The sequence below is a fragment of the Solea senegalensis genome, linkage group LG6 (genome assembly GCF_019176455.1).
Source record: "Solea senegalensis isolate Sse05_10M linkage group LG6, IFAPA_SoseM_1, whole genome shotgun sequence".
Classification (NCBI taxonomy): Eukaryota; Metazoa; Chordata; class Actinopteri; order Pleuronectiformes; family Soleidae; genus Solea; species Solea senegalensis.
Genome location: NC_058026.1, coordinates 15,931,760 through 16,053,907, shown reverse-complemented (window position 1 = coordinate 16,053,907; position 122,148 = coordinate 15,931,760). Strand labels below are relative to the sequence as shown.

The following is a 122,148-nucleotide window of genomic DNA, read 5'->3' as shown; positions in this document are numbered from 1 at the left end:
CTGTGGTTACAATCATGCATCAGTGGACTGAAGCGTCCATGTCGTCTTCTCTTCAGCAAAGCTTTGTCAGATTGTACAGCGGTGATTTCCCTGCCTTCAATGAGTGGTTTCTCTCAATATGTGTGTCACAACGTGTTAGGGAGGCGAATACACGGCGAAAGATTCAAGAGTTGTTATTGTCCTCTTGAAAAGACAAACAAAATCAAAATCACTTCTCCCTAGAAGTAGAAAAAACCCCAAAATACTTGGCACTAGAGCTACTAAGCAAAACAGACTTGGACACGTGCGTTATCTCTGGAAGCATAAACAACACACTGACACATGACAGAGGGACTGGGGACACTATATAGGGAAGAGGACATCAAGGGCAGGTGCGAGTGATTACTTAAGGATCACCAGGTGAAGTGCATGAGGGAATTAGGGGACATGTGTCAAGACAGGTGAAGAAACAACGCGACAAGAAGACAAGAACGTTTACCAAAATAAAAGGGGAAGTGAAACTCAACCCAACACCAAAAGTGACATGAACTTAACGTGACTTTAAGCATAAACTAACACAAGAACTGACTAAGCAAGACAAAAACACTAACAGATCTGACGCCTCGTGACACAACGTGCGGGTGCTCTTTACAATTAAAGCTATTTTCTTAGGGAAACATGGTTTTAATCATGCCAACTTTATTTATTGATTCATTTTGATTCCCATCCACAGCCACAGTCACAGCTCTCCATGCGGTCCACAAAGCGGTCATCACATCTTTATGTTAAACTCCAGGAAAACGAAAAAACAAAACAAATAAAGTGGGCCAGTAACTAATAGTAGTCACCCTCGTACCACTAAGCACACAAAATGTGCTTTTAAAGAGCACATTATGCCAAAATGATCAAAAGACAAAGAATGTAAAGCACGTAAAATGTGCACAACAGTCCCTAAATAACAAACATATAAGCCTAGTAGTGGATTTAATCAGACATGGAATAAATAAAGATGTGATTCTTGTAGAAGTTACCACTGCACTTACGGCTATAGAGGTTTATCTGATGTGAACAGTTAAATGTCTAGAGGGTACTTGACCCTGTTAGGTGTGAACGTACTGTATGTGTGACAGAGAAGGAGAGAGTCACAGCCACAGTAGGCTGATACGGCACTCAACATTTTAATTCTCTCTGGTGAAGTGCTCGAGGATGATCCAAGACCTTAATAAGATCAGCATTAACACTGTGGATGATCCACCTGAAGATCAGGAGTCATTCCAAATGTGACAGCTGTGCAACACTGATACTGAACTGCATCAAATGTGCTAAGACCGCAGGGGGAAAAGAGAGTCCCTGTACATGTGCATATGCTCCCTGCAATATTTCAATATCCTGTTTGTGAGATGCTACAAGATCATCAGAGGGGTCAGCAGAAGATAAAAGGTGATTACACCCCACTGAGAGAGAGAGCGAGCAGTTGTTATTCATGAAGTTTAAAACAGCAGTCACAACTATCAATCAATCTCCCTTACCATTTGTGCCACTTTTGCGTCACTGAGTGCGCACGGCGCCCTGCCTGTCGCTGCTGCTGCTTGTGCTGAGAGAACACAAGAACAGAGGCTGTGCGCTCACAGCCACATTCAACAGGCAGCGCTGGATATAGTCGTTACTCATAGGCTTTTCTTTCCCCGCGGTTTATTACTAATAGTTTGTGCTGAAACCGCGTGAGGCGGTTGGAAACAGGGACCTTGGTGGATGATGTGCGCTTCTTGGGATGTGCTGATGCGTTGCGCGCTTTGGTAATTGGACACAAACCTTGTCCCATAATTACGCAGTATAGGTCAATTATACTAGTGACACGCACCTATTCACCGAGGGGGGAAAAAAGAAAGAAAGAAGAGGAGGATGGCGACCGCGCATAACGGATCCAACCTCACGTCGAACTACACCAGCAAGTTTGTGCAGCCGCCGTGGCGCGTCGCTCTCTGGTCCATCGCGTACAGCTCGGTGCTGGCGGTGGCGGTGTTTGGGAACCTCATCGTGATGTGGATCATTCTTGCTCACAAGAGGATGCGGACGGTGACCAACTACTTCCTGCTGAACTTGGCGTTTTCTGACGCGTCCATGGCCGCGTTCAACACTTTGATAAACTTTATCTACGCCGCGCACGGGGAGTGGTACTTCGGCGAGGCTTACTGCAAATTCCACAACTTCTTCCCGGTCACGTCCGTGTTCGCGAGCATCTACTCCATGAGCGCGATAGCTGTGGACAGGTGAGCTCATGATGAACCCCATCTCTCTCTCCCTCTCTGGCTCTCAAACGTCATCCTGCTGATACCCAGGAACATGCACATTATCAGTATCTAGTCATTTTATTCATCAAGTAATATCTGAGTATACATTTTTTACGTCTTTACTATACTTTACTTACCCTTCGACCGCTAGTTTTGTTTATATAAGGGTATAATTGTGTGATCTAAAATAGTTTGTTTTTTTATATAGCCTTGGAATAAACCTTTTAGATGTGCTTCAGGCAGGGCCCTTGCTGAATAGTGGCCACCATCTTGTGCCGCCATGTTTCTACAGCAGCTTATGAAGAAGACTTCTTTATATGTAAAGAAGTCATCCCTAATTAGATAATGTAATAATTTACATTTAAATATAAACAGTGAAGAAAAGCTATGGTATGCACTGGATGTGTAAGTTGCTGAATCTCCCTTATATACAGTACTATGTAAAAGTCTTAGGCCATTGTTAGATGTGTTGATTAAGAGATGCTATCATAAATAAATAAATAAATAAATATTATTGGATTTGCATGGCCCTGGCTCTCTTCAAACTGGAGTGGAACCCTAGTTAATGTTACTGGTTAAATGATGTTGAGAAACATCTGCTGTGTAAAGTGTTTATTACGTCAGGTTTATTCAACATATGGTTGAGTATTACATACACCCCCATCCTTGAGAGCTTGCTAATATTCAAGGCCACATTTCAGTCACATCATTCCAAATCAAATGCCACCGATCACATCATTGTAAGAAAATAAATATTCAGTGTTTCCCTGAGACTTTTGCATGTGCGGAAGCCAGATTAACCTACACCTTAAACATGAAATGGCCGTGAAATTGCAGGGCACATTTGCAGAATATATTGTAGACTGCAGCCCCCAGCATAGAATATCCTCGTCAGTCTTGTTTCATGCATGTTTTTTTTTTCTTTTCTTCTTTGAACATCTCCTTTCCAATTATTCCACTTGACTGTGCTGTCCATCGAACGGCAGTGGTGGAAAATTGAATCTTGTGCAGAAGAAGAAGCTCATATCCATGTTTGGTCTTGTTTGAAGACAAACTCCACGTGTCAGGAGCTATAAATTCATTTATCACGCTAACTTACTCTCTCTTGGACTCGCAGGGGGTCTTAGATTGAAATTGAAATTCCACTGATGCCATCTTAGATGCAGTCGTCTCATTATTAAATCAGAGTTCCGGGTTCCTGCTGACTTAAGCAAACATGTACTTCAATTTCCATTGGTATAGCGGGTAATTACTCGTCCGTGACTTGCATCTTTCACACCATGGTTCTTATCTAATTCAAATATTTATTTTAATGTTTAATGTTTCACAGCCAATGTAACACGGAGTTAATTTTCTGTCTCACATGGCACCTGCACCGCAGAAGACCACCCTTTCATGCGTCTATGGTCTCTTGACTCTTTGCCTCTGTCACATGGCCTCCCCATTGTATATTTCTTTGCTTTTTTACACTTTTTCCACTCGCGCTTTTGTTCCTCCACCTCTTTATCTTTTGTTTTTTTTCCCCCCACCATCTAGTTTCCAGTAATGCGGTGATGCAGTCATCGTTATCAGCCAGGCTTTGATACCGATCAGTGGACCATCATACGTCACTGTGTTTGAATAAAAGGATTAGACCGAAGAAGGAAGTGGCCACAGGCCGGATGTAATGAAAACAAGAATTATGTAGGAAGTGCACGCACACATGCAGCGTGTCCACAGCTCATTTGTGTACACGTGTCACATTGTGTTGAAGCGTTGCGAGAGGTGTTTGCTTCCTCAGGTTCTTCTCCATGACACACAAAAGGGAACAGTGCATTTCCTTAGGTCGTGCTCACTTTGGCTCCTCAGGAGCAACTTCCATGCTTTCGTATTTTTGGTCTGCAGTGTCCATTCAATTCCATCAACTGTGCAACGAGAAAGAGAATATCACGTGACCTACATGATGTAGATGTAACCCCAGTATTTCACTGTCTCCACCTCTGATGTCTCAAAATGGCATGAGGCCACAGTTTGTGATCATCTGTCCTCCCTGCTGACTCTCTGCACTGTTGAGACTATTACTTTTTGGTATTGCCACAAAAAAATAAAATAAAGCTCAGGTTGCTGTGTGAAAGGTAATTGGCGAAGCCTTTAAGCTTTTATGTTATCACAGCTGGTGACTCTTTCATCTCTCGCGCCTTCTTTTTGTTCGCTCCAACATTGTGATACACAAGCTATTAATGTCATCTGCATGTCTTTGAACTGTGGGAGGAAATCGAAGCAGCCACGTTCAGTTTCTACTGATGGATGTAGTACATGCAGGAAAAACACTCTCACATGCTGAGAGAACATGCACAGACAAAACCCTTGTTTAATCTGGGTGACCTTGTTGCTGTGAGGCAACAGTGCTAACACAATGTAAAACTGTCATTGGGACTGGGTCAGGAACCACAGTCGAGTCATGGGAGATTTATTTCAACCCAGGACTTTTACATAATGTATACAATGAGGTTGTGATTCATTAATCAAACATATATGTCAGCAATCTATAGTTTATTTGTTTAAAATGATATGAGACATGAGAAATGTTGAATTGGGTTGTTAATAGTTTGTCATCTTCAAAAAGTGGCTCCCCGTATGAAAGGTTTTGAAAACACTGCTTTAAAAAGCAATATACTATATGTAAATTCAGCATCTGTACTTCCACTAATAAGGTTAACTAAGTTTTGTTTGTTGCCCAGATGGCCACCCAACTGAAGGTCTCTGTCTTTATAGATAATGTTTTTTTTTTCTCTCTCTACTAACATTAAGTTTTTGTTTGATGTGGGAAACATTGCATCTCTCTTAATACAGTAGGTACTTATTATTTATAAAATTGATGCAATATGAATATCATGCTGGTTTGTGGATTGTCCAGTCTAAGCGTCTGTTGTTGTGTTAACCCTGAGCACGGAACTGTGCTGCAGGCGCACCCATGGTAAATTGCTGTGGCAATAATACACAGCTTCTTATCTGGACATGGGGATGTGTGTTATATAGGTCATATAGTCAGGCTTTAAAAATGTCTCCTTATGTGTTATGATTAATTGTATAGCTCATAGCTGAAAAAAAGGGATAAAAAGTGTAAAATGCTCTATTTTACACTTTCCTATAGCCTCTGTACGGCTGACATGCTCTGTGTTCTAAGGGTTAATTTACAATTAAAATAAACGGTTATTTATAAAACAAAACATTTAAGTCAAAAGGTTTTTAGTTTCCACTGTAAGAGTACCACAACAAAAATAAATAATCTAATGGCACCATTAGCTTCAGCCTTCTCTTTACCTCACACTGTTTCTTAAAGACATCATGAAAAACATATGCTGATTTAATGTCTGCATACACAAATCAGTAAATTCTACGTGTGCCTGGCATCACAAATTGCCGTGAGATTGGGTTGAACTATATATTGCACTCACTCGATAACACTTGACATTTAGCTGTGTGAACAATCTTTGCCTACTTGCACTGGGAGTCTCATCCAAAGGAATCCGTGTTAGTTAGTGTTTACCTGTTAATGTCACACCATTGTGACGTGGATTCCAAACAGCACTGTGTGCAGAATCTTTCCTGTGCAGCCTCAGTCATGGCAGATCTGGACAGAGAAACATGAAATGATTTATTGTGCTGCAGCTGTTATGTATCCATGCGGTCATGCCACGCAGTTAAACGTGACGCCTCTGTGAATGTGCTTTGATGTAGTGCATGTGTGTGCTTGGTATGTGTAATCCTGTTTAGCTTATTCAAGTGTTAAGGTTGCGCCGTGGATATTGTTCAGTGAATACATCCGTCTGTTAGATCAACCACTCTTAGAGCCCATGTAACGCTGACTGCTCTGGCACAAACTTGATTGGCCGGCTATTATTACACTGTCTTCGATAAGACTCAGCGCGGCTCTCACAAATAATAGCCATGTAATTAATAATGTTGACTGGACATTGTTGATGTTGTCCCTCAGATAGCAAGTCTTCTGAGGATTGAATTAATGGCTCGATACACTTTTTTTTAAGCAGCTAAAACAATATCAAGTTTGTGTTGCTCAAAGAAAGTCGTATTTTGTTTGTTAAACTAATTCAATATCTTTTTTTTTTGTCCTTCCTGAAATTCAAACACCACCGTTTAATTGAACATTTATGGGACTTTCTTGGAGAAAACTAAATGATGATAGAAATTAAGCAGTTTGAATCAGTAAAGCTATTTAATTGATTTTTACATCACAAGGTTCTAGCTAACGCATGGTAGCATATCGGTATATCATATATAATAATGATCAGATCGTGTTCTGATGTTTTGGGATGGAATCAGGATGGTCAAAATACAATGGCACGTGTGGGCCAGAAAATCACGGACTTTAAATCATTCACGTCTCACAACATTAGCAGCACGTAACATCTCCCACCCTAAGTTTCCCGCACAAGTGATTAGAACAAAGGCGCTCTAATGTCAATCACTGCTTAGTAACTGCCAAGCCCATGGAAACCATCCCCAGCAGCGAGCAACAACCTCCTCATCATCGCTGTGGAGGGACCTCCTGCTGAGAAGTTTGATTTTAATGCCGCTTGTGACAACTGGGCTATAGCATGTCAAAAAGAAGACTTTATGTCAAAGTACCGACTGTGTATGTGCGTAATGAGACAAGATTTAAGCCGCGTACCAAATCCACGTAGTACTAGCTTGCTTGGTGACGTCTGGAATAAAACATGTGTTATGTTTATGGGTTGTCTCTGAGTTTAAATATCTTGGGTCAAGGTCCTTTGTGAAGGTTACACAGTGCCAAGATACAAAGAAATTACCCCCTCGAGAACATATGGTGTAAAAAGAACAACGTTCCCCTTTGGGTACCCTTAGAATGGTCAATTTTCACCTTACATTTTTAAAAAGCTCCATGACCTGATCTCCCTTGCTATTACAATTTACACTAAAATAAAATACTGGGTAAAATCCTCTCATCAGATGATTTTGATCAAACTGTATCATCACAGCTGTGGTTTCCAAGACAGTTCTGAAAAGACGATTCTGCCCTGCTGGACTGATGACTTGTCCAGAGTGTTCCTGAATCGATAATGAGTCTATAACTGCCTTGTTGTTGAGGCTGTAAACAAGTATTTCTCTGTCATGCTTTGACACACAGGTACATGGCCATCATCCACCCTCTGAAGCCTCGTCTCTCAGCCAAAGCTACCACAGGAGTGATCGTCTGCATCTGGAGTCTGGCCGTGGTTCTGGCCTTTCCTCTCTGCTACTTCTCCACAGTACGAACCCTGTCCGGGCCACGAAGCCGGACGCTGTGCTACGTGGCCTGGCCCAACATGGCTGATGACCCCTTCATGTGAGAAATTGATATGTGTTTTTTATAATGTGCTGAGTGACTCTCTGTTACTGTTGTCAAGAATATAATGTTATGGAACTGCCAGAAGAAATTCTTTTGTATACATTTACGCTGGGACCTCATGGCACTTGACAGACAATAACTTTTTTTTTGTTAACGTTGGCTGTGACGCGCACACTCAGTATTGTGCTTGTTAATGAAGATTTTCACAGGATTGTGTTTTCCAGCAACCTTGAGTTGTTGTTGTTTTTTTTTATGTTTTTATTTCACGAGGATAAAGCGTGGCTGTGTGAATTCCTACAGCCGTCGTCCGCCTCCTCACTCTCATCCAAAGTGCCCAAGAGCTAAAGAACTGTGCAAATCACTGTTGTGTACCCACATTCATTTGGAACTACATGCACCACAATTCTCAAACATTACAGTCCAGCATTCTTCATTATTTTTTTTACGGACAGACATTTATTTTGACATACAGTACTGTTTTACTGACTGGTACACTAATTCCACCAGTTCAGGACCAAACTTTACAGGAACTACATGGCGTTAAGGGGACATTCGGATGGGTTTTTAATTAAGAGTAAGCCATCAGTTAAACATCTGCGACACAAGACATGTGGCTGTATGATTATGCAGTTCACCAGACCACTGCAGATGGGAAAAATGAAAAAGAACTAATCACCATCATAAATAGTCATCATCACTCTCATTTTCCTCAAACCATCTTTGTAGATAGAAAATATGTTATATGTGATAATGCAGGTCAGCTGAGTGCATGCGACTCAGCCTTTGTTATAGTGCACACCTTATGGAAAGATCATCCTTGTCTATATCGTCTGCCTTTTCTTTCTTCCCAGGTATCACATCATCGTGACAGTTCTGATCTATGTCCTGCCATTAGTGGTGATGGGCATCACTTACACTATTGTGGGGGTGACTCTGTGGGGAGGGGAAATCCCAGGAGACTCGTGTGATAACTACCACGGGCAGCTTCAGGCTAAAAGGAAGGTAAGCACGCTTCGGGGGAGCTCAAGATCGATTCCATTCGAGTATGCAGATGTAACTTATGGCAGTTCAATTAGTAATTGTGAAGTCGATGGTCTTTAAATGCTAGAGGTCAGAGAACCGGGGATAATCTATAATGTCTTGTGAGAGCGCGGCCCTTTGCTCCTGGGAATTAGTATTTCAATGAATCGAAGAATTTGAGTCATTTACTACCCTATAAGCAAACACTGACCAGCATCTCTCTGCTGTTGTGCACATTCTGCCTGAGGGATTACGATTTAAACCTCTGTCTCTATTCATTCGTCTGTTAATGTTAATTTGTTTGTCTTGACTGTGTGTGTGTGTGTGTGTGTGTGTGTGTGTGTGCGTGCAGCAGGTAGACACACTGCACTGTGAACATTTCACTGACGGAAACCTTGATTCCCCACAACACAACCTTTGAGGTTGTCAGTTGTCTTCAGTTAACCGCTTGTCCATGCATTCAGACAGGCACAAGCTCTGAAAATCAACTGTGTCTCGAGGCACTTTAAGTTTCTCCGCACTTGGGTAGAAATGTCTGAACCCATGACCTTTGTCTCAGGAGTCTGCCAGCTTTTTTTTTTTTCTCCTAAGACGTTTTTACACTGTTTACTGCCGCAGTGATGAATGACCAACTGGGAGAAACACACTTTTCGCAGCAGATTATGAATCACATAAAAGTAAACAAATCATGACAGGTTCAATTCATTGTAAAAGATGTTATGTCTAGGATCCCTATATGACTCTTAGTGCTGTATAATTTATTGGATATTACAGGGGGAGTCAAATTCTCGAGCGGTCCAGATAGAAAACATTTCTTCAAGTCAAGGTTGGGAACATCATAATGTCTAAAAAGTGTATTCGGTAAAGTTCATTATTCTCTATATTAAAGTATGTGCATGAGCACCTGTGTGTCCACAACAACTGAATTTCAAATCAAATGCAGAAGATTGAAACAATATGACCAAACCAGCATAGTTCGCTGAGTGTGGCTGCTGTGATCATGTGTCCGGCCATGAAATGAGGCAAAACACTCAGTGATGCAGATGCTCCTGCTCACGCGTCCAGCATGGCCCCAATTGTCTAATATGACTGGGTGAGTTTCGTCACGTGGTCATTAACAGCACGTGTACTTGGTCTCTATTGGACCTCTAGTGCTGTAAAGGCTGGAAAAGCTGGGCCAGTTAAAATATGTGGCAGTTGTGATTTGTGATAATATGTCTGGGTCTGTATAGGACGGTGTCTGGGGGTTAGGGGTCCAAATCGGTTCTGTGGCCCATTATACTCTATTAGATAAATCAGCAACTCTCTTTATCTGTCATACCTTTACAACCCTATCAGGAGTGCTTCCTCCCTGAGGCCGCCCATCATGTTACTGATGTGGAAATTCCCACTGGTCAAAAACCCCAGTTGCAATGTGTTTAATCAGAATTCATCCCTGGGTGAAATGACTGGTGGGTTTTTAATTAGCTTTGGCTTGATCACCATTAGTGGGCACAAGACCCATGGTAAAAACACTCATTTCTTATTTGTCTCCTTCATTCTTGGGAGTGATGCAAATGTCTGAGTCATTTCCAGTGCAACACTGAGACGTGCATTCTTCAGGTGCTGGCATAGCTGTACCATACTTCACAATATTTTTGAACAAGGGATCGGATTAAAAGATACAACATAGTAACGGCTCCATTTTCCATTTAATTGTTTTTGCTATCGTAATGTTTCTCTTTCTTACTTGTCCAGCCTTTTGCTTCTAGTAATTTATGAGACTCTCCTCGTCTTAAAAACAACTTCAGTATATAAATTTAGACTGTCTAGCTTATTGCAACCCATATTAACATGTTATTGTCATATTTACAATTTATTGGGACATATATTAATTCTGATATGTACAATGGAGGAATTTTGCTTTTGTTTGTTTGTTTGTTTTGTTTATCAAATGTCATTTTCAATTTCTCTAAATTGCTATCAACTCCTCCTGTCAAGTCCTTTTGCCCCGAGCAACCCCAGCATGTACCCATGTTTAGTAAACATTCAGATAAATGAGTGTAGCCATAGACACTCAATTGATATAAACCACACACTGTTTATATACAGCCTGAAAATCAAACTTCACAGACATGACCATAATTAGAAAGAATCGCCAAACGCGACAGCGAACATACGTCTGACTTAGCTGTTGCAAGCTGACAGTTATTTACACTACTGTGAGTGAAGTAAGGACTTAATTGAGTTTATTTGCATCTTCTTTAAGAGAGTTAATGATATCAGCTCACTCATTTCTCTCTGAACTATCACTGAAAAACAGAAATGTAAGAACAGACACGAGTTAAACCCCCCCTGAATAGAAGTCTGCCTTTACATTTACACGTCTTCTATCACTCCATACTTTACACATGGCTGCTCTCTCAGGTGTCTGATCTGCCGGGCGGCCACAGAATAACGGCCTGAATGCAGCCATTTCTGTCTCCGTCTCCACCTGCACTCAGTCATCATTGGTATTGGCTTCATACGCTGGTCATTATTTCTGAGTCTTCTGGCCAGAAAATGAGTCTCAGGGGACTCCTTCCAGAGTAACTACACAAATCGATAAGAGAGATGTGTGTGTCAGGGTGTTTGTGTGCTGTTCTCCGAGCATTGGATTGGGCAGGTTTTCTCAAGCTATATTTGTTATGCCTATTTCTATCCGTTTGCATTTTGTGAGTTATGTTTTTGAAGTACGCTTTTATTTCAACCTTCGTTCTCGCTGGTCACAGTTTAGCTTTTACTCGGGGATGAATGTCATGCAGGTTGAGAGTTTATCGCTCACAGGCTCTGGTCAGAATAGGTTACAGGAAGGAGAACAGCCCAGGGCAACACTGTCAAGTATAACAGAACTAGCTGCCTTGAAAGCTAATGTTGTGTATATCAGGCTCCTGGGAAAATATTGTAAATAAATAAAGACATTCAAATCAGTGAGCTGAAAGAGAAGGAAAACAGAAAAGGAACTGGCATGCCAGAGAATTGAAATGAATGCATAGTAACAATGTATAATAACATTGTTTTGATCAACACTCAGTTTCACACGTTGAGTATAAACATTTAAATTCCTATTAAATTCACTGTACAATTGAGTCCGTTATCAAAAAGATCCAAAAATTCAAACTAACTGTGGCTGGAGGGAGAAACTTTTGTTTTGGGATTTGTGATTGTGTACTATTTTAATCAATGCATCTTTTCTTGTATTTTTAAAAAAGTATTTATGTATGTTTGTGCACCGACATTTGCATATGAGCTACTGCTTCATACTGTGCCAGAATACATATGTAGACATCGACACAGCACTGGACCTGGTGCCATTTGTGCCTCTACATGTTAACCTGCCAATAGATTATTATTTTTTTGTCCAATATGGGTAAACATAAACAGTTTCAATGTTAATCTTGCTCATGACTTGTGAAGCATTACATGGTATGGCACCAAGTTATCTGGCTGAGTCTCTAAAACTTTCCTTTGTCTCTCAGACACAATTAGTTGCGGTGGTTGCACCCACTCATTTTAATCTTGATGAACCAAATACGCCCCTAATTATTGAAGCTATAAAAAACAGGATGTGTGCATTTAGTACCAAAATAATCCCTGAAGAATGTGATGACTTCTAAACATGTTTTTTTTTTTGTTTTGTTAGGCCCTCATTTCATGTGCAGGAATGCGAGTCCTGTGAGGTGATAGCAAGCAAAGCTTTTTTCATTATTATTTCATCATAGCTCTTGAAAAAAATCAGTTCACTAGTTCATTGTGTGGCGTTAATCCATTTGACTGCATTCTCTGCACCACAGGTACAGTTTTTTAAACTCACACCAGGGGCTGTGCATTTGAAATGCTAGTGTGAAGTTTGGCACAAATTACCTGTCATAGCATGTTTCTTTAAGATGTCAAATCTTTGTTCCAGTTGTGCTGTAAGCATTAATCGGTCAGTTTCCCCTTTGCCCCAAGACAAGTTGTGTGTGTGTGTGTGTGTGTGTGTGTGTGTGTGTGAGAGGATTGGATTGAGATGGATTACCTCTGCACGATCCGATTTTTCCAGATATTAAGTACAACAGTGTTGAGCCGTAGTGTATTGGAGTGTCATACTCACTTTCAGCACTGCTCTAATCCAAACTGAACAGGTGTCCTGAGAGATGTCCTGTAATCGAAATCACAGTAGAAATAGTTTTATGGGTCAGTCACCACAATACAATATGAATTAAGTGACGACTTGAAGTAGTGTGGTCACGGTCACCTGAGCTCCTTTACTCATCTCGTCAGTCATTATTTAAAATCTTTTACACTCCGAAAAAGACTCCTGGTTGAATATCATATTCCCTTCTTTTATTTGTTCTGTGGTGACTCAAAAAAACAAATACAGAGGCAGCTGCAGTGCTTTTATTAACTGGACAACCAAGTCTCCAAAAATAACCTTTATTTTAAATGAAATTTGCAATACGTTTTTGCCACTGAGGCCAGGTTTTTCACAGGGGAAATGACAACTTGATTTACAACACAGTGGAACTGAATTTTTCCATTTCCAAAACAATGAGTAGACACTCCAGTAGTATCCAGTAGTGAGTGTGTTTTTCTTGCAGGGTTGCTTATTGTGATCAAAATCAAGCAGAACATAATGCACCACATACACAATTAAACCAGCGTTTCCCCTTATGCACTCCTTATTAACAAAACATATGTTTTGTAAAATATAGATGAAATGTGTAGCGGTTAGCACTCTTGCCTTTGCAGCAATAAGACCTGGGTTCACGACCCGGTCGGAACAAGCCTTTCTGCATCGTGAGTGCGTGAGTTTTCTTCAGGTTCTCCGGTTTCCTCCCACAGTCCAATAACATGCAGATTTGATAATCAGGTAAATTAGACACTCTAAAGAGAGAATGGTTGTTTGTCTCTAAATGTGGCCCTGTGATGGACTGTCAAGGGTGTGACCCCACCTATCGCCCTATGTCAGCTAAGATTGGCACAGCATCCCCTGAGACCCTCATGTTGAGGATAGAGCTGTAGAAGATGGATGGATGGATATTTAAAAAAAGAAAATCGTAAAAGGTATTAATAGTCCGATGATAGACACCCTCCTTTAAACTTGCCAAGAAGGTCACTGGTGCGAATCCCAGTTCCATTTTCACAGACCAAAATATCTCTGGATAGGTTTGGATAGCCTTGCATAGACTTGCAACCAATTAGAGCAAAAGTGATGCTGTGCAGAGTTACAGAAAAATGTCAACAGACTGCAGCTTGCTAAGAGGAGTTGTAATGGTGTAGCACTGACATGTCTGTTGATGAGTGATTGTGTTTTTGTCATAAGGATAAAACCTGTTGTTTGTTTTTTTTTGTCCAGACTGCACGGCATATACTGCAGTCATCTGACGTGACATGGCCAACATTTAACATTTTTGAGTGAGGTGACTTCATCCATGATAATTTCCTCTGGATTTTAAATTAACAGCAATTTTCTGCAGGCACATGATTAGCTGTATATGTCTTCCTTTTCATGGAATCCAATCTAAACAGCAGACCTAGAATGGAATCCTCACTAATCTGGTCAGACATGAGAGCAACTGAGGAAAAAAGCAGCCACTGAGTTTTCATTGCACCCCATCTTTTTGGCAACCAGTGGCTAGTTTGTGTGTTTTAAAGTATTCGGACAATAGAGTTTAATTATCTCTTTCAAACAATATAGGGATCATGAGCTTCACCAGTAAGGTGTGGATAAATTGGTTGAATGGTGTGATTATAATCCTCTTGATATGAACACACAGAAAACTGAGGGATTCGTTTTTGGGTCACCACTAAATTCTTATAATATTCCTATTACTATTCAAAATATAAAATATATATATATCTACACTTGCTGTTCTGGAACAATCACATAGAATTTGTCTTGCAAAAGTACGAACATTCTGTAATTTAGCGCGTTCTCTTGTTTCATCAAAGAAAAATCTGCTCAGAGGTCATAGGTCAAGCTTTACAGAGTCTCTATGAATCACCCGACAATAACCACATACTAAGACTGGCTAACAATAATGTGTGTTTGAAATGTTCAATATAAATCATAACCATCAAACTACTTTTCCCAGCTGACAGCATAAGTCACCTTGGACAGGTTAGGACTCAGTAGTTTGAGCTTCTTCAGTTTCAGGGTACATGCCTTTCTATGCAAAGGGCCCATTATGGCTTCAATAGAAAAAAAAAAAAATACTCCATAAGTGTTCTTCTGTCAATCATCTAATCAAATTCTCTGCATCTCAACATCTGGCAGGACCCGTCTCAAAATGCACTGAAACCTTTTCACATCTAATTGTATTTAAAAATGTTAGGAAGTAGTAGTAGTCAGGAATGTTAAAAGTAGGGAAGTCACAAATATTTTGAATCTGATCATGTCATTAAAATGATCACGTGATGATGATAATGCATTATGTTTCGTACCAAACTTACAGAATAATGACGTATGTCATGGATATGTTCAGGCACTGGCAGCACTTGCTGTGAGACGCTGGGCTTAGTCTTCATCGTATCACATTAGACGTTGTTATTGCAACTCATTTCACCGGCTTCAAGCTAATTATTGGGTAGTCATTTACTAAATTAATGAAGGAACATAAATCGAGAGCCGGGGCACCCCAAGTCTGTTTTGGTCTCAGAAGCTTACTCACTATACATTTTCTACAATAAAAAAGCTCATTAACATGTGAAATCCATTACTTTGCTTTCAAAAGCAAATCAGCATTAAACTAATATGTTTTTCTCATCCACTCCCATTTGTGTCCCACTGCTCACTTTGATTTATATTAGAACTACAATGTTGATGGAATTTTTCCTACAAGATAGAGTGAGTTAGTATATTATTTTCATTTTCGAGAGATATTCTTTTCAAGGCATTTCTCATCTTCTTGCCTGCAGCCTTCCAGTTATGTTATGAGAAAAATGCAATGTTCATAAAAATCATCTTGTTAAAATTGATGGGATTCACTCACTCTCTCACAAAGCTATTTAGTCATGTTTTTTGCATGTGGGAGATTCACATAACAAAGAGCTGCTGTGAGCTCTTTTTTTGCTAATCCCTGGTCTAATGATACTACAACGATCCACCGCTTTGAATGTTGATGTTCATTATGTCACAGATGCAAGTCTGTGTCCAAATGCTCACACCCAAGAGAGACTCGTCTTTCCACGAATGGCCCTACAGTAATTGGCTTTTTTATTTACTAGTTGCAAGCTCTCCCCTGTCCCAATGTTGTTTTCTCATTAATTTGACTTTTCCTCTCTTTCTCGATCCCTTGGAAACCAACATCCACCATCTTTAGAAGTCAGTGAATCCCATAATGTGCGTCATGCAACCACGATATTCCAATCATTAATAGTATACAGCATAAACATAAGACATTGCTTAAAAACTAGTGTCTGCTATTCTCCTTAAACCCTATGATGGAAAAAAGTGCAGCACAGGGACAGAATCTCTCATTAATCTTTTTTTTTCACAGCACCAAATAATGTAAATATACATCTCTGCATGAGTTTATGTAAACCCACTGTGTGTGTCACAGGATATCCTTTGAATTTTCCAGTAAAGAACCTGTGAATTGATGCGTGTGCGTGCACTTTCCACATGGTATGTTTAAAAATCCTGAGGCGTGCAGTACCTACTTGTTCTCTATTAGACACCTTTGATTGACTCATCACACACATAGAATCATTTTACTCGTTCTATTATGGGATGTGAAGTACATATACGTCAAAACAATGTCTCCAGTTGCGAGTGTTGTAAAGCAGGCGCATACGTTGGATGTTTTGAGAATAAAGCCTTGTATTAAAACAACCTATTTCCACATTTATAGTTTATGAAACGGCTGGCTGTCCAAATAAGGAAACTTTCAAACAAGAACCAAGAGCTCTCCTTAAGGACAGTTACACATTATTTAGGCCAACAAGTGAAACTGAATTCAAAATAAAGTGAAGTGTTACACAAGATTTCAGCTGTAGGCGCATGGATGATACTATATTCTCAAAGATCTTTTTTAATCTCACCGTTCCTTAGTCCTAAGTATGCTTTTGTTCCCTATAGTCTATCTTTTCTTGTACCATAGCATTACAGCATTATCCAGTTTATAGCACCAGAAATTAAATGCTATATCTGTAAATGTAGAAGTGCTTTAAAAATAAAAAAGTAATCCCTATTTTGTTTTGTAGACTTATAATAAACATTTTTATTGCTGACTGCTCACCAGTGTACAGATCCTGTTTCATTAACCCTCTTATGACCATCATGATATTCAGTCCGCCTGGATTTATTTTGATTTTATGGCTGTAGAATTGTCAAAAAATGTTAAATGAGTGAGTGCTTCTGCCCATTTTTCCAAGATAACTTTCACTTTCAATATCTGGCAGTTATTCAACTGTTTACAGTTCTGAGAAGCTTGTCTGTGATTTGACAGTCACTCCGCAGAAGTCCTGAGGGCTAATGACAAGTATATGGGTGCAAAGCTCTATATCTCTGCTTTCCAGTATCCTTCCATCTTCTACTGCTTTATCTTCCACACGGGGGGAGCTGTGCCAATCGCAGCTGGTACACCCTGGACAGTCAGCCAGTCAATAGTTTTTTAATTTTCTAGATATCGTTACCATATAGTTATGGTAACGAGAAATACGCATGCCAAATTCTGTCTGCGACGACAGGATGGTAACAGATCCTCCAACCTGTGAGAGCCTGAACACATACCTCTGAAATGTGCGCACTTGTGACAGAAACCAAACAGGAAGCTTTCACGCACTCCTCTCGTGTCTCGTTCGAGCCCTAATCATTTACTTGGTAGAAACATTCATTTAATGCCCACACACACACACACTGTCAGCACTGACTTGTGCTTGTTACCACTGTTGAGCAGCAGCTTAGTGTAGTTTACACCATGGAATGCGTTATGTTATAAACTTCTCTGAAAAGAAGTGGTGTCAGGAGGACCTCTGTTTATATTTCAGGAAGGACACAATGAGGTCTGCTTTGTCTCTGGCAGCATAACTTCTAGTCAGCCTCTAAAGAGGTGTCAAATTATTACAGACCATTACCTAGTGATAGGGAAAGAAGCAGAGATAGTTTTAGATGTATCGAAAGAAGCTATAAACTATAATTGTTTAAATTCTTAAATTTCTCCTTTAACTTTTAATAAAAAATGGAATGATATCCTTATTGGGTGTTTCTGCAACTGTATATTAAAAGGTCACTGCAGGTATATTGTGTCAGAAAGGTTTGGAGCTTGGCCACCTTGAATGCAAGAAATGAAATCATATTTTTCACTGATGAAACGATGGCATTGCTTTATCAATAAACAATATTCAGGCTTCAGCATTTTAAGAAAATGTGCTGTTTACAAACTGTGGTTGAAGTCGTGGTTTAATGTGATCCATAGTTTGATTCGGATACCATTTGTCAAGATCGAGATAAAGTTAACGTGGTTATCACTCTTTGTGACTGCCTTATGGTGCTACATAATTAAATTCAGTTTTATATGTCTTCCTCGGGTCTGTGACAGTATGAGATGCTAATGTCAGTGAGTGATGTGGATCATTATGATGTCATTAGAGTGGAGGTTTTTTTTTTTTTTCTATCAATCTTATAATTTGAAATTAAATATTAATTGACCTAAGTTATTGTTGCACCTACCAAGTGTTATAGAGCGGTGATTCTCAATCCTGGTCCTGGGGACCCCCTGCCCTGCATGTTTTAGGTGTTTCCCTGCTCCAACACACCTGATTCAAATGGTCAGCTGATTAACAAGCACTGCAGAAGCCTGATAACGAGCCAATTATTAGAATCAGGTGTGTTGGAATAGGGAAACATGCAGGGACCCACTGCCCCAGGACCAGGATTGAGAAACGCTGTTTTAGAGAATCTATTATTAAACATGAAAAGTTTGACCAATTAAACTACAATGTCTCCCCCCCCATCCCTCCTTTGCAGGTGGTGAAGATGATGATCATTGTGGTGGTGACCTTTGCCCTGTGCTGGTTACCCTATCATGTCTACTTCATTGTGACGGGTCTCAACAAGCACCTGAACAAGTGGAAGTACATCCAGCAGGTTTACCTGTCAGTGCTGTGGCTGGCAATGAGCTCCACCATGTACAACCCCATCATCTACTGCTGCCTCAACAGCAGGTGGGTACAAAACAGGGCAATGCCATAGATTGTAGACAGTATAAAAAAAAAATAATGGACATGATCTTCCTGCTGTGTGACAAAAAGCCATTCTGTCAGATTTTGAAACCAAACTTTTACAGATGTCACCTGTCAATCTCTTGTATTGTGCTTTATTGTTTATTTTACTGTAAATGGGAACATAGTTTACAAAATTATCATCATGTGCTATTGAAAACTCATAATTGAGACCATTAACTCCTCAGGAAAATTTTACAAATCAAGTGCGAAGTAGGCTCATTTTCCCATTAACCTCAATTTAAACTGCGCTCTTTTTGCAACCAGCGTCCAGGCTAACAGCTACTTGTGCCCTACTTACCTAAAGTTTACTTTTTAAACTGTAAGGCTACAACAAACTCAAACAAACTGCTTCACAGTGCAACTTCTCTATTCTAACTCTGTTCCTGACTGAGAGAACACAAGTGGAATTGATTGTGTTGTTACATCACTGTTGAACACAAACAGAAAGGGCCATTTTGGCCATCACTTCACAGTGTGTCCACAGCCAGTGCGGCCCAGGCATTAGGCCTAAAAACATTGTGGGATGCATGTGCAAATTTAAGGAAAAAAAAAAGGTTTTTATCTGTTATATAAAATCTGTTAAAAATTGTATTGTAGAGTGTGTCTATGATTGGGAAAATAAAAACCTCTTAAATGAAAATAGCCTCAGTACATTCAGGGAAATACTCTGTTGGTTGATTCTGTGGCTGTATATACTTCACTTTCATTGACACATCCCTCACTAACTGACTTTTTAAAAGCTTTAGGGACATATAAATACAATCTCTACTCATCTGAGTAAAAAGAAGTGTCAGTAAAAGTGCCACATTTATTAGAGCGCAAAATATTATCAGGTCTGGTAATTATAATGCACTTATAGAGATTAACTTTTTCAAAAATCCTCTCCACTTCTGTTTTTCATCTCTTTGCCGCTCTCTCATAATGTGGCACCAGGTTTCGAGCTGGCTTCAAGCGAGCATTCCGCTGGTGCCCGTTCATCAAAGTATCAAGCTACGATGAGTTGGAACTACGCTCAGCACGGTTTCACCCAACGCGCCAGAGCAGCATGTACACGCTGTCACGGATGGATACCACCATGGTGGTTGTTTATGACCCTTCAGAATCCGATAGCGGTCCCAGTGGTGGCTCTGGGAGGAAGCATTCCCTGTCTTCGAGGAAGAGGAGCTACATCACCTCTCGCCACAGTGAGATCACTGGGTGCAATGGTGGCGCTGCAAAATCACAAAATGGAGGCGCTCCAAATGCTCAGCCTGAGGAGTTTTCTTGAGGAGCTCATTACTCATGCGACTTTATAGTACACACAGGCATGTGCATGTAAATGTATACACACACACACACACACATACACTGTACATACAGACAGTGCACATGTGTTAGCTTTGCTTATATGTGGAACCACTGTATCAAGTTTGAAGTCATTACTTTAATGTGTAGTAAATGCAGCTGCATTTTAAAATATGCAGTTGGATGTGGAGATTATTGATTTTTGGATCATGAATAATATTGATTTTCTTTTTCTTTTTTTTAAAGACACTCCTGGACAGAGCCTGGATTATTAAATAGGCTCTGTTGGCACAGGGTAAATTTGACGACAGTCACACTACTCAGTCCCAGTCCTCTGAAACTCCCCATTCCAGAGCAAACACACTCATATTTTATTATTGCTCATTATACTTTAACACTATAAAGTACTGTGAGTGTAATCCATCGTCATCATTTTTCCACTACACTGTACAGTATACAGCATTTTGAATGAAGGAAATCTGCTGTGAGGAGCGTTAAACCGAGGACAGACTGCCCCAACGGTCAGCAGATGGCAAAGAGAAGTTGGTATTTGTCTGGGAAAAAAAAGTTGCACTCGGATAGACTGCATTGACAACAGCAGACTTGCAACCAGAACCTACGTTTGGCACCTGGAAGAGGTGTTCGTCATTGAAAAGTGAAAGCAGAAGAAATGTCCGGCAGCAGACGGCACATATTTTTGCAGTTGTTTATCTTGGTTGTTGGTTGGACGGATAGCACAGCGACTCCATACTGATATTTATGTCCAAATTAAATGAGGCACTCACGGGAGAAGGTTGACATGTCGCGTGCCCTCTTGGCATAGAGTTGTTTGCTTACTTTGCCACTTCCACGTCTGCTCTGGTCTTGGCTGGGTGATAATGGCAGAGATCTCTGTCATCGACACATGCCATCGCTGATTCAACATGCTGAATTGGACATAAAGCCATTGCCTGGACTCCTATTGATGCCAACATGAGGCAACGGTGTCACCAGCTGCAGGAGTAGTGTGCCGCAGGCTTTTGGTAAAAGTCCATGCAGCCTTTTCTTTTAAATCCCAACTAAAAACAGAACTTCAGATTTAAGAATAACAAGTCAACATCCCATGACAAAAACACAAAATACAGATGGAAAACTAGAGGGAACATTCAGAGGGCACAGCTCTTCAGTTTCCCACAGTGACAGTACCTTTTATATAATAAAAAAAGATGTATTCATGTCAAGATCACCGCTAAAATCTAATAATTAGTTTCTAGTGTCATAACCTACAGCCTCAGAAAATGTAATGAAAATCTGTTTTTGCTCACAGACAAACAAACAAATGTAAACACAACCACCATGATTCTTTCCATGTCTGTGGCCAGAGGTGTGTTGTCTCATTATCTCTCCACACTGAGGATGAGCCCAGCTAATAAACAAGGAGGACAGTAGAACACAACATTTCAGCTGCTTGCCCATGGAGTTACACGTTCAAGTTTTTTCTCTTATCCAATTAGGGTTTCTCTTTTCCTCAGCTAAGCATTGGCATTTTGTCTCGGTCTCATGATTCAGGTCAATAGATAATCCAATTGAATTACTGTGTTCTGCTGGGAGAACATATTGTGTGGATAATCGGAAAAATTGATGGAAAAAACATGTCCATCGTGGTGATTGTGATTATGTAAGCATATCATATTTTTCATTTCCAACTGTCCACACGGTTTGATTCTGAGGATACTCTCGCTCTGCATCGGTTTCTCCCTGAGGTCATGAATGAGTGGTTGTCAATGGAATAGCAGTGTACATTATGTTGGGCTTCAGAGTCTGAATCTATCGTCATGTTTGGCTTTCGGTTATGTAACTGTAGGACGGAACATGTTTCCTCGTATCTGGCAACGGACCAGCAGCAAAATCAATACACATTTACAGCAAATGAATGGACAGGATGCTGCAGAATTAAAAGCAAACTAACCAACTAGAGACCAGTGGGGTCAGTGTCTTGTTTTCTACTTTACAATTTCATCTAGCTGAAGTAGAAAAGAGATGAAAGGAACCTGTGTGAATAGCAATCACGTCTTGCAATGTTCAAAAATATTTTTTTTAAAGCCTGTGTGCACAGGCTATTTTAAAACAAGGTCAGTTCTGGCTGCTGTTGTCACTAGTTTTGGCCTTGCTTGACTGCACATCATGGTGCAAAGACACCAAACATGACTAGGAATGCACAATATTCTTGGCAGATATTTGCCATAAAATGTATATGTATATACACTAATGACAAAAATAATGGGCTGAAAAAGCTGCTATCGCTTTGACTTATATGCCAGCGCCCCCTACAGCTGTTATTTATTTTGCACATATAAAGATATTTTTTTATCTACATCTGCTGCAACATTTGTATGGAAAATATTATGTTAATTTCACTACAGAAGAGACTAAATGACGCCTGCAGAAAAGGATGTGTATCGGTTATCGGCCCAGGCACTCCTGACAAATCGGCATATCGGCAAAAAGTCCAATATCGTGCATCCCTAAGCATGTCCCAAGTGTTAAAGACTTATTAAAGTTGTCCATGTTTCAATCCAATATCAGTGGTGTTTAAATAGCAAATACACCGCTTAAATGAGATGCGGTCATGCATGCTAGGCAGCGATTCTAATACTGACAAACTTTGTAATTGAAAACAATCTGAAACAGTTTTATACTTTGTTTACTTTCGGGTTATTTATGGATGCTTTATCAAAATAGTAATGCAGGTATGTGCCTACGTAGACGTGTTCACAACATACATACATTCTCCTGTGTACATGGACAGATGACCTCATGTGCAAAATAAAATCATTTCTGATATATAGGTGTTTTTTGCTCGACATGTGGTAAATCCACTTTTATATTAACAATCCACCAAGGTGCAAGCACACCTGGCTTTTAAATGGAGATGGCACTCTGTCAGGTTTGTCGCACGTCATCCCTGTAAGACTAGGTAGAACTATAGTGCTAATTTCTACCATTATCACAAGTGGATTCCATTATAGACATGCTTGCACATTTTGCAGATTATTAAAGTCCCACGTGTTAATTGAGAGCTTAGCAATGATCTAGTTTGTTTCATGTTCACAGTATAGTCAATTCATCCTGTGAAATGTAGTATTGTATAAACTGAAAGAACTTCGCAATGAAGGTGAAGAACTTTTACAATGCGTTTGCAAGTGTTACTTTTGTCAGTGCTGTGAATCAGTCTTATTCATTTAATACTGCAAAATATGTATGTTTTGAGTATTGTCACTCAGCAGTAAAAGCTGAAGTTGTGTTATTATTATATACTGTACGTTAATTACCAAATGTCAAAACATTTGCCAAAAGCATTTATATTGTCATATCAAGAAGAAAAGCAAAGTTTAAATCCTCTACATGTAAATAGACTTGAAATTTCAACCAAACTCAGTGTAAATGTTCTTAGACTTTCAAATATTTGTTCGGAGACATCATGAAAGTATTTTACTAAAGAATGTGAAGAGAAGACAAAAAAGTTGTTTTGCATTAGAGTGTCACTGTTTAAATATTTTCTGTGTTTCTCTGTATAAGTGTCTGTTTGCTATGAATGTATAGTACAAAGTGTGCCTTGTTTTGTCACGTGATGACTAAATTATTTGTTGTATATCTTCAAATTAGTTAATTTCAACCTGAGCCACATTTCTTTGTTGTTGATATCTTGCAATCCACTGGGTTTCTTTTTAAATTATATGAAGTGTTATTTGTTGATCTCATTCTAAAACAGGGCTCAAGTTGAAAATAACTGGAAATGTCAGATAAATAATATAAAATAAATATGATTCAATATGAATATGATTGACAGTTATTTTGGATATTTGAGAATGTATCTCTCATTGACAATATGTAGTGACTATAATAGTGTGTTATCGCTCTGCATCGGTCAGTGCTGATGTACAGTATTTGCTTGATGTCGCTTCATTGCACGCAAGTTTACAAATGATACGAGCTAATGAGTAATGTAAACGTGACTTGTTGCAAATGCGGTGACATTTTAAATAGGGAAAATACCAAGGAAAAGTGATTTTGTTTAGCGATGTTCGTCTGAAACGATTTCAACATCTCACCTACATGGAGGCATATGAATCACTCGTTTTGCAGTTAACAATATGTCTGAGCACATCTTGACACAATGGAGATAAGTAAACTTTGACAAATGACTGTACTCACCCCAACTCAAACGTTCAGCAAACTCCTCCTCCTTTGTGCAGCTCCAGCTCCAGCGAGACACCGCATAGAAAGCCAGAGCGTGATTACAAAGCAGCATCAGCTGTGCCAATTAGCTCACCTGTGACTGCTTTCATGAGCCAACTTCCTCATGCAGCTGACTGCCAACCACGCCCATCTCCACATTATTGCTGTATCAATCTACAGAATGCAGAGTGAGCTAACAGAAGAAAAATCTAAATCAAATCAATATTCGGTGTCTTCAAAACAGCCTCAGTTATTCTAGGCACACTAGCACACAGTTGTGCTTGGCAAGTAGGATGCTCCAAACCTCTTGGAGAACTAAGCACAGATATTCTGTGGAGGTAGGCAATTCCAGATAAACATGATGATTTTGAGATCATGGCACTGTGTTGTTTTTACATTTACTTAATGCTGAAGACTGATCTTAATGGCAACGGCTGTATGTGCAGAATCAATTTGGGGCCAGTCAGACGCCTCCCTCATGGTTAAGCATGATGGATAAGTATCAGCTGGTCAACATTAAGGACACCATTTATTCTGACCAAATCCCCTATTTGCACAAATGCAGCCCCAGTCTCGTAAGGAACCGCAATTGAACTGCTCTCCATCACTTAAGCAAACAAACTGCCTTCTGCTACTGCCAAATATTTTACATTTTGACTCATCAGTCCAGAGCACCTGCTGCCATTTACCGCAGTTCAGCTACTCGGCCTTGTTTCTACACTGCTGATATGGCCACATCCAATTTCGAAAGACGGTAAGCATCACGGTCCTCAACGTTGCTCTTTTCTTTGTGCTTCTGCAAAAGAGCTTGTGACTTGTTGCTGTACTCCGTCTCGCCATGGTGACATAAAAGTGTCATTCAGCCTCTTACGCAGGTGTCTCTGCTTCAGTTAATGATTGTGTTTCAGCATTCATATGACAGTGATGATGAACACAGGGGGCAAAGTCCTACATCTATTGTGACTGTACAAAAGGATGTGCAAAAAGTAACTGTGCAGAGATGTCTGTCATAGAGCAGAGAGAAGTTATAAAACCAGCAGCAAGACATGTTATGTCAATAAAATCAAATCAAATAGCAGCAACTTCAGAGGCTATAGTTTTCAAGAATGTAGGAGTGCAAAAATAAGTGTGCAAAAGATGCGATGTAGTAGTGCAAGAAAGAAAAACTGTAGTATACACAGTAGCAGCAACTTCAGATACCAGAGTTTTTGGGGGAGCAGAGAGGGGTGGATGGGAGAGAGGTTCAGCTTCCTGGCCTGGAGAATGAAACTGTTTGCAAGTCTGGTGGAGTGGGCACAGGTGCTTCTGTATCTCCTCCCAGAGGGCAGGAGGCAGAAGAGATCGTGTGCAGGGTGGCTGACGTCACACACAATCAGCTCCGTTGGTTGCACTATTTTTTGTTATTAGAAAAACATGGTTTAATTACTGGAGGATCTGTATAATCCTGTGGGAAATTAAAGAAACGGCAGACTGACACTGAGAGGGAGAGAGTGAATGCAACAAAAGGTCAAAAGATAGGTATGTGTCACAGGCTAACGTGTATTCATTATCAATGTCAATACCAATTTATAGCACACAAATACACGATGACATGAAACACCAGCAGGGAGCCATGGGACGTTTAAAATTTGTGAATCCAACAAAGAGCGGATAATCAGACACCATCCTTTCAGCTTCTAATGGATTAAACTAAGACAATTTCAGCATATAGAGCAGGAACATTCATTTTACTAGCTCATGTATAACCCAAGGATGATGAATTATTTATCATGGTTTGATTCAACTACTATTTTACCCTACAGTGAGCACCACTGATTAGGGCAATATGTGCTGCAGATTGTTGCTGTATATGAAGCTTCTTGTTGCTCAGTGAAATTGTTTTAAATACACAATTATGAATGTCTGTCACCGTAGCAGATAATATTAGATGCAAATCTGAATCTGTGCTGCCACATCTTCACATCATATCCCTTCATGTTTAGCTCATTAGTGCAGCGCCATGTCAGTGACAGAATAAAAGCAGAGGATATGTTTTTTTTTGTTTTTTTTTAATCATATAATTTGAACGTCTATGTTGGGGGAGGGTAAATCTACAAGAAATCAAAGTTAAAAAAGTCACCCTTGTGCTTATGACAATAATGTTCTGCAAAAAACTAAATAGCAGTGACTCCAGAATGGTTCTATTTTATACTATGAGCAGGCATGGGTCTGCAGCACTAAATAAGGCAGTTGTTACACAGCAGTTCATACTTCATGCTTTAGAGTGCTGGTCTGCTGCTCTTCGTCAGACCACTCGACAGGTCTGTCATTTTTAGTGCAGCCGCTTACCAACCGTGACAGTAGACAAGAAAATAGCATAAATCTGTCAAATTGCTGAGCACTGGTCATGTCGAAATATACACTTGGTGGTTAAAACTGTTTACTGCTTCCCTGTTCCTCCACAGAAAATGTTTTATTGCTGTCACCGCTGACTTTTATGGTAACACTAAATGTAGGTATTTCAGTTAACACAAATAACATTAATTCATTTAATGGTCGTGATTAATATAGCGAAACATATTTTCATCAATGGGCAAAACAGTTTTTATCACAGCCGTTCAATGCAAGTAACATAATTTGGTGTTTTGTTTGGTTTACATTGCTTTATTTCATTTTTTTCCCTACTGCACCTTTCTGGTCTGATGCTTCAACTCCGAATCTGAAATATTGTTTTTAAGTAAATACATTTTATTGAATCCTACAAGCTTTTCTTGTTGAAGGTTACAATACATGTAGGTTAAAAATGGTCCACGCAAGTTCATTTCTGTATGCTTTATGTACTTTATGACGACAGCTCATCCGTTTTGACAGCGAAAGGTGATCAGTAACAAGGTAAAGCCTATAATAAGTGAAGCTGAAACTTCTCCTTGTGATGTGATGTAAACCTATCTGTTAATTGGCTGTAGCTCTAGAAAACATGTTAAAGCTCAGCCCAATCCTCTCAAGGAGCCTCAACAGTGCTCATTATAAATATAGGACTTAGGACTCGTTTGATGAATTCACTTAGTTTGTGTGAACTTTCATGAATGAACCTCATTCATGAAGTCAAGAGCTTTACTGCAGCAGAAATGTTTGGTGCCAGTTTCAGAGCAACTTTGTCTGCACTTGAGGTGCAAGTCGTTTTCGAGCTGAGGAAAACGTTTTTTTGGGGGTTACCTCATTGACCTTATCAGTCTCGCCTGCCTGAGCAAAGGAGAGCTCCTCTCACATTCTGTCACGTTCATTATTCACAGAGTCTGCAGTGTAGATTGTGCTCAACGCGCCCAATGAAGGTCAGAGAAGAGGTGAACGATGTGTCAGGACCAAGGGGTAAGCTGGAGGAAAACAACGAGTCAGGGAGCTGGCACAGGTCAGGAGTATCTTAAATTGTTAATAGAAGCTCATTAAATTTCTATGTCAAATAGTATTTGACATAGAAATTTAATGTATATGGACATATATATACACACATATATACAGTATATATATGTATGTATATATATATACATACATATATATATATGTTATGCTACATTAAATGTAGGTCAAAAATGGCCCATGGTTTTACATAAGCTGATTTCCATACGCTTTACAATATCAGTTTTGACAGTGAAAGGTGATCAGTAACAAGGTGACGTGACAAGACCTTTAAAATAAAGGGGGTGTATATACATATATATGTATATATGCACATACACATACATCCCCTAATATCCCGTTTATTTAACCAAGTGAAAGCCTCACTGCATCCATTATCTTATAGTATCTATCAGTGAATTAACTGTTTCTGGGGAAACTGTGAAATGGAAAAGTTATGAAATTATTATTATTTTTAATGTGCCCCCAAACCACCCCCCACCCCCTTCATTAACCATCTTTCATATGTGTCAAAAACTATAAATACTGTTTATAAGTCACAGTCTTCTTCCCTCACCCTGCCACGCCCCCTCATCAGCTGAACTAGCTCCACCTGTTGCTCCCAGCTGTGGCTGATTACCCCGGCAGCCTATAAGCAGCTCTGCAGCACTCGCTCCTTGCCACATTGTCTCAGTGCCATCCACTCGTCATCTCTGTCTGGCAAACGCAACAGCCTTATGTCTGCTACCCAATGGAGTCTCTACCTTCTGCTCGTTGCTATAAGTGTGTTACTGACCTTCATGAAGCACTTGCCAGTCTGTCTACTCTCCGTGCCCTGCATCCTGTTGAGCTTGGGACTGAAAAGACTCTTTTGCCTAAAGACAGTGAATTGTGTAATAACCTGCAACACATGGCTTTTTCATTAAAGGTCATTACAAACTGCTTTTCTGTCAGATTGTGCTGCACTTGGGTCCCATTAACGTTTACGAGTGTGGCCACATGTCTAGTCACCTGTAAAGCCTGTATATACTGTACCTACTCAAGCCATCACCTATTTAGCACTCTCTTTGCATTTACTTTCTCCTCCCAGCTCAAAGCCTCATCCCTTCTCACTTTTTTCCTGTACTTGTCCCTTCCTATTCAAGAAAACCTGTAACCACCTACAGTGCATCCACAAAGTATTCACAGTGCTTCACTTTTTCCACATTTTGTTATGTTACAGCCTTGTTCAAAAATGGATTCAATTATTACAGATACAATTTTTCTTTTCCTCAAAATTCACAACACAACACCCTATGAGAACCTGAAAAAAGTTTTTTTTGACATGTTTGCAAATTTATTAAAAATGAAAAAAACTGAGAAATCACATGTATGTAAGTATTCAGCCTTTGGTCAATACTTTGTTGATGCACCTTTGGCAGCAATTACAGCCTCAAGTCCTTTTGAATATGATGCCACAAGCTTGGCACACCTATCTTTGGGCAGTTTCGCCCATTTCTCTTTGCAGCACCTCTCAAGCTCCATCAGGTTGGATGGGAAGCGTCGGTGCACAGCCATTTTCAGATCTCTCCAGAGAATTGGATTCAAGTCTGGACTCTGGCTGAGCCACTCAATGACATTCACAGAGTTTTCCTGAAGCCACTCCTTTGATATCTTGGCTGTGTGCTTAGGGTTGTTGTCCTGCTGAGTGTGAATACTTTCCGGATGCACTGTATAATTCAAGTCGTATGAAGTTTAATGTGTCTTTTACACAGGTAAAACAATATGTGATATTCTGCAATGGAAATTGTGGAAGGATAATTCTTTGCAATGCTCTCCTTTCATATAGTTTTATTGACTGACAATATACGGCACTAAATTTAAAATGACACATGTTGTGCTCATGGAAAATTACATAATTTCTTGTTTGTAAGAAATAAAGACATGATTCATTATTTTATAGGCACACTGCATGTACCAAGGCTGAAGTTTTAGTCACATGTATTTTTGAATGTTTTTCTTTCCAGTTTTATCTGACTGTTTTTTCATTTGCACTTTTTGACACTCTTCCAACTTTACAGCCTCAGCAACATCACTGCTCTCAAATAATACAGCTAGCACTTAAAGACAAGAAGATACTGAGGAGTTCAATCTTGCAGAGAGATCGCCAGAGGATAAATAAAGTGGTAAAAGTCTTTCTTGTGGTTTGCACTATTTTTTTGTGTGGAGCATCAGCCTCATTCTCTCAGCATTCATGTTGCTTACTTTGACTTCAGAAACATAACTTATTTCTCGCAAATAATATTAATAATAAAAAGTGTCCGTCTTGTCTTGTTCTGTCTGCAGCTTCTTGTTACCATGCCAATATATACCATGCCAAAATATACCAGATTTAGCCATTACACCTAGCTTTCATCTGTAGTTCCATATAAAGTTTTAATTTGCATTGAACATTGTGGTTGATCTGTGTTTAACCTTTATCTTGTGGTAAGTTCATATAGTTGTGAAACCATACATTTTATTTCAACTTGAAAACAACTATATCCACATATGACCGTATGCAAATGTTGAGTTAACTATAGGACAACAAATCCTGTTGTTTTTAATGCATCGCAAAGCAAACCTCCTGAAATGTGACAAATTAAACATGTGATCTGGGTCTGATTTCCACATTTGGATCAGAGTATGTCAGAAGTGTGATCAACAGACAACTGTTTGACGCTGAACTTTTTTTTAATAGAGGTCCTCAGAGACAGAAGTATGTAAATCTTAGTCTGCCAGCAACTGTTTTCCATTTGTTTTTTCCCCGTCAAGAATGACGGTTCAAACACTTTCAAATACAATTTTTTTCAAAGACACGACTCAGCAGGAGTTACACTCTCTGCTGGAGTTGCTTCTGCCTTTATCCAAAGTGCCTCATATAGAGATCCACACAGTGTCTTACAGAGCAAATGTACCAACAACTTAAATCTTTAGAGCGTAACTTTTAAATATAAACGTCTGTTAGAGTCAAACCATTGTCAGATAAAAGCCTCAGTGGAATTTCCATTGCTTTCAAAGGTCTTATGTCTAATATCAAGAGAGAATGGCATACTAAAAACATCAGTACAGAAGCACACAATACAACAGTGACGTATCCTTAGATGACGTAGAACCAAAGCCTCAGTCCGGACAATGATTTTCTTTTTTAATCTAACAAATGACTGAAAATTTGTGGTGCAATTAGACTTCCCTCATGCCGCCCTGACCTGAGAAAGAAGCCAAACACATTGGGCCTATGTGACATTTGTAATCAGTGTCTGTTCAAATTATAGTTGTAATTGCATTTCATTAGGAAGGAAATTGCCTGTGTTATTTATAAAAAGAAAAGTGATTGTGCTGGAAGCTGTTTACATTATTTCCTGCTACTTCAGAAGCAATGCTCAACTTTTCATACACAGCTAAATCTTAATGGCCTTCCTCCTATTACTCTGTGAAATGAAACCTATTTTGTTGGATTCTCAGAGACAAAACAGGCTGCATCAAAGTCCCATTATCCATACTGTCCATTTCCTCAGGGAGATCCACCAGTTTAGTTTCCATTTTATCTAAGCTGTACATTTCCATGAAGCTGGAGCCCACAGAAAACCCTCAAATGTTGTATGTATGTTTTAAGAAACTTTTCTTTTACAGCCCCCTTGTTGACATGATCAAATCGGAGCAATTCACAGCATGAAAGTGAGTCAGTGGGAGATAAACATATAATCTCTGAAATAATTGTACAGTGTGAGGCAGAAAGAGAAAAACACTCCCTAAAAAGTGCATGACTCGCAGCTCACTTAGAATCAACTTAATCCAAGTTTAAATATCTCAATGAAATATGTCACACATTTTGATTTACATATTCTCTCAGGCTTCCATACCCAATGGAGATAAATAAATGTACTCCCTTCCATGCTGTTGCAGAAAAGTTTGAGGTAATTCAAAATGTAGGAAATGGGAAACATGACGACTGCAACTGTGAGATATATAACTCGGAGCTTCCTAACTGGGGGCAAACCGCCACTGGGGGGCACCAAAGCTCCTTGGGGCGGGGTCAACAAGAGAGGAAGGTGCCAAATTTCTCAAAGATATGGAAGTATATTAAGTTATATTATATCTTATATTAAGAGATAAGTATATTGTCATAGTTCACCATTAAAAAACAGTAACTCAACAAAAAGGTTGGGTAAAACATAACTAACCCACTTCTGTGTCAGTAGCTTTTAACACTGGCACCAGCAGTCAATAACCTCTGTAGCTACTTTTTACACACTATTAAACAATGCTATTAACCTAGACCCTCTGGTAATGCTTTGAGTGTTCATGCATATACATTTTTCATATACAACTGTGTATTCTCAGGGACACACCAAATTACCCTCAATCCCATTGTTTAGATACATTAACTCAAGTGTTCTATTGAGTCGAACACTGTCGTTTAAATATTCTTAATGTATTGTGTGGCTCTTCATTTATTGTCTCGTTTGGTTTAAATAAACAATTACAATCTTTCAGACTCCTGACAAAGTGTTTTGGATTAAATGGATACATAGCCTTGAGGAATAAAGTGTTTTCAATTTTCTCCCCCATGCTCAATCAATAAGTCATTATAGGCTTTGTACGAGTCACTACCAGTCGGCTTCTATAGATTTGTGAATCCTTCTCCACACAAAAAAGTCACAATTGCTACAAATTCAAAGCTATTATGTCTCTGTTGCATTAGCGTTTTTGAATGCATACAACACTGAGGATGAGGTGAAAGCTCTCTAACCCTTACCCAATATCAGTTCCTTCTCTACCTTTGGCTGTGGCAATGCAGAACATTTGGTACTGAACAATATATATTTTTTCCATTTTATTTGTACACGTACCAAACAGACAAGGGACACAATTAACAAAATACAGTACTTGTCCATGCTTATTTACATATTTACAGTTATTTATCTCTGAGTTGAAATCTCTGTTTTATCACAATTATTTTCGCTGGCTGACTCTCGAAATGTGGAAATTTACACTTGTTAAGGTCAGCTGCTTGGTAACATAAATATCTAATTTGCCAGTCACATGGCATTGACTGAATGCATCAAGGAATGCAGACCAGGGCAATATGACCTTCTGAAGTTAAAACCAAGAATCAGAATGGGGAAATAATGTGAAATTGTGGCATGGTTCTTGTTGCCAGATGGGCTGGTCCGAATATTTAATAAACTGGGATTTTCACACAAAACCCTTGGTTTTAAAGAGAATGTTCCTGAATTAGAGAAAATATCCAGGGAGCAGCCTCCTGACGCCACACAATTATGTAACTATAATGTCCATTGTTAGACAGCAGACCAGTTGTCAAATTATAATTTGAGGCTTGACAGCAAAATTTGTTTTGAAAAAAATGCATGAAGTTTTCAGTCAGCCTGAGAGACCTTGTTGGATATTTCCAGCAAAGAGCCAAAAAAATATACACAAAACAGGAAGACACACTATGTACCACATAAGGACATGGCTCAGAGTATTACAAGACACCAACAGCTGTTAGAAAATGTAATGTACCACCATGTGACCCGTCTCAGAGGTGACCATGCTGCAATGTGCACAGCACACACTCTGACACTCCATGTTATTGTCCATTGATTGAAGTGTATCTCTCTCTAGTCTGTGCCAGTGAGGCTTTCAGTCCACTTATCTGCTGTGATGAGGATAATAATGGTGACTTCACTCCCTCATGGCCTCATTCAAGAACAGCCGCTGGGGCTGGTCAAGCCTGTGACAAATGTAAAATTGTTTATGCATATTTTAAGATTCAACTGACACATGCTGTCTTTCAACGGGTCATTTCATTCAAGATTTGCTGAGTGTTTACCATTAGTGTATCAAAAGGAACTAGACATATGGAAATAGATGTAGCTACTTTATTATTCAAAAGCCACATTTACAAGCTTTGTCTGGTCTGTTATGAATTGGGTTTCAGTGCAACCACAGATTTTCATTATTATTTGATTATAATAAGCTTAGATATAATAGTTTGAGTTTAAAAACTAGGGTCCCAGCTATAACTACTGATGTTAAACAGAACATTCCTGCAAACTGTGATAGAATAACGGAAACTCCAAGTATAACACAATAAAACATCACAGACCTCAGCCTCCAAAATCTTCATAAAGTTACATTTACAAAGCAAGTAAAAGTTTGAACACAAGCTGAACTTTCTAACCATGGAGGTAGGATTTATTGGAGGCCCATTAAATTCAGCCCCAACCAGTAAAAAAAACCCCATTTATAAATCAAATGTGATTGTCATTGTGACATTCAGCTTAAAATATGTCACAGTACAATGACACATAGAGCCATGAATCAGACAGTGTCTTGCCCACATTTAGTTTTTACACCTTCATACATTTATAAATAATTAAAAAAAATTCTGCCCTCTGAGGTTTTACTATTATATTCTTTTCACAAAACATTAACCCTCGGTTATAATAAAACCAAGTTCATGCAGAACTTCGTGCCGATTCTAAAGGCCAATGTCCAAAGATAGAGGACTTCGTCATCATCATCATCATTATAAAGACAGTTCCCTCGCACCAAAGTAAAGAACCACGTGACGCCTGCTTTTAAAACACAGTAATCGCCGCTGTCACGAAAACAAAATAAACTTTTAATAGATACAGACATGTTATTAAAATATTTCATTCAAAACTAAATGTATAGTTTGCAAAATTACCAATCACTAATTTGACGCTCTCCACTTTATTTCGCTGCAGTTACTACACTTCCTGGTTTGGAACCAATGACGGTGTAAACACAAGGTCACGTGTTAAGCTCTTCTGCTCTACGACGTTCACAGTGTGGACCTGACCGGAGGGTGAGTGCTTTTCTGTCGCTTTTTCGAACGTGGGTTTTGAACAACAGCCTGTGGGTACATGTACAACTTCTAAAGTATATATTAGACTGTTTATAATGACACTCTGTGACGTGCATATTCACCGGTGTTACGTAAAAATGAGCTGCGTGGCTGCTGTACTTGCTCGTGGTAAACTTTTTTGAATCACGAGCATGAGATTCTGTTTTGTAATATGATCCCAAATTATACAGCCCCAAACAAAAACAAACAAGCAAAATGTTAGGTTGGAGAACAAATATGTGGATTCGTGTAGGACACAAAGACAAAACGCTCCCTCTATCGAGTCCAATTTCGTCCAAAAACCATAAAGAAACGTAAATGACATGCTCTTACCTCACGGTACAAAACTCACGGTACAAAACTGTTTACCTTTCCAAACAGCGATACCTAAAACCCGCTACCCTCTTTTTTATGAAGCACTTTGGGATCAAGAGTGACACTCCGCCTTGTGGCGGGAGGCTGCCAAGACACCCCCCCCCCAGAAAATAAAGAAATAGAACACCACCATTTCTGCAGACTGAAAGGATCTTAACTGAAGGAATCGTAATCTGAATATTCAAACATATATGCTGGATTGGTTTAGACTACTTGTACCAAATAAAATGGATATGAAGCACAGAAAACTTAACTTGTATAACTGTGATTGAAGGCTTGTGTTTTTCTTTACATCTCTATGACTGAAAGCATAAGGAAGACTTTTAACATCCCTTAAGGAAGAGTAAGAATACATTATAAATATCTTAACTTAAGCTTTTATAAGCTTTAATACCCTCAAAAAACATGTTCTAGCCTACCAGTAAACCTGTTATCCACATTTTTATTGGATGTCTCTTTTGAATTTTATTCTAGCTCCTTAAACTCTAAAATACTGCAACATGTGTCAAAGGTGTTTCTACTGTGACCTCATGGCATTAGTGACTGTTGTTTATAACCCTGCACATCTTGCAGCATGCATAATACTTAACTGTTGGTTTTATTTTCGAAATTACAGACACTAAGATCATCAATCACCAACTGAAATACATGCACATAAAGGTTTGTGTAACTATTCCTAAACAAAGTGTTATCCCATCCCTAACCACAACTAGGTAATGCTTAGCCCTAACCTTATCCAGTTTCCTAGAAATTAGGTGCTGCGTCTGTAGGACCAGGTTTTGGTCTCCATGGGGACTACTGGTCCTGACTTGGTCAGTGTTTATTCCAGAAAATGTTGTGCCCGCACGCACAGGTTCCCATAAATTGCTGCTCTCATTTCAGTAAATATTAGAAAATGGGAATGTCCTAAAGGTTCTGACTGAAAGCCAACACTCTTTTCTTTTTAAAATTATATTAATGTACCGTGGCAAATGTCAGTTTTGGTTTATTCAATATGGATACGGAACACTGCCTTATGAATATGGATTCATAAACTCTGGCACAATCTAATCTCCATTAGAGGAATAATAATCTACAGTAATGTATGGGTGGTCACTTGTGATTTTTCTCTGGAGCTGTAAGGCCTCGGCCTACTGTCAAATCATTATAGGTCTCTGCAGCATCTGTTGAGACATAGCCTGTCAATTATTACATCTTGGCTTGTAAGGTTGAAGGTGGCGCTGTTTTTTTTTGTTTTTCATTTCTAACAGTAGTGGCTTTGGTTGCTCGCATACATAATGTACATTGATATGCAGTATGTACTGTCCTTGTAAACCTTTCATGGCCCTGACATCTCATTTTGCCTTAGCTTTGCTGTCTTATTTAACATATTTATCACATGATTGCATGTCATTTATTCTTTTTTGTTTTGAATTAATGAATTGTTTTGGAGGGATTATTTCTTATTAAATAAACCTGCTTAAACAAAACATACCCTCTGAGTTTGCAGTAGGAAACATTTTTCTTTAAACAAAATGAAACTTGTTATTTTTCATGTTTTGATTGCAGAGAAAGGATCACTATGGGACGCCTGGACGGGAAAGTTATTGTGCTGTCAGCCGCAGCGCAGGGAATTGGACGTGCCACAGCAATAGTAATGAGCTTCAATAAGTACTTCTCACAGATAATATTCCACTGACATCATGTTTGTCCACTTGATTGTGGTATTCACACTTAAATGAATGTATATTTTTGAATTAATTGAGTATTTTAAACAATGTATCTGCATGCAGGGCCATACATGTTCTCCCTGTGTGTGTGTGTGTTTCTTCAGTTTCTTCTCACATATTTGGACCATAAACTGTCCAACTGTCCAGGTTGTACCCCACCTTATACTGTATGTCAGCTGGGATTGGCTCCAGCTTCCCACAAACCCTCATGTGGAAGATAAAGTGGTAGACAGTGGTTGAATATGTGCACGCAAACTGAGGGTTTGAATGGATTTTTCTTTCAAATTATTGTTTCAAAGACGCCCCATCTTTATATTATGGCAAGGCACAACACTAAAATCAACACAGAAATAGAGAAAACTTCATTGTTTTATACATTTGGTTTTCGTTTTGAATAAAGTATTTCTATTTTTTTAACGATATACTGTCACTCGCTATAGATATGCTGTAAATAACTGCAGTAATAGTGATTTCTTGAGTTGACTCAAAACCATTGTCAGGACACTCCTCATACACAATCCTCTTTTCAGCGAGATGGCAAACAAAACACTTGAAAATCTCACAACCACGCTTGTAACGATGGGGTCATCATCACTTCCATTCCCTTCAAGTGATGTCTTTAACTGTAATGCTGTGGCTCAAATAACACGGCTTTATGTCATGTGGTGGAATTCAACTATAGGGATGTGATGTCTGTTTACTCTGTCTCAGCCCATTACTTTCAAATGACATAGCATTACCGGTTGCATATGGCGACAAGTCTTTTGAGCATTTTCCATTTCAACCTTAAAATTGATGTTTCGTCGATGTGCCCTGCTCTGTGGTTAATGAGCCACTCCATCTGCTGTCAACTGACCGGGAGAAATGGATTGACAGTGAGAGTTGTATCTATGGATACATGGCGATAAGTAGAAACCTGAATTATCACCTCAAATCACAAGAAGGGACGGTGTGTGTTCAGGCTAGTGATTCTCATTTGATGGGTCGGAAAAATAACACTCCTAATCATTTTCTATCATCAAACATTTCTTTGACTCATACTTTTCAACTGTAGGCGTTTGCAAAGGAGGGAGCTCACGTCACAGCCACAGACATCAATGGAGAGAAGCTGAAGGAACTGGATGGTATTCCAGGTAATTTCTCTTGGTCTGCAGCTGCCATCTGCTGGTTAACCAGTGTTATGCTATCTGCAAATATTTTTACAAAAACCCTATAACCTTTTGCTATAAGAGAAATGGAAAAGAAATCTAAGCCAAGTTCTATACATATGTAATTATTAGGACATATAAGTGTTTACACTTATTTACAAATATCCTGGTAGACAATATATGTAAACGGTGATCAGTAATTTGGAGGATGTTTATGTATGGGAGAAAAAAAAGAGCAAAACAATATCTTCCAGTCTCTGCTGGAACAGGTTTGAATAAATTCAAAGTCAACACTCTTTCCTCTCTCAACACCTCCTTTCAGGCAAGTCAGCGGGAAATCATGTCACCTCCAACTGCTCTTGTAGAGCTGTTAAGTGGCCAGTAGAAAAACACAGAGGTTGTAGCAGTTACTCAGTTCTGACCAACAGATAATTGACTTGAGGCTACTGAAAATAGGAAAGCAGCTGGAAATTCAATAAATGTTATCTGCCAAGTCTAAATTAATCCAATAATAATAATAATATAATTCATGTCATGATAATCTCTTTTCCTGGTCATTAAAAGGGATCAAGACCAAGGTGGTGGATGTGACCAAGAGGGACCAAGTGGAAGCCCTGGCCAAGGAGCATGACCATGTAGATGTGCTGTTCAATATAGCTGGGTACTTTATCCATTCTCCAAATTACCAAAGCAATATAAACATAGTGCATCACAAAAAAGGTAAATATATCTCCATGTACATGAAATGGAAGATTGTGCAAACAAAAAGGAATGGGCAGTTTTGCACAGCAGTCATTTTAACAGGTTACATTCAGTCACAGGTGTAAACAATCAATTTTACAAATTCATGAAGTCCCCCATAAGAATCTGACTTCTTTGTGATCAGACTGTGACCATGTTGAAAGTTCTGAGGGGTCACACCGGCATGACACCGGCTGTTAATGACACAAGTGTACACTCATATGTGCCGTGCTTTATCATCTGTTTTCTAATAAATGGGAACATTATTTACAAAAATGTTCCATTGAAGCAGACCCAAAACTAGTGAACTCTTTAAGAAAGTAATGGTTTCAGGCTGGCTCAACTGTCACATTGTCCTAACTGTACTGAACACAGCCATCGTTAATTTGATCAGTGTTTTTCCAACTAAAATGCAAAGGGCCCGTTTTGTAGAAACTGAAACTATAAAGCTGAGATTTCCCCACACTTTACGGTTTAACCTTCACTTAACCTAATGTCAGTCATCATAAGGACTTGGGATTCATAAATTAGGTATTATCTTAGCTTATTTTGGCTTACTCCTTCGATGATTTATAGACCAGTTTAATTTCTCATCTGTCATGCACTGCACACAGGTTTGTGCACCATGGCTCCATCTTGGACTGTGAAGAGGCCGACTGGGACTTCACGATGGACGTGAATGTTAGGAGCATGTACCTTATGTGCAAGGCTTTCCTGCCCAAGGTGACCTTTGCTCACTTCATCGCATGCTTAACACAGTTGATCCTGTAGAAATAGGTTGGAAATTGAGTGACATATGTTCATATATTTTTTTCTCATCCTTTGTTCGCTGGGATTACCTGCATTACTCTGAGCCTATGACATGATTGGGCAGTGACTGCCCAATCACTAATCCAGCTTTAGCTACAAACGCACCAAACTGGCACTATGGATGATTTAACTTTGTTACATAAAGATATCAAGTTAAATTTGTTTAATTTTTATTATTTTTAATATCCTAGTTTCTTCAATTCATAGTCAAAAATCAATTAATACTCTGTATGCCCACTTTATGATTTGTCTTGTCATTGTAGATGTTGGCAAAGAAATCAGGAAACATTATCAACATGGCCTCTGTTGCATCAAGCATAAAAGGTAAAAGATATTCCACACATTTTTTCAGTGTAGATGAATGGAGAACAAATATTATGCCCAATTTGAGGAACACTTAAGTATGACCAAGATCAGTGTAATCCTCTTATCTTAGATTATTGCTTAGCGTGTGTGTGTGTGACATGTGTTTCCTTGACACAGGTGTTGTTAACCGGTGTGTCTACAGTACCTCTAAGGCTGCAGTAATCGGGCTCACCAAATCTATCGCGGCTGATTTCATTGATCAAGGCATTCGCTGTAATTGTGTTTGTCCTGGTAAGTATAGAGTGTTGTGCAAAAGTCTTGGGCCACCATTAGATTTGTTGTTTTACGTCTGAACAATAGCATGACCCTGGCTCTCATAAACCTGGAGTGGAGCCCTAATTAATGTCCCTGGTAAAAACACATGCTTTTCCTATTTGATGTTGACAAATATCTGCTGTGAAAAAGGTCTGTTACAGCAGTTTTATACAAGCTTGAGCATTACATTCACACATTTATGAGTTAAACTCATTGACAGCTTGCTAATATGACAAATATTCAGTCACGTCATTCCAATCCAAATGCCAAAATCAAGTGTCGATTAAATTAATGTTAAGAGAAAAACTGAAAGGGTTGTCATGTTATGAAAGCCTTGAGTCTGTATAATTTCCCAGTATAATTTAGAGGATGGATTTTTTGGGGATCTAGGTTATGGCTCAATTAAATAAATGATCAGATTTTGGTATGGTGATACACACCACAGCCCCAAATCTCCTGAGCTCGGCTTGTGTGTTAAATACTGGTGTGTGTAAAAAGGCAGAGGTCAAAATTCACTATCACATTCACTATCGCGTGTGCAAAAATAACAAATTCTAATTCTAATCTGGATTAAGGCTATTGTTAAATCAATTGTCAACCTTGCAATCCCCTAATTAGTCAAACATATCTATATCCAATAAAGTTCTTTATTACTTTACTTAGGTTACTCTATTGTATTTCTTCAGGGACGGTTGATACTCCATCACTGAGAGGCAGGATCCAGGCCCAACCTGACCCAGAACAGGTAATGTAGGATCTGATGTGATATAATAGGTCCTCCATTGTTAATCTGAACTGTAATGCCTGCTGAGTCATGTTAAAGGTACATCTTCACCTGTACTGCCTCTCTACAGGCTTATAAGGATTTCATGGCAAGGCAGAAAACTGGCAGGATGTGCACAGCTGAAGAGGTGGCGTACCTGTGTGTATACCTGGCTTCAGATGAGGTGAGTGCTCGCAGAGTTTGTGTATGTCATAACCAGTAATCTGAACAGTATGTAAACTTAAAACCCATTTAAAACCTAAATGTTTTAAAGATGACAATTCAGAGAAAGTTGCTGCTAATTTGTCATTAGTGAGAGAATTAACCTGATTAATGTGTTGGATCCTCCACAGTCAGCCTATGTGACAGGGACGGAGCAAATCATCGATGGAGGATGGAGACTGTGAGAAACATCATGATATTGGTGGAAACACTTGTTTGCTTTGTGAAATAAATCTTGAAACACAAGTGCACAATGTGATCATTTTTAAATCTGCAAGCAGGCATATGTTTTGTATGTTTGTCAGTGAGCAGCATAACTCAAAAGATGAATGGGCGTTGATGAAAAAATAGACCCAGTGAATCAGAAATACTGACCTACATTTAAAACTGATTAGTTGCCTGACTAGTTCCAGATTCCTTCATGTACACTAGGATACAATCTATGACTGAGAACCTTAGTGGACAAATGACTTATATTACTAAGAAATGATGGCAAGCCTTTGTGATAAACTGTATATGAAAGTATAACAACCTATAACAAGAGTTTAAAATGCAACTTTACATTATAGTACAGTAACAACATGCAAATAGCATTTCCAGTAGTTAGTTAGCTAGCTAGCAACTGGACTTGCTTGAGTCCAAGCACCTACAGGTGAAAGATGATATGACCTGGGTGACTGAGAACCTTCACACTTTATACTATTACCTTATTGTAACTGTACTGCGAAGGTCACCGACTTTACAAAGCATTTTCTGTGAATGTCAGAGTGGCAGATAATGAACACCTCCCCGCCCTCCACCACCCCCAACAAGCGCGCCTCTGATCGGTAGTTCATACTCGCTTGGGCACCACTAATCCGCCTCATTCCGATTCCCCAGCCGGTAAATCTGCATCGAGAGGGGAGCCAGAAACGTTGCCGTTTCTCGTTCACAGGAGACGACGGCGCCTACGATGTGAGGTGAATTGCCTTTTTTAAATTACATACAACGCCCCGTGTCTCTGGGATTCTCGTCATCGGGAGGCTGTAGCTGTAGCTGTGTGTTTCAAGTGGGAGTGGAGAAAGCACCAGGAAGCGCATGGGCAGCTACTGGGCACCGCTTTGCCTCGCGTAACTCGAATATCTATGACTGCTTAACGTGGCTGTGCCTACAGTCAAATTGAGCGTTGCTGTGTTTATCTATTTCAGATACATAACGAATTTAATGTAAAACATCAGCTCACGGCGGTGAGTTAAAAGGACATTGTCCGATAATAGATCTACTGCTAGTTAAACGAGATGGGGCTGCTTCTTCACTGGCTAGTTATAATATAACCTGAGCAATGACTTCAGTTGCGGCTGTTCCCACAGGCACGTGTTAAGTACAAAGTCCCACAAATATAACTTAACTATAAATACATCTCCACTCAACCCAGTCCGTCTTCAGACACCTAGTTGCCTGCTAGCTTGATGGCTTCCCAAGGTTTGCTGTTGTAAGTTAATTCTAACCTGCTTGAACTAACGCTAGCTCGATGCGCCATCTGGTGCACCTGAAAACATTGATTAGTGTGTTCTGTTCCAAATTGGATTAACCAGCGTCTGTGACCTCAAGCAACTGTCAAAACATCGTAGTAACCTCAGATTAGAGAACACTAATATTTATATGGATAGCTTGACCACAGGTCAGTCAGATAATTGATTTGTCCAAAGTAAGAAGTTAACTCTCATCTATGTTAACTTTGCTGTGGTTAGCTGACATTGAATGTAAACACAACTCTCATTATCATTAGGCTCCCACACAGATCCCCATTCAGACTTTAGTCATGTGGCTTGAATTGAGGGTTATTTGTCCATCACCCATTGGCCACTTCTTAAGGTACACATAACTTGTGGTCCAGTGTGGTCTTTGCTGCTGTAGCCCATGTGCTTTAAGGTTCCAACCAAGTGGTGTGCATTCAGAGTATATTCTTTGCATAACCTAGTTGTACTTAGTGGTTATTCCTCTCCTCTGGCATCAATGTGCCTTGATAACTGTTCCTTATTGTGTATTTTCTCTTTCTCTGACCATTCTTTGTAAACCCTAAAGGTTGGTTATGCCTGAAAATTCCAGTTGATGGATAGTTTCTCTAAAATAAAATCAGTCCACCCCGTCTTTCACTAATGACCATGCCATCTCAAGTAATGTCAACGTCACCTTTCTTCCCCATTCTAATACTTGATTTGAACCTTCACAAGTTGTCTTTACAGAGTATGTATATATATTATATTTGCATTATAGGCAATTCAACAGGTGTACCTTATGAAGTGGCAAGTGTCCAATATTTTGGACATCTTTACTCTAAATTCGTTTTTCTGTGTGAGGAGATAGACCCGTGTGTGAGATTTTATCTGTCATGATATGCTAAATTCCACTCCTGTATCCACATCGCATTAACAATCATTTGCTTTTCTACTAAAAAATGTTGCTGTATGAATAGGAGCTTGACATCACAAAGCAGAAGTGAAGGAACTGCCCCTCAAATGGCTCACCCAACCCCTCAGCTGGATGCGCTGTGACAGAGAGAAGTGAGTGGACCACAGAAATACTGAAGCATACTACCATGGAAGATACTCAGCCCAAAATTGCTACAACTGAGCCCAGTCCTGCGCCCAGTCCCGCACACAGTCCTGCTCCTAGTCCGGCACCCAGTCCAGTACCCAGCCCACTTCTGGACAGAATTGCTTTACCTGCAGGAAATCATGTGGAGGTAAAGTATTTTACTAATAACATTCTTGTACACTATTTGCTGTATCCTTGTACACTATTTGCTGTATCCTAATTCAGTTCAGTCATAACTGTGGTTATCATAGGTAAAAAATGTGGTTATATTTGGTTATATATTATACTTCCTGAACAATACCTTTTGTGTTTTTTAGTCCTCAGTAAAGAAGACATTTTACGCCACATATAAATTATGTAGTGGTTGTAATCTGGCTCGACTTCTTTGTCTCTCACGTTATTTCGTTGTTTTAATATCACTATGTTTTATTATGCTGTTATATTACCTCATTAAATTGATTGGATGCAGTCAGAGCCAAAGTCAAAACCTTTAGCCACTGCAATCACCTGAGTAATATGACATGGGGAGTTCTGGGATTTATGAGTGGAAATCAGTTTCCTGGGCAAATTCATATCTCCACTCTTTTATTTGCCAAGAAACAGCTGTGTGTAATCTGCTGATATGAATTTCCTTTGTGTCAACAGTATTGATAGTGCAAATTCCAAGGATTTAATGTTTCACATGGACTAGAGTTCTCATTTTCCCCAAAACACTGTATTTATGTTCTGTGTAGGATGCCTAATTTAGACAAGCTTGATGGGCTAGTTTCTTTTTTATTATCTACTTATTCTCTCAGAAAATGATAAGAGCTGTAGGCTATTCAATAATTGGAGCTGGAAACTAAAAAATAGATCAAATAAATACAAATGAAAATTGTGTTTACAGATATGCTGTGTAGGCAGCAGTTAGTAACACATGTTATCTCTATCCGTGTCCTGATTCTTCTTCTCCAGCACCTAAATGTGAACCAGATCCAGGTGGTGGTACGGCGCTGCTCCAGTCCAAATGTTACAGAGGAGACAACTTATTTTCTTCCTCGAAACCCAGTGGTGGATACTGGCACAAACACAGACCCACCAGTGGTCTGCTGCCCCTTGCTCCGCAGATTTTGTCCATGTCCACCAAGAGGCCTCTGGGCCTCTCTTATTACCAAAGGTAACAAAGCAGTGACGGTCTTGTGGTGGCCTTGTCAGCACATTTGTTGCATAGCTGTCCCTTCTTTCGCCAAGGTCTAGATAAATCAGCAAAAGACATGACTTTGTTTAATGTTCTGTACAAGCTGTACATAGAAATCAAAGCAGTTACTTCAAATTCCCATAAAACCTCATCATCATTATTATAATTATAATTTGTCCCTCACCCAGTTTGTCAACAACTGTCTTCTTGTAATGTATATAAAGGAACAATAATTATTGCTATGGACATGCTGTGACTTTAATGTCATTCATCTCTGTCCTCCACAGTCCTTTTGGCAGCTGTACTCTTTGGAGTGGTTTGGTCAATCACAGAGGACGAATGTCTTCCAGGGGGAAACCTGTTTGGCATAACAGTGCTCTTCCTCTGTGCACTCATCGGAGGAAAATTGGTGGCTCTCATCCGTCTTCCCAAACTCCCACCATTCCCACCACTCCTGGGTAAAAACAAAGAATTCACTGCTATTCAGTTTTATATAAAGTAACAGTGGGATGTTTCCTTACATAATACATCATGATAATGCCTGTATGTTTTTGATTAGAGCAACAAGATAGATTAAAACTTTCAAATGTAGTCATTATGTACCACTGTATTTAAATAAACGGTGTAAAATTATGTTTAAAGTGCGTTCATTAGTCATAGTATCTCAGCAATAGGCAGATGGATGCACTGCACTGTCATGACATGAACTACATAATATCATTATCTTAAATCACATACACCCACGGCTAGAATTTGCTGCCTCAGTAGACTCCAGAATCACATAAACAGGCAAATCAGTTCTTCAGAGTGATTTGCTTCATTTTATTTCAGCACCACATAGGTGGTGATGCAAAGGATTGCTGTCTTTTTTTTGTTTTGTATTAGCCTTTAGTGTATTATAGATTGTACCAATCATAGTTCATGAATATGGTCTAATTAATTTGAAAATGCATATCAGTGACCCTCATCTTTTTACAGTTATTTTGAGTCTCAAGACGGTTTTAGTATGTTTGTTTACAAAACCAAGATTGTATTTTGATAAGACATAGAGAGTCTGTCATCTATCCCTGATCAGTTTTAAATATTTTCTTTCTGTTGTTGGAGAACAATAGAATCGCCACAGTTTGATAAATGCTGTACATCTACAAACATAGGTATGGTTAATTTTGCCTTATTTCATTATCACTGCAGAGGGCCTTGTCCTGTAGGGAGTCTGCTCCATAAACTATCCTGTAGTTTTACTTTTTAAGCAGAACAAGGTGGTTTGGATATTGTTGAAACTTGAACGGTCACTGTTATATTAGTAATTTTAATCCACGCTGAGCTTCATTGTCTCAGGTGTCCAGTTGAAGTACTGTAAGTACATAAAGCAACAGGGAGGACACTCTTGTTACATAGGAACCCTAAGCAACTGTCCTGAAGAATACACAGTTTTTCCCTGTTTGAAAGGATCATTTTCTTCTCACACTCTTTGCTCTGCTGTAGGTATGCTGCTTATGGGCTTCATGCTGAGGAACACCCCAGTGATAACAACAGGAGTGAACATTAACATCAGATGGTCATCATCACTGAGGAACATTGCTCTGGCTGTCATTCTTGCCAGAGCTGGTCTCGGGTTGGATTCCACGGTATGCCTCACACCCCACAACTGTAGCTTAGTATATATGTACAGGTACAATTTTTGTTGTATGAATTACATTTGTTGAACTCACTTGACGTTGTATTTAAACAAATTACAGTTACAGTCAACGTTTACTTATTACTTGAAGTAGTGTGTTTAGGCAAAGCCCTAACCCTAACAAAGGAATCTCTGCGTATCTCTGCTGTCAGGCTCTGGTGAAACTTAAGTCAGTGTGTATACGTGTGGCAGTGGGACCCTGCATAATCGAGGCATGCACCGTAGCTCTTGTTTCTCACTTCCTCTTGGGCTTGCCCTGGGTGTGGGGCTTCATCCTCGGGTAAATATAACACGACTGCATTTTCTGTTCTGTCCCCAGCACCATTGTTCATAATTGTGTGAGAGACACACACACACGTTCTGTTTATTTTTTAGTGTAGGAATGTAACATATTTACATTTTCAATTTTAATATTACTTTTTCCAGTTTCCTTCGTGCATGCAGTAGCTCCAGGAAATGTCCAAGAGCTCCTAAAAATGAAAAACAACCAAAAAACTAATCACAGAAGAAAGATGTTCTACAGGCTTATACGAGGCAATTTTTTGTATTTTGTTTTAATTAACTTTCTTTGTATTTGGTCCATACATCATTTATCAGTTGTGTGAGCAGACTGTTCAGCTCTCTGTGGTGCAGGACTATATTCCTCCTGTAGATAGTCTATAGAGCATGCGGAGCTTTGGTAATTAGACATGAAACATTTATTTATACTGTAAAATGCACTGCTCCCTTTGTGGCATCACATCACATTACGTCCTCTTATTTGCACGCAGCTCAATGCTGAGGGTTGTTGTTCAGTATTCATGGCACAACAAAAAGAGTTGCCTGTTTGTCTATGTTCATCAGACCTTTGTGTCGGTGCAATAATGAAACAAAATGAAAGTTTCTGTACTTTCTTATCAACATTTGCTTTCCTCTTCCTAAGTAACTTGTCATATGGAGGCTGTTCTTCCTCTGAATGCTTTGCTTATCAGTGGTTTGAGGGTGGATTGGAGCCAACACTAATAATTGTTCAACTGCCCAACTCAAACTTAGTTTTGAGGTCATCTTCAGCCTTTGAGCAAGAAAGAATATTGCTGTCATAATAAAAAGGTGAAGTCCTTTTCTGTTAATTCTGGTAAAATGAATTGTAGAGTTGTACTTGCAGCACATGATCAAGGCTTCATTCAAGAAGCAGCCAAATTTAAAACCTACACCTGATTTCAGATCTGCAACTCTGCTTGAACATTTCCCTTTTGTATCTCACCAAAACATATTTAAAAAGTGTTGGTAATTTGATGAACATTCAATTTCCTCCCCACTGTAGATTTGTATTGGGTGCTGTGTCTCCAGCAGTGGTGGTTCCCTCCATGCTGTTGCTGCAGAAGGATGGCTATGGCGTGGAGCAGGGCATCCCCACTTTGCTGATGGCCGCGGGCAGCTTCGACGACATTCTTGCCATCACTGGATTCACCACATGCTTGGGCATGGCCTTCGCTACAGGTAACCTATGGCTACCTGTATGTTCGTGCCCATCTAATGCATGCAGCATTAGATGGGCTTTGCACCCCCCTTTGCATGTCAGGTAGAACCACAAACCAGGCGCAGACATGGCTCTGAATTGCCTACAGTTCGGAATGTCACTTGTTATGAAGCTATTATTATATACTTCCTGTGTCCATTATATGGTGCTCTAATTACTGTACTGTATGGCACAACCTTGTTGGTGTCCTTAGACTAGGATATGTAAAGTTCTCGGTCGATTGGACAATGTGTGCTTGAGTTCTCTGAACTTCCTCTTTTAGTGGTGAAACTTTGAAATTCACCACACCACTATGGCAGTACCGTTTACATTGCATAATCAAAGTCTATTCCACTCAGTGCTTGCGTCCCAGTAAGTCACTTTCATATAGGAGGTCAGCAGGGGGTGTAAGTGAGCTATTGTCACACAGTGTGTTTGTTTTGCACAGCACATGCACATGTCGTGTTTATGAAGGCTGCCATGATTTACCTTGTTATGTTAAACTCGTCACACCGTACATTTTTACCCAGCTACTGACACACACATTTGAATGAAATGTGTCTGCTGTATATTTTCTCTACTGATCCTTTCAGGCTCTACATGGTACAACCTCCTGAGAGGTGTACTGGAGGTAGCTGGTGGGATGGTTGCTGGGATTCTCCTTGGCTTTCTCATCCAGTACTTTCCTAGTGTTGACCAGGTAAGCATGGTCTCTCAGCATGACCAGAATGTCAACCAGTTACACCTGTTTCATTCATTCTTACACGACAACATCTACTCGACTGGATTATTGTGACACTCTTCATGTTGGGGTTAGCCAGACTTCCATTGCCCGCCTTCAACTTGTTCAGAATGCTGCTGTACGCCTTTTGACAGGAACTCAGACATGAGCATATCTCTCCAATTTTTGGCTTCACTCCACTGGCTCCCAGTACAATTACTATTGTTTGTGTAATTGTAAGTGTCTTAATAGACTTGCTCCACCTTACTCTGCTGACCTACTTCAGCCTTACACTCCTTCACGGTCCCTAAGATCTCCTACTTTGCCACTTCCCATTTGGCAGGCCTCATCACTTCCTGTTTTTAAGTCTCTCTTAAAAACTCATCTCTTCACTTTCAGATAAGTCTCTGGCACTCGACTCAATGTGAGTTTGTGCGGTGTATGTTTTTGCCTCTCCCTGTTCTGTTCATGTTTGTATCACTGTACAGCACTTTGGTCAACGGTGCTGTTTTTTAATGTGCTTTATAGATTGGATTGGATAGTTAGAACAAATTATAAAGAACCAATAAGTGCTTGTGAAATAAAAGTCGCAAGTGCACTTTATGTTAATGTATTATGTTGTGTTACAATTTAGCTTAGGGTTTTCTTTCATAACAGGAAGTTATTCACTATATAACACATGTTATCTGTCATCACTATTAGTAAGGGTATATTTTTTATTTTCTTAAATTGAAATACTATTTATCTAATTTAATCAAACCTTTTCTTTCTGCTAGAAACATTTAGTGATGAAGCGTTCCTTCTTGGTGCTGGGTCTGTCCGTCTTTGCCGTGTTTGGCAGCAACGTTGCTGGCTTTCCTGGCTCCGGCGGCCTCTGCACTCTGGTGTTGGCCTTTCTGGCTGGGATCGGCTGGGGCACAGAAAAGGTAACATTTGCATACAGCAACTGTTGCGCACACAGCATGTTTTTGTGACTTTTATTCACATTCATCAAGCTACAACAATACATTTTTAAAGCTGCTGTTAGTGATGTCAGTTTTTGCCAAACATCTATTGCACCAGTTAACATACCCCTCCTCTTGTTACTCCAGTCATTGTGTTTATTGTGAGTTTATTCACAACCAAATTGCCAATAATCTCAACAACTATAGTGTTGTAGGATACTAGAAACACGTCTCCCAAGATCAGTGAAAACTGTCAGAATGTAGAGCTATAATACATGTCTTTCACTATAAGACCATTTCTTTTCCATTTGTTTAAAGGCATGTGTGGAGGAAGTGGTGGGGTGGGCGTGGGACGTGTTTGAGCCACTGCTCTTTGGACTCATAGGAGCAGAGATCCAAGTGTCTCAGCTGGAGGGACACACAGTTGGTGAGACACATACACACACTTCAAAATAACACACAATGTGATGGCTCTTATCACTGTCAGGGATTCAAATGTGACCGTAAACATGTTTGCATATTCAAAAAAAGAATACCAAGGCAGAGTTTTTCTTCCCTCAGTCGATAATGAGTCCTGTGTTAGCATAACATTCATAAACTGGACTTTTACAGTAGTTCCAGTATGGGAGTTTTTAGATTTCTTCTAGAAAAATAAATGTAAGGTAATCTTACCTTGGAGCATATTTGTAATGCTGGTGTGTTGTACTTTTTAATTCTAATCAATTCTATTTGGGAATGATGTGCATTGGATCAATGCCTGAACTTTCTCTATTGCTCATGTAAAAATCTGTCTGGGGAAAAAAATCCAGTGTGACATCTTATGGTCTGACTAGGTCTGGGCATCGCCTCTCTACTCATTGCCCTCACGGTACGAATCCTGTTCACCTACGTGTGCGTGTTGTGTGCGGGCTTTAACATGAAGGAAAAGGTGTTCATAGCCCTTGCATGGATGCCCAAAGCCACAGTGCAGGTATGTCACTGCTGAGATATTTGTCTTTCTGTCTCTTTTCCACTTTATAACACATCAGCGTTATTCTTATTTCTTTAACATCTGAATTAAAACATCCACTGTACAGTTTCCTTAATACTGATTGTTATTTTTTTTTTTTTCTTTCTCATTAGGCAGCCATAGGCTCCACAGCCTTAGACATGGCCAGAAAAAAGGATGACACACAGCTGCAGAAGTATGGCCTGGATGTGCTGACAGTGGCTGTGCTGTCCATCCTCCTCACAGCTCCTGTTGGAGCTATTATTATAGGACTTTCTGGGCCTCACCTATTACAGAGACCGAAGAACTCAGCCTGTGGTGAGCGAGTCAAACACAATTTATCAGCTTTTTTCTTAGGTGGGTAAAAGTCTACATTCAACTCTTCAACTCAGCGCAGCAACCCCATCCTGCCGAGCTTCGTAGTTGTGTTCGAGTAGTGAATATATCCTTTCCCTGCAAATCATTTCCCTACTTCTCCTTGGTGATAGATGTGTCCACCCGGATTTTGCATAGCTGTCGGCTGGCTGTTTACCCTGGCAGTCATTGATTTCACATCTTTTACATCTTCACAACAATGGCATTGTGAACAGCTAAAGAGCGCAAGTGCGACTCATGAATGTTGACCTTTCTGAAGCAGGTTCTACTCAGATTATTTCGTTAAACTTTCCAAACTTTTCCATCCTGCAGGGACTGAAGCAGCAGCAGGAGAAGACGACAATGAAACTCCCGTCACCTACGAAAGTACACTCTGACACGACTTGTCTTCACCCAGCAAGCAAGGACATTCAAGAACATTTCCGGTGTGCTTTCATGCCTAGGATATTTGAGCTTTCTTTTTTTTTTTGTCTAAATCTGCTCGTCAGCTCCTGGTGCTCACTGAAGGAAGACATGCATCACCCTGTATTTATAGCCACTGGTGGTTTCCAGGCCTAAGGCTCCAAACAAATGACCTACATGCAAGTGTCTGCACTGTTAAGCTGTATTTGAATATAAGCAGTTTCTACTACTTCACAGAATGTACTGACCATAGCCATATTTTTGCTTGAATTTACATTTTTAATTAGACCACACCCAAGTTGTAGGGTGTTTTTAGTCTTGTACATGGTACATTTTGTGTTGTTTTTTTTTAAATTGAAATGTGTACTAGCTGATTGTCTTGTTTGTGTAGTTTACAATGACTCAGGAAGAGAATGAAATATTCTGAAAATACTTTCCTCTGTAGTTAAAACACTACAGCCGCTTATAAATGACGCTGTCTGATGTAAATGTCATGAATGCTCTAAATGTAATGTTCACAATTATGTAAACATGAAGCATCATGAAGCAAAGTAGTTTTTCCATGTTTGTTATATTGATTCTTTAAGTTTTTTGTTTTTTTTTAAAATTTGGATTTACATCTAAAGTATTGTTTATTATATTATGGATGATAGCAATATTTGATCACTTTAAAGACGTGTTGTTGTTTTTTACCAAATGTTATTTAAACAATAAACAATAGTAAATTTGAAACATACTGTACTGAGTTTGTCAAGTAATAACATCATCAAATCATCTCGACTGTGATACTACTCAACTTCTATTCAATATCTATCCCAATGAACATGAGTAAAATATCAATTTAAATTACATAAGATAAAAGTGGAGGTCGATCTTGATGGAAACGGATGCATTTAAAAGGAGGTGCAATTGGACTCCTTGCCAATCATTTATACTTAATTCAACTCCAGGTTACATGCGGTGTTATCTCGTCGTAATAGTAAGACACTGACGCTGCAGTTGTATGTGCCAAAACTGTATGTGTTAAACATCTTGACTATTCCTTTGCACAAGTTACACCTCAAATGCAGAATAAATCCAACAAATTACAAAGATTAGTTAACAGTCAACACAACATCGTCATGATGAAAAGACCAATCTCACAATACAAACCCTTCACATATAAAACATTACTGATGAATTGCAAAGGAAAATGCTCCAGCATGATTTCAACTTAAATCATAACTAAAAAAAAGAACCTTGAAAACCTCACTATGTTAGTGAGGTTAAAACTGGTTTAACTGGATTTTACTCAACAGTGCAGTGGTTTGAAATGTTTCTAAGGCAACAGCTGACTTCAAAATGTAAAACTCAAATGCTTAAGGGCTATTGACACAAAATATTTGATTAATAAGTAGCCTCCCACACACACAATAACTTATAAGAGAGTATTTCACATCCTGACGCTAAGTTAACATTTGGCACACAGAATATCTGCAGCAAAAGAAAGAAATCATACAAAAAAAGCCTGTCTGTTAAATAATACACGAGAATTGAATATGAAAACTTTCTGTGCAAAATGCTGGTTAAAGGTTGGACTAGTAAGCATTTCATTTAAATAGCCATTTACCTAGTTTAACTAGAAATACACATCTCCTCTGATGAGTTCTAATGACTGAAGTTAATTACAACATGGCTGAAATGATGTTTCAAGTTTTCCACCTCACCGTGGTCCCTTTGTTTTTTGACAGATTCCCAAAACGGAGACAAGACTGAAGTTACAGTCACATAGAAAGGATGTTTTGTGAACCAACAATAGTAAACAGTGGCCATAAAGAAGTACGTATTTGTATGTGTTAGGACCACTTCAGATAAAGACTCACCGACATAAACCAAGCAGAGATGAAGAAAACCTTTAGACAGACTGTTAAGAAATGAAAAGTACTGGGGAGGTGAGAGGAAAAGTCCTGTTAGCAGTTGATTATAGTATCTTCTTTTTGAGTATCAGTGGTCCGACGTTGTCTCCAGTGAGCTCATTGTGCTTTAAATGTGACTTGTCACAAACAGGAAACTGAAAGAGGAAACAAATTAAAATTAGCTGATCAGTGAGACACTGAAATATTAACGGTTTCGAAAACAACACATAGACTTACAGTTTTGGAGCGCCAGCAGCGACAGTAACACACATTTGCACTGTTCAGGTCCTCGATGTCTATCTCATTGACCACTTTGGGGTTTTCTTTCTGGATCTTCAGGTTGATCAGACTGTCCTTCTGCTTCTTCTTCTTGGGCAGGAATGGGCGAATGGTCAAGTAGCCCAGCAAGGCCAGGATACCCAGGAGAGGCAGCAACCGCAGCCACTCAGACACTACACACACACACACATAACATACACATTACATTGAGTGTCTGTGTCTGCATACAAACCCTTTGCAAGTGCTAACTTAACTCCTGGTGACAGTGGTAAAGAGATTATTGAATATAATAATATGAATTTTGTGCTTTCGTTGCACCACCAGAGTGCTTGGGCCGATCACCAATACCGATATTGATATTTTTCATACACATGTCACAGCATAAAATATCTTTATTGTGCAAAATAATAGCTGTACAGGGCGCTAGCATAGAGGTGAAGGAGCTAGCAGCTTTTTCAGCCTGCGATTATCGTCATTCCCAAGTGATCTCGGCCTGTTTGTTGATAAGATAATACATTGTAAAGACAATTATCTGCCTAAACAGATATTGTGTGGATAATATTGTGCATCCCTACTTATCACACTGCCATCAATATGCAGTGTGACTCAAGATTATCTCTCAAAACTTGCAGGAGTGAGCACCAAAAGCTGAAAAGTAAGAAACAACATACAAAAATTAATAATCTACAATGATAATTAGGTTGTTTAATTTGAAACTCCTCTGACTAGAGGGAATATAGGCCGTGCAATCATGGTTTCTTCATGGACACTGACAACAGCACCAGTGGTGAGGAAAAATGATTGGGGAAATCACTGAGGAGGCACAGCATATAAGGGAGTCTATACTCTACTCCACTCATCTCTCCATCCCAGTTAGAATAGCTACAGAGAAACTATTTCACCTCTTATCTGTATTTCAACTCTGTTTATGCCAAGTGTCATCCAACACCAACCAGGGAAAATGTCCAATTGTGCACAGGCTTTACAGAAACCCATCGTACACTTCCCCAGACATGGAGAAGACAGACAATTGAGGATTAACCACAGTTAGCTACAAATTAAATCCCAGCTCCTGGAGCTTCTGATAATACTCTTATTGTAATTAAAATACTTTCAATAAAAGGATTTTGATGCCAAATGAGGCATTGCTAATCCCAAACCTAATAAATGATATTAAGTTTATTACACATGTAGGAGCATTTCATAAATCCTTCAGCAGCTATCATGAACTGACTTACTTGCCAATTTGTGACAGAAATGAGTTTTAACATCAGGCTGCATCTGGAATCATTGACCGTTAAAGTCAAACCCATCATGTTGAGGGCCAACAAATCTTAATCACTTGGAGCACTTTGGTTATAACTGCAGTCACTAAAATCTCTTAGTTCTGTGTTTTTGCAGTTTGATGTACTTGTCAGAGAAGCACATACCAGATGTCCCAAAAATAATATGTAATACATATGCTATTCTTTTAATTTTTTTGCAGGCCATATTTTGTGTTTATAGTTGCAGATTGCATATGACATGATTAGGGCTGCATCATTTAATCTGTCTATCCTTTTCTTGATTAATCAAATACTTGTTTGGACTGTAAAATGTCAGAAACCTTTGATCTGTGTTTACCAGACCAGGGAAGTGATGATGTTCCTTAATGTCTTGTTTTGTCCACAAACAAAAATGATTCAGTTTGAATGATTTCTATGTTATATAGAGCAAAGACCCCAGAAAATATTCACATTTAAGAAGCTGAGAAATCAGAGAGATATTTTAATGATTGAAAAAAAACAAAAAACAAAACAGTCAAACCACTTCAACGATGATCAAAATAGTAGATTAATTCAGTAATCGATTAATAATCCATAAATTTAGAGATGCACTGACTGACCCAAATTCTGACAATTCTGATGCATGGCCTGAGTCAACATGCATGCCAAAAGGAAGGGACTTGGGCTTGTAACTGAAGGGTAGCTGGTTCAAATCCCAGGACCGGTCAGGGGCTGAGGTGCTCCTGAGCAGCTCCCTGGTTTGTGTGTAATAAGGATGGGTTAAATGCAAATGTTGAATTCCCTGACCAATGTATGTGCAAATATGAGAAATTATAATTCTAATGCACTTGCAAGTATTGACACCTGTGTTTTTAATTCCGTGAAAAAGGCCTGTAAGTATGTAGATCTCAATGCAAAGAGCTCATCTGAATTATTTGAGTGCAACATAATGACTGCTGTGGCACTAAAAGGTCAGTGAGCTATAAATGTAACTAATGTAACTGGATTTTACTACTTTAACAGTATTTATAGGGTTTTTGTAAAGTGCTCACAATATCGATACACGACATCAGATTAAACTTTGATATTTATAATTTAAAAATCCTGAAATAATCGTTAATTGTTCCTAAAATATGTCAATGCATTAATCTAATTACTTATTTCTCAATGATCATTACAGTTCATTTTCAGATCAGTTCTGTAAAACAGGACAATATAGTACTTTCTTACAGCCTGATCTTTAAATGTCTTACTTATTGTGACAATTTAATTTAGACATTTGAAATGTTAGCATTTCATATTTATCATATTTATCATGTATTAATCTTTGAGAAAAAAAAAGACATATAAATAAGTTGCATATCAATACATGATGTGCTGTGTCACCTGTTCAGTTCACTTTAAGATACAACAGATTGAGGTCATTGCATTGATTATACTGAAGCCACTCAGGGACTCTATTTTCCACTTGTTTGCATGTGTCACATTTGCATCACAGGACATAGTGAACGTCTGCGATGCACACTCTGAATGGTTAAAGTCATTACTGTATCGACATTTAAACTTTACTTGTAAATAGGTATTGTCTTGAGAACACCATTAATGAACTGATGTTGCTAAACAGAACTAAAAAATAAACGCGCTAATCATTGGCTAAGCAGCAGTTTGGGCACATATAGCATAAGTTAGCAAGACGTACATACACACTTGCAGTACAATATTTAGCTCACAGGCTAGCAAGGGTAAAGAGCCCTGTGTTGAAAAGTGTCCCCGATTAGTTCTCAAATCATCTTTCAGGACAGACAGAAGTACAACACAGTTGCGGCCAATTCACCTGTTAACCTCGCAAATCCACCGATGGTCTCCGGCAGTGGGAGCCTCTTCAGATAGGCTGGAAGCTGCACTTTTATTATCTTAGAAATACTTTCTAAAACCATCTTGAGTTGCTCAAATGGGCAGGTTTGACTTGTTTAGTTCCTGCGGTTCGTTTATGTCATTGCGTTGATTCCAGAGCGTAGAGCCCCACCGGTACGTACACGTCTCCCGTAAAACTGGGAAATGGCCGTAAAAATGCGGAGAAAGTTTCGTGAATGCACGTAACACAAATCTATGACGGCTGCGAATGCAACCAATTAGCGTTGGAGGAGTTGGTGGCTTCTGATTGGACAACTTGAATAACCGTGGCGGAAGTAGTGTATGCGTACTTCAGGTTCTCCTCGTAAATTTCACTTTCTCTATCAGCGATTAAAACCCCCCAGTATCTTTTGACAAAGTTAGTTTGTGATGGAAGAGCATTAATTGCAGATTACACTTGAGTATAAATTAGATAATCCCTTGGATTATTTTGCACTCATTATTGTATATTTTGCCATGAAATTTCCTTTTTGTCCCTATCAATAACCTTTTATTACAGACATATAATGATGCCTTGTGTGTGCCTTTGTACTGAGCTGATTCTGATGTTCAGATAAACATTTTTTTCTTTCCTGCAAAGATGAAAAACTGAGCAATAATTTTACATAATTTTCGAAATGGGATTTGGGACAGTTTCTGGCAAAATTACCATTAGGACACTTTGACTAGTCAGACTTTAATATCATCAATTAGTTGTCATTAAATTTAACAAATGCAATAAAGCAAATATTCCTTTATTCTATCCATCATGGACACATGTAGATAAAGGCTTTGATAATTTTGATGATTAATAATAGTAATACTACTACTAACAATAATAATAATAATAAATGCAAATGTCCCCTCTGCCGAACAAATAAAGGACTATCTTATCTTATCTTATTATTAATAATAAAGAAAATGATAATAATAAGCCAAGTCATATTGACATACATATATATACATATGTATATACATATTACTACTACTAATAATAGTGCTATGTAGTTACACATTCATAAAATATCATATCCCTTCTTCAGATGCGCCCTCTGGTGCTGACACATGTTTCTTTCAAGTAGTCTCTGAAAAACTTCATTACCCAGAAGTCCGTGATTTATTTGTATACGGCACATTTTATTGCCTGGAATAATTCTGACCTTATGTTTGTCTTTTGGACACAATTCACACCTTATAAAAAATAAAATAGTATCACACAGGAGTACGAAAATTATTTAGTTTATAAGGAGACAAACGGGATTTAAAGCTAATTTGAAAAATATACAGGGATGTTTGTGGTCATCTAACATTGGTAACGTCAGGCCCTCAACCTCCGGTGTCATTGGTGAATGACCGAAGATGTCTCACTGCAGGTTGTTTGCCAGGCTGCTTTGTAAGTATTTTGTAACAAATTACAGTTTTAATCGCCTAGGATGTTCGATGGTGTCGTTTATATCACACACGTGTATTCGTTAACGTTGTGGTGTAGATTAACTCAGCGTTGCAGGCTAATTTAGTCTGGCGTTGGCTAGCAAAGTTCCCCTAGGTTGACTGTTGACTGGTTGTCAGTTAGCCTACACCATTAAATAGCTACGTAAGCCTGCCAGCCGAATATACCAATTAGCAAGCAAGCTAACTAACTAGGTTGTTCAGTTGAGAACTATTTATATCCTCCCGACAGTCGGCAGTCAACCTGGGGTGTGTTTTGATCTTTAACCTTGTTCTCTGGACTAAATATGTCGTGCTCAGTAACTGCTGCGACTGCTATGTATGCACCAGTGATAGTTGTCTGCAGCCTTACTGCTAACAGCTTTGACTTAGGAGTTTGTTCGATATGGTTGGTTGACAAGAACACAGTTGGTGTAATGAAAACACTTAATACAATTATTTAGCACCCATCACTGTCTTTTAAATCAATCTATGGAGTGGACCTGTAGATCTGATGGGAACCGAGCTTAGTGGGATGAACTTTGTTCAGTGAGATTGGTAAATTGTCTTACAGGCACTGGAAGAAGATCAAGGTTCAATCATTTAGGGGGAGATACTGTTGGTCATTCAAAACAAACTCACCCACGCTCATTTACTAAAGGGCATATGTATGTAATTTTGTCATAATAATTAACATAATGTTTTTTTCCTCTTCGCTTCATGGACCTAATCATTTTGTTTTACTGAGTTGAGACAATTTAAGAAATTTCATAGGGCCCTATATAAAAATTGATGATCAAATTGAAATCTGCTGTTGATCCATTAACTTCAAAACAATTTTAATCCCCAATTTGCAATTATATTTATTTATGTCATGATGCTTTATACTATATAAATGCACCAAATGCATACATACACACTGCACAACACACACAATTTAACTGAAGGTTTGAAAGAATCACTTAACGATAATACCACTATAAAAGCACAGCTGAAACATTATGTCTAATTATGGACCGCAGTGTTATGCAGCACGTTATTACACATAATGTGTATAACAGTTAGTCTTTGTCTTATTAGTTGTTGAAGAGTAGACATACAACTTTATACAGGAGCCTCTTCAGTTGCACTTTGACCAACAATCATGTGTTGTGATTTGGTTGAACTCTGGACAATGTCCAGAGAATTGTGTCCAGTTATTCTCCACAGTTTGCCTTTCACATACTATGTTAAATGTGATAATTTTGTTGGAAAGATTACTTGTCTGCTGTTATTTTAATTATATAATATGGATTATGAAAATAATACTGTTGAATAAATAATTGTTTTGATTTGTCAATAAACCATTTTATAATGACAGCATGTCTTAATGTGTTTTCGCACCTTAATTGATGTTACAGACATGTGTAACCGCACAGTCTGCTTATCCTTTGTCAATTTGATAGTTTGTGAAAAGATTAGATTTAAAAAAAAACGTTTTGATGATTAATCTTGATCTTTCTTCGTCTGTCAATCAGTGCAGCAGAGTGGAGTCAGGCACTGTTATACAGGATCCAGAAAGAATCTCTACATCAACAAAAATACAAAGGTCATCTGCCAAGGATTCACGGGGAAGCAGGTTTGTAATTAAAACTTTTTACCATCAAACACATTGTTCTTTATACAGATGAACACATTTCCTCTGTATTTTGTTTGTAGTCTAATTCTTTCGTTCTATATGACTTAAAATCACAAAAGGAGGTCAATTTATTTCAACCTTTAATATTTTTGCATTTGTTCGTTTGCTCAACCTCAGTAATTATGTTGATTCAAGTGACATTATGTCTTACAGCATTTTAAATTGTGGGAAAAATATGATTCTCTCCATTCTTTTAACCTCAGTTCAGATAAGGAGACATTTTCTGTTGCCTCAGGAAGAGCAACAATTAGTCCCTCAGGACATTTCATTTTCCTGCACAACACCTGCTCAATTCCAACAGGATTCCTCCGTGACTGAAATAAATCCAGAGGGACTTTATTTCCCTTGTCACTCCTGTCAAGGAAGACTGTAAAACATGTAATGTATGTCATGCTTTACATGCATAAGTTTCAATTGCAATAGAGAAAACGGAATTAAGCTAAAATAAAGTCAAAAGTTTAAACTTTAAAGTTAGACTTGTGAGATAGGGTAGGGTTTTGACATTGGGAAACAGAGTGGCCTTGGAAGAGGTTTGCACTCGGACTGCTCTGTCTAATTTAAAGTTTCAATCAAAGGGTAAAATTGTTTTAAGTAAAGAAATGACTTTGTCTTCCTTTCTTATTCTCAGTTTATTGTATTTTGTGTGATATACATGGTCTGTTTAAATTATAAAACCTGCCATTGGTTCATTGATCTAGCTTTTTGTTTTTTTCATTTGTTGTGGAAAGTAACTTCCAAATTAAATTTTCCCCATTGACATCCATAAATCATTTTTTCACACATGAATAACCCGTGTGTGATTGTAGAGCCTTACAGTTGTTTTTCAAGAGCACAATAAAGCTCAGATTCACTTTGAACAGCGTCCAGTCAAGGAGAATTGGAGAAAATAAATCCCGGCAAGTGTTTAACAAGCCAGAAACATGGACTTTACAGATTTATATCTCTTCCTCTGTCCTTGTGCACTTTCAATTTCTCATCTTCCACTTTCTCTTCAACATAATAAAAGGTTGTTAAATACAGTTCCAGTGAACACTCTGGGTAATTAGAAAAGGATGAGAAATGAAGTAAGTGCTGTTGAGTGCACATTGTCGTTTCCTTCTGGCTTGATAAGCAAGCCATTTTTCAAATTTATTGTTCCAACATTTTCGATAATAATGACTGGAGAAAACAGCAAAGTTAGCACAGGGTAGGAGCATAATACACTTGGGGAAAATGCTGATGCATTGCTTCTAATTTCCCTTAATGGGCTAGTTATAATTTTTACATTAAGGTCATTTATTTGCACTCGTACTTATGACCCTCGGCTACTTTATTGACATTGTTTCAGCATCTGTTCCACAATAATGAACTGACTGCAGGGGGATAGGATCAGTACAGCTGAGGATCAGTGTGCACAGCCTTTATTCACTCATTTACTCAAGGAAAAAAAACAACTAATTTAACTTTTTTGTTCGCGTACCATCCTCTAATTGTATGAATTGTAGTTTCTACATACCCTAGAACAAGCCTTTTATATTTATAAGGAAAGCCATTGTGGACCACCACATTTTTGCACAACTAAACACAACTAAATATCTGCCGAGTTTTGATGCTAACAGAAGGCTATAAAGGTTCAACACCACATTTGAAAGTGAAAGTTAAGGCGAGGGATATTCAGCTGCAACATGCAACTGCACCAATAAATGTTGTAAAATTGTACACACTGTACCTTTTTATCATGTACTTTGGGCAGGGGCCATCTTGCACTGTCATGTTTCTAAAGCAGACAGAACATTATTTGTCCAACTTCACAGATGTATTATATGTTTGTTAGCAATACAACCCAGTTAATGCATGTAACTATAACAGTAAATGAATATTGAAAAAAAGAAAAATATATATATATATATAGATATACAGTTGGCTTTCAGATAGATTGTCATTTATTGGCCTTAGCTGCAAAAATCCATCGCTTTTGATTTGTTCTTCAAATGCTCAGTGGATAGATGAAACCCTGAAAATATATTTACCCGCAGTTGCAACCCTAAGAGAACCCAACATCACTCCTGTATGCATCCCTTAAGTTGCATGCATAGGTGATTAATCCTGGGTGGCAGCATATTTCCGCCCTCCACTCCATCTGTAATGATATTTCAAGGTTGATGCCGCAGAAGTGACTGTCCCCCACTTCACTGCACATTCACCCACACTGACTCCTCTTTTCCTCTCTCTGCCTCTAGGGAACGTTTCACAGTCAGCAGGCTCTTGACTATGGCTCCCAGTTAGTTGGAGGTGTTTCCCCTGGTAAAGGCGGGAAAACACACCTCGGCCTGCCGGTCTTCAACTCAGTCAAGGAGGTATGAATGCTTGGTTCCTCATTCGTCTTTGGGCTTGGCTTTTAACATGACAATATTTGGCATAGTGATGGTGTAAATGCAGCTCATGCCTTGTCATGAAGTCTAAAGTGTTACTGATGCTTTCTTCAAGAAACATTAGGTGGCACTGTTTCCTAATTTTAGAATTTCTGTTTGTAATACTCCACAAATAACTTTTCTTTCCTACTTCAGGCAAAGGCGGGCACAGGGGCAGATGCTACTGTGATATATGTACCTCCGCCATTTGCGGCAGCAGCCATCATTGAAGCCATTGATGCAGAGATACCCCTGGCTGTCTGCATCACTGAGGGCATCCCCCAGCAAGACATGGTTAGAGTCAAACATAAGCTCCTCCGCCAGAGCACTACCCGCCTCATTGGCCCCAACTGTCCAGGAGTCATCAATGTAAGCTCACTCACACTGACACACATTCGTCTTTCCTTTTCTTTTTTTCTTTCTTTAATTTTTGTTGGTGTTATTGTTGTTGTTCAGTGGGCTGGCAGCCTAAGCTCCCTCTCAAGGGTCCAGCAGTAATTCAGATTTACTGCATTAATATTCTGCACAGTCCAAACGAAACCCATAAGGAGCATGATGTTTATACCGATGTTTATGTTTGCTTGTTTCTCCTTTGGCTGCAGCATTAATAGCATCAGATGTTTGGTTTGAATAACACAATTTCTAGATATCAAAAATTAGCACATATTTGCATTTTGGTCAAAGAACAATTAAAGAAGTTAACAAAGAAATAAATAGCTGTTTTTTAAAGAAGAATGAGTTGTTCAACTAAAAGTTAGAGTTGGGGGTGAAGTTAGGGAAGTTAGAAACACAATTGAATGACAGTTAATTGTCTTTTACTTTTTTTTATTTGCAGCCTGGAGAATGCAAAATTGGGATCATGCCTGGTCATATCCATAAGAAAGGAAGAATTGGTAAGATTTAATTATTTGTCTTGGAAAATACACATTTTATTATCTTGTTTATATCTTAATGCAATTTAAATCATTTATACTTGAAATTAAAGGTTATTTCAGTCTTTACTAAGACGATTGAGGGTCTTCAACAAAAGTGTGATTACAAAAGAAAATGGAAAAGAACTTTCCTTCCAAATATTTTTTTTTGACCTCTTTACTTAAATCCTGTGTGTGCTACTGCTTCTTTGTGAAACAAAACATGAAGTCTGTTTTTATAGTAAATCGATTGCCATTGTTCCCAAAACACTGAACAGCTATTATGGAACTGTGATGATGATGATGATGATGATGATGGTCTTTTTTCCCCCCACATTTCTGTCAGTTGAAGTTTTACACAGCTGAACTCATTTCATCTCACTTTATCACCCTTCAGTGTTTTTGCAGTGTCATTACCAAAATAATTATAACATCACAAATATTTGTATTGTTTGTGTTCCAGGCATTGTGTCTCGATCAGGGACCCTGACATATGAAGCTGTACACCAAACTACACAAGTCGGCTTGGGGCAGTCTCTTTGCATTGGTAAGCTTGCAATGACCCAGTGTTATATTGAATTTAAATTAAGTACACATAGCTTTCAGTTTTAAAAATAGAGATTATGAATGAATGAATAAAACATTTGATGACGAAAGCATTAAACAGGAAAAAAGACTAGAATAATCAATAACATAATGTTAGATCAAAATAGTTCCATAGTATTTTACATAATTTCTCTGGAGACACAAATTTATGTAAAAAAAAAAAAAAAGGACTTATTATTGAAAATAGGAAAGTGATGTACTGTGTTAGTACACTTGGCTTGTTTTAAATGTTATGTCAGACTTAAATACTGCAGTTGCTGCTCTCTTTGAAGACTATCTGATATTCAGACATGGCACACATGCAAGAAGAAGCACTGTCTTTATATTTTTAAAATGACTTTGACCTCAAAAAAAAGAAAGAAAAACAAGTCTCATCTCTTGATCCTTGACCATGCATTTTTTCCTGCTTACATCAGGCAAGTAAAACTAAATTGAAAACTATAGGATTCTTAATTCAATTATCTTTTATGAACATCTGTATCTTTTCTTCCTGTTTGACAATTTCAGATTTTACTTTCCTATATTTGTCATGCAGCACGCATACTAATAATCAAGACAAATTTAATTGTATCTAGAGTCCCTGGACAGACAGTCAACAATAAAAGCAGTTAAAATATGCAACAACATAAAAACTGAGCCTGCAGAAAAAGACAAAAATGTTTTATATGACTCGTGAGATTGACAGTAGCATGGCAACAGTCAACATATCATGGGCCCGGGAACGACATATGAATATTATGTAGACTCAAAGCATAATGATAAGAAATGTCTCTGGTGTTCTCACACTCGCAGCCCTGTTTTCGGTCATTTACTTATTTTTTCTGTTTAGCAACGCGTGCAGTTACACAGCACATCATGTGGTTGGGAATTTATATGAAACACTCTTTGATGATTCAAACTATATTAGATAACCACTTTTATTTTTATTTATCAATCTTGTGCTGCCTTGTATTTTTATTCTCAGTGAAATTATCTGCCAGTCACATTTGTGTTTCTAAACGGATCAACCTCACTTGTTTTATTGCATATTCAGAACATATAGACTACTGTTTCCTTACCAATTTACCTGACTCCCTTATTTCTTGGCAACACAGTATATAAACTCTGAAAGACTTCACTGTTTTGCTCGAAGAAAAACTTATTTGCCACCAGAAAATCGATATTAAAGGGCTGGTTGACCACTTTAATTAAACACCAAACAGCTTGGCTTTGGCATAATTGTTTCGACATGTTAATTATGTCCTTTTAGCCAGACTTCACACAGCCAGGCCTGCAACACTATTAACTATTGTAGAGTTCATTAAAAGGGTTTATTTGTGATTCTAGTAATTAAATTCAACTCGATTCAATTTAGGGCTGCAACTGACGATTATTTTCATGATCGATTAATCTGTCGATTATTTTCTCCATTAATCGTTTGGTCCATAAAATGTCAGAAAAACGTAAAAAATGTTGATCGGAGTTCGTTGAACCTGGAAATGATGACGTTCTCAAATGTCTTGTTTTGTCCACAAACCAAAATGATGAACTTTTAATGATTTCTTTGTTATCCAGAGCAAAGAAATTAAGAAAATACTCACATTTAAGAAGCTTAACAGTCAGAAATCTTGTTTTAAACATGAAAAAAGCTTCAAACCGATTAATCGATTATCAAAATAGTTGTTGATTAGTAATCGATTCATCGATTAATTGTTTCAGCTCTAATTCAATTTTCTCTGTATATTGCCAAATCACAACATAGATTCTCTCTAGGCATTGTGCATAGTAAGGCAGAAACCTTGACAGAGAGAAATGAAACCCAAGAGTTCACATAATAAGCAAGCACTAGGCATCAATGGAGAGAAAAAAAACTGCCTTTTAACAGGAAGACTGACTGAACCAGACTCAAAGATGTGCAGCCATCTGTCTCGACTGGTTGGGGTGAAAGTAAAGAGACAGAAGAGAGACCAGAAGCAGGTATATAACAGTTGTATGAAGTCATAGGTTTAGACAGGACAGTTCTGAATCAATTATAACATGTTTATAATTGATCCATGCAGTACCATAGAAAAAAAACAAGGTTAATGACCCCCAGCAGTCTAGTTCTATGGCAAAACAAACTATAACCTTCATGAAAAAGAAAGGTTTTAAGTCTAACTTTAAATACGGACCGTCTTAGTATAATCCAAAGTCTACAGCGAATTAAGTTAGTACTATATTTAATATCACTCTCAACTTTGATACTGGTAATGTGGTTCTCTCTTTGGTTGTTTTTTTTTTCTTGGTTTTTTAATGGTGTGAATATCAATTTAGGTGACATTTTGTCTTTGATGTTTTCTTTTGTGGATGTTTGCCCATGCTTTTATAGACCATTGTATACGTTTCTCTGGAAATTATTTATAATAAAAAATAATTATTGGGCTCTTGTGATTTGGAGAGGCTGGGGAAGTCATTTTCCCTGGGTATGAAAGGAGCAGTGTCATTAAACTACCGTGCAAAGATAAATGTGGTTTGGGACAGTTATAGCATTAAACAAACTTTTGAAGTGACTTTGAGGTAAAAGTGACTGATGGTGTGTCTTTAACCTCAGTCTAGTGTAACTTTAATATATTTAACAAATGCTGTTCATCTAGGGTGACTTTGGAAAATGACATTAGTTAAGTCCATCGATCTCTCTTGTTGTGTTATAGATGAAATCTAAAGCAGCTATAATCGGTGTGTTTATGTGAATATAACTACATAGAATTAGCCCCTGGCTCTAAGTTCCCCTCACCTCTGCATAGCTTTCTCTCAGCTTATTGTTTTGGTTGCATTCACTTTCACCACTCCCATTGTCCTTTTTTAGTGCAGCTTTGACACAGTTAAAAAAAAGAACAACAAAACAATTGTGCTCTCCCTGCTCAGCACAAAACTGCAAACACTCGCAGTTGGAGACTAGGTGGTGAACAGAGCGGAGCGTTTAGTGGCGAAGGAGCCGGATATTCCCCTCAGGAGGTGAAGAAGGCAAAAGTAGTAATTAGTCGACTAGGAACATACATTAATATGAACCCTAATGTTGCCCTGGCCACACAGCGACATAGTGCCTAGCACTCTTGCCTTACTGTTAAAAGACCCAGTGTTCTCAACCTGGTCCTTTCTGTATAGAGTTTGTATGTTCTCCACCTGTGTGTGAGGCTTCAGGTACTTTCAGAGGTTTAATTGAACATGAGCAATTGAATGTGGGTGTCTGTGTTTGCCCTGCAATGGACTGGCGACCTATTTAAGGTGACCTGTGTTAGTTGGGGCTGGCTCCAGAAGCCTCACCACCCTGAATTAATATTATTCGAATAATTGATGACTAATTAATTGTCAACTATTTTAATAATGGATTTTTGGTTGTTTTTTTTTGTTTTTGTTTTTTTTAAATATTTAAAACAAGCTTTCTGATTTTTCAGCTTCTTAAATGTAAATATATTTTGGTTTATTTGCTCCATATGACAAAGAAATCATTAAAACCGATTCATTTTGGTTTGTGGACTAATTAAGAGGTCTTTGAGAATGTCATCATTTAAAGGTCTGATCAAAATCTTTCAACATTTTATGGAGCAAATAAGTAGTCAATTAATCGAAAAATAAGCATTATTTAAAATGAATGTTGCCGTATATCTTCTGTTAGTTAATTATATAATTGTATAGTTAATTAATTGCTTGTTGAAAGTTTTCTGCTGCTCCCAGTTGATCAAAAACTCGACAAAGAAGTGTTTATTTAAAATTCATTATGCACATATTAGCCAATAGTCACTATCAGATGTTTGTTTTAAAAAAGCTGTATTAAAAACAATGAATTTACTCCATGCCTGTTGTAAAGAAAGTCCTTATTTCCATCTGTATAAGAGAAGAGAGTGGAGATATAGAAAATATTAAAGTCATGTGTTCTAATGAAATAATTCATGACCCTGGTGAACAGCCTTGAACAATTTCAGTGCTGATTATCCGACCACATCAGCATAAAGTTGCTGTTTATTCCTCAGGCTCAACAACCAAGCAATGCTCAAATATTCACCGGAATTATCCTTTGAGATTTTTGAATATAACAAGTGTTTGCTTTGTCCTCCTGTTAGGTATTGGTGGGGATCCATTCAATGGCACAAACTTCATAGACTGTCTGGAGGTGTTCCTGCAGGATCCCAAGACGGAGGGAATCATCCTTATTGGAGAAATCGGAGGCGATGCAGAGGAGAATGCAGCAGAATACCTCAAACAGCACAACTCTGTAAGGAAATAACACACGGGACACCCATTATTTCACTTCACTCTCTTTGTACTAATCTCTTCTACAGCACCTCACCTCAGCAGATGTATCTGTTCGTATAAAACATTTATTCTTGACTGAGTTAGCTCTTATTCATTCCTTTTTAAATCTATCAGTGGTAGTGAAACCATCGTCCATTGAGAACAAAGTAGAAATATGAAAGTGCCCTTTCTTTTTGATCACAGCCTCAGCTCCAGTGTCTGTGTGATTAGTGTGGTGAGGAGTAATAGATAGACTGTACATATGATTCACAGGGCTTTTTGTCAGAAATCTGCAGTGAACCTTCACTGTTGCCAGCATGTGATAAAGAAAACCCAAGGAGTGGCTGAGAACTTAAAACCATGGATTTCAGTTGGCCAGTACATGGCATTTTACTCCTTGCAGATGACTTTTAATCTGCTATTTTTTTGTGTGTGTATCTGTGTGTTTGCTTCTCTGTACGTGCACATTCCTGTATTGCTCTTGTGCTGAGAAATGGATTTGATTTGCCTCGGCTGCTTTAATGCATGCAAATCTCCTGCTAGCGTCTTAGGAGAATAACTTATCTCACTTGACAAAAATAAAGTACAAACACCACCACTGCCCGACCCACCCAATCACCCAGAGTGTTTACTGTGAGGGACAGCGCAAATTAAACCTATGTAAGAAAAAGTCCAGCAGTGCATGAGGTTAAGCGGCAGATATTCTGTTGAAAGTGTGTAGAACATCACACATAACATAATGTACTTGGATGGTATTCTAAATAGAGAAAGCTTAATAGAAGTCTGGAGACATTGTTTTACTTTGGAGAAAACTTAACTTTTCTTAATTGGGATATATTTGAAATTTGAAGTCAAGTCAGCAATACACTAACCCAGGGCAGCTCCCATATGTGAGTATTGTATTAATGTGAAGCAGTGTTGCTGGAAGGAAGCAGCAGTCAACCTACAACGTATCTCGCAACATAAATACAAATTACAAAACAGTAGGGCTGTATCTATTGATCATATTTATTATTGATTTACCTGTGGATTTTCTCAATTAATCAAGAAGTAGTTTTGTCAAATAAATACAATAAAATGGTTAAAAAAGAAACTGAACACAATGTAGGATTTCAACCTTCAAATGATGTCTCCAAGAATATTTTGATCTTATATCATCTTACATTAGGCTGAATGGCACCCCCGTCAAAGCTTGAGCAGGTCTGCATCGCCTGCCAGTGGCACTATGTTTCAGGTCCGTGCCACAATAATTACCATTCTACTTTGCAGCATGCACCCCCTTCCCATCTCATTCATAACTCAAGTGATTAAAAAAAAAAAAAGGGTGCATACAGTGAGCAGTGGGTTGTATAAGCTGGGTTAAAAAAGGCAAGCTACGTAAACTAAAGCACTATCGTTCTTTTTGTCGTTTCTTCTGGAGTTAGTTTTTGTTCCTAATATATTGAAAAATAAAACAGGGCAGCTTATGCTATAGCATAAGCTACTGTATCTGCCTACGTGGCAACGTCCATGAGTAATGTCCTCACAAATGTGAGGCTACAGCAGTTGGAAAGTTTGCTGTGAACTGACTCAAGAAATAACAGTGAAAACCAGCCTATTTAAAATTTCTAAAATCAATAAGTAGACGTCAGCTGTGCTTGGTGGAATGGAAACATTGCTTAAGCAATGAGACGGAGACTTAAAGTTAGGCCAAATGAATTAAGTGAAACAAAATAACTTTATGATCGTGAGACAAACAACTGTCAAAAACTATTGATTCAAATATTGCTATAATGAGGGGCAATTCTATTATTTCATTTATATCAATAGGCTTCCCTCGTAATACAAAACAGCAGCTAGAATTACATTCTCCAAAATAATCGCACAGTTAAATCAAAAACTTTCTATAATGGTTCCAACAAAACCTGAGCTAAGTAACGAATGTGAGTGCACAAACTGAATGCAGATGCGTTGTCTTTGACTTTCATGAGTTTAAGCTAGCTATTTCTACTAAACTGCCAACTCAACACGTCACCATAATCGAACTGTCTCTTAAAAACACAGAAATGTCGGTAAAGACATTAATATCTTGTGTGAAAGGAGAGAAAAAACTGTGTTAACCTTGGCAGTAAAATGTTGGACCACATCGCTCATTGTATGAAGTTAATTGAGAATTTTTTTTTATGCTTGCTTGGTGCTTCACATTAACTTGACAAATCCTGCCACACTAGGCACATTATGTATTGAATGCTCAGTGAAATTAAAGGCCTGGTGTCATGATTGATTTGTGTCATGCAACATAAAATATATTGAACTCCTGTTTGAGAATAAGACACATTATAGTAGAAAGGTGAAAAGGTATTGATTTCAGTATCCATCAGTGTTGCAGCTGATTTACTGCAGACTGTTTATCATGCCGACACCTTAATTTTGCAAAATTCAAGAAAACAAGCTTATATTTCCTACCAGGCTCTGCTGTCAAAGTTTATGATGCAGGACATATTTCAGAATTCAGTCTTCATCAGTGTCTGCACCGGTTGCCAACATCATATGGTCTTAAGAACTCACCTGAATCAAAGGTTCGCCTGTCATTACCAGAGCTTCACAGGCTTTCCCAAATCAGAAATTGGTTTTTACAATGAAGACCATATAATTTGCCTCATGCATATGAAGTAGGTCAGAGTCTTTGGCACCTAAGCTACCATGAAGGTTTTTTTTTTGTTTCAGCCTCTTGACTTTTAGCATTCCTGTCTCCATTGAGCTCAGCTAAGTCCTTTGTAATTCTGTGAAAACAACACTAAAAACTAAAACGGGTTGTAGTCGAGAAGAATGCTGAGACGAGAAAAGTATCAGGAGGCTCTACGTGTATCCACAGGTGCCCGTTTTGTACCAGTGGTATAATTGTCTGACTTTTAAAATTTGTAGTTGTAACTCCTCACATCGGACCAGGATGTTTTTGGGTTTGAAAAAAAAACAAAACACTCCACTCGCACACAGATGTTGGTGGATTAACATACTGGTTCATAATGAGGAAAATATGTATCAAATGGTACCAAAGGACGAGAGAATCATTGTAAAAATGAATGGTAGTCAAGACTTCCCTCGGTATCCAGGGAGGCTGGTTGTAAGAGTAATTAAATCCTCTTTTTTGTGGTAGATTTGGTAGAATTGATACACATGAGGGTGGTCTGATTATTCAGGACGTGAGTGGACTTTCGAGTCTGGTTTTGTTGCTAAATTGTTATGTGCTCACAATTTTTAAGTGCAAATAACAGATGCTTGTAACATTATTTAAAGCACTAAAAACTGATATTACTTCTCTCGCACATGCACGCTCCTTTTTCTTGTTAACTGTGACAGTGTTAATATCTCATTAGTGGTTCATTTCTCACCATGGTCCTCAACATTTCCCTGGTTGATACACGCCCTTCTACTTTTAATTATCAAAAGTCATCTCCACTCGATATCCTCGGCTGATGTATTTTTTCCTGTCGGTGTCAGATTTGAATTTAGAGCTAAAACGGTGTTGGACGTGGGTGTCTTTGAAGGACCTCATGGTTTTGCGTTGGCTGTTGAGGATGCTGCATTCAGTCCGTTTCCTAACTATGAATTATTAGCCGCTATACATGCACACACAGACACGCACCATCCCTCTTGCTGGTAATAATGTTATTGCTGACGATGAAACATTAGCTCTCTTCACCATGGAAATGATCTTAACTGTTGAACATAGCATCCATCAATGAGCAAGCAGCATAGACAGGCTGAGCTAATCGGTGCCTGCATGACTAATTACCATCTCAGAAATGAGATGATATGAAATGGCAGGAGTCCCTATCTGGTCTTACACCAACCCATGCAATTAAATGGCTTGATTGACCCTTTGTTTTAATAATGCAGACCGAGGCAGAGATGGCTGTTAGACAAGCCTGTTATCACGGGGGCTGTGAAATGAATGGATGTGGGATGTTTAATTTCTAATGAATGAATGAAATGCTGTTGCAGAAAATTCCCACTGTTTTTGTACACCCACCTCCCTCGTTCTGCTTGATTCCGTCCTTCCCCCTCTTCATCTTTGTTGTTGCTTTGCTAACTGTGCTCAGGTCCTTACTTTCCCTTAAGCCTCTTCTCCTTTTTCCTCATCCAATTTCACCTCACGTTACACTCGTGCTTTTCTTCCTCTTTTTGCATCCAGGGCGCTAATTCGAAGCCTGTGGTGTCCTTCATCGCGGGGCTAACTGCTCCTCCTGGCCGTAGGATGGGCCATGCTGGTGCCATCATCGCTGGTGGGAAAGGTGGAGCCAAAGAGAAGATTGCAGCCCTTCAGTCTGCTGGAGTCGTAGTCAGCATGTCTCCTGCCCAGCTGGGCAGCACTATGTTTAAGGTGAGTCCTTTTCCAACCAGATTATATCATGGACAAGAGCAGTAATTGGAATTATGGTAATGTGATAATTGTAGTGTTAAATGGGCTGTGGAAAAGGACAGTGCCACATATTAAAGTTTATGGCTTACTGTAGTTATTCTATATAGCCTTGTAAAACACTTACCAAAACATTAATTATAAGGGTTTTCTCTATTGCATTTCCACAAAAAATAACATTTTCCCACTCACCCTTTTCAGATTTCTACATTGGTTTCAGGTCTGAATAAGAGTCCAAATTAATTTACTGTAAAATGTCCTGTCTCCATAATAATTGTGTGACGTCTTTATAAAACTTACATTTATGCAAGGTACTCTTACCTCTGAATGAAGTAACTTTGACAGGCATATGAAGACAGCAAAGTTTCCCGGTCTGTAAAGGATTTTAAGAGACTGGAATTATTCATGCGTCACACCTGAATTATTCAGTGTATTTAACATTGTCACCATTAGAGACGTGCACTAGCTAACTTTCTCAAAGTAATATTTAAATTCATTATAAAAACATAACCCCAGATGGATCCAGAAGCCCCCTGCCCTGCCCACCACGGTGTTTTTTTACTACACATTCATCCATCTCCATGTCTGTGTGTCACTTTTTATGACTTATGGCTTCAAGTCTTTTCAGTGACACTTCTGCCAAACGCTACTATAACAGAAGTTGCTTGAGATAATAAGAAACAGAGCTGTGAAAACAAACACTTTTCCAAACGTATATTTCTTTGACAGAGTCAAGTTACTGAATGCGTTTATTTTAGCTCAAACAAAGTCAAGTTTTAGTAGTACAGAATAAGCAAACTAATAATTGCTGATCATAAGGGTAACAAAAGTTTTTTTTTTGTGATTTGAAGTTTTACTATAATGTAAAGAAATGCAGAAGAGAAAAGCAAAAAACTGATAAACATGACCTGACGGTGGCCGTGTTGACGTCAGTGCCTCTTAATTTGAATTAATCTAGGGAGGCACTGTTAACAAGATGTATAAAAAGTGAAAGTGGGTATTACACCCATTCATCATGTTATACTTTCATTACCACCACTGGCCCTACTACACACGAATATAGATTAACACGTTGTTGTTGTGTTTTTTTTTCTTCCAAAGTTTAATTCATAATCATTGTGTGTAATGATGAAAAACTTGTTAAGCGGCCGCTCATTTCGCCGCTCATTGTGTTCATACATCTTTGTTAATCTCATTGACCCCTGTAATCGAAGCAATAACATGTAAGGGACATAATGCTGCGGGCTGTGGGAAATAATGTCGACCTCAGTCGCAGCTGTTCATGTTGGTGCAGAGCATCTCTGCCGCCACTGACCTGCACGGGCCTCAACACGAGTGTTGGGAAGGGGAAAAAAACAAAATGGATTCACAAAACCGAATGCACGCATCATCATGTTTAATTATAAGTTGATGAATTATGTATATACTGCTGCAGCGGATGTTTTTATGCCAAAAAACATAAGCTATGCAATATGACCTTGTTGTCTGGACTGTGCGTTCTGTCAACGGCGAGGTCGTGCACAACATGTGTGAATTTAGAAATGTGCAAGCGGTCATTTTTAAAAATGTTTTCATTTAAATGAAATGTCAGATGGCAGAAATATTGCTCCATCCTTTCTAATGAAACACAGTGCTGAAGATGCTTTTGTCCTCAGAGTTACATACGCACGCTATTCATCATCATAATTGCACATACACAATGCCAAATCAGTTGTAGTGTAATCAGGATGTCGCATGCCAATATTTTTTTTTGTACCACCGTCTCATCGAGAAATATAACATTTTCAGTTCTAAAAAAAAAGTAAAAATATGTGAAACTAGTGTAACAGAATTCCCATTGTCGGTACAATTAATTTGAAATGTGGTTATGTTGCTTTTCAACAGTGGCGTTTAATTACAGATAGAGGGTGTACAATCAAACTATAAGTAATGTGAGATATCTAACATGAAAATATTGTTGTAATACTAAAAGCATTACTACTATTACTACTACTAATAATACATTTATTCAAAGTTATTTGAAAGGGTCAGAAAAGGAAGATAAAAGGAAAAAGGAGATCACTTTTGAGAAAATAACAGCTGTGGGCCTTAAATAGTTAAAAGAAAAAAGTGTATTCTGAATGTTGAAACAGAATTAAATATGCAGTTGCATCCAAAGTCATTTTCAGTTCCACTGGTGCATGGACAAGATATTGGAAAATGTGTGCTTTTTTTCTGAGAAGCACCTCATTTATATTCAAGGTAGAGTCATTATGACCTTTTTCGTGTTTACAAAATATCTGGAACACATAATCACAGCAGCAGATAGCATTATCCTGTCCTGCTTAATATTCATGCATGCACACAAACAGCATGCAGATGTGTGCAGGATTTCCTAACTCGCGGTCTATGACTGATGCGTGCACTGACTCCACACATTTGGCCTCAAAGCTGTGTCAAAGCTGTTGTCATTGCGGCCTCGTAAACGTCTTGTTGCCGATTCGTGTCATGTTCTCCTCTGCTCTCCTCAAGTGGAATCCACATGTATTTTCACACATCCTGTTTGAGTGGCAACCTCTACATTTCTCATTTCACTCTCCCTCTTCCTCTTCCCTAGTCTTGTCAAGTGTAGGGAGTCTGTCTCACACCAAAAGTGTTTTTTTTTTTTCCCCTCTGGCACTAACAGCTCTACTCTTACCTTTCCTGTCTTGTATTCTTGAGTTGCTTTCTGTTGCCATGAACCAACAAAGCATTGGTCTTCTAATGACACCACCACCCTCCTCCTTTATATTTATACTCCTTTCTTTGTTCCCACATTTCCTCTGCAGCCCTCTTTTATCTTACCAATCTAGTGAACTAGGTCACAGTGCTCTGATCTACCCACCTCTCCGCATTCCTCCTCGTTCATCTTGTCCTTCACAGAATATCAAGCAAACAGAGGCCGAGGTTGCCTTCTTAGCATTTCAGATTCCAGAAAGAAAACAAAAAAAGTCTCCTCAAGGGGGCAGCAGACCCTCAGGTATTCTCAAGGCAGCAAAAGATGAGTCAACATGTGCATTTAATGAGCACTTGTGTGTTCTGTAAACATGATAAATGACATTTGCATTAAGTTGCTCTCCCCCCTGTGGAATTGGAAGTTCTCAGGAGCAACATACTCTATCATCCTTAGGGTTTTGTTATATTTCCAAAATTGAATATATAATGGCAAACATAATACGTTCTCGTTTAAAGTCACATGGTTGGACTGTGCTGATAAACACGACAGCTATAACTTCACATCAATCACATTCTTGCAGATGTGTAGCCCGTATCAGTCACACAAAGGGAGCTGTCTTAATTCTTAATGTTGACAACTTGAACTGAACGACATGTATGCGCCACTTGATTTGTACTTAACAGGAACAAGCTCTCCAAACCCCAGTTGCCTCTTTTACCCTTGCCCCCCCCCACCCCGATCTCACACACGGGTTCATTCTGCGTGAATAAATTCACTTCATTTCACGTCGTTCCTTCCTCTCTCTTGTCCTTCTCTGTAGGAGTTTGAGAAGAGGAAGATGCTGTAATTTCTGCAGGAATGCAGGCACCCAACCTTTCACTCCCTGCTCCAAAATTGAGAGGAACAGCCTGATTCTGGAGGTGGATGTGTCCTACAGTGTCTTCATACCCCGATTACCGCAGGCACAATGCACACACACACAGTGTTTATATTGTAATTTCTGCCATGTACTTGCACATAATGACAAAATAAAATTTACTGTCTTAATGGTGATATCCTAAAGAACTCATTGTATGCAGTTTCAAAAACTTTATCTGTGTTTTTTTCCCCCATCCTCCCTCCACATTGTTGACAGCTGAAGGAAAGGTACTATGGTATACTCTGTGACCTGTTCAGTTCTGTTTTATGACTGTAAGACATGTTCCGTTACTTGTTTGACTGGCTGTCCACCTGAATAAGAGATATTTCTCATACCATTTTCTTTGCAGTTTGGTGTCCATGATTTGTTTCTCACATTGAAAGAAGTCTTGTCTCTTTTTTGGCTTCAGTTTCCTAGTATTTTTAGTAACATAATACATAATATTTACAATTCTCATTTACATTTTCTCAGTTGTGTAAGCTGACATGTAAAATCACTACACATGCCTCTATGTTAAATTATTTTGATTGGTCAATCAGAAGGATTTATTTATAGCCATCTTATCACGAGAGATATAAAAGTAAACCAGGAAAGTCTAAATATGAGATGTTAAAAGCTATTGTCAAGTCGACCTATATTACTCCACCAAGGAGGTTATGTTTGTGACCACGTTTGTCAGACTTTGTCTAAGCGGTACAACTCAAAAATTAAAGTGCCGGTTTTCTGGACTGTTGTACGTCAAAACAATTGACTTCTGCGAGATAGGCAAGTGTATTGACCCTGGGAAACTTGACTTGAGTGCTAAACAGGCTTAAAATGCAAAGTCCAAAACACATACAAAACTGAATAAATGGAAAATCCAAAAGCTACTAAATTTGTTAACACGTACATATTAAATCCTATTAAAGAAATACACTATTTTACACATGCTGAATCAAGATCTCAAACACAACATGAATTGAATCCCATCAAGAAGAATTGGCATAGCGTGTTAACTCTGTTGCAGGCTGCATTTTAAGTCAAACTTTTACAACCTTATACACAAACCTGTTTGGAATTCAGCCATCAGACATTAAATTATTTACACCCGCGCTTTTCACGAGGGTTACGAGTGACGACACACATGGAGTTAAATTGCAACTTTGATTGGCACAGCCAAGGGACAGTTCTTCTAGTTATGGAATAAAATCATGTGTAATCCTGAGAACACAATGTGTAGACAAGAAAACCTGGGAAGATGGGAAGAGAGCAATTATTCCCAGCTTGGTCGTCTGTCAGTGGTTAACTTGACAGCTACACTGGTGTTGGGAATTGAGTGTTATTCTCCCTCGGTATATATAATCCCTTGAGGTGTGTACCTCTTAATGTATTGAGTGCTGTGCACTTTTTTTAGCCAAAGAGTGCAGGAGACACTGAGATTATCTGGCAGTGGAAGTAAAACTAATATTCACTGTCCTCCCAGAACATAAAGTTTTGTCAAGATTGAGAAATTGATAAATGGGTATAATCAATCCATTTTAACAACACTACCAAATATGATGTATCCGAAAGAGTGCACTTTGTTTACCTAGAAACACTGACTTTCAAAAAGGCAACACGCCTTGCTTTCACACCTTTTATAAGAACATTTCAATCATGTCAAGAGAACGAAGTATAAATATAAAAGAGGCCTCAAGTGGCTCAAGGCGCTCTGGTAAACTGATGTCACACAATCAGTGAGAACAACAAAACATCAAGATATTTTCTTTGTTTAAAATATTGTGCAGACACTTAACAAGCTATAAAAGTTACTCTGAATGGAGTTCATTCATCCATCCACCCAGGTCACTGAGGAGCTGGATATAATGAGACAAACAACCATTCAACCACTCTAGTGCGTGGAAAAACACTGTTAGACAAAGAACTCAAAAACACTTGCTCTCTGATGTGACAACGCCTTTTAATATTACTGAATATTAACTTGTTGCAACTTGGGAAATGAAATGATTTATGAGTATGGGTGAATTAAACTTTGATGAACTATTTTACACACTAATCAGTCAATCCAGAAACACATAGTAATTGAAATCGATTAAATGATAATTGGCGGATGATTGAAATGTATTGAATGCAAATTCTATGATTAAGTTTAAATTGACAGCTCATTACTGTACACTAAGTGAATGCAGAGTGCACGGAAATAAAGACAGGGGAGATAAAGTTACAGTTGCTTCTGCTGCCACAGAATCGTGTTTTTAAATTAGCTCAGTGGGACCAAAACGAGTGTAGTGAAGCATATACGCTGGACATCTGTACTGCCTATCCTTATCTGCTCCACAGCAGTCAGCCGAGGCAGATTATTCTGTGTACACTTTATTAGCAATTACTTTTTAATCTGCATTAGTGAATTAACATAATCGCTGTCAGTGGAACAGAGAGGTTATTTGTTTAAAGGCTCAGATGTTCCCTCTTGTATTAAAGTTGCCAAGACACATTTTGCTTTGGTTGGTCTGAAGACAGACACGAAGAGGCCAAAGTTTGTCTACTTTTATTTTATTTATTTATATATATATATATATATATATATATTATCTTGGCTGATTCAAAATGCCCTTTCAACATTTGACAGGATTCAAGATTAAAGTTATTTTTACAATTTGACGGCGCTCAGTGAATAGCTTGACAATTCCAATTCTGTAAATGTAAAATGCTGCATAGAATTGTTGACATTATTTCCACATATTTGCTTAGCATTCAATCCGCCTGCGTCTCCTCCTTCCTTCTCTCCTGCATTCACCTTGGCGCGCAATCAGTTCACCTGTGGCGGGAGCACACCTGTGCCCAATCTTATCATCAAGCCTCTACTTACCTCCTGGTCCTCCAGGCTCTCGTCGGCAGACTGTTACAGACCTCCGTGTGGCAAACGTCACGGCTCGCTTCGTCTCACCTGTGCTCAGAACTTCCTCCCGCGTGCATGACGCTTACCTTGCCTGCCGTCTGGATCTGATCTCTGCCTTCGCCTCCACTTCCTGCTTTGTTTATAAGTATATAGTCTAGTATATAAAGTATATATTCTATTCTTTGCTCATCTCATCTGTTAAACCATTCTTCAGTTAACTGCTGAACAGCCTGCTGCCTTCGCCTACCTGCTCTTGGGTCCAGCACCACCCTGCCCTGACAGTTTTTGGGGAAATGACAATAGTCGTTATGCAATAAACTGACTTAACTGACAGTTGACATGAATTGTGGTCAACTATGTACAAAATGTCAAAGTTAATTGATTTGTAAACTACAAAAACTACATTCAGCGAATGCCCATATTTCATTTATTGTTACTGTCCACCAAATGTAGCCACGGACATTTTCAGACATTTTAAATTGAATTTCATTTGGACTGAATTAGCTTCAATGACCAAGTCTGGTTTGGCATCATTCGTACAGTATGTGTTTACCTTCATGAGTGAGATTGGATATAAGCAGGATATAAGCAGAAATAATAAATAAATAAATAAAAACATAACTGCTTTAAAAAATGTGGTTGCACAATTATCATATGTAACAAACTCAAAACATAAAAGAAAATGACAAAAGTGGAATTTGTTGGTTTTTATCCAACATTTTTCTTTTACTTTTGAACAAGCTTCTGTAACCTTCAGCTAACAATGCAGCGCTGATGTCAGACATGTTGAATTTAGATGTTGTTCTCTTGGCTTCAGCCTTTAAACTCCCAATGTATTCTCTCAGAACAGACAGTTGACTTTATGAATAAAGCCATGATTAGCTTGCCTGGATCCTGCCCACAGACCTACAGCAAAGGCCTCATTACCAAGAGTGTAAACCACAGCCGAGTCAGTCACCTGATTTGAAGAAACAAGAATATTTCCCGCAGCAGACGGCGGTCGTAATGAACTCAGCGGGGTTCTCTGCACGTGCCCTTGCACACGCAGCAACACCTTATGACTAATGTATGTAAGCAGACGAAACAGTGCCCAGCGTGTCAATTAGTCATTTAATTAAGTTGCTAAATAAACAGACAAGCTATATCTTGTGTTTCTCTTGTAATTTCCATCGTATGATCAGGCCCGAGCAGAGGTGCACGTGTCAGGTCATTAACAATGCTGCTAAAATGGAACAACACAGGCTGCTACCAGCCATTTAGAATAATTATGCTTCTGTTTCCCCTCTCAAAAAAAAAAAAGAAGTGCAAACAGGAAAGCTGCACGGGCACAAGTTCGATTTGTTCGCCTTGTTTGTAATTACCTGGTTTGTTGGCAGCCACTCTCAATAAACCACTCATCCATTCAATGTCACATATTGCGCTCTTTAGCCTGAAAGTGTTGGCGATCATTGTCAGATTGTTTTATTGATACCATTGATCCTATCTGATGTCAAAAAGCCAGACTGGCACAGTTCCCATTGAAAAACAGCAACGACGACTAGAGAGAAAACCGAGGGGCTTGACAGGAGCTATTTGCATGAGGCAGTATTGTTTTAATAGAACCACTAACTTGAGATTGCTTTGGGAATTGAGGGGAAAGAATGAGGAGGACAAAGGAGCGGAGGTATTGGGAAAAGGAAAGCCCCGTTGCCTTTTCAAGTCAGCTGTGGATTGGCCTTATACGATGATAGAAAGACACAAAACAATGTTGCATACAAAGAGTAAGCTGTTGCCTTTTCATTACTGTTGTTTCAGATGAGTTCATTCATATTGTCAGCATCTATTCAATGGGGGCCAAATAGAGTGGCCTTGTTTTTTTGTTTTTTTTTTATTAACACAATTAATGGAAGAATATTCAGAATTGCAATTAGTTTTTATTGTGTTGTCACCCAAAGTTTTAATGGTTACTGAATCTGCACCTCGTGTTTTACAAATCTGTCAGAGCCGGACAATTTCGGAAACTCAATTGATTCGGTGAGATGTTGAGGATTAAAAACACACTGAGGGTTTAGTTAACACAGTGATTGGAAACTTGTTTATTACTACATACATTTTGTCCGGCTGGGTACCACCGCTCGTTGACGTTTCGCCCCTTTGAACCCCGAACATCTCCAGGTGGTGGGGCAGCAACAGGGACGTCTCCCTATCACCCCCTCCAGCATCCCTCCTCTTTAGCCAAAGCCAATAGCTGCTCTTCCTTCCTGCCGGCCAGATCTTTGATGGCCAAATCTCGTAGCAGGTGGACAGCTGATGTCCCCACGAGACTACGGCAACCAACCTCATCATGATATCTCGGTGCAGGCCTGTGCTGGTGATGTCAGAGGGGGAACAGATGATTCCTGCCCAGGTGGACTCTCATGCTGCAGTCCTGGGTCAGGGGACATCAAGCAGAATTGACGGATAGTGACCGAACACTTCACCGTCTTTCAACAGATTCATGTTTACAATGTTTACACATTACATCACATTTTCTCAGCCAAGCCCCGTCCACCTCAAACCAGTGAGACGAGCAGAAAAAAGAGAAATGTATAATAGTTTGACACAAGTGTGTTTTTAAAGGGGATCGTCAGCAGGATGCTGCTTTAACATCTGGAAAAACTCTGCCCTGCACTGAGACCGAACTTCATTTAATACCAACTTAATATATATTAGAACCCAATGTGCCCTGAAGGAGCAGTGCTGTTCACTCACAGGTCATATCATAACCTCTTGTCTGATGATTGTGCTTGGGGCTTAGAACAAGTGACCCTGACTGCCACCAGCTTCAGGCAACAACCTTGTTCAACAGCAGAGAAAACATTTAAAGATAATACGTATCGTTTCTGCGTTAAAATATTGAAAAGAAATGACGTTAAAAAGAAATGTAAGTAGCAGAAATGAGTCAAACAATCTTTAAATGCACAGAAATCCATATTTATATTGAAGGCAATGGACCATTTAATTCATTTCAGTCTCCTTTTAATGATGCCATCTGCATTTTGGAGCTGCTACTACGTCTTACATAGGGATTGCCTTTGACAATCACCATCAATATAAACCCTCTAAATGCTGCTCTGTACTTAGTAAAATCCCAGGCCTCTTCAGTGTGAAGCCACACATCTGTTGGCCCTTTTATTATTTCACAATAAAAGTGTGCTTTTACTTTGAAATAGGCTATGGGATGTTGTATTTGTGACATATAAAGGCATATTAATGAGCTGTTGAGGTGAAGATGCTCTTCACTTGTGACTGAAGTGCGGGAGAGTGCGAGGGGGAGTCGGTTGGTGTCACACGTTTTAAAAAAGCTGATTGTTTTGGGGCGTATGCAACGTCTAAACAGCTGGAATACAAAGCAACTTCAGGATAATAAGAGAGGATCAGTCACTTCATCAGGGCGTGAGCCGAAGCTCATAATCCCATGTTGTCAAACCACTCATCAAACTGGATCTTTTGTTATTGTTTTGATCGAGGGACAGAAATGACATGTGTGTTTCAATGCACTGTAATGACGCTATTACACTGCTCTAAACTTAAGCTGATGCTTGAAATACTCAGCTTTGCAAAAATCGAAACACACACTAGAACGAGTTTGTCAAAACACCACATGCAAAATGAAACACATCACTGAAAACCACGTTCTTCTCTTCTGCACCAAAACACACAATACTAGTGTATGCTTATGCCTTATGGAGCATCAAATAAACAATCACTTTAAAACACGACCGTCAAAAGGGTTTATTTTTTTGGACCGTGATTTAGAATTATCTTAAAGTGATAGAGTAACGTTGTCAACACTTGAACTTCAAGTTTTGAGAATTATGTTCATACTTTTTTGTTCGTATTTTTGTGTGTGCAAAATGGGCTAATACTGTGATTTCAACATAGTTTATAATATGTATATATTTTATTGAATTCCCTTGTTGCCGAAATACTTACACAATAATGTAAAGACACTAAATCCAACTTTCCACTGTTACAAACACGCTTTTGTAACAGTGTCATGGTATTTTCACCTTGCACCAGAGGAAAGGTGTGGATTTGTGAAAAAGAGGCGATTACATTATATGTATCTTCGCTGGTGGATATATACACTACTGAGTTGTCATTCCCCAACCAGTCATTGCAGCAGCTTCTCATCAAGATTGCCCTCAGTGGGACTTGCAGAGGTGTGGGCTAATCCCAAAGAGAGATGTGTTTGAGATGCACAGGTTCTATTTCATGTTATGAACCTGTTGTGGTGGCGTCTGCAAAAAAATAGGAACAGGAAAACAAAGCTGAAAAAATACAAAGCAGTGTAGAGCTATGGCAGAACCATCACAATGTCTATCATGCATGCCTCAGCATGCAACAATGTTCTTTCACCTGAGCATCATACAGGATGCAGGAGGACTCACTCTATGAGTTCCCCTGACTTGTAATGTTTCATTAAATCTGATTTACTTTTTTTATACAGCATGATTAGCAGCTCCGGGCGATGCCCGAGGATTTGAGGTGCCGTAAAAGACGAGACATGATACATTGTGCAATAATCCATCAACTTTAAAGAGATAAACAAGAAGAAGAAGAACCGTACCCAGAGAATTATCTGTAGGACTTCCATTGAACTGATTTTTTGACTGTGCCGTGGTTTTATCGATCCTCTTGTTGCCATTTTGTGAACATTTATTCTGCAGCCGTCCTCCTCACAGCCCATGTCGGCTTCATAAACACTGTCCCACTGATGATGGAGATATTGGAACTCCTATTTCACCATGAGAGTGAGTGAAGTGGATGATTACTGGCAAGAGCTGCCTCGAGCTGAAAACATCTTCTGATTGATGTATTGATCGCATATGTGGAGTTCCTCTCAGCAGAGGGGTGAGTTTACTTGTGCTTTTGATAAGAGGAAGATTGTACAACGTTGTATTTTGCCGCATAATGGCTTCCTATAACAGTGCAGAGTCCCATCACAAAGACAGTGATCTCCTGCAGCTCATTCTGAACCCGATGGCACGCTGCTGTAAAGTATCTCCTCACCGCTGCCTATCCCATCATACCCAAAATAAACACGACACGTCCAGTTATGTTAGACTTAACACAGTTTAAGCTTTTCTCTGTGTTGTGGCGTCACTAAATCCGGGGGCAACGTGTTGGTAAAGTATACTGGCTCCATGGGAAGGTTGATAGGTGGGGAAAAAAAATCAAATAGAGGAAAAAGCTCCCGTGTAACACGTTGACGGGGGGGGAAAAGGCTGAGGAGGAATCTCCTGTTCCTTAAAGGTCACCGATTTTAAGCCTGCACAGGAAGAAAATCAGCAGTTTCATTCATCTTAGATCCTGTAGAGAGACTTACAGCACCGCAGCCAACTGGCGAGCACTATACACCTGAGCAAAAGCTGACACACAAATCTGGAATCCTGTAGTGTGTGTGTCGAATCGTAGTTTGTCGCCACTAAACTTTAAACAAGGAGATAAAGCCACTCAAAAACACTCTCATTGTCCTCTGTTTGCCCATAACCAAGGTGATGTCACCCTCTGGACTCAGTGGGCAGCAGACATTGACTTCCCATGCCCTCATCCTCATTCTATACTCCTCTCACTGTGAGGTCACTGGTTTTATTGCCCTCTAACTTGATCTCGACTCTGTGTTGAAAAGTACAGCTTTCAATGGCAATTTAAACACCCAGGCTACCTGCTTTCTTTCACCACTGTTTAAGATTTCAGTAGAATTATTGGTTTCCATTTCCACAGAATGGCCACTTATATTTAGAGTAGGACCTCTCCACGGAAGCCGCCTTGCACCACTGTGTTTTTACAGTAGCCCACAATGGACAAATGAATGCCCTTTTTCTAACCCTAACCCTGAAGGCTGTCATATAACCACTTAATATAATGAGTTGTTTCTATATCTTTTTGAATAATTAATAGATTCATTTTTCATAAATACATTTATTAATCCTTATAAAAACACATTTATTTTGAAATATGTGAAATATCATCATACATATTATTATGTTGATGTCTTTCCCCCAACTGACCAAACCAGACACTCAGTTGCCCCCATTTTAGTTTGAGATCGCTGTCCTACATGCTTTGAAATATTCAACTGTAATTGAACAATTAATAGATGTTGCTAGATCCTACACGTTGTACCTCGAAAGTAATATACATTTTGAGGTGAAGTAATGCGGTTTTCAAAACATTTTGACCTAGATAGGAATGCTGCAATCACATTAAATATATTTTATGAGCAAATCTAATGTTAGTGATCGACTCTGCACCCTCAAACCCAACTGAATAGGGACACTGTTAGTGCATCATTGATGAGTCTCACCCACTGGGATAAGGTGAAAGCAATTTTTCCTGCCTAACTCTGCTCTATAAATAAAACGAGGGGGCAAAAGTAATTCATCCAAATAAGATATGACTCCTTTCTATCTGCGAGGAGTAGTGGCGCTGTTTTGTCTTCAAAACCAGTCAGTGTTTATCAGTAGCAGATGAAGGGAATGCATATATGCTTGACGTAGACGTGCCGTCACATTTTAGGACAGCACATTGCCTCTGAAAGATCTCATGCTCAGCATCAATCAGTGAGCTAGTTGTAGTCAGTTTTACATTCCGGTCTGTTGTTGAGATATAAGGCTGTAAGTGGTTGTGCTGGAGTCAAAGATGAATAATCCATGTGTCCACACAATTCTGCTTTCATCCAGCTGGGAAATAAATAGCAAACCTGCAGTGCTCAGCGAGGTGTGGGACTTGAATCCTTGGCTCTTTACTTTTATCTTTCGCTGCAAATATTTGTCTCATGGTTCTCTATGCCAACTGTTCCCAAAGATATTATATCCCCGAGATAAAGCACAGGTTCTCCTCGACATTTATTTGAATCTTTATTATCGGCTCAGCCTCCCCCTTAAAGCATGAGCTCAGGGAATATTGCTTTCAATACATTTGCTGTAGGAATATGTACACACAGGTCCTCTGTGCTTCCACCAGGGGTGAAATGAATTCACCTGAGATGTCGGTCGGTTGGTTAAACCTCTGAATGTATCACTCTGCTAAGATTAATTAGTGCTGCTGCAGGTCTGACTTAAAGGTTGCAGCCTGGGGATCAGTCTATATAGCCATAGCTGCTTTGGGACAACTCTGAACAAATCAAATGAAAATGGAAGAATTGAGCAGAGTAGTGTGAAACAACGGGGTGCCTATAATGTGTGTGTTAAGGGCTTTATAGGCTGTCAGGGATAAAGAATCACTCCTTTATGTTATGGATACTCTGCATATTTGATTTGGCACAGATTTTTACACTGGGTTCCCTTCCTTATTGAACCCTTCTACTTATTCGGGCTTGGGACAAGGAGTACACCGTGTGTGTGTGTGTCCAATTAACAATGAGCAATGGGGATTGGTGATAAATCACCCTTAAAGTACTACTACTAAAGTAGTAGTAGTAGTTAAATACAATGTAAATTGTTCGTGAATGACACCTGAAATATAAGAAGAAAAATAAGTTGTGTTTTCAATGAGAAACGAGCTGCACATTTAGAAACGACGCAGATTCAAAAGCCCAAACGAAAACAAGTGCAACGCGAGTAACGCGCTGCAAAAGAAAAATGATCTGCAGAAAGCCAAAATACAGGCATCAACAGAAACACGCTGCAACGATGCACAACTGAAAACACACACACAAACAACAAGAAAAAGAAAACACCAGCATATTCAATAAGAGAAGTGCTCCGAGCTTGTGTGGGCGCTGTCGTGAGGCTCCACGACCAGCCGTTACGATACTCGAGGACTGCTTAGTTCCTGGTCATGTTGAACAGAAGGATTAAAGTTCTGCTCCTGTAACCCTGCAGGTTTTATGATCAGTGTTTTAATTCGGCTGTAGTTCGCTTTAGGGCGTGTAGTGAGATTTTTGTCCACATGTGGTGGTAAATCTTAGAGAGTTCTACCGCTTTCTCAGAAAATAGATACCACTAAATCCCACTCACTGCTCCTTTAATGAGAAATATATGAAATTGATCTTGAAATGTTATATTATCTTTACCACCACATACAGGATGTGTTTAAAACTAATTTAGATAGATAGATAGATAGATAGATAGATAGATAGATAGATAGATAGATAGATAGATAGATGGGGGTTATGTAGGATAAACTGTACTAAAATATGCATGTTCTGCATCTGTGACTTTCCTGCAACCTGTACATTAAGCACATGGCTCATGGGACCATAACATGTCAACAGTGATATATGTACAGACATATGGACAAGACCCAAGAAAGCATACAATAGCAGTGCATTAATCATGAGTGTAACAGGAGGAGGATTAGATGTAGATTTTATAAAACGCCATAAATATCGCCGCACAAATACAGCGTCACAAATACATACAAAACATTGCTTCATTTTACTCACACAAAATACACTTTTGGGGAATTACTGAAAGACTAGGAGTAGATAAAGGTATGCAAGTGATATTTATTATTTAAAAGGGCATTTTTACACATTTGAAAACAAAACAAAAAAAATAAAATAGTCAAGGAGAGTAAATCCATCAGACATCAGTCAAATAGACAAAAGCTAAGTCTATCTGCTGTATCTGGTGAAATGCGTACCTAGACATATATATGCATACAGTTATCAGGAAGGATGTGGCTTTCACAGTCATTTTGATACAAAGTTTTCAGATTGTATTCATTTATTTATTTATTTATTAACACATTTCCATCTTTTCTGCAGTATAAAGTATAAAGGAACCTGAAACAACCTGTTCATGTTTCAGCCTCCACTCTGCCCATCATCATCTGGCATCTACAATATCATAATGGTGTCTTAGAAAAATGTTTAGCCACTTTCAAGTCCCTGAGTGGATTATTATCTCTGCACCTTTTTTTCACGCCGACATCAAAAGATGACTCAAATCCTTGCGGCACATGTCTCTCAGGTCTCCGAGCACTATTTTCTGTGTGTTTTCTCATCTGGACAATCACAGCAGATAATAATGTAAGCATTGTTTCTGGGCGTCTTGGACAAAATGGGCTCATTTGGACGGCTGTGCCATGCACGCTGCATTCTAATTTTGCTTCCCACAGCGTGGAGGTTCTGTTTCACATCACAGTGTGGTGACCGTCAATGTGTGGGAACAGGCTAAACTGCTGACATCAGATCGGCACATTAATAAGGATATCACTTTTGTTACCATGGGCACAGGCATCACGTAATAGCATCAAAACTACTATCCACTGTGTTCTGCACAACAGTCTGCTGGAGACTCAAGGCAATCCGACAATAAATAGCAAACTCTGACTTCCACTATATGAAGGACTACAACACACATCACTCTGCCAATATTTGCTCCATTCGGTCGACTATGACATACTGACTTGCAGTCGACTAGAACAGCAGCATTCCTAATGTTGTCTTATTCCCATCAAGCAGAGGAGAAAAAGACAAGATGGGGAATGATGCAAAGAGCACAGAAAATCTGAATAAATCACTGCCTTCCCAGGAAGTGACACGGCGCCTGACACACATCAGGAGGCACAAGCCATTAGCAGAGTGCAAAATGGGATGATGAAGACATATTTTGTGTTGTGGTAAAATTACAGTTTGGTAGAGCGGGGGAGAGGAAAAAAGGGAAGTGGCAGAGAGGTTTTGGTGTGTGGGTGTACAAGCAATAAGCATGAATTGTGAATAAGCAAGTGTCTAAGCTGAACACTTGTATAACAAGTTTGCCGAGAGAGAAATCTGGCTCGCTGGAACTGAGCAGAATGCACTGGGTGTCTTCAAGACATCTTGTCGTCTTGTTCAGATTAAAGGATGAGAGGTCCTCGGCATAATTATGGTTTACACGTTGAGCTTATTCATAAATGATTCAGTGTTGTCAGGAGTACCATCCTCTTACTGGAACATAAGAAACCATCTCTCATTTTATTATCTTTTTTTTTTTTTTCACTTTATGAGGCTAATTAACTCAACTGATTGAGCAGATTACCTGTGCTCAGCTGCATCTTGGGAAAATGAGAACAAATCCTGGAGAACAGCTGACTGCAATGCTTAAGTGTCACTTCATACAGACTTCATCATCTTGCTAATTAACCATTAAAAAAGAGCTATTGTTTCTGCTTTCCATTACTCTGCATGGTGAAACATAAAGCCGAGCTGCGAAGCGACGTCTTTGTTTTGTATTTCTTCAAATGAAATCCTTCCTTTGGCATAATCATACTGCGGTCGTGTCAGGAAAAAAAAAGAAAAGAAAAGAAGACAATACACTGTAAGTCATCATTGGTGGGGTTTACTGACTCCAGAGGTGGTCATCCTGTTACCAGTGTCCTGCCCTCTGTGGCGTCTTCAGTGCCTTTTCCAAGATTTCTCTTGACAGTATACGCAAAACACACCAATATCAGAGAGATGTCTGAAGAGCTGGCGTTTACAGTATTTCACTGCGGTAATGGGGCTACGTTCCTCATGCTAAATTTAGGGTCACGGTAGTTCAGCCAGGAAGGAACCGGGAAAACACTCTCTTGAGTTGTTTTAATGAGGTGTAAGAACTCAGTGTTCTCTCAGGTATTATTCAGTGACCCAGTGGGGAAAGTCATAAGAGACAGATTTAAAATAATAAAAAAAAAAGGAACGGTCAACATATGAGAAAATGGGATCTCCTGATTTATCTTCTCCAGTATGGGCAACGCTCCAAGCTGAACTAATAATGCATATTGGGGTCGTGCAATACACTACTGCTGCTCATTTATTGAATTTATTTGACTCTTGCTGATATTTATGTTGTTTTTTTTTGCACTTGACTTTGTTGCACAGCTGTGCAATGACAATTAAGGCAATTGTTTTAAATTTGAAATACACTGAATACCACGTGCTCCATCAGAAAACGTGACGTGCAGCTATTATAAATGCCCATACTGTTTTTTAATTATAAATTGCCTGTACCTTGCACTGTTATGAATCTGTTTATTCTTGCTGCCCAAAGACAAGGACAGGCTGATGACACAGCTTAAGCAAATGTTTTCATTAAAAAATGTTCCTCCCAAACCACAGAAGATATTATACTGGTGTTTTCACAAGCTGAGTAGTTATTTTCATGACAAATAACTCATCACCCTACATTTGTATGATTCATAGACCGACCCTTTATTTGTGGGTAAAGCATTTTATTTATGGCTTACTCTGCGTGTAGTCTGCAGTATTTGTTGATATACTGGTGGATATTGCATTTAAACCCTGAAACACTGAGCGCATCACCGACGACGCGTGTGTGCGAAGTTTGTGCTATCAGGACAATTCAAACTCTTATTAAGGTCATTTCACATCCGGAAGCCAGAGAATTTGTGTTTTTGTCATCAGACAGGAGAGAGTTGTGGATAGTTTGATAGTTTTTTGGGCCTGTTTTTACACATTGAGACATTTATACAGCAAAATCTGTTTTTTCGTGTACAACCGCAGTGTTTCTTTCTCATTTTAAATTGTTAATACACTATTTTAACATGCAGTAAATTGTAACTAACTGCCAGATATTGGAAGGTAATTGGAAGGACATTTTTCTGTCCCTTTTATGGTTAAAATAAAGTGCCAACGGACATTTTGAGGGTTAGGTGATAAAGGGTTAAGTACTGCATGTCCATGCAGTAACAAATGTTAGATTTGATAATCTCTTAGGCAAAAACAGTCTCTGCATGACTCCATTTCATGAGAAAAGATGAGTTTTGAGCTCACACTAATACCATCTAGAAAAGGTCACACAAGATTGGCCGAGGTAGTTAAGCCTCAAGTCGCAAATCTTGTCACATTATTCATAACCTACAATGTGATTGCAGACGATCACAGCAGGGTGATTTAAGGTAAAAGTTTGCCATTAAACGTCTTGGGTTCTATTCCATGTCTCAGTTTTCATCACTGGATGAAAACTGCTTCCCTTTGGCCGCTGCATAAGTGTGAAAGGGAGAAATGCTTACTTTTGATATCATTTAGAACGTTTTGTGGATCAATGATCTTCCAACTTTGGTGGAGCGAGGTCTGCTGGATTGATGTTTCCCAGAGCAACACTCTTGAGTAAATATATCTGCATTCATTGAGCTGCCCTTCTCAATCACACCGCTTTGGCTGCAGCACTGCAAGATAGCCTGCACCCAGAGGGAGATACTGGCAGACTCTGTAAGGCGTCTTGCTGACTGCTCAAGAGCCTTTATCTGTGCATTTCCTGATGGTGTAGTGCTTGCATAGACTTTTATGTTAAAAAAGAGATAATGTTCACAGTGATTCCCCATGACTTAATTAGTGATAATTACACCAGAGAAACTTGGACTAACTCTCTAACTCTTCTATTTGGTTTGGTGTGACTGAAAACTCTTCTGGGTTCTGTGAAACCACTTTGCATGTGAACGTTTTTGCATCCCTTTTATCTTCGTCATCGGGAGCGTGTTGTGTTTCCTGAAGCACCTGCCAATTTGGCCAAGTATAAACATGATTTAGTCGCTTTTGTCGGATGCCATTTATAAATTAAGAGTCATAAACAAGTGTGCAGTCATCGTTTCTTGCTGTATTTAAAATTTCCAGGAGACGTCGGCGCTTCACCTGCAAGCTCCATCCCATTAGGTGACCTTTATATCGCTAATATACAGTATATCCTCTGCTGTTATTTGACAAGAAATCAATGAGTCCTTGAAAGGACAAAAGGATTCTCAGTAGAGCATCATAATGTATACATACTCTGACTTGTTTAAGAGCTCGGCTTGCCCCAGGTGCCTGCCAAAAAGGGTGATGCCATCTGTTTTGAATTAGAACCGGCCAGAGGGATGTGTTTGACAGTGTTGTTTAAATCAATCATATATGGATGAAGGGGATGATTATCATGGGAATCAAAGTCCAGAAGAGGTTTCTATTTATTTATAAAACATTTTTGGCCTGGTTTTGTACCTGTACCCTTATCATTTGACAACTTTCCCGCATGAATAATGAGGGGTCATTCATTGTCTTTGGTTACACGCGTCATATAATGTGTTAAATAAATGAAAACTAAACTAATGAAAGAAATTTGAAAATTGAGATAAACTGGACATATAGAATTACATTTTGGGTTTTTAATAAATAAATAAATGAATAAGTATTTAAATAAATAAATATTTATTTCCTGCTCAGCCCTGAAAACTTCCTTGGTGGAGACCCAAATAATTTAGAGAGAAAAAAATGGATCTAAATGAATGCTTTTGTTTCTAGAGATCTGCTGGACAATGTTGCTGATCTGAAGAAACCAAAAGTTTATATACTTTATTTAAGATTCCCGTGTATATGGTAACTAAAGTGTTGTGTGCATTATCTCCCTGGTGTGTTGCCTTCTCCTTCGTACAACTGCTGATGCCAAAAACATTGAGCCTGCGATGCATGACACTGGATTAAACCACCATTTATAACCTAAAATTTCACTAAACCTAACCTAATCTCACCCTAACTGCATTCAAACCGTTCAGCATGTCTTCGCCTTCAAATGTAATCATTCACATTATGGGGACGTACTTTCTGGCCCTACCAGGAAGACAAGTCCCCATAATGTGACTGCGTAAATAAACACATTTAGGTCCCCACAACATGAGTAATACCTGGAACAAACACACACACGCTTATACACCACATCCACAAGGCTTGGGATAAAAACTAATAAAAGGCCTGGCAGAGGAGGAATGTTTTGAGCCTCCTCTTTAAGATGATAAGATTAGGGGCACATCTCAGGTCAGCTGGCAGGCTGTTTCCACGGTTGCAGTGCAGAGTGACTAAAAGCAGCTTTACCAGACTCTGATTTCATTCCAGGAACAACGGAGATTCACCCCCACCAGATGATCGGAGAGGTCTGCAGCTTATAAACAGTGAGTAAGTGAAAAAAGTATTGTGGAGCCAGGTCATTCAGTGCTTTATATATCAGCAGTGCAAAAAAAAAAAAAAGAAAGTCAAAGAGGTGTAAAAGGAGCGCATGTAAAAGTGTAAGCACAGGAGTGATGGGCTCAGCACTTTCTGTTGGGCCCCATGTGTTACAGCCCCACTGTCTTCTGAGGGTGAACAAGAGTGGAGGGAATTTCAGTCCTTTAGTGCAGTGGTAGACAGCAAGGTTATATTTGTTACATTAAATATGTTAATCATGTTTAGTGCTTCACGTTTTGTCTTGTTTCATGTTTGTCCTTTGTGTCTCTTTATGTTTAGTTAAAGTTACTCATGTCCAGTCTTGGCATGCACTTCCTGTTTTATTTTGTACTTTCCCTCTGACTTCCTCCCTTTGTGTGATTCTCCCTCCGTTGAGATTGCCAACCCCGCCCCTCATTGGCTTCACCTGTGTCCCCCTGCCTCATGTATAAATAGTCCTCATCTCCCTTGTCTTGTGTTGAGTTGAGCTTTTAGTCATTAGTTTTACTTTTTATTTAGTTTTGACGTTTTGTTTTTAAAACAAGTTTTTTTTAGTTTCTTTTTGGAACGGGTTTGCTAGTTTTTATGTTGTCGTACATGCTTAGTTTGAGTTTAGTTTTTGTAATATATATTTGTATTTGTATTAGGTGCAAGATTCAAAACGGTGATTATAAATATTGTGTCTCAAATACAACCTTTCAAGATTGCCAGCAGAGAAAAAAATATATACTTCAAATTAACCCAAAAGGATTGTGTGAAATAAATTTACAAAGAGTTTTATAAGCAAACTATTCAGTTGTCAATTATTGTTTTTTTATTTATTTAGTTAGTTTAGTTAACTATAATTACCACCTTTGGTAAACACCAATGTTGGTGCAAAGTGAAATATTAAAGAGTTTCATGGTTTCTGGACTTTATATACCACAAGCGCAGTAAGTTGTAATTTCCGGTGCACTAACACTATTCTGACAACATACACCGTGGGGGCTTTTTGTAAGCAGACCCTTCAATGATTCCTTAAGTTTAGATAGAAGATGTCATCTTGCATCTTCCACTAAGCATAGACCGTAGCATCCTCAGGGGATTGCTCGAATACGTGATCTAGATGCCGGATGATTCACTGAGACAGCTGTTATTTGGTCCATTCTTTACTGCTAAGACTCTCGGAAAACTTCAAAAGACTGTCTCGTGCTCCTTTGGCCCAACAACCATTGATTGAAATTGAAGGGTGAAAGACCACTCCTCTGTTTTAGAGCCTTGGGGTATTTTTTGGCTCTCTGAGAGACAGATGGAGCAGTGAAGGAGACTTATTTAAGGGGCTGAGGCTATAATTAAGTAATAGCTGAGAGAAGCACAATGTGTGCTTGCCGTCTCATCATTTACAGGTTTTTTTTACTGTCGTACATTTTAGCTGAACAATTTTGCTCCAAAATCACATTTTATATTGAGACATAGGAGTTAGCACTTTTGTATTTTGTATCTCATAACAGAACGAGAGCAAAAAGTGGATTCATTTGAGTACTCTTCTGTGGTTGCTCGAGTTACAAAAGTTGTCTTGTCTGTGAGGTATTTGGTGAAGTCTTGTCAATGCTGAGGTTTTCCCGGCTACTTCTCTCCAAAAAACAGTATTTGCACTTTTGGAATCTAAATGTCCACAAAATGTCTCGCATGGCTCCTGCAGACACCAGTTAAATTGCTTAATGTCCCCAGTTGTGGTAGCGATGCAAGCCTAATCTCCTAAACTCTGCCTCTACATAATGAGCTTTCAGTATTAATATTAGCATATTGTATATGAACACCTGATGATAAACTAAACCTCACTGGCACACTGTGTGTGAATGTGTGCGAATTTAATCTCCATTCACCTCCTGTGTCTGCTCCACACCTGACTATCCTGGAAGACGGTTCCACATCAGCAGCTTGTGTATCGACCTTTTTCTTCATTCTGGTGCTCTCGTGTTTGGAAATGTTTTATAGACGGCCCTTTGTTGTTGTTGTTACCTTTTAATTCAAGATACTAATTCAAGCTGCACTTGGATTTAACCTGATCCAACAGTGACTGGGTTACAAGGAAGGCTGCAGATCCACAATTGGCGAACTGATATGAAAGATGGTGGAATTCCTCTTGTATTTAAATCCAAGAAAAAAAAAAAGTTGAGTTGAGCATTGAGTAACCAAACTAGAGACATGAAACTGCCACACAGAGGTAGAAGAAACAAGTCCACAAATAAATTGACCAAAAAGACCTTTAAAAATGTCATTTTCAGAGAAGCTCAGTGAAACTTTGAAACTTTTGGGAACTGTAAGTAAATAGCACATTTGGTGGGGACTATTTTCAGCTATTGATTAATCAACATGTGTGCTCATTTGCATTTATGGCAGCAGGACTGTGCATATGGGGAATGATTCAAAATAAACCACAGTCCCCACATTTGTTGTAATTAATTATCACGCTGCCCAGCGCGACTGTGTTGACACAGAGGAATAAGATGTATCCGGTTACGGCTTCGCAAATGGATTTGTTTAGAAGGATCATCCATTCATCCTCGAATTTGCCGAAGATTGCCGAATCCCCAAATATGGACATTTTTGGACTTTTCTAGCATTTCCATTAAACTTACCTACAGTGAAAATTATATACAGAATATACCAAATATCACCCAGGTCAGTGTTAAACAGAACTTAAATAAAGACTAAACCTGCTGTAAATCTTTATCTTGCGCCAAGAAAATGTGGTTTCACTGTAAATAAATCATTAGTGGAGCGTTTAAATATGTCGACATTTTTAAACGCTCCACTAATGAATTATCACATCAAGTACATTGCTGGGCGTTAGGTGAATCAAACATTAATCAAAGATATTGTTAAGGATTTAAAAAAAGAAAATCTGAACTCGTGATCTCTTACCATGAAACATGCCTATGCCCTCGGTTTGAGACATAATAAGCAATAAATATCATTATGAAACTAACAGGGAGATATTTGTGTGGAGGTCGTGGGTGGACAGCTGATACAAAGGTTATCAGCGTGGTGCAACGTGACGGTAAAAGGAATAAAATGTCAAGGGAATGTGTTGATCCATATCCACAGCACTTATAATGTGATACACTGAAATGTAGAGTAAGAATATGTAAAGTGAAAATATAATGGTGCCAACTGCAGCTTTGGAAAATAAAGAATTGGAAGAACTGTATGACAATGAATCTTGGAACCTTCACAACAGACGAAGACTTTGGCTCCTGAAAGATGTAGTCGCGTGTTTTGACTTCAGCCAGTTTTACCTCTGGCGCTAATTGATGCTTTTTCCTGGACAGAAGAGGGATAATGAAAGACACAGAGAGAGAATGTAGCTTTGGGTTAATAATTACAACTACCATTGTTTTCCTGCTTAGACACCGTGTGTGAAATGAGCCACTGAGTCGTGGTGGAATGTCTTTTTCCCCACGTTATGTTCAGACATTAGCTGCTGCCCAATCTAACTCACCTGCACTGCAGAGGGAGGTATGGCTGTGGCAATATACTATACCACTATATGGAATGTGATTCCTCCTTCTCCACCAAATTATTTTTATTCTCTCATGCTTGACGATCATTTTGTTGTGGTTGCCAAACAGTGCAGCACAGAACACTGAGAGATTTTTCCCCTCTCATTAAATTTCAAGATGCCAGGCACATAAAAAGAGAGAGAGAGAGCAAGTCAGAGAGACAGAGTGATTCAATGTATGTGTGTTTGTGAAAGTGCATGCGGTTTTGGACCATGTGTGATGCATTAATGGGGCGTGCTACGTTTTAAAGATGCTTTGATGCCGCAGCAGTTGGAATTAAACATCATGCTAATCTGCAGCCATCCTACGCCACCGTTATCGTAAAAAATCATTAATGCAATAACTATTAAATCGAGCATTTATCACGCAACGACGGACTCTCTGTAAACACTGAACAAGATGACAAACAAATCAGAGAAGCATTATTTGATTCATGCTTTCATATGGTTTGTTCTGTGAATCCTACAGCGTGACGCTGACAGCATACTCAGTGCACATTACCATGAGTCAGGCCGCGTTTTGCCACAACGTGCAGGCACGGAAGTGGGCACATCTCATAAATAGGGTTGCATTTTTCTAAATCAAAGAGGCCTGCGCGTTTAAATTATTTCAACAGCTTGATAAAATGTCAGACATTGCCTGTAAGTATTTGCATGAGAGGAAGGGGCGGCGGAGTCTCGCCACTACTAAACAGTAAAGTCTGAAGTTGGACGCGGTTGCAGTACAATAAAATCTCAACGACTCGGATGAAGCTGATTCCATGTCGGTTGGAGGAGACACAGGAGACATCGATGCATTTATACAAGAGTGTAATATATATTTCAGTAAAGCTGCTGAGAGACCTGATAACTTTCTCTCCATATAGTCAATTCCTTGGTGTAAATGATCTGTTCCATATTAATGGGGGTTATATTTTGCCTGTGCTGCTTCCTGCCAGCTGCTGTCTCTTTAGCAATTAATTGAATTCCATTTGTGTTGAAGAAGTGCGTGGACAGGAGACTGGAGACACAACAGTTAGGGAGAGGCAACGTCTTCCGACACCGGGCCTTTGATGTTGCTGGTGCCCTTTTTAAATAATTATGAAAAGAGAGGAATGAAAATGTGGCGCACATCCTGCCACATCTCAAAGACAATGCAGCGTGAACCTGACAAACCCGTTTACAAGACGGTGATCTGACTCGCTTTGGTGCTTTCTAATATTTATTTCAACCAAATTCTCTGTAGAAATCATAAACACTATGTCTTTCTTCCTCTTTTTTTAAGTAACATTTAAGTATGATCTGTAGTCTTTATAGTGATAGAGATCACAGCGTACTGTACAGTAATCATGAAACTATTTTTCACTCACATGCTCAGTCGACCCTGGTTACCACGAGCAACCAACTTCACCCTGGAGTAGGCTTTGACATCACTGGTGAGGAAGTAAACAACTGGAGGTCGGTAAAAACAATGAATTCTTTTTTATCACATGGTGACTGTAAAGCAGTGAGAAAAATAGGGCAAAGGACCAGAAAATGCAGCGATCGAGACACTTATCATTGAGTTTATATAATATAAATATGTAAAGAAATGCAGGGAAATATTTCAAACGTCTGCTTTTCAAAAGAAATGAACAACAAGGTGAGATTTTGAGCCATGTTGGTCTGAGGCGCTAAAAACTAACGACTGTTGTTTGTCAGGACACATTTAAGTTACTCTTTACATAGGTTCATGGTTTTCAAACTGCGGTACAGGTACAACCAGTGGTACACGAGCTTCCTCTGGTGGTACTTGGAGGAAAAATCAGGGGGTAGAGCTGAGGATGTTTGACCAGAGTGTGTAGAAGATGAAACAAATAACAAAGAAAAAAAGAGTGGGCTTATCTCTCGCTCCATCTTAATCTAATATGGCTATACCAGTGTCTGTACAAGTATAATGTGAGGAAGAGGAGCTAAAAAGGAGTGTAACTTGGCTCCTCTGCTTATTTACACCACTATATTTTAACGCTGGCGATAATGGTGTTATTTTAAGGGCTCAACATTTTCTCAGGTGGTACTTGCTAGACAAGTTTCAGAACCACTGCTTCCGGTAAAACATTCTAATTGAGACATTGCCACAGGTCAGAGTAATGTCATTCTTACAATGATTCGTCAATCGAGAAAAAACGGGCCACACGGTTGGTGTAGTGGTTAGCACTCTTGCTGTTGCAACAACATGACCCAGTTTTGTGACCCCCGTTGGATAAAGGGCCTTTCTGCATGGAGTTTGCAAGTCTAAAAACATGCTGTATGGAGATGAGGCACTCTATTGGACACAAATTGACCGTAGGTGTGAGTGTGAGAGTGGATGGTTGTTTGTCTCTATCTGTCCCTGTGATGGACTGCCGATCTGTCCAGGGTGTACCCTGCCCATCGCTCTGTCAGGTGAAATTGGCACAGCTCCCCCCGCGACCCTCATGTGGAGGATAAAGCGGTAGAACATGGATGGATGGAGCCGAAAAACAACATTTCCTAATGCAATGAATGCCCCTTTAAATTCACAGGTTATAAAAAAAATGCTTCCTGTATATTCTGATTATAGTGACTTGGCTATAATGATATACACTGTATTACTATTTAATATTTAAGCTGTTAGATTAAGATTTGGTATTTAAATAAGTTTTAGTGAGTAGTTTATTGCCTCATAATTAAGTAAACACAATCAGAGGGAACATGTTATTATATTCGTCTGGCGGATCATCTTGCCCATCACATAAGTTATGTCCCTTTGCAATCATTATAATTATATTTAAGCTTATCATGTAAACGCAGACAGCGTAGATTCAGCACAATGACAAAAAAGGGTGAAATAACACCCCATTTGATCAAATGATATTTTCCTATGTATCCACTCATCAGAGGCACTTTTATTCTCCCGGAGAAAAGAACAACCTTGGCTTAAAAAAAACAGTTTACCAAACTGCCGTACAAGATAAGGTATAAGGCAAACAAGTAATACGATCCCGAAAGCTGTTCAAAGGGGGAATCAAGGGAAGCTAATTGAGAAAAGCAATTTATTTAGCCGATTTAAAGTTTCATAGTCAATTTAATTACCACTCAGTGAATAATTTCCTCGAGTTTCCCACATTTCACACAACCAGGGCAATAATTCTCAAAGTTAAACACATCATTTTTTTTATCTTGCCTCTCCCTAACAAACCTCATTATCTACCACTTTCTCCAGGAACCCGCCACCTTTTCTCCACCTTTCTACGGCTTACTTTACTTTTCTGCTCCACAGCTCATCTTATTCACTGCAGCCAATTTAAGGGCACCATAATCCTGGAGAGAATACTGCCGCTGCCTCCAGTTGCACTCGTGTGATTAATGCCTGGCCTGATCGAATCAAATGCACAATGTTTGTGTGATTGACACCACATATAGGTGCACTCTAACAAGTGCTAGTGGATGCACAAAGCACAAAGGGGGTTTACAAAGTAACTGCTGCCTGCTTTAGAACCACATGTCAAGGCTGCAACACTATGGCAAGTGCTTCCTCACTTGGAAATCTGAGACTCTCTGGTTGTCCTCGCCCTGCAGTCTGGGTTTGCGAACGCTGTGATTAGGCCAAAGTACTCGCTGTGACATGGCGTTAAGAGTTCTGTGTGAATAGCAAAATCAAAGACCTCCGAATCAAAACTCCTCTCAAGGTATGAAATGGAGCAGCCTGAGGGTGTCATTTCAGAAGCAAACACACAGATGGCTGCCGCATACAACAAACCAAAACAATAGTCACTCAGCCACAAAATTCAGGTTTCCATTCATGTGAAAAAAGAAGTGAAACACATTTCACCCAAAACACACTTCTTCACTTTGATGTACAAAAAAAAATACAGATATTACGCACAGATTATATTATGCCGTGTTTTGCTGTGCTCTGTATACAAATTTAAGTTTACTCTCCAAGACAGCAGAATGATCTGGCCATTAATATGACACTTTGTGGATTGAAATTGCGGATAAAGTCCGGATGAAAAAAGCAAACTTAAAAATCTGGGTGAGGGCATTAATGGCTTCTCATTCTTTCAAATCGACGTGTCTGTCAATTAAGTCGAATCGACGAGACCTTTCGTGACGTCATCGCATCGACACAGCGGTGGAACACAGCTGCACAACAATGTGCAACTTTAGTCAATATGTATAGTAAAGTGCACTTTCCAAAAAAAAAAAGAAAGAAACAACATTTAAACAAAAGAAAACACAGCCTTGAATGTTCCGGTAATTTTAAGTGCACAACAGAAAGTGATTAAGATCTCTCTCTCTCTCGGCTACTCGACGGCGTCGCCTCCACCCTTGGGTACACTACCCCCACTGGACTCGCCCACTGCAACCTCTAATCCAGGGGGTGTCAAACATACGGCCTGTGGGCCAGAACCGGCCCACCAGAGGGTCCAACACGGCTAGCAGGATGCATTTGGTAAAATTTCACACTGAATATTGTGTGATATTTTTCACTTCCAGATTCTTGGGACTAAATGTTTGTGCCTTTGTAAATGGAATCTGTAAGTTGTATTGCACATGAATGGTAAATTTAGGCATAATAGTTTTGAAATTGCACTTATTTTTCTCAAGACATTTCATGCTTTGTAAAAAGACACTTCGTTAAGTTTTAGCTTCATATTTGGTTGCTTTTCCTCGCATGTCTCTACACCCTATATCCTAGTTTGCCTCATGAAATGAATTCCGTAGCTCAAACATAAAATATATTTTAGACATACGGACAAAACTTTTCGAGTCTCCTGCCCAAAAGAAATGACCTATGATCATGCATAAATAAGTCTGACATTGCTATTGAACTCATGGAAAGACAAATTCATTTGTTATTTGGAAGGGTCTAGTTCTTTGTTCTTATTCCATAATTCATGTTAATGTCCATTCATGATGAATGTGACATGGACGTGGTGGTTCTCCTCACTTAGAGAGTCACTGGCGTCTCTTTTGTCTTTTTTTTTTTTTAACAGTTCGCTGGAGCTTCACCTGTCTCAACTCTTCTACAACACCATGCAGAAAAAACAAAACAAAAACATACTTGACTGGACTCCACTGCACTTACTTTCTGTGATTGCATTCTTAACAAACTTCTGAAACCTTTTCTGCCCTCCACTCATGCCTGGGTGACATAGTGTGAGACTGTGAGTACCATAATCATTCCACGTAAAATATCACCCAACAAAAAGATACTTAAATGGTTGTGTGTGCTCTCATATCTGTCAGATGGGGCACTCTTCAGCAGTGTTTCCCTGTTGCTTGCCTACTTTCAGACATTTACCTGAAAATGTTGCAGAGCTGCTCTACTTTCAGCATACTTGCACAAAGTCAGTGATGTACAGACATGATCTGTGTTTGCGGGTCTAGTAGTCCTTCAATTTGTGAGTCTAGCCAGCACAATCAGTGCTCCCTGTTCCATGTGTTAAATGTCACACTTGTCAGAGAGCTTTTCTTTTTGTGCCTCTATCACCACAGATTTACTTATCAACAACCAGACGGTCCATGCACTCCAACAAATACAGAAAATGTCATTCGCACGACTTGCCTGTATTCACCTGATGCACGGCTATTTCCATTTTTATTTCAAATGCTGCTATGGCAGAGAAAATGTACTTTCAACCTGTTTGAGTAAAAGCACTACAGAGAAATACTGCAGTAAAGACACATGGCTGAACTGATAATGACCCAGAGGTGCAGTTAAGGTTCACAAGATCCCAGGCAATAGCTGCCTTGAGAGGATTTTATTGGACTGCATGTGCACGGAAGCTATAACATAGTTTTGCGTGAGTGTTTGTTCAGTCTCTTTTCATTCCTTGTCTCTACATCCTATTTTCTAGTTTGCCTCATGAAATGAATTCCGTTAAAAGGTATTTTAGCAAACAGACAGACCTCGTCCAGTCTCCTTCCCAAAAGAAATGACCTATGATCGTACACAAATCGGACGTCTGACATCTGTATTGAACTCATGGAAAGACAAATTACTTTCATACAAATGTCAGGAGTGTCTTGTTACTCAGTTTGAGGGGTTGCCGTAAAACAGCCTTTAGCCTGCGGCCTACGATAACCAGCATCTGTAAAAGGTAACAACAGATGTTTTAAAGAAGACAAATCAACACATGGTTCAAGGGAATTAGAACAAATAAATGAAGCATTTGCAATTTAAAACTAGTGATTTTAGGTTTTCACAACAGTTGTCAACCCGATTTGGTGACTGAGTAGAATGCAGTTTGATTCAACATACAGTATATAGTTCACCTTGTGTTATGCAACAAGCTGTATTGGATCAAACATGTATGCATACTTATTTAACCACAGGGTGTATGTGAATTAACCCAGCATGATGGGATGGCAGGGCAGAGTGTAAGGTCTGGAGGTCAACTGCTGTATTATCAGTGTTGTTAATGTGCACATAGAGCCCCGCACGATGATTTAATCCCACAGTAAGTGCTGTGAGTTCCAGGATAAGCTTTAAAATAAGTTTGTGCTATCTTAAATCAAGATCAATGCCAGACCAGGAAATGTGTTTTGCGGAAGATGCTGAGAATGTACTGTATATGTGTAAATGCAGTGTACAATAATACAGTCTGACAGAAGAAACCTGCACCGTAAAAGCATTGCAATACTGTCTGTTGTAATTCAGTGTAAATTCCGAGCCTGTGCAATTGGAGTTAGTCAAACTTGTATATTAGGGTGCATTCACACCAGCCCTTAAATCGAACCCTAGTTTGTTTGCTTGGAAAGTCCAGTTCATTTGGGGAGATGTGAATGTGCTACCAAACTCTGATGTGCACCAAAGAAGCCAACTCTGGTCTGGCTAAATACATAGGTCTTAGTTCACTTCAAGCAAACCAAATGGGGGAAGCGGACTACAATGCAAGGCATTGTGGGTACAAGGCAGGGCATTGTGGGTAAACACAACCAGAACATACATGTGTGTGGAACGATAGCCGGGAGAAATGACTGGGTTCGGTCCGCTTCACTAAAGTGCGAAAGTGTGAAAGCAAACTCAGACCGGCTGAATGTTGCAACCCTCAGCTGAACTGAGTCCCCCAATCGTACCAAGTCTAGCGGCTGATTAGGTGTTTGTTAATTTACTTGTGCAGCTGTAGTGGAGCAACAATACCTTTGCGTTTGTAATAATAATAATAATAATAATAATATTAATACATTTAATTTAAAAGCGCCTTTCAGGTCACTCAAGGACACTTTACAAACAAAATAAAGTAAAATCACACAATTAGATAAAAACCAAAAAACACATAAAATCAACACAATAAAATCAGGTGGTAGTGTGTTCCAGAGCTGGGGAGCAGAGTGGCTGAAGGCTCTGCCCCCCATAGTGCTGAGGCGGGCAGGGGGCACAGAGAGATGGATGGAGGAGGAGGATCTGAGGGAACGAGTGGGAGTGATGACGTGCAGGATGTCAGACAGGTAAGGAGGGGCAAGGTTGTGGATGGCCATGTATGTGTACAGGAGGAGTTTGTAGTTGATGCGGTGTTTTACAGGGAGACAGTGGAGGTGTAAGTTGATTGTCGCTTTATTAGTAGTTGCAAATTTGCTCTGTATAAAGGATTAGAGAACAGTATGGTAGACTGCTGGAAATCTAGTCAGTGTCTGCAACAAAAGAGCCCTGGACAGAGGAAATGTTTAGACAGAAACATGGAACAGGAATTCTATCAGAGAGATGAGAAACAAGAAGACATACAATTAAAACACACACACACACACACACACACACACACACACAGAAACCATGGCAGATAGCACTGACAGCAAGACTAGTTCTGCAAAATACATAATCCTACGACATTGAAATTCATGTCGCGTGAACACAAATCTTCATAGCTGCTAAATTCTAATACTCATTGGCGGATGTGTGGATAACAACCACCTGGTGTAAAGGAAAACAGCACTTTTCAAGCATGATAGATTCATAACCAGGAGCAAATCATTACATTAGTCTGTGGGAGCCATTTCGTGTGTTGCAAAGCGGACACGTATCACAATCCACATGGTAAAGATGAGGGTGAGAGGAGTTAAGCTGCAGACTCAGGTGTTCCTGACTGACCATCATGGTGAGAGATGCAGCTTTTGCCCATTTTCTTCATTGCACCTTCTGAAAATGTGTAGTGCACTGCTTCATTGTTTTTGCTTCACATATTTTTATGATTTTTTTCTTTTTTTTTTATGATTTCTCAAGGTGGGTTGTCAATTACATTATCTACCGCATCACTGAATTCCCATGGAGGTATGAGGATTAAACAGCTGTGGTCCATCAGTCACTGTTTATACCTATGGGAAATTTGGAGGACTGAAAGAAACCAGAGAACCCAAAGGATTTCCATGACAGACGTGGAGAGGAAACATCCCAACCTATTTGCAGATTAAAAGCCATGCATCCTTCATGCCTCTGTATACGTTTAAGTACAAATGCAACAATTAAAACATTCTTTATTACAATTCATAAATGAAAAAAGCAACAACGGAGTACTCTTCAGAAACATTCATTTTGGACTAATGACAACTGCAATAATGAATTCAGATTAAGAAAAGGTTTTGGAAGAAAAAAAAACAAATCCCTCTTTGTTAGAACAGCTACGAGAAGCACACGTGTTACACATTGTATTAACGATGGCACTGTTCAGTTCAGCAAAGTCAGGACTGTCACAGTGAGTCAGCATGCACCTTAGAACGGAGGCAGTGAAAGCCATCGTTATTCTGATTATTTACACAGGTCTGTGCTTTTTGTACAGTGACAGGTCTGTGTGTCATGAAAAAGACCTCGAGACTGATTATTAGTAAGGGGTCACACGTCAAAGAGGCTGTGTAGTGTTGGTTTAAACTTGAATAATATTTCTTTCTGTGTGAAGAAGTAGAAATATAGTCAGTAAAATGTAAGTAATGTAAGTACAGTGACAGGTCAAACTGTATGCCATGAAAAATACCTCTAGACTGATTATTGCTAAGGGGACATACATCAAAGAGGTTGCAAAATGTTGGTTTAAACTTAAATAATATTTCTTTCTGTGAGAAAAAGTAGAAATATAGTCAGTAAAATGTAAGTGACCTGAAATCATACTTTCCACCACTATAGATGGATCATATTGTCATTCCCAGTTTCAAAAACTGACATGGCGCCAGTCAACATCCATCCTACAACCACACAACAAAATCTGAACTATCACTTTAATTATACCAGGAAGTACCAGCAGAGCTATGTGAGGGGGAGGGGAATTGTCTCTTACCTCAGTAACCCCGCCCACCATCCTTTGCCACCTGATGTTCTGAGTTCCTCCAAGTTTGGTGGATCTCCATGGATTCTGTGGATTATAATGACCGTGCCCTAAGGATAAACACAGCTCTTTTCTTACATGAGCCGTCCACCTTTGAGGACCATGTCCGGTCAGTGAGTGTACGTTGTCGAATACGTGGAGGACACACTGGCTCAGGGCACAGCTAGCCAGTCAAGCAACGAGGAGCTAATGTTAGCATGATTTTGCCAAGGTAAGGAAGTCTGCAGTCAACTCCTGTTTTGTTTGCTATTGCTGTGGTTTATTGGTTGTATTTCATCGCTTTTGCACAAAATACATAATGTCATTTTTTTTTTTTTTGCTGATACTGGATTTGCATGTTCTGTGGGGGACAGATACACTAAACCATGGCCTAGCCATTATTTTCCTTTGAGATTAATCAGCCAGTTATTTCCCTGTGTTAATCATTATTCATTTGAGCCGAAATGTTGGCGTGTTGAGGAAAAACATCTCAAATTCTGAGATTGAATAGCCTGGTTTGTCTTTTCATGCTAAAATCAGCATATGGACAGAACTGAACAGGTGGACATTGTGGTTTGAAACAATTAATCATTTATCTAAATAGTTATATCTTTTAGCTAATTGTTGCAGTTCTACAGTAATGACGTTGGAAGCTTCATGCAGTTATTGCATGTACTGTTACCCGAGAGAAACTGTGCTCGTTGCAAGTATTGGCCTTGCTCAGTGTAATGGGATGGCAATGATGGTGCTATATTCTATGCATTTTTATGACAGTGGCAGCAGTAATGGGATATTATATTCCTTATTGACCCAGGCTTTGTAGGATTCTTGTGTAGTTTGCCAGGATTAAAAAAAGTGAATGTTACACACTGTATAATCTTTATTTCAAGCATGACCATTAAAGAAAAGTTAACTTGCATATGGCCTGAATGTGGCTGAAAAAAATCCTACTTATTTTTTGCTTTACTACAGTAAATAAGATGCACTGAAATAAAATGCAACTCAGTATTCACTGAATTGTCGTTTCCTTGAGCCATTCACCGAAGTACTATTGTATTTCATACAATGATCAAATTCAGTTTTTCTATGTGCCTGAAGGATTTATTTCTCAGCTCGTCTCTTGTTGATGACATTTAGTCACCAGTGGGTGGTTGTATATTTTTTTTCCTGTCTGACCCAAGATGGCAGCTTTCTTTCCAGCAACAGGTTGTTGACTGATTGATTGAGATGACTCATTTGTAATGTTGTAATCTTCAACTGCTTATTTCACAACAGAGAAATTCAATTGAAGGTGACATATACCAAATGCAAAATTTGTACAACGTAACCTCTTAGCATCTAAAAAGGTTACTTCCAAACATTGCAGGCACGTGGTCGACAGATTTAGGGATTTTGGAAATCAGATGCTGTACTTGTACCCAGTGTCACCCTGCATGTACAAAGAGACCCACAATATAACTGTCCCAATAGCTGTTTTATTTTTTCTAAACACTGAACACATTTGGTTAATTTAAGCGTGTGGGCAACACTACAGGCCGAGTTTGAGAAGAGTTTGTCTGTCTGTCTGTATGATGTGAGGCCACAAGACTGGATGGGAGGAGGTTTGGAGTGTGAGGTCGGTATACTCGCGTGTCAGGGTCCACGTACAGGCATGGCATATGCACTACAGCGTTTAGAGGTGTTTTTCCGGAGAACTTTTTCAAAACGACAAAGAAAAAGATTTGTTCAGTTTTTGTGTCGATATGGCCTCAGTGTGTCAAATAAAATAAAACCAGTAAAACGATGGTGGAGGTTCCTGACGAAGTGTCAGTAATTATAATAATTATTTGGGACACTTTTTTTTTCTTTTTCTTATCTTGACAATGTTGTCTTACACCATAGAGAGTTGAGACTCTGCCTCAAAGGTTTGGAGACAACTTTAAAGATTGCTTGATGTAGTTTTAAAACATTTTTGATACAATTCTCACAAACTTTCATGTATACAAACAATCTAAAATTAAAAATAAGTCACTGCCTAATGTAGCCACTGACAAAACCTATTTATTCTGTTCCTTATCATCTGATTTACTTTGTCTTAATTTGCATGCAAGTAGTTAGTTATAGAGCAAACCAAACAAATAAATAGTAGTGAAAAAAAAACAAAAACTGAAGGGAGTGCTCACCTGCAATATGTGCTGCTTTATTTATGAAGGCTCTGCCAAGCACAATGGAGACATATTACCTTTTAACAATGTGAAATAGAATTTTGTTTACAAGGCTCCGCTTCCCTCTTCTATTTCAAATGAGATTTTTCACAGCCTCCCCATTTGTATCGCTCAGCATTATCGTCTCAATCTTTCAAAACCAATCACTCTCAAGAAAAGATGAAGAAAGAAAGAAGAATGAATCCGTGCTGATCATAAAACAAGCCATTAGGTGTATTTATGAATGGATGCCACATCAGCCACCAGCTATTGACACTCCCCTCCTCTGTCCTCTGCAAAACTACCCACCGCTTTAGTCATTTTAGTCACATACCCTCCAGAATTTTATTTAAAGCCCAATACAGTGTGCATCATGGTAGAATGCCCTCTGTGGAACGCTTTGCTTGGTAAGATTTGGAAAATGTTTACTTAGCTTGAACAGGCAGGAGGTAATAAGAGAACAGAGTGAATCACAGGACCGTATCACTGTATCACAGAGCTGCAGTGAACAACCATTTCTAAGCCTGCATGGCATCCATTTCATAGATTATCAACATTTGATACTAAGATTAACCAAGCAAAGCACATAGTGTTTGTTTGCAAAGGATAAAGGCAGGCGGAACAGGCATTTGTTAAATTCCCTCTCCTTTCTTCTACCTGTGGTTTATTTTAGATTTGTGGAGTCTTTGTTTTTGTGCAACCATGTTTTTCTGTACAACTGTTGTTCTTCTACTTTTTCAATTTACAGCAGTTGCTGTTGGACTGAACAAAATACACATTATAATGACACATGTTATATTTACATATATATGTGTGTATATGTATATATATATATATATATATATATACACACACACACACACACACACACACACACACACACACACAAGGGAGTTAGTGTGAAACTAAAGTGGAACGTGTGAATGATAATGAACTCTCACTCATTTGACATTTTATATAAGGGGTATTGACAATTATCATGTCACTTTGTCCGTGCCGTGATAAAGTGTGTCAATTTACACTTGACATATTCTAGATGCATCAAGAATCACTGTGTAATCAAACGATATAGCCCCTGTCAATCAAAATGAAAGACTGTATGTTTCATTTTGACAAGAAGCTTTATTATGAAAACATGAGTTGCTATTTCATTATTAGAAAAAGCTGAAATTTTCATTAAAACGAGAAGTCCAAAGACGGGACATCATAGGCAATGTCATCACAAATTGGCAGTGATGAATTGATCCAAAATTGAAAATGACAAACTGATTTGCTATTGCCAATTTGCAATAATAAGTTTACACAAACGGATGATTAAGTGTTATTTCATGCCACGAATGACACTCTCTTATCGAGCAAATGCATGAAATGTGCATTTATTCTTAATATCTTTAGAATACACCAAGTAAAGCACGTTGGAGTGAGATGTGACCATTGCAGAGTTTACATGATGGTTGTTTCTAGTCGTAGTTCTGACTTGATTTAAACCAGGTGGATAGTTAGTGTGTATATGCAATATGGTAATTGCATTTAATTTAGCCCTGCACTGGGATTCTTGGTTACTCTTGAGTTACAATGTGAAAAAAGTGCTGACATTGAAGGAAAAGGAATTTAAGTCATCAGAAACTCAATATACTCCTGCTCCAAGGTCAAAGAGGGCTTGACCCTGGAGAAAAGGATCCTGTATGGCCTATCCTCTGGTGAATCAGGGCCTTCAGGCATTTCAAGGCAGCTACACCTGCTTTGTCTGATCAGTAATCAGTATTTTTTTTTTTACTGTAACAATGCTTTTCAACAACCTGCATTTTATAAAGTGAGCTTTGTAGTTTTCTTCTGAATTATTTATTGCCCCATCTGCTCTTACAGAAGCTCTTTATTTTTTATATCTGTCGACGTTTGAGTAACACAATTATGTAAAATACTGTTGTTGCAACTCCCACCTTTAGCTCTTCCACTAAGTGCATCTTTCTAGAAACGTGAAGAAAAAGTGTAATTGTACATCCGTGAAGTAGGACTGCATAATATTAGGAAATCATGTGATATTGTTGTTGAATGTTGTGATGTTAATATGACTTGAAATGCGTTGTTTCCATTTCAGCAACATGTCTTATTGAACACAGACATTTTGAAAATCTTAATCTCCCAAACAAAAACATACCTTATTTGCTGGATTATTGAAATAAATTAAATACTGAGATGCATCAAGCATCCCTGTGAAATCAAACAGTTTAGTTCTTCCAATAACTGTATTTTTCTAGAAACCTAGAAACCTAGAAACCTTAGCACTGCTGTAAAAACTGACAAAAGAAAATTGGAATTTGCTGCTCCACCACAACTATGTCAAAAGTGTATCTACAACATAGCCATCTCCAGACCAGACTCCTTCCCTGCAGTGGTCTTTGTAGGGGGAATGAGCAATGTTAAAATTTTACAACTCGAGGATGGTGCAGTGTATTGCACATTTTTATAATGTAACAAAAAGCTTTGTGGTGAAGGGTGTTTCGTAAAAATGGGCCAACATGTATCCTGCTGATCTTTCTGTGTCTGTCAGCAAAGAGTAGATAACATGTAGTTTCTTCACTATGTAATAATGTGCTCTCTGTGGAGCTGCCAAACTCACGGTACTGGATGGGACATCAAGATGGAAGAGGTAGCTGTAAACAGGACAGCACCCACACCCTTCTCCTACACTCTGCCTTTCTGTGCAGCAATGGAATTTAGCCAAATGAAAACCTGAAAAATGGCTTTCTTTTTACTGTTAGAGTCAGCAGGGACAAGCAGGTAACAGAGGTAAATTGGGGTCATAAAACAAAAGAGGGAATACAGCACTTTGCTTTGTTGTCCAAGCATGGCGGGCTGAGTGATTGATATGTTGTTGACAAAGTGATTCTCTCACAAATGATTTTCAAGTGTTGAGTCAGTGTGACAGTTTTCAAAATGGTTTTGATATTAAGCTTAACAACAGATCAGCTTTCCCAATTTTACCACAATAAGGTGTTTTTTTCTTCCCCTATGACACTGTGTCATTGATGCACATCTATGCTGGTTTACCAAAGCACAGCACAAGTGAATTTTGCTCTTTTTTTTAAGTGACACCTTACCTTCAGAGTAGCGCTTTAACTATTTTGATACTATTTTGACAAGCCAGTGATCATTTAATAAATGAGTTGGCTAATTAGATACCTGTTTGAGTTCAAAAGACTGAATTAATTACCAAATTATCGAGAAGACGACAGTGATGTTATGTTGTTTTACAGTGACAATGGAGGACACAAACAAACACAACTGTCCACCAAAGCGGATCATTTTGTCATTGACTTTTGTCGACAACGCGGGCTAATTGTTGCACCCCGTACTCCAGAGCTGAGTGAACTTAAGCCAAGTCTCTGCTCCACTCTTAGTTAAGTAAGCTCCTCTGCTCTAAAGCATGCTGGCCATGTTACGTACAAACTGCAGCAATTTGCAATGAAGGAAACAAATGCGTAACCTGTGACATGTGATATCATTGTTAAAATGTGATGTTTAAATGACCTGCAGTAAAAAAGTACAGGTTGTAGATGTCTTTCTGCTCTGGGTTTGGTGAGTAACCTATGAAGACAATGACATGGAATGTTTCCATTTCAACAACATGATTTTATTGGAAAAAATAAAAAAATACATTGTGCAATGACAATAAAAAGATTCTGAAGGATTCTGAAATTCTGAAATCCCTTACTTCCTGGATTATTGAAATAAATACAAGTCTGAAAAGGTTTCTTTCTGCCCTTGAAATGTTTCACACCCAAATCATGGAACATGTACGACAAACAGAAGACTAAAATTCAATTTTTTAAGAATTCTGTTCAAGCAGGAGCAGCTCTACATTTAACATTATTAGATAAAATGCAATATCTGCATTGCCTTTATTTTTCTGTTTTTGAGATCACGTGTATTTAACACACTTGTTTTATTGTTTGTTCGCTGCTGTTGTCTGAGACTGAAGCTTTACTTATTTTATGCACTTGAATTTGTCTTTTAGTGGTTCAGCAGTGCCTCTCAATGAACTACAGATGCAGACTGGAGTCTCTGAATGTTGACAAGAAGGAGATTATGAATAGGTTATACTAGGGCTCAAAATGTGTTCAGCAGAGCATGTCATACAAGGTTTTCCTGTATGGAAGTAGAATAAGAAAGCCTTAAATACTTTAATAATCTTCAGACTGCTCAGAGATTGTGCTGTGCTGTGACTGGCTTTTGCTACCGTTGCTATGGAGATACTCTAGTCTGCATTGCTTTTTCAGCCGACAGCACACAGTCAGAGTTAAATTTTGACTGCGGCTCAAATAATCCCCCCTCCAAAGAGAGGGCACAAGTGGAATGAATGACTGCCTCTGGTCACGTGTTGCCATTCTCCTGAAGGATTTAATAGGATAGTTGCCTTGAAATGAAGTGAAGTTACACATGTTACATTTGCAGTCGGCAGGTCGAGGCTAATGTCAGTCATTGGCGTACATCTCTGCAACACCATGTTCACAGCCTCATGCTACAAAATGTCGACAGGAATGTATTAGTCAATATTTGATTTAATTGTCACATAGTGAAATGAAAGATGGTATACACTTTTTGTTTTACATTCAGATAATAATCATCAGATATTGGTCAAAATGCAATAACAACAGGATTGTTTTGACATTTATTTGGCTTGTACAGAAGCAAACTTAGTTGATGTAAGCAGTTTTCATGCGTCCCCCGCATGTCTTTGTTTTCGCAAATCTCCGAGATTGTTCTTTAGTTTTTCCAGACTTCTTCTTGTTAGAAGGTAAAATTTGAATAGCATGTTTCTTTTTTGCATTGTTGAATACTTTCAAAAACATCAAAGTCAAGTCACAATCAACTCTAAACTGGATTAATTAGAGAACATTTTTATCTGGCATTTCATTGTGTTCTCTAACTCATTGGGAGATTATATGATTGTTTCGGATGCATTGTTGGAGACAAAGGTTCATTTTTGAAAAGACAAAAAACCCCCCGGCAAACCTGTGTTCCAGTTTGCAAAAAAATTAAATAAAGCAGTCTACCCAACATTTACTTTGTGTCTACAGTGAGAAAGTAATATGAGAATGTAAACCACAGGTTTGGTTATGTTAGGGATGAGATACCGATACCGATATCACAAACTCGAGTATCTGCTGACATCGACATCAGTCAGATGCAGTCAATTTAGACCATTTATGAACTATGACGCTTTTAACAACACATTTGTGTCATTTCAAAGACAAGAAGAAATTCGCCAACTGTGTAACAAGTATTGTTCTCCCAAAAAATAAACAGCCTAAACATGACTCGGCATGCGATATATAGGATTTTGGATTGGATTGAATTTTACATTTTATCTGTCCGATATCTGATCCAATGATTTTGATGTTGGGGTTCAAAGTAATGTCCACAAAACATCAGACCTTTGAAGGATCCTGTTATAGTCACTGATAACAATTGCTGTGGTACATCTGCAGCTGGTATCTTCCTGTGGGCCATCACCAATTTTTATCCAGATCATATCAACTGTATCAACTGTACTGGCCCTAAATTATAATAACCATGTTAAAGTTTTAACTTGAGATGAAGTCTGTGATCTTGAATGTGAATGTGACATTTGTGACTTTTCATTAACATATTTGAGAATGAAAAAATGGAAATAAGATGGACAATAGGCTATTGATCTTCCACAGTGGGGTTATTTGGCTCCTGCTGATTCAATATGACACTGTAGCAAAGTTGCCTCTAATGATTTGCACACCCACTCGTTGCAGCACCATCCCTTATTAGGGTTTTCAGATACAACACAGCAACAGCACTGCTGCACTCTGATACCAATTACTGCTCTGCGATGGCTTGTCATGAGAAGCACGTTCATACATAAGCAGTGGTCAAAGATCAATCACACAGTCAGTTTGCAAAGGTTCAGATCTATTTGCTTGTTCATCGTGACTCACAGCCATCAATTGGTACGACAGAGCCAACGTCATTATGGTGGCTACAGGATTTGAGCAGTCAGAGGATTGAGCCATGTGATAAAAGCACAAAAGACTGGACTTTTTTTTGGAGACCTTAGACCTTAGACATCAGTCTTTTAAAAGTTACGGTATTCCTCCTGATTCTAGTAGACACACTTAAACTGTGGCCAAACTTGGTACTTAAATCCCCGTCCAGTGTGTGTGAGAATGAGTGACATCTAGGAGATGTGAGATGTTGGCTTGGTACGGTATGTTTCGGAATGGTAAAGCCCTGGGTCTTGACTTGTGTTTCGACTGATAACAGTACCTTTACTTAGAAGTGGTGTGCACTAGTGTTGTAGTCAAGACCACCTAAACCGAGACCAAGACCACAGTGTATCGAGACCGAGACAAGAAGGCCGCTAGCGTCGCTTTGCAGAATTTACACTTTGCGCTGTGTTTTCTTTTGGAGGTATTTATGCACAAAAAGCCTTTGTGGTCTTCAGGTAACCACATTTTATTATTGATGAGTTGGCTGACATCTTCTCACGGCTTCTTCTCCTGTCACTCACATGCACTTTTGTGGGGGGGCGTGTGAAAGGGGGCGGGAGGGGTGACAGTCGTTAACAGTGACAAAAATTTCAAGTCAAGTTATTAGTTGTACCCGAAGCAATACGATTTACGCAAAATCACAGTAATGATATTAAACATGTTAATCCAAAAATGCACAGATATTTTTGATATCCCCACAGTTGTGGTCTTAACCGGTCTTGAAATAAAATCCAGAGTCCGCTTTGTCCGAGATCGAGACAAGGCCGAGTAAAAATGCGATTGCAGTCGATTTTGAGACGAGACCGAGACCTTCAAAAAGTGGTCCGAAAAGTGGTCCGATCTCGAGTGCTACAACACTAGTGTGTGCTGTGCCTAATGGCTGCATCAGCAAGACGTGTAGCGTGATGTTGTACCGCTGCGACAACAATAAACGATGACACATTGATGTGACAACAACGGAGCAGCTAGTTTTTTCCTGCTCGGTTTGGAGCTGATTGTCTCAACAAGATGTCAAGCTTTGCATGAAAATAGACAGTTGCAAGGGAGTGACACTTTTCTGTCACCCAATCAGCTGACTGTTCTAACTCCACCAGTACTGTACCATTGCTCAGGGAAGGGTACTGAAAAATGGAACAGTTAGGGACAGTTATTTTGGTACTATTCCTAATGGAAACGCGAACAACAGAACTTTTCAACTCGGTGGAAATGTTATACCCTTTCCCTGTAAATGTCTAGATGGACGTATATTTTCACTGTGAAGCTTTATTCAGTGTGTGCAAGGTGAGAATGTTACACATTTGTCTTTCTCACAGTTCTGTGTAAAAAGGCACAAACATACAATTGTTACTCCACCTTTGAGCCTGTAGTGGAGAGTTAAATTAAAAATCTGTGTCAAAGGTTGAGTCAGTATTGTGTGTGTCACTTGCTGTTGTGTTACAGGTAATGCCAGTGAATTCTGGAACACGCATGCTGTCCAAAATCATTGGGATGGCATTGTGTGCCGGTGTTGTCTTGGTAATAAGTTTAGTGGTGTAATTAGTGGTGACTAGTCCGTGTCTTTGTCTGATGGGGACCACGAAGCAGGAATCATGGTTGCTTATTACTGCAATAGCAGTGTAAAGCCTTGGCTGGCATCAATGTGACGAAGAAATGCTGTTGCTTTACAATTCATTTTTCTCACAATTTCGCTTAAATGTATCTATTTAAATATAGCCATTACAGTAAAATATAATACAATGTTAGGCGTAATGCATTTCTGAATGGATTTTAAAATGATTCATGACTCTAATCTCCGCAGGAAAAAAAGACTAAATATTATGCGTAAGTATACTCTCATTGCAAAGCAGTACTCAAACCAAATGCATTCTAAGTAAGTGAGATTTTATTATGATATATACACTTTACATAAAGAAACTTCCTCTTTTTGTCCTTCCACAATTTTTCCACTGCTTTGACAGAGGGATTAGGCCTCTCACCAGCTCTCATAGTTCATTGTATCTGACACATGATCTAACCTGCCTTGATCAAAGTCAAGTTGTTTTTTTAATTAGCCCCATAGGAACAAAGTGGTTGTACGCAGGTTTATTAACCGTAAACCTCTTATGCATACAAATTTCACGTACACACTCTTGACACAAATGCCATGATACTGTTTTGGAAATACTACCTCACATTGAATTCTTATTCTGTAGAGCATGTTAACGATTGCAGTCACTCTGCATGAACGTGAAGTCAATATGACCTGGAAGTGGTTTTCCCGTGTGAATCTATAGCGATTTCATACTCAGATTTGTCAGTCATGTGAAAGGTGCTCAACATTAACATGGATTATTTGCAACTAAAATCCTAGCAGCCTTTTTCTATCTGTGCAGCTCCCTTAAAACCCAGAGTGCAGATGACATGTTTGTGCGAGCACACTTTGCCTTACCGTAATTACGTTATTTACGCTTGTGCTGTCCCAAACATTCCAACTGTTTCTGATAGCTGAGAAGTTGCAAGTCAAAGCTTCAATGTTTTGGCCTGTTTTTGGACATTGCTACGAAGACTCAAACAATTTTAACTTGCAAAATCTGGTGTTCATGTACAACAGTGTTTTTTTCTACATAAATTGTCAAGAACTGCCAGATATTGACAGTTATTCTGGAGAAATGGGCAAAAGCACTTACTCACAGGACATTTTCTGGCCCTTTTATGATTAAAATAAGCAAATAAAAGTTCAGACAGACATTTTGAAGCGTAGGAGTTAAAGGATTAAGTGAATCACTTTTTCAAATTTCAAGTCAGACCACACAGGTGACGCGCAACCTTGAAAAGTAGCAGTAGCTCTCAAATTGATCTTTAATGTCACAGGTTTCGGACACGCTCACGAGACAAAGTAAAAAGTGACCACCGTTGTAAATCCATAAAGAGGTTAAATAGAGAGCACGGTGTTGTTTGTGCCATCTTTGCAGTTGTACTTCTCTACCTAGACTGATTGATTGACTTATTCACAGATTTATCTGCAATATGATATGGGAAGACCTACATATACAGTATTATGTGAGGTTTCTGGTTCCAAGAAACAAATATAGGGTTTATTTCGGATTTGGTGTTCAACTATGTATAATGATTGAAACATTTTAATCAATAAATTATTAATACATCTAAAGGATTCAATCCCATAAGTCATGGATTGACTTGTCTCAAGCTCTGTCAGATTTAATGAGAAGTGTCCGTGAAGTGATTAAAGTCTGGGCTTTGGCTGCACCACTCACCACAGGCTGACACCGAAGTCAGTCCATTGTTGTCTCGGCTGAGAGTTTGAGGCCTCACCAATGTGTCAAGTCACATGCATTCTGGGTCATGTTTTCTTCAAGAACCTCTCTTTATTTCCTCAATAATGACTGGTCTCCCTGTCCCTGTGGCTGAAAAGCATAACATTCCACTGCTGTGCTTCTTCTTAGTTATCATGCAGGGCCTGCTGTTCAGTTGAGATGTCCAACTGGTTCATATTATTTTTTTTTCTTGTCAGACCAGATAATTAGTTTTTCACTTGCTCAAATTGTTTGGCAAAGTCCATGAACCTTAGTCAGGATAATATGAGATGGATCAACTCACCAGATTATGCATCGTTAAATAGACTTCCTGGATTAGTGTGCTTTTTTTTTTCCCCCCTCTGAACGTAAAATGAAATAATATTCCTAATGAGTGCACCTGCTCACGATGGAAAAGAATAAAAGATTAGCCCGAGGACTTGCAGCTGAATTTCATTAAAGATCAAGCGGACGCCTGTTGAATTCATTGTGCAAGTCATGCTGTAACACTGCATACTGTTTTTAGAATGAATGTTCTTACAAAAATGAACAATAAAACTCTTTTTTTCTTCTAACCGATTACACACAAAGGGGTGTACCCAATGAAGTGGATATGTTAATGATAAATCAGTCCACTGTGGCACCAGCTTATCTGTCTTTTATTAGGAAGGCAACTGCTGCAGTTGGGGCAAACGAAACCAAGTGTTATTAATGCAGTAGTTTTACTTTAGTTTTGCTATACAAAATTACAATTATTTTGTTTATGTCTCATGTAAAAATGTGTTGTTATTTTTTCCCCCCAAACATTGAACATTCATTTGTATTTTATATGGCATAGTAGAGCATATCAATATTCACTGTGATGAAATTTGAAATAATTAGCACACACCATCGAAACATTACTCTCTCACTCATTGTCCACATGAGGATGATGGGGGCCATGCAGCTCGTGGAGGGCATCGCAGTGTCCAATTAACCTAACCTCACCCCAAACTTCATGTTTTTTGGGCTGTGAGACAAAACCAGTGACTCTCTTACTGTGAGGCAACAACGCTAGCCACCAAGCAATCAAAGATAGAAGGGATTTCCTCAAAAGGCTGCAACAATTGCAGCCTTTTGAGGTTCGCTAACTGTGTTGTTGTATAGACAAATTAGCAGAGAGAGGTGGAGCCAAACACTGACAGTGGGTGAGTGTTAGGTTACACACTTGACTGGTTGCCAGTCCGTCACTCAGCCAACAGAGAGAAACACATTCTCACCTAAGGTCATTTGAGAATCTCCAGTGAACCCTACCTAAAATCTGCATGTCTTTGGACTGTGGCAGGAAGCCAGAGTACCTGGCAAAAACATACTCCTCACAGCAGGACACATGTCAACCCCGAGCTTGAACTGAAACCACAAACCAGACACCAATCACCACACTGCGCCACGCTGCACCCGGACAAAATAAGTTATTAAAATAAACAAATTATTGATCAGTGTCTGCATCTGGAAACATTCATTTGTATTCAGATGTGTAGATTATTTCCCCCCCCCAGAAGAATTAATGATGAATAAATGTCAAATTGATCCTAATAGATCAATTATTCAACACACACATGCATCCTGTATCTCCGTATTTCATGTTCCATTACATCTGCTTCTGTATGTCACTGGTTTATCACAATTGGAGTACATTTAATCTGCTTAATCTGCTTCTTGCTGTTATCTCTTCTAGACATACAGTCTGTCTGCACTTTGCCTCGGGGAGTTGTCACTAGATGGAGACATTAATCTAAAAGACACATCTAGACTCGATGCCCGTGTTGCTGTGGAATACAGAGTATGAATTTTGTTGTCCAGCAATATCTCATGTAGAATTACAAGCGTCCTCAATCCTGTCCAAATCACAAGCAATGATTTTTGTCTATAGTGACATCAGGCTTTTGAAGTTGAGTCTTTTGTCTCCTCATTAACCTCCTGGCTGAGCGTTCGTTGGCATGCTAGTTGGACTGTTTCTGTTGCTTAGCAACAGAGGGAAATGCCTCAGTTCTGAAGTGCTCGATGGAAGGTAGTCCAGAGTGGACCAAAATGGTGAACGATGAAGCTAACTTTTGAAGGCCATAATGCAGATCAAACAGGGATAAATGTTCTTTCAGTGTGCAGGTGCGTGATCAGTGACTGTTACACATGTGTGGTTTCATGTGTACTCTCAAGTTAAATAAACTCTACCGTTGTGTCATTTCTATTCATCACATTAGCCTCTAAAAAGGAGCAAAATGATGAATTAACAAATTAAATTGTAGTATGTATTATGTAAGTGTAAAGTGTACATTTTGCACTTGCAATGTGACGGGGTTGATTTAACAAAGAAAAGAGGGCAGGGGAAGTCCAGTTTTCTGTTTTTTAGTTCCTTTGCCTACCTATCTGTCTGAATGTCTGCTCGGTCTCTCTGTCTATGAATCTATCTTCCTCTCTCCTTCTCTGCCAGAGCTGACACCTGCTGGCTGAGTACCAGTGATACTGACTAATAAATCCTGACAGCTTCTCACTGGAGCCAATATTAATGCCCAGCTACCTGGCAGGCCAACCTGTGAGAGTGTTTCAATAAAGCAGTCTACCCAGGGCTTCTTATTTACAGACCACAGACAAGCAGATTAAAGCCTGGCTGGATTTCTGTCCTCTTTTTGCCACAACTTCGAGGTTAATTAACAGTTCCAACATTTTCTTCAATGTTTTCTTAAGGTCAGGCAAGATGACTGCAGTCTTGCTAAATTGTTGTAAGAAATGTCTGGCTGTAACTTTCCTTGCACTTGATTTCGTTGTTTGTGTTGGGCAACTTGAGTCCCCTTGCCACTGGTCCAAAACCCTTCAAGCATGCGTTCCTTTTTAAAAATATCTCATTGAGGTAGCTCTTCAACTCATTTTACATTCCCATCACTGTGCACTGCTGCAGATCTCCTGGGTTTGCTCATTCCCTGAGTATCTGCCATCACATGCAGCTCTTGAATCACTGTGCTGCAGAAATTCCACGTCGCTTCAGTTTCTTTACATTTAAGTCACCTTCTCTTCACCCATCTCTCCCCCTTTTGTTCGGTTTTTGTTTCCTTCGTCTTGGTGGGAATTGAGTTACAGGAGTTGACCGATGAACAGAAAGAGGAGCATCAATTATTTATTGTTGGAGTTGGGGTAAGCATGTTATATTAGTCAGTTTTGCTGAAGTCTGCTTGTTTTCTTTCACAGATCCTTGCACTGTTTTTTTAACAAAGTCATGAAAACTTTTTTCCCCCAAATGCTCAAATTATGAGCAGATAAAAAAGACAAACTCTCGTATACACCTTGTGCCAGTTGCAAGGCTTTAACTAATAAATTCTGCTGATTATTTTCTGAAAAAAACAAAAACAATTCAAATTTTGAAATGATTAAGCAATTAACAAAATGCGCTGGCTTAATTATCAATTTTAATTCCAGCTTGCTGATCAACATGATCATGTTTTGTTGTCTGTGCTGTCTCTGTGCTTCAGCTGCTGATCTCTCCCTTTACAAAGTGTGCGCAGCTGCATTACTGTGTGCTGTTTATAATTGTCATAGAAGGTTTCATTAGTGATGGTGCAGCGATAACATCCACATCCACGCAGATTATTGCTGGGTTTGCTTTGATTACTTGGAGACATTTTGATGGAAGATCACCCATGATTACAGGAAGTGCTATTTGATGTCAGGGGAAGAAATATGGCCTTTCATTTTGCTGAGTTCGCAACTCGCATTAGTCAGTTCCAGTTACATGTTCACATGTGTAAGCAGATCACACACACACACATACACAGAGAGAGAGAGACAAGGTTACCGCCTTTGTCAGCAGTATTGCTAACTCCCCCCACTGTTTTGCCAGCTCTCATGCTGTTTCTGCCTTAAACTACTGCAACACGCTCCAAAGCTCTTCGGGGTGCTTGAATTAATTCCTCTGTTGTCTGAGCTTCAGGCAACATATGAATGTTTGGTGTCAAACTGCAGATTGTTTATATGGTACTTAAGCATGTGCAGTAGACAATCATCATGGGCCAAGCACTGCTGGATCACTTTATGTTATTTATGTGTTCAGTGGGCATATTTGCCAAACACGGCCTCTCCAGTGCATTTCTGCTTCGGTTGAGTGCCGTGTCAAATGGCTACTTCAACATATCGTCAGAATGGTGAAATATGTTTTTGTCCCAGATTAAATGGCACACTGTGAAAAGTGCTAAACGGTTTTACAGAAAAGGTCAGACTCTATGGTTCTTCCTTCCCTTTCACAAAAGATGAATCAGCACTTCAACAATAGCTGACAGAGCTCAGTTAAAAAAAAAAAATCCTTTTCCTGCAACAAGAATGTTAGTTAAATCAGAATAATTTGAACTCAATGGAGTGTGATCTATGGAACGTTACCTTGATGTACGATGAGATTTTTTTTTGTAGCCCAGGAATAAGACTTTTATATGTTCTTGAGAAAAGGGTCTTGCTTTACATGACGGCAGACATGAATTTCATGCAGTTCTCATGTTCTTCTTTGTGTGTGCGTGGGTTTCCTCCCACGGTCCAAAAACATGCAGATTTGGGGATTAGGCAAATTGACCATAGGTGTGAGTGTGAGAGTGGATGGTTGTTTGTCTCTACATATGTGGCCCTTTGATGGACTGGTGCCGTCCAGGATTGGCACCAGGGTTAGGCCCTCATGACCATCATGTGGAGGATAAAGCGGTAGGAGATGAATGAGTGAACTTGTGATGCAAACAAAGATGGATGACATTCTTCCTCATATGTGAAGGCCACTGTTCCCTAATATGCTTGATGAAGAGAAGAGTGAGCAGAGGATTCTACCATTGATAACAATCTGCAACGTCATGCCCATTAGATGTCATTTATCCTTACGGGCTGGACCTTTTCAAGAAAGTCAAACCTTCACTTAACCACACAAGGGAGGTTAATTTTTCTTTTGAATCAACATCACATTAGGAATGTGTGTTAATGTTTACAGTATGCGTTTCATCTGTGTTTGTGTGTTGGTGTGGTTAATGTTTACACGTTGTTAAAGCC

General features: G+C 39.0%; 5 protein-coding genes and 1 long non-coding RNA gene across 11 annotated transcripts; 4 read left to right on the top strand and 2 right to left on the bottom strand.

Moving 5' to 3' along the window:
• The first annotated feature begins 1,532 nt into the window (after positions 1 to 1,532).
• tacr3a (tachykinin receptor 3a) lies at positions 1,533 to 27,695 on the top strand. 2 transcript variants are annotated; one of them, XM_044028681.1, is made up of 5 exons: positions 1,533 to 2,249; positions 7,420 to 7,617; positions 8,472 to 8,622; positions 18,611 to 18,807; positions 27,642 to 27,695. In XM_044028681.1, the coding sequence occupies exons 1-5, from the start codon at positions 1,882 to 1,884 to the stop codon at positions 27,676 to 27,678; spliced, it is 951 nt and encodes a 316-aa protein (XP_043884616.1). In that variant the 5' UTR covers positions 1,533 to 1,881; the 3' UTR covers positions 27,679 to 27,695. The 2 variants fall into 2 exon arrangements, with proteins under 2 accessions (XP_043884616.1, XP_043884615.1); XM_044028680.1 differs by lacking the exon at positions 27,642 to 27,695 and adding an exon at positions 19,801 to 22,514.
• A 4,891-nt stretch (positions 27,696 to 32,586) lies between these two features.
• LOC122771243 lies at positions 32,587 to 35,079 on the bottom strand. Its single transcript, XR_006360590.1, has 2 exons — positions 34,973 to 35,079; positions 32,587 to 33,499 (listed from the first exon to the last, which is right to left on the bottom strand). It is a non-coding gene; the product is annotated as an uncharacterized LOC122771243 (long non-coding RNA).
• On the top strand, positions 34,398 to 41,274 carry bdh2 (3-hydroxybutyrate dehydrogenase, type 2). 2 transcript variants are annotated; one of them, XM_044028683.1, is made up of 11 exons: positions 34,398 to 34,600; positions 35,631 to 35,674; positions 36,563 to 36,647; positions 37,778 to 37,856; positions 38,436 to 38,532; positions 39,227 to 39,335; positions 39,686 to 39,746; positions 39,906 to 40,019; positions 40,730 to 40,788; positions 40,898 to 40,990; positions 41,160 to 41,274. In XM_044028683.1, exons 3-11 carry the CDS (start codon positions 36,576 to 36,578, stop codon positions 41,211 to 41,213), a joined length of 738 nt encoding a protein of 245 aa, XP_043884618.1. In that variant the 5' UTR covers positions 34,398 to 34,600; positions 35,631 to 35,674; positions 36,563 to 36,575; the 3' UTR covers positions 41,214 to 41,274. The 2 variants fall into 2 exon arrangements, with proteins under 2 accessions (XP_043884618.1, XP_043884617.1); XM_044028682.1 differs by lacking the exon at positions 35,631 to 35,674 and having other exon boundaries at positions 34,400 to 34,600.
• Positions 41,275 to 41,826: 552 nt separating this feature from the next.
• On the top strand, positions 41,827 to 51,620 carry si:dkey-162b23.4 (sodium/hydrogen exchanger 9B2). Of its 4 annotated transcripts, none has more exons than XM_044028701.1 (13): positions 41,827 to 41,982; positions 43,484 to 43,753; positions 44,560 to 44,761; positions 45,070 to 45,240; positions 46,268 to 46,410; positions 46,613 to 46,740; positions 47,764 to 47,939; positions 48,552 to 48,658; positions 49,456 to 49,605; positions 49,942 to 50,050; positions 50,457 to 50,593; positions 50,746 to 50,968; positions 51,299 to 51,620. In XM_044028701.1, exons 2-13 carry the CDS (start codon positions 43,607 to 43,609, stop codon positions 51,361 to 51,363), a joined length of 1,758 nt encoding a protein of 585 aa, XP_043884636.1. In that variant the 5' UTR covers positions 41,827 to 41,982; positions 43,484 to 43,606; the 3' UTR covers positions 51,364 to 51,620. The 4 variants fall into 4 exon arrangements, with proteins under 4 accessions (XP_043884636.1, XP_043884637.1, XP_043884634.1 ...); XM_044028702.1 differs by having other exon boundaries at positions 41,827 to 41,987; positions 50,746 to 50,929; XM_044028699.1 differs by having other exon boundaries at positions 41,827 to 41,987.
• Positions 51,297 to 56,905, bottom strand: cisd2 (CDGSH iron sulfur domain 2). The gene is made up of 3 exons (XM_044028703.1): positions 56,662 to 56,905; positions 53,521 to 53,735; positions 51,297 to 53,438 (listed from the first exon to the last, which is right to left on the bottom strand). The coding sequence occupies exons 1-3, from the start codon at positions 56,762 to 56,764 to the stop codon at positions 53,349 to 53,351; spliced, it is 408 nt and encodes a 135-aa protein (XP_043884638.1). The 5' UTR covers positions 56,765 to 56,905; the 3' UTR covers positions 51,297 to 53,348.
• A 1,125-nt stretch (positions 56,906 to 58,030) lies between these two features.
• Positions 58,031 to 76,334, top strand: suclg1 (succinate-CoA ligase GDP/ADP-forming subunit alph). The gene is made up of 9 exons (XM_044029285.1): positions 58,031 to 58,113; positions 59,666 to 59,766; positions 62,046 to 62,162; positions 62,373 to 62,585; positions 63,052 to 63,109; positions 63,591 to 63,674; positions 67,813 to 67,964; positions 72,159 to 72,347; positions 75,899 to 76,334. The coding sequence occupies exons 1-9, from the start codon at positions 58,080 to 58,082 to the stop codon at positions 75,923 to 75,925; spliced, it is 975 nt and encodes a 324-aa protein (XP_043885220.1). The 5' UTR covers positions 58,031 to 58,079; the 3' UTR covers positions 75,926 to 76,334.
• The last annotated feature ends 45,814 nt before the right edge of the window (positions 76,335 to 122,148 follow it).

Bases quoted from the DNA above. Each gene is read 5' to 3' on its own strand.
- bdh2 (XM_044028683.1), top strand. From the start codon at position 36,576: ATGGGACGCCTGGACGGGAAAGTTATTGTGCTGTCAGCCGCAGCGCAG. The intron at 38,533-39,226 runs GTACTTTATCCA...CACTGCACACAG, and splicing joins GTGCTGTTCAATATAGCTGG to GTTTGTGCACCATGGCTCCA. The intron at 40,020-40,729 runs GTAAGTATAGAG...GTATTTCTTCAG, and splicing joins CTGTAATTGTGTTTGTCCTG to GGACGGTTGATACTCCATCA.
- cisd2 (XM_044028703.1), bottom strand. From the start codon at position 56,764: ATGGTTTTAGAAAGTATTTCTAAGATAATAAAAGTGCAGCTTCCAGCC. The intron at 53,736-56,661 runs GTGAATTGGCCG...GTGTGTGTGTAG, and splicing joins TGGATTTGCGAGGTTAACAG to TGTCTGAGTGGCTGCGGTTG. The intron at 53,439-53,520 runs GTAAGTCTATGT...TTCCTCTTTCAG, and splicing joins GCTGCTGGCGCTCCAAAACT to TTTCCTGTTTGTGACAAGTC.
- tacr3a (XM_044028680.1), top strand. From the start codon at position 1,882: ATGGCGACCGCGCATAACGGATCCAACCTCACGTCGAACTACACCAGC. The intron at 8,623-18,610 runs GTAAGCACGCTT...CCTCCTTTGCAG, and splicing joins AGCTTCAGGCTAAAAGGAAG to GTGGTGAAGATGATGATCAT. The intron at 18,808-19,800 runs GTGGGTACAAAA...ATGTGGCACCAG, and splicing joins TACTGCTGCCTCAACAGCAG to GTTTCGAGCTGGCTTCAAGC.
- suclg1 (XM_044029285.1), top strand. From the start codon at position 58,080: ATGTCTCACTGCAGGTTGTTTGCCAGGCTGCTTT. The intron at 63,675-67,812 runs GTAAGCTTGCAA...TCCTCCTGTTAG, and splicing joins GGGGCAGTCTCTTTGCATTG to GTATTGGTGGGGATCCATTC. The intron at 67,965-72,158 runs GTAAGGAAATAA...TTTTGCATCCAG, and splicing joins ACCTCAAACAGCACAACTCT to GGCGCTAATTCGAAGCCTGT.
- si:dkey-162b23.4 (XM_044028701.1), top strand. From the start codon at position 43,607: ATGGAAGATACTCAGCCCAAAATTGCTACAACTGAGCCCAGTCCTGCG. The intron at 44,762-45,069 runs GTAACAAAGCAG...TGTCCTCCACAG, and splicing joins GGCCTCTCTTATTACCAAAG to TCCTTTTGGCAGCTGTACTC. The intron at 50,594-50,745 runs GTATGTCACTGC...CTTTCTCATTAG, and splicing joins TGCCCAAAGCCACAGTGCAG to GCAGCCATAGGCTCCACAGC.